This window comes from Anarhichas minor, unplaced genomic scaffold, assembly GCF_050575085.1.
Source record: "Anarhichas minor isolate MPS153535 unplaced genomic scaffold, ASM5057508v1 ptg000067l, whole genome shotgun sequence".
Classification (NCBI taxonomy): domain Eukaryota; kingdom Metazoa; phylum Chordata; class Actinopteri; order Perciformes; family Anarhichadidae; genus Anarhichas; species Anarhichas minor.
Window position 1 is genome coordinate 827,493 of NW_027466513.1, and position 134,458 is coordinate 961,950.

At 41.2% G+C, this 134,458-nt stretch overlaps 4 protein-coding genes across 14 annotated transcripts; all 4 read right to left on the reverse strand.

Moving 5' to 3' along the window:
* Positions 1-1,012: 1,012 nt before the first annotated feature.
* On the reverse strand, positions 1,013-2,542 carry rxfp3.3a1 (relaxin family peptide receptor 3.3a1). Its single transcript, XM_076078615.1, has one exon. It carries the CDS (start codon positions 2,076-2,078, stop codon positions 1,092-1,094), a length of 987 nt encoding a protein of 328 aa, XP_075934730.1. The 5' UTR covers positions 2,079-2,542; the 3' UTR covers positions 1,013-1,091.
* Positions 2,543-6,250: 3,708 nt separating this feature from the next.
* LOC142934177 (E3 SUMO-protein ligase PIAS1-like) lies at positions 6,251-43,873 on the reverse strand. 2 transcript variants are annotated; one of them, XM_076078612.1, is made up of 13 exons: positions 43,814-43,873; positions 26,317-26,812; positions 14,750-14,834; positions 14,504-14,642; positions 14,179-14,313; positions 12,502-12,607; positions 11,991-12,064; positions 11,552-11,712; positions 10,624-10,757; positions 10,043-10,268; positions 8,701-8,840; positions 8,254-8,294; positions 6,251-7,221 (listed from the first exon to the last, which is right to left on the reverse strand). In XM_076078612.1, the coding sequence occupies exons 1-13, from the start codon at positions 43,835-43,837 to the stop codon at positions 6,862-6,864; spliced, it is 2,121 nt and encodes a 706-aa protein (XP_075934727.1). In that variant the 5' UTR covers positions 43,838-43,873; the 3' UTR covers positions 6,251-6,861. The 2 variants fall into 2 exon arrangements, with proteins under 2 accessions (XP_075934727.1, XP_075934729.1); XM_076078614.1 differs by lacking the exon at positions 6,251-7,221 and adding an exon at positions 7,242-7,385.
* A 6,577-nt stretch (positions 43,874-50,450) lies between these two features.
* LOC142934156 (SKI family transcriptional corepressor 1 homolog-B-like) lies at positions 50,451-66,195 on the reverse strand. Of its 10 annotated transcripts, none has more exons than XM_076078584.1 (10): positions 65,396-66,195; positions 61,255-61,324; positions 57,253-59,017; positions 56,610-56,700; positions 56,440-56,511; positions 56,207-56,269; positions 55,068-55,142; positions 54,822-54,896; positions 54,136-54,201; positions 50,451-51,664 (listed from the first exon to the last, which is right to left on the reverse strand). In XM_076078584.1, the coding sequence occupies exons 3-10, from the start codon at positions 59,005-59,007 to the stop codon at positions 51,567-51,569; spliced, it is 2,295 nt and encodes a 764-aa protein (XP_075934699.1). In that variant the 5' UTR covers positions 59,008-59,017; positions 61,255-61,324; positions 65,396-66,195; the 3' UTR covers positions 50,451-51,566. The 10 variants fall into 10 exon arrangements, 6 of the variants coding, with proteins under 6 accessions (XP_075934699.1, XP_075934700.1, XP_075934696.1 ...); XM_076078585.1 differs by having other exon boundaries at positions 57,253-58,786; positions 58,894-59,017; positions 61,255-66,195; XM_076078581.1 differs by lacking the exons at positions 61,255-61,324; positions 65,396-66,195 and having other exon boundaries at positions 50,451-51,661; positions 57,253-60,316.
* Positions 66,196-72,587: 6,392 nt separating this feature from the next.
* On the reverse strand, positions 72,588-121,405 carry map2k5 (mitogen-activated protein kinase kinase 5). Its single transcript, XM_076078586.1, has 22 exons — positions 121,013-121,405; positions 120,743-120,791; positions 119,862-119,929; positions 114,971-115,040; positions 114,184-114,224; positions 112,126-112,193; positions 111,952-112,000; positions 110,531-110,595; positions 104,201-104,240; positions 103,988-104,056; positions 103,392-103,473; positions 102,368-102,429; positions 100,424-100,472; positions 100,257-100,330; positions 99,043-99,093; positions 98,836-98,907; positions 97,564-97,593; positions 92,623-92,649; positions 92,241-92,273; positions 85,171-85,232; positions 84,025-84,070; positions 72,588-72,846 (listed from the first exon to the last, which is right to left on the reverse strand). The coding sequence occupies exons 1-22, from the start codon at positions 121,142-121,144 to the stop codon at positions 72,736-72,738; spliced, it is 1,350 nt and encodes a 449-aa protein (XP_075934701.1). The 5' UTR covers positions 121,145-121,405; the 3' UTR covers positions 72,588-72,735.
* Positions 121,406-134,458: the final 13,053 nt, after the last annotated feature.

Consider the following 134,458-nt stretch of genomic DNA (forward strand, 5'->3'; position numbering starts at 1 on the left):
TTTTTGGTTGCCTAAAAATATCTTACTCAGCATTTGGTTGTACTCAACCCTCTCTTTTTCTTTTCTGGTTGCCAAAACCAAGATGGCGACGGCCAAAAACCAAGATGGCAATTGCCCGAATGCCAAACTTGAGGCTTCAAAACGTCAGTCAACAAACCAATGGGTGACATAGCTGTCGTGAAGTTACCTAATTGGTTTGTGGACTGCAGTCATGAAGCCTCGAGTTCAGCATTTTGGCCATCGCCATCTTAGATTTTAGCTGCAATTTACTAAATGAACATCACGCTGTATTGAAGAAGACTTGAAACTAGCAATTGAGACCATACACTCATATTTACATTGTTACTAGTGAGACGTAGGATCATTTTCTGATAGACTTCTATAAAATCTGACTACTCTTTGCAACCAGAGGAATCGCCCCCTGCTGGTCAGGAGAAATAATGCAAGTTGAAGTCACTTTCGCATTGGCTTCTCTTTTCAGAACAGGAGGTTGCCGCTTGTGTAAGAAGTGGAAACTGACACCGTCCGTGACACGTGCAAAACTCACGCTAGAGGGGTACAAGAGCTTTAGTCTAAGACTCAGTAGGCTGTCTGAGGAGTTGGAAGTGAGTATGTGTGTTGGTAAATATCCTCTGGTTCAGAAGAGGTGAAGTTTGCATCCACGATTGTCTTGTAAACACACTTATCGCACACTGGTTTCATTATTTTCAAAGACATTCACAGATGGATGTTGAAAGCGGTTTCACCTGTTCAACTTCAATGCAAGCTGTTGTTAATTATAATTTTCAATTACGCACTCACTTCGACTGACTAGAGACACACCACTCATAGTGGATATTTAAAAGCAATGCCACAGTGGACATCCAAGTGTAATACTTAAACACAAAATTAGCACTTCCTATGCGTAAAGCTATATAAAAAAGCCACATTACGCGCAGGCCTTTAAAAACAAGAAGCGCGGATGAAAGTTACATTATTCCATAAGCGGAATGGAGTAAATACTCCTCATGATTCTTTCGCCGTGCGCACTCCGTGCGTCTTGGTTACTGTTTGTCAATTCGTTAAATCATTCACAGAGGTCCAAAAAAACCTCATCCTCTGTGTATCAGACTCCTCAGTTTATTCCTGAACTCCTTCCTCATGAGGCAGTAAATAATCGGGTTCAGACAGCTGTTGGTGTGAGCCATACAGACGGTCAGAGGGAACACATACGTGTGGACTATGTAATAAGCTTTGTCCCAGTTTGCGACGTTCAGTTTGACCAGTACACTCCACAAGGTGATGGCCTGGTTCGGCATCCAGCACAGGAAGAAGGACAACACGACGATGGTGATAGCTTTTGTAACTTTGGATCTCCGTTTGGGGTTGTCTGTTTTCATACTCCGATTGCTGATGAAACGCAGCAGCATGATGTAGCTGATGGACACGATGAACATTGGCAAAACAAAACCTACAAGCATTTTCTGTATGTGATAAAGTGCCAACCAGTACTGCCCACCTGGAAACCTCAGCAAACAGAGCTTTTCTCCGGTTACGTTGCTGACAGTTGAGAAAATCGTCGTCGGCGCAGTCGCCAGAGACGCCAGTGTCCAAATTATTGCGCAGGTCCATTTGGCGGAACAGGACTTTCGCGCGGTTCTGTTTTTCAGAGCCGAGACGACTGACCAGTAGCGGGTCACACTCATGGCAGTGAGAAAAAACACGCTGGCGTACATGTTCATCACGGTGACCGAGAGGATGATTTTGCACATGGCGTCTCCAAACGGCCAGCTGAAGTCCAGCACGGTGTCCACGGCCCAGAAGGGCAGAGTGAGCACGAACTGGAGGTCCGTCACCGCCAAGTTGAGCACAAAGAAGTTCACCGTGGACTTCTTCCTCTCTTGTTTGACCCTGATGAAGAAGAGGACCAGCACGTTGCCCACCAGACCCGCAGCGCAGACAACACAATAAACAAGGCAGATGAGGAACCTCAGAATCGGGGTCCCGTCCGCCGTCACGTCGATGTCCTCCAGGTTGCTGAAGTAGTCAACCTCAACTAGTGAACTGTTCAAACAAACGCTCTCATTTTCCTCATTCATAATGTCAGCAGCTCACGGACACTTCTATATTCAAGATAAATCAAATCTATCTGTCCAAGTAGAGCTGGATCTTGGAGTGACACATTAGTACATGATGCCAGCCCAACTCCTCCATCTGTATCCACCCCCACCCTCCTGTGGTGCTGTGCCCCCTTCTGCTGCCAGCTCCGACAGGAATGGCGGGGTTGAGGTGTCTATTGGCGAACATTAGGTTTGACGCGTCCATCTGTCTCGTGCGTAACGCAGTCTCCTCGTTGCACGAGGCTTCCCCATCACTTTTAATCAAAAGTTAAACATCTTCATTCATTATTTTATATCTTTATATTATATATAGCTCGTGTCAGAGCCAGGAAGGCAACGGCTGGGGTCAACAAAGAGTGCGTAATTGGTTTTGTGCCATCGCAGCAAGGGACATGTTGATGAAACTGTCTCTCTGCTGCCACCCAGTGTTCACTTCTAGGTTTAACAGGCAGTTTAAAATTGCATTTGACAGAAAACATTTTCCTCCAGAAAGGATAAATCCCATCGTTTAAAAATGAGGGAAAACACAAAGAAATAACAGAATGCATTTTATTACATCTAAAATGTTCTACATAAACAGATAACATTCAATAAGTAAACAATTTCTTCAATGCAGGTAATAAATATTTTTTTTTTCACTTGGTATATTTGTACAAACTTACAAGGGTCTACTGTACACCGCCCTCTCCTCGCCCTCCTCGAAAAGCCTTGTTATGATTTTTCTCGGATTGGAGCCGTGAAACAGAACCTGTGAATGTTTTAAGGCAGTGAGTGCAGATATCGACTTAAGTCTGACGCTGAGATCATTTCTGCTGCGTAAGACTCATATTGGCCACAGTCCCTTTTCTTAATAATAGAACAGCTGTCATTTTTCTAAAAAATATATAAATTAATTTATTCTCTCGCTCTGAATTGACACACAAAAAGCATACAAACGGACATCAAACACCGAACGTTTGGATCTGAACTTTCGGGCTTCCATACGGACACAACATACACACGGTTGACTTTTCCCTTTTAGCTACGGCGAGACGTCATGACAACCAAAGAGTTGAGCTGCTCGGCACCGTTTTGAAAACACCTTTCCGAGTAAGTACAAATAATAGTGGCCTTATTCCCAGTGTCCTCACACCAGCAAACACATAAGCTGCTGAGAAAAATGCTCCATAGATACTGCGTGAATGTGTCGGAGAGGGATTGAGATGGCAACAGCCCTGTGCTTATCCATCATTGCCGGCAATCTGATATTTTATAACAACAAAAAACCAAATCCCCCTGCTCAATAATGACGGTTTCTCCCCCAGATATCCAACAACTGTGCACCACAGGAGGGAGCTGTGCCCACTTGACGCTATGAAACAATTCGGCAATCCCATAGAGACCCCCAGTGTGTGGAGCACTTCAACAGAAACACAGTCAACACGGTCTGGACTCTCACTTCATGTGCGTATATCTGCTGCACCGTGAGGAAAGAAGAAGTTTAAATAAATGAAATTGTGATCTAATGAACTGTGACCACCTTGTCAGGCGTCCAAATACTGGTGATTATTACTCAAACTACCATGATGGTAGGCTCAACATCTTCAGTGTGAGAAGTTTGCATAACTCTTCATAACAAAAGGTACAAACACACATGCTTTACTAATGCATGAGTCATGATGATTCGATGCATGAATCGACCCAGGGTGTGTTATGAATTATGTGATGAGTTAACGCTTAATGAATATTCCGTCAATGAACTCAAAGTTACTTCATACATTAATTCATATGCCCTGAATTAGCTGGAATCCAGTTACATACAGTAGCATCACTGGTCTGTGAAAAACCCGTGCAGCTCCAAATCTACCATATCTTTACTCCAACTCGTTTCATGAGCAAAGAAAAACTCTGTGCTCATGCATGTTCCGCTAATTAAGAGGCTTCTTTAGCGTGATAAATAGGAGATTTCTATGAACCCATGAAGGTAACATTTGGATACACGGTTTACTTTGGACAGGGATGAAAGGATATTTTGGACCCATGCATTTAATCAGCCTCTCTGAAAGCAGAACAGTCGCTGTTCTGATAGAATAATCGATGCTAACGTCAGGATGCTAACATGCTGATGTTTATCAGGTATAATGTTTACCGTCTAAGTTCAGCATGTTAACCTGTGCTAATCAGCACTAAACACCAAGTAAAGCGCAACACTTTGACCTGATGGTAGCACTGAAGGAGTCAGAGGATCACCAAAGTCAGTTGGATTCATCCTCTGGGAACAATGAATGTCTGTACAAAGTTTCACCGTAATTCCTCCAATAGATGTTGAGATATTTAAGTCTGGACCAAAGTGGGTGGAGCAACCGGCCTGAACTGATCTGACAACAATACTGGAGATTATTTCTGACAAAAGGTTTGATAAAACAAAAAAAAAACAGCTTCATATTTCTATATCAATACTGCTATTTTTCTATGTCACTGGATTCTAGCTAATTCATAATGACATCATCATGAGTCATGCACGATAAACATGTGCTTTGTGTCCTTATTATCCTTATTATATGTTACGCATGTCAGCTCCCAAGAAAATACACAGAGGCCTTTCTACGACCAATAACTAAACCGTACCGACAAACAAAAATAATAAAATACATATTAAATAAAAAAAATTCAACAGCTCCCGAGTGACAGTGACTTACACGCTCATCCATGGAAATTAATAATGATTTGTAAAAATATAATATATAGAAATAAGAATACAAAATAAATAAAATACTGCACAACATAGGAAATACACAAGACTGTCTCCGGTTCAGTGTGAGAGCCGGAGGTTTGTTCCCAGGAAAAATAAATAAAATAAAAGATGTCAAGAGAGAGCGAGGGCGGGAGGGAGGGGGGTGTGGGGGTCATTTTGGGTGAGTTGAAGGACAGGACAGGATGTCAGGTGATGCTGTCAGAGGCGATTATCTCATGGTGGTGGAGATAATTAGACTTTAAAGTGAACTGAACTGCCTCGGACGTCTGGGAGTGGATAATTGAGGAGGAACTGGAAAGACGGGAAAGTTTCAAGGACACCCAGACAGGAAGGAGGGGGGGGGGGGGGGGGGGGGGACCAGGTCGACTGTATGTCACTGGTAATGTGACCGCTACAACCTCTATTAATAACTGAAACAAAATGTCCACTCTTAAAATTCTACGATACATTCATGAGCGATCTCTGCGTTTTCAGCAGACTCGCGGGACTCCTCCTCGCTTTGACACTTGTGCATCGCACACCGACGAACTCTCAGGGTTTGTTGAATTACAGACGGCTCATGTATTTTTTTTAACCCAGCTGGCTTTGTGCCCAGTCCAAGTTGGCATGCTGAGATCTCCCTCTTTCACACTCCTTCCATGCTTTTCCACAAGCAGTTTCCCCAAAGATAAACTCCCTAGATAACCTCTACGCCGTCAAAGATATCGGTCACAAGTCAAGTCTTCAACAGAGGGTGACCGTTTAAGACATTCCTTTGAGTTTGACCACTCAAACATCCCAAACACACTGTAAAAGCATGCACACAAACAGGCACTAGTTTAAACTTGGTCACATGCCGTGGTCTCTTCTACAACAGCTTGACCGCCATCACGTTTTCCCTTTGTCGAGCAAGAAAACGGTGAAACTGAAGGAAATTTAAAGAGTCTGAATAACGACCAGCTGAAATGGAAGAAGTGGAAACACTGTGGCACACAGATTCAACTGCACTCTGATTATTGTGTGACTTTTCAAAGGTACCGTATCTTATTTTTGGCATTGTGCAAAAAAAAGAAGAAGAAGGAAACAAAAACAAACTCTTCCAGCTCAGAACTGTAAATTGGCAGCTATAAATAGTCTAAAAGTCTCCATTTCTAAATGCTGTACGCCGGCAGAGTCTCTGTGAGGAGTGAGAATGAAGAACCAGAAATGGCTAATTTCCACCGACACACTCCCCACAGCATTAACCTGAAGGTAGAAGGGAATACATATATATAAACTGTATATATATATATATTTATAACTGTTTAAATATACATAACTTAAAAGCATAATAAAATTATTAGTACATGAATAAACTGTAAATTCAGTGTTCTTGTCGTTGGACAGAGAAATAATACATCATGAATTTAAAAATGAACTCGAGCACGTGAGAAAGAGAAAGAATTGAAGTATATATTGTAGAGATGCAAATAAAACGACATGTAAGCAGAATAAAAGAGAAGAGAAACAAGAGGCATATGTTTAAGCTTTTGTGAGAAACAACCTCAGTCCTCCACTTACAAACAGCGATTGAAGCAGCTCACTCGACTGAAAATGTCCCGATTCAACATACAAAAGTAAAAGAGGAAAATATATTTTGTTCTCTGTACACGGTGCCACTCCTCGTTTTTGTAAAAAAAGAGCCTTCCTCCTTTGTGTTTTTTTTGCTCAGGTAGCGTCTTTGCTGTTCGTGCCGGGTTGGTACCAGTATCGCAGTCACCGCGGGTTCACATGCTGGACAGGTTTCTGATCTGAAGTCAGTATACAAACAGAATGTCCACCGCTGACCCGTCTAAGTGATGACTCTGTACTGTTCTCAGGTCAGGCCTGAACCCACTCCTAATATTAGTGCTCTTCTTGAGGCCGTCTCGTCATTACGACTCCACAATCGTTCTGAGTTAGAGGACTTGGGGGCCAGTCTAGTTTCTGGATCAAAACGTTACCCTGCAGTCAAAGAGTTTGTCACTGGATCGCAGCTGGACCCAAAGTGTAGTCTTGACCCTTCTGGAGTCAGTCCAACGATATAACGTCGGGTATCCCGCCGTAAATAGCTGCCACCGCTGCTTCGGCGCTGCTCCGGCTGGCCACCACCCCGGGGTGTGTGTGTGAGGAGTGTGAGGAGTGCGAGGACGAGTGCGTGGAGTGAGTGTCGCGGAGGCTGCTGGACGACACCAGGCTGCTGCTGCTGCCCGAGTTGCTCGCCCCGTTGGTCGGCGCCGTCAGCGAAGCGGCCGAGGAGGCTCCCGATTGGTCGAGGAACAGCTGGGAGGAGGAGGAGGAGGTGCTGTAGGGCAGGAAGCGGTTGAGAAGCAGCTCGTGGTCGTCTGAGGCTGAAGCGGCGGCCGCAGCTGCCATCACCATGTTGTAATGCTGATGTGGCAGAAACACAAGAGAGGAGGAAGTGTTGAGTTCACATTTAGAGGCTGCGGAAGTTACCGAGACAAAAAGAAGCTCCTCACTGGCCGAGTTTGGACAAACTCTTGAAGTCAAGTCTGTGTTTTTAGTTGAAGAGTAGTTCACGAATCAATCATGCACTAAAAGTGAAAAAATAAATAAAACATTAATGAACTTTTAAAAGCATATTATGATGGAGTCCGAGGTAATTAGATTCTACTCAGCTCACTAATGGTGAATTACAAAAATGTTATTCATCAAACCAAAAGTTTGCTGTTCAGACCCAAATTAGTTTGACAGTTCATTAAGAGTACATTAAATACTCACCAACTGCTATAATTAAGTAAATAAATCTGATCTCTACTGGGTAAAACTGATACGATATGTAGAATTACTTTGTCGAAGATTTGTTCAATCAGCTGGAAACAAAACAACGATTACACTGCCAACATGAGGACGGTGTTTAAAGGGGAAAAGCTGATGTTCTCTGCGTCTCCGCTGTAAAATCTGTTGTTCTTTCTGCATTCAGTGACGTCGTCGGAGGCAAAGAGGAACCACAGAGTGCTACTTTAGTTCTTGTTCTCTTCGCTTGTATTGCAAACTAGTTACGTTAGGTACAGCGGAAACGGCATCCCAAAATATGAGTGCAAAGCATGTTATGATGTAATTTACAATGTATGTTTTGGCTGACTCAGACGGAGAGAGACCGCTCGAGGCTGCAGCTGCAGAGGGGACGATGGAGCCGGGTTGGACCGTCCAGAATCTGAGCTGACGGAGGACTTTGCTCAAATAGCATTTTAACACAAATATGTGTTTAGTATTTGACTCTGCATGAGGGATCTTTGCTTACGGCAGAGAGGCAGTTTGTCATCAAGCATGCTTTGTTTGTTTGTTTGGTGAGCACAAGTATATTTGGTTACTCGTAGAGTCAGAGCCGTTTTATTATTTTAAAATGAACCACGGTCACAGGCTTCAAGGACTTCACTGAAAACTAAACTGTTGACGTACCTGATGATTGTCGCCTTGAAGAAAAGAGAAGAAGTTCAACTCTGGAAATCAAGCACAGGACGAGTCAATGGAGAATATCGACACAAAATCTGTATCACAGACGCAAATACATAATGTGTTTTAAAGTTAACGGCATTAGACCTTTTATAGAAAACAAAATAATAAGTTAAATATCTCCAGGAGATCATTAATACAGTCATTTAGAAAACATCTTTTTCACACTCTATGACTTTATTACTTATTGTTTATCTGCTTGCTTCGACTCTTTATGAAGTCACTAACTCTTATGGCTATATCCGTACATTCAATAATAATGTCATCATTGTATATATAGAATTCGGGATGAGGAGAGTTGGCTTGGCTGCATACTATTATTGTAAAGATGTTAATATGGACTTGTGCGTTTAAAGGTCCTATTAAATCATCTCCGCGTGCGTTTGTCTTTACCCGACAGGTCGTTGGGTGTGTGGTAGTAGGGTCTGTAGTCCTGGATGAGTGGGGGGACAGGAGGGATGTAGCTGGTGTCCACGGCTGGCATGCTGGGTGTGCGGCTCACAGGAGAGGCCTGGTGGTGCAGGTTCAACACTCTGAAGGCAGACACAAAGGAAGAGGTTCAGAGACGAGGAGTTAAAGAGGACGCTTCATCTATAATTAGGCTTTTATTTCATGTCCTATTTATTTGGTAAGTCACAGGGGCGTGCTGTCTCCTCCTCTGACCTCGAAACACAAACCTCTGAACAACAACAGGATTCATTAAAGTCAAATGAAGCAGCACACGTTCTAACACAGATGCACATAATGCATTTGTCTTAAAACGTAGCTGTTAAGAGCTTCAGAGAGCCTTTCTTGCAACAATATCCCTCGTGTTGTTTGAAGGCAGAATGAGGATTTGTCGGTTCCGGGTTGTAAACACAACGATCGAGGTTGGCACTAACTCCCCAGTATCAGCGACACACGGTTAGGGTGCACGCCAAGCTGCAAATGTGCTTACGATCTGACACCTGGTCGCTACAAGGTTGACCCCCAGCAATGTCCCAAACGAGGCAAAATGACAAGAAAAAAGAAGATACAGGCAGAGGGCAGGGTCTCCGTGCATACAGACACCGTCACACACATCTAGTGGGTCATAAGTGACGAATGAGACGGATCACTTTTAAATCTAAACATTTATTTTAGGAAAATCCTGCTCATTCTGCCTTTAACATAGAAACACAGGACTCAGCCAGATAACGTGACGATCATGTAAGTTTACGTTAGACTCTCTGATATTTATGTATACAAGCTTGAACCTTCTCCTCAAATGAACCATTTTCTAACATTTAGGCCAGATGAAAATAGCTCCCCCCGTTCCACATCTCTATCAAGTCTGTTTGTTAGCTGAGTTACCAATCCTTCCTGATCCTGAGAGAACAGTCAAGCATCAAACTGTCTTGAGATTGTATATACATGTGGAATCACGATTGGCTTAACTTTAACCCTCTGTTTTGACACTTGTGTGCAAAAAAACAAAAAAATTTCAAACCCATTTTCTAGATCTATACATCCAATTTAAAGGAATTAAGTCTTCCTCAGTCAGCACTCTCTGCTTTCTTCGGTGAGAGCTGTAGATGTGAAATGGTAAAAGAAACTTGTGTGTCGAGTGCAAAACTCATGAATAATTTAACATCTAGACACATAACTAACTAGCCGTCTGAGCAGCTAAAAGGAGCCCCGTGACCACATTTAATGAAAGACAAAACAGAATGTGGAGATGAAATCAGACGGTCTTGGGTGGGTTTGTGTGTCTGACCCTTTGTTGATGATGGGCGGCGAGGTCGGTGACATAGAGGGACACGCTCTTTGGGGCAGAGGAGGCAGCGGCGGCGGCTGCGGCGAATCCTGTCCTTCGTCGTCTGAGGAGCTGTCCAGCGTCAAGTCGATCACCTCCACCATCTTGCTATTGCTGCTGTCGCTGCCACCGTGGCTGGACGACGAGGAGCTCAGCTGATCTGAGCCTGCAGACGTCCGACATGAACCTGCAGAGCAGCGACAAAATATCAGTTGGTGTTTCTGAGGCTGCAGAGTAAAAATCAAAGCGATGCTGAATACCGTGCGTGTGCTAAAATGCACACATACAAATTTGCCCTTCTCTCATATGATATACAGTTTGTTACCAAGAAGACAAGCACTTTGCTCAGTAGCATCATGATGGATGCCTCAACAAATTAAAACTGACAACGCATAAACAAAGACTTCTTACCACGTCTCTGTAATCCTATTTTAATTACTTCTAAGCTTCTCTCGCTGCCTTCATATAGAGCTTCATATAGACGCAGCCTTTCTGTTTCCTACCCTCCCTGCTCCCCTCTCACCCCTCATAACATGTCTCACCATCCAGTCCGTTATAGGACGCAGAGGAGACCTCTTGCACTTCCCTCTTGGACCTCATGGGGGCCCAGCTGCCATCCTCCTTAAACTGGATCTCATCACAGTCCATGCAGCTGTTGAGGATCTCCACGAAAAGCCTGAGAACAAACAAACACGTCATAGACGAATCCATCCCAAGAAAATGTACACACACACACACACACACACACACACACACACACACACACACACACACACACACACACACACACACACACACACACACACACACACACACACACACACACACACACACACACACACACACACACACACACTTTAATCAAAAGCTGAGTGTAGTGGAAAAGACCTTCCACTTCTAAAGACAAGAAATCTACTCTAAACAGGCTTACGTGAACACTGTGATTCAGTGAATACCTCAATCTTCTTATATTATAGTCAGTGAGTGAGTGTTTTGAACATACTGAACATCAATAACAGAAAAATGGATTCTGCTGTAAGGGTGCTTTGAAAAGCTGTAACGAATAAGTTTCCAAACTGACTGTACGTGTAGCTGCTGTCCTCCATAAAGAGCCTTCAAGCCTACAGGATGCTAATGAGAGGGATCTTCAACCCTTTGAAAGGCCTCACATTATGATTTCAATGAATCATATAAACAAGTTGATCAACTGATTCTGTGAAGCTCTAGATTTTGAGATGAGTGTACATAAATCACGATTTATGAGTGCAGTATTTCCTTTCAAAAGACACAAACTCTGTGGAGACTTTAGTCATGAGTAAACGCAGTAGTAAAAGTATTAGTCAATATGAGTAAAAGTTGATCTGTAGCGTAGCATTAAGTCAAGCCTGGCGCTGTCTTACCAGCACCTCTAAAGCTAACAATTTAACCCATTATACACCCTGTGCACCATTTCCTGACAGGTCACCTTACCCGTCGATGATGAGGTGCTCATAGGGGGCCTTCTTGTCACAGACAGGACACACCCAGGTGGGCTTCTTCTCGTTCATCTGAATGTACAGTGTGGCGTCAAAGCACTGCAGGTGGGAGCACGTCAGCGCCCGGCATGGGATCATCAGCCGCATCTTCCCCAGCTGTACACACATGAAGAGGGGGACACACACACACACACACACACACAGTGAGGATGAAGGACGTACGGGATGCATAAATGTCACAAACATGCCAAACCCACATGGAAAAGGTGCACGACAGGGGTTGAGAAGACAATTTGACAGATCGTGTACACAACCCGAAGTAAAGGTCATGTGGGCATGTTGAGGCACATGCAAAGAAAAGAATGGACGGACACGTCTTGGCATGACTGAATTTCTTAACACTGGCTTGAATTCATAAAGAGCAGGCTGTTTACCGGGCAGAGCAGCGACACTCGAAGGCTGGTCGTGGCTATTTCACTGTCTGGGTCTGCTGTTAGCTTCTCTTTGACTGCAGAAGAGAAGTAAAACACACACACACGAGTGAGAAACAAACAGGAGACATGCTCAGTTTCTCAATTCAGACTGCAACTTCTTTAAGTGTTTCACGCAAGTGTTTAAGAGCTCCTCATGCTGTGTGAGGCTGACCGAGTCCCCTCCGCACCTGAATCTTCTTATATCACTTCCCGTACAGTAGAAAACACATGCACATAGACAATTGATGCATTCAATATACACTTAATGAAAAAAAAAAAAAAGAATGCATATTGCACCACACTGTCCTTAACTGTACATACATAGGCCAGCTAATATGCGAGTAGGATTCATAAAGCCGACACAGACACAGTTATCTTCAAAGGGAGTTGGGATGCAGCGTTAAGACAATATCGGCCCTGATATTGATCCGGCATGCTGGATCAGTGGTTCTCAGAGGTGGCCCGTTCTTACTGAGGGCTCTGGAGTGGTCCGGGTTTCTGATGCCTTTTGCTCGTAGTCTCTGTAACAACACTGTGGACGACTGCTGCTTCACCAAGTACACTGCCATGGAGTAACTCTGTGGACACACATGAATACGTACAACGATGAATAATGTGCAAACCGATACTTTGAATCTCACCTGGTGACTGTTTTTGTGAAGTTCTGGGCCAGTTGCAGAGAATGTCCATGAACAGTGTTACTCAAGGAAACTTCAGCAGGCAATATGTTTAAATATGATGTAATGTTAAGTCAATCTTACTACTCTGAGGCAAATGTGTGTTCAGCCATGTGTGAAGACGCACCGAGGGAAGGAAGAATTTGAGGCCAGTATGTACTTCTGCTGTGAGATGTTTTCTTCACTGCCCTCTACGGCCACTCAACTAAATATAACTCGGCATATGAGATCATGTACGCTACACTGTATAAAATATACTTTTTAAAAGTCAAATGAACAGATTGATTTGGTCTAAATAAGGTGATTTTGTTATTTACTGTAATCCGCCTTCACTCAGCCTGTATTTTGACCATACAGGGTGATATGTTTGGACTTTCCCTGACGTTTTGGTTACCATCCAGTATTTTTTCTAAAAATAAAAAAAAACGTCATACAAAAATAATCCCTCTCGATCTTCACTTATGACCCACTACAAGTGCGTGGCGGTGTCTGTATCTGCCCTCTGCCTGTATTTACTGCCCCCATGCATGCACAAGCACGCATCCAAGAGGAAACTACAAAAATAGTGGAAACGATACCCAAAACACACAGATATAGGGAAGTGTAACGCCAAGCGGAAAAAAGCTCGCTCCAAAACAAGAGTGAATCTGGGGTTGGCTTTCAGTTTCGCTGCTGTGTGTGATGCTGCAGGTGGTGCACCGGTCTGTGTTCTGGTAACAGCAGTCAGGGGACGTCTGCTTCTAGTGTCCTGCATCGTATGCATTTAATGTTTTCCTACTCTGCTCCACCCTTTAATGCTGTTTGGGCTGTAAGAATCCCACTTCAAACTGCTTCTCACACACATGCATGTGATGAACACACACACAAGTATTGTAGGCAGTGATGTTGTATAAAATGGAAGTCGGCTTTAAGTCTACATTCATTTCAAACTAAACTGTTTTCTGTTCTGTCACGTTTGTAAAATGTTCTTGTTGTGGCGGTGTGTCAGTCTCATCCATTTAAACACAATAACTCAAGATGGGATCAAAACATTTGCAGCCACTTGTTGTATAAATTGGCATATTAATTATAACAATGATTTTCAAAAATATTATATAAAGATGAGTAAGTGCAGACAGAAGTGTGCATGAAAGTAAGTCATATATTAATTATTGTCTCGCATAATTGGATAGATTTGATTAAAGATGATAAACTGGGCTGCAAATACATATTTGTGCAATTAATAATTCATTAAACATTAAATCTTACATGACAAACACTATATCATAGCCATCATAACTCATTAAAGCCTGACGTGATATTTACAAATCTATTCTGTCTCAATCAACATAATCAGTTTAGAAGGACAAGAAAGCATTTGAGAGGCTTTCATCAGCAAATGTTTGGTAACATCACTTGATGACTTTATTACTTATCAAAACATTGATTACCAAAGAGCCCCTTGTTAGAAACTGTGACACTTTGGTTCTTACCCTTCCGATCTCAGAGGTCCACGACACCACAATGGTATTGGGGACAGTGGTGGACAATCTGACCAGTGAGGTAATGTTGATGGGCCGGCTGGGCCGCTTGGGCTCTACGCCGTTTTTGGTTGGAGGAAGATAACCCTAGATGTCCGACATGAATATTAGAGGGGAAAAGGAACGAAAATTAGCCTTTTTGTTGTGAATATTATAAAGTTAAATTCAAATGAAAATGACACGAGGGACGAGGCAGAAAAGGTTGAACAAGTGAACTCTTCAGATCCAGTTTAACAAAAAGACGCCACGTTCATCTGATTAATGTGGAGCCCTTTACCGGCAGATTACATGGCTTCCCGTTGACTTTCACACACAGATTGGGTGGGAAATGGTCTTCCTGAGGACAGCTGGTCTCCGACAGGCAAAACCTCAACTGGACTTGAACTGAGAAATCACATTTGGTCCCCGAGATGTCCCTTTGAGCACAGAAACAAATTTATCACCCCATAGCTGTAGAAAGGATGTACATCTATGAATTATTCATGAGCAGCATCCTGCGCTGAGAGGGCGGTGTTCCTCTTACATCGAGCTGCTGATCTGCTGGACTTGTTGTGGCGTTAACGCAAAGGCGAAACACGTCTCCTGAAATCGCTGGCTGTTGTCTGAGGCTGCAGAGGCAGGGAGACAGAGGAAGGGGAGACATTTTTAGTAACCAGCAAAGTCACATGCATGCACCAAGTTTCAAACAGCGAACAAACGTCAGTGACACCAAGACAGTGAGATAAATAAGACCAAGCGTTACAGTAAACGACTGTTTTAATCTACAGACGAGCATAAAACAAAGAGAGAAGAAGTGTGTGTCAAGTGTATCAGTGTATCCTGTATAATTAGCATTATTGGTTAGATCTTGTTGGCATGAAATGAGCAAAAGGTAAAGAACACCTGGACGTCAAAACCAGACTGCCTCACACGAAGGTGAAGAAGAGGAAGAAAATGTGTGTGTGTGTGTGTGTGTGTGGGTGTGTGTGCACTCTATTTATAGGCCCACGGAGAGGTGCTGGAAATAACTGGTGCTACTAACCCAGCCTCCATTAAAGAGACAGAAAGTTGGCAAAGAAAAGTGTGTGTGTACGTGCTAGAAAGAGGTTAGCATGAAACACGGAGCTATGAGTGTGTTTTGTGTTTGACTGTAAAGGAATAATTCAACATTTTTGGAAATATGCTAGTTCTGTCCGAGAGTTGGATGAAAAGATCGAAACCACTGTGCTCAGGATGAGCTAGAGGTGGGATGCGATTAGCTTAGCTTAGCATAAAAGACTGGAATCAGGGGGAAACAGCTAGCTTGGCTCTGTCCAAAGGTAATAAAATACACACACTGCTAGAGCTCACTTATTAACACGTTGTACACCGTTTGTGTAATCTGTACACAAACAGAAGAACGAGTTATGAGCCGCAACTATTTCTGGATGTACTGTTTTTTGATAGAACAAATCCTGATGAACCTTGAAACTCAACAGTTTAACAGGACGTTATCGGTTCACACAGTAACGGTGGACAGAACAGACAGTTCTGCAGATTTACGTAAGAACTCAACCCAACCCGCCCCAATTTCATGGGCTTAACGTTCCCTCATAATGATCAATAAAATACTTTTTTTTTTATTTTTATTCTAACTGAGAGACAGATGTCTAAACTCAGTCCCTGCAGGAAACGGCTTCGTTGTTTGCAAAAGGGAAACCAACTGCAAAAGCTTGTAGCATTCACCACAAGAGTGCTGCGTACAGCGGTGAGTTAGCATTACAGACCAGTGGAACCTTTTCTTTATTTTTACGTTTTATAACAGAACTCCTTTTGTGTGTGTGCCTGTCGTATCTTGAGTGACATGCTGAATCTCAGCGGGAACCTTTTGGCCTGAAGGCTGCGTAAAGTGAGGGGGAAGATAAGTTACCGAATTGAATCATGATTGCTGCTTTAATTACTTAAAATATCGGTGAGTGGCAGTTAAAAACACATGCAGAGTATCGGTGTGCACGCATGACCAACACACACCCAGCAGGACAATCACAGGTCGGTAATTTCTCTCCATGTAGGGGACGATTACTGGACCAATCATGTTCCTTCTTTCAAACAGCCTTTCATTTTCACAGTAATTAAGACACATTCTTACCACCAACATGGTATATAATTTCTATGGCATGGTTTTTATTAATGATACATCTTCTTTCTGTTCCTGCATCTTAGGAGCGGCAGCCTGTGTACTGCAGAACAAAATCATACGCACCAAGTGTGCTTTCGAACTACAGTGTTCCTCCTCTCCGGGCACACGGGCTATAAATAGAAAGTGCTCTCTCACTCTGTCCTCTCTCTCTCTCTCTCTCACTCTCCCCCATCATCTCTCCATCGCTCTATAACTCACTCTCTCTCTGGCAGTGGGTTTTTTTTCTGGTGTTTCAATGTGTGTGGTTGGGAGAGATATGAGAAGGGTTGAAATGAGCTTTGATGGATGTCTTCCTCTCTCGCTCTCTCTCTAACACACAAACTTACTTTTACCCCGACGCACACACAAACTCCCACAGTGGCTTCTCTACCTCCAGTGATTTAAGATGCATACACAGTGTTTCTATTTTTCGGACACATTGTGATATTAAAACTGAGGCTTGATGTCAGACTGTAATACTTTTCTGGTACTGATCTATTGAAGTGTGAAGTGCTGAGAAACGCTCAGATTATACATATCCATGATCAGGCATAGTCTGAGTTAAATCAACCTTTTGCCAAATGTATCCTGTATCTTATTTAAGCAAAGTTCTCGTATGGCTGATTAAGCTTGACAACATTTAAAGGAACAGACATTTTGGTAAATGTGCTTTTTTTGTTGCTTTCCTGCAGTTAAATATGAAGCCATAGCCAGCAGCCGGTTAGCTTAGCTTAGCATAAAGACTGGAAACAGCTAGTCTGGCTCTGTCCAAACCGTAACAAAATCTGCTTACCAGCTTCTCCAAAGCTGATTAATTAGCACATTAGATCTTGTTTGTTTAATCCGCACGACAACCACAGTGACGACAAGTTTCACCGGGGAGTTTTGTGTCAGACTATTTCTTTTGGAAATGTTCCCCCTTTTAAAGTCATTATGCTAAGCTAACAGGCTGCTCGCTACAGCTTCATATTTAGCGCAGAGAACTTGCAGCAAGAAAGCAAACAAGGATATTTCCTAAAATGTCAAAATATGATTTTAAATTTGAGGAGTTTGGCTTCTTATGTTAAGTCAAAAATACATTTTCAGCGTAAGGTTTGTTAAAAACCATCATTATGGTATAGGAACAGTATCAGTATCGAAAAATATGAAACCATACCCAGCCTTAGTAAAAACTGAAAATACTGTCATATGGAGGAAAACATTTGGTGTGTTATGTCTGTGTGAGGTAGATTAACTGAGAAATGATGGAGAGTTTCAGAACTAATATTTAAAAATGACTCCACTGACACGTGAAACTGAAATCTATCTCCTGCTGGTGCAAACCAAAGGTTACGTGAATAAAAACAGGCTTCAAACATGAATGATCTTATTCTGATGTGCTTTGTCTCAGTCTTTCTTCTCTGAGCAAAGAAACCCTGATAGAAGCTGCAGTCCTATCAAATATGTATATCGGTGAAAATATAAACCAAGCGATGAAAGCATGTTTGACTTTGGATCACTTGTTAAGTAGAACACAAGACGGGCATGCAGGATGCTACATTTGATTTTTATCACGTTTAGTCGAGGCAGAAACTCTGTAGTTGAGGAAAGAAGCGTCAATATAAATAATTAGTTGACATCACATACAGAATACGCTTTCAATGAATAAAGTCTCTGCTTAACTTCGCTGAAAGAAGAAGACACAAATAGGATGATGCTATAAACAGAATTGTAATTACTGTTATTGAGCCCGTTTCTGTCCCAGCATGTAATCGTAGTTCTGTTAGTGCTGCTTATTAGAATGTGAACGTTTCACTGGGACATTCATTTTGAGACACGAGCGTCATTACAACAAACAAATCTGAGCTTCTGTCGGTGCAAATCTCACACAAGAGTTTGTTCCCGCTCAACACCACAGCTGGATATTGCAGAGCTCATAAAAGTCTTCTTTAGTCGTCTTGAAGAGAATAGACTTGACATGTAAATAACGAACATGAATGAATTTGTGATGGACCCCGTGTGCTCGACATCCGACTTTTGAAATCAATCCAACCGTTTAGATGTTTGTGCTTTAGCCATCTGGAGTAATGTTAAACGTGACGTAAGAGAGCATACTGTATGACATGGGAACCTGCAGACTCTCCGTCCTTCATGGGACACAGTCTGTGTCCCCCGCTGTCTGCTGTACCAGCCAACATGCTGCATAAGACTTTGTTTAATAATGTAAAATGTATGTGATGGAGAGACAGATGGTGGTGGGCAGAGTGACAGATGGGAAAATGATCTCCAATGGGTTGATGTTTACAGTGAAGAGGAAATTAACCAGGGAGGACACAAAACATAGTTAGCTGCCATTTTATTAGGTTTTCTGTATGAAACTATAGTCTGAGAGGTCTCTTATAGCTTCTCAATTACAGAAAATAAAGGCTAGTTGAAGCTGTAGTGTGTAGTGTTGGTGAAGTGTATTCGGGTTAGTGTTTCTAATATCTAATCTACCCTCACTGATATAAATAGGGTGGACAAAATAATAGAAACACCCGTCAGTACAGCCTCACGAACCACAGCATCTAAAAGTACCATATAGTAGAATAAACAACTTTCTAAAGCTGTTTGACAAAGACTGAACATTACAACCTTCATGGAGTTATTGCAGGGCTGCTACATTAGCGTTTAGCTCACATGTCATCAGAGTGAACGTTTGACAAAGTGAAATTGAGGAACATTTGCAAACCTTCAAACATTTGCTTAAAGTCCATTTAATCACGTAGAAATTTGAGGTACTTGTACTTTACACGAGTACTGTGTTTCTATTTTATTTAACTTGTACTTTAGAAAATGATCCTACTTAAAGATGGATAAACTATTTGAAGTTGAGCTGGAAAATGCATCGTCACCAAGCTGACAACTGTTTCTATGAGCTCGTGAAAAGTGGACTTTTTAGAGATTTGTGGTTCTCAGCGACGCTGCAGACACACGATGATCTTATAGAACATGATGAATTGCTGTAGAGTAAACTACCCAACTGTATATAAAAAAGTTACAATTAGCACAAACATAAACATCTACAGCAGTAAAGTGCAACATACTGTAATATTTATCCAAATTTAAAACATCAATTGTACTTTTACTATTCATACTTTAAGTAAATATGCAGACATTGCTTATACATTTAAACTTAAGTAATGTTTGTACTTTTACTTGCAATTGACTGTTTTCACAGCGTGGTATTAGTACTTTTACTGCAGTAAAAGATCGCAGTACTTCCTCCACCCCATGCAGAAGACTACCATTACTGGTCACACTGGGAGGAAGGGAACTAAATGCTTGTCATTTACAAACCAGAGAAATATAACAAGACTTTGTACCCAGCACATTTATGTCCAAACTAGATTTATGTTCCAGCTCGGACTAATGATGAATATGAATATTCTGTCAATGCTGACTGTGACCCGACAGTCAGTAGAAACCTCGAAAGCCCTCGGTGCCGGTTTAGTCCTGGTTTGAAGAGAAGATGTGTGAGCTAAGCTACAGAGAATGTGCTCAGCTCTGAAGCCCGTCTTCAGCACAACAAAGCCCAGCTGGAGTTTATTAACTTGTTAGTGGCTCTGCTACTTTTTCTCTGTTTAGTGCACCACAGGCGCGCACGCGCGCGCACACACACACACACACACACACACACACACACACACACACACACACACACACACACACACACACACACACACACACACACACACACACACACACACACACACACACACACACACACACAAACACAAACACAAATCCTTTCAGCGTCACTCAAACTCAAAACTACAATGTTAGAAGGATCTGAAAACAAAAAGGCCAGATCTGGATGTTACACCCACACACACACTGTCAAAAGAACATTTTCCAGAAGTGTTACGTCCCCTCCCCCCTAACAGCAGCAATTATCCTTTATTATATGCATAAGGGCGTGCAGTTATATATTGACAGCGCTCATTAAGGCATTCCAGTGTGCTTGCAGGACTGCTGAGACTGAAATTACATTTTCTCGGCCTGGCAGCTGAACCCTGCTATCCCTATCAATGTATATACACTATAGCAGGCACTTCACAATGTCTTTAGAACTTGGCTTCATGCGGTAAACGCCATGCCCTTGTCATTACTTCATGGAGCACACTAACAGTAAGGTCAAATGGAAGGAAACGACATTGCTTATGTTGGAGATCAGATAAAATGAGCGAGAACTGTTACAATCAGGGCTCGGGTCCGTCTAATCAGGGACGATGATGCGCCGACTTAGAAGAAAACAATGCCGGTCGTATACGCTCTGAGAGAGGGAGGCCATTTTGTGCAGCGTGTTTATAGTTCAGAGCAGCCAGAGCTCCTTTGTTGATGTTCATTTGTTGTGAGAAGGCCGAGTTGTTTACAGAGAGATAAAGATTTTTTGCTCGGGATCACGCGGCGGTCAGAGCGAGAGCGGGTAAATCCCAGCTCGTGTTTCGATTGTCGAGGTGCTTAAGCTGATCATGTATGTGATATTATATTTTTACTGATTCACGCAGGAGACGTACGTGAATGCACTTTATGTGCGACACGTATTCGCTTGCAGATCCAAGGGAAAAACAAGAGGTACAGAGTAACCTGGCTAAGTGTGCTTGCTCAAGGACACTCCAGCAGGGAGGATAACTGCCGTCATGAAGAGAGCAACGTCTGGATGAGTCTAATCTGGTGTCCCACAATGATAAAAACTAAAGTCTTTGTTAATGATTGGGCTGTTGCCTAGTTACTCTTGGATGGGGTTGATTAGATCTATTAATTAATCTAATAACAACACACTCTGAAGGATTCACTGCGTCTGAACCACTGAAAGGGTTTCTATGTGAAACAGCAGAACGAGCCAATTAGCACAGCGAAGGAGAGCAGATCAGAAAACAGAGAGGGTCCTTCGACTAATACAAATAAATATATTTACTTAGAGGTAAAGGCTCGTCTCTACTGGCAGCTCTTACATAAAGGCCCAGTTCTCTTCCCCTCGTTTTCTTTTTTGGTTTAATGACAACTTTAGATAAAATACAACGTATCGTGCTTTGTCTGGGATAGAAAGATTTTAGAGCGCGTTCACGTCAGTCTTGTTGAGTTGGTTCGGTCGGTTACATGAACACTGGATTGGGTTCGTTAGGGTTGGTGTGAACAACGGACTCAAACTCTGGTGCGGATCAAACAGCCGCTGTCTGGTCCGCCTTGAGGGGGTCGTCTCGTACCGCTGTCGAGTGACGTCCAGAGCGGTTCATTTCTGGTGTGAACACCACTCGAACCAATCACAGGAAGTGTACCAATTTATGTGTTCATTTCAAAAACGTTTTTATTTTCCCCTGTTTTGATGACTGGTACCCGAACAAGTAGCCGTTTTGCGTGTCTGCTAGCAAATGTCGGGTGGCAGGCGAGAAAACTGGATCCACAACAAAGTGAGATGGCTCCTTAATATATGAGCTCAGGAGAACTTTTCTCAATTACTCAAGAACTGTTGAGCATTGTCGTGTGAAAGTTCAAAAACTGCATCAACAGTTCATCAAAGGATGCAAAGCTGTGCTCAAAAGTGGTAACGTGTTTAGGACAAATTAGGCAACCTGTTTTGTCAGTGTGACGCTCGTATCAGGTATGATGAGTTAATATGTTACTGTGTTCACAGCGGAACCCACAGATGGCACCAAACTGTATGTAGAGCTGAAGATAGCTTCCTTTAGTGACCTACTACTTTGCCTAAATGGGCGGGACACTTTTTTATTAACAATTAAACCCAGACGTGAAGTTTTTAAAGATTATTTCAAAGATAAAATCATGGAGCGACGACTCATCTTTGTTCCAAACACTTGATGTTTTTTTTTTCAAACCACACGATTTTTCCTCCATTGTATGAATATCACAGCGATCTTCTCATGTAACAAGCCATTATGCACGAAACGCTCATCAAATGCGAAAAGGGGCCTGCATCCGATTCCTGAAGATATGGTGATTAAATCATGTATAATGCATGTGCACCACAATGATCTCCATAATGAGCACAGAGGCCTCGTTCTCCGCCGAGGACGAGGTAATGATGGAGAGTTCAACCAGTGAGGTCGCCATGGTGATAAAGGAGTAGCTGGTGCTGGACCAGGGATGAACAGAGGCCCGACTCACCTGCATCCCCCAAACTGAGAAGACTCAGCGGAGAGGGAGGGGAGAGATGAGGGAGGGGAGGTGTGAGAGGGATAATAAGTACGATCACATGCACTAAAGAAACGAGGCTACTATGAGGACTCGGGTTATGTTTTTAAGTTCATTAATGATACGTGCTGCTGCAGCTTGAAGAGGTATCACAGTGAGAGAGTTCAAATGGGCAATACTGTACTAGACTTTTCTTAAATCAAGCTACATTACACCTTACATTGTTGTCCTATATAGTAGACGTCCATACACTACTTACTGCGTGAAGTGTTGGGAAATGCACAGAAACCAACAAACCCACAGCTTCTTCTACTAAAAAGCTCTAGAATGTAGGGACTTGGGAAGTCCTAAAATAGTACAGATTGTGCAAAAAGTCAAAAACAAATTACTGCCTGCAAGCCGACAAGAGAGGAATATGCATGTCGGAGAAACAAAAGGTCAGAACTAACGCGCAGAAATCCTTATATCTCAGCTGAAGGGGTGAATTTGCCTCTCACCCTGGACAAAAACTGTTCATGCCCCTTCCATCTGGCAGGAGGCTGAGGTCCATCAGGACCAAGACCTCACGACACACGAACAGCTTCTTTCCATCCGCAGTCGGGCTCATTAACAGAGCCCGGGTCCCCCACTGACTCTTTCATCCCCAGGACAATCCCCTACCGGTCACTCCCCTGCACATCCCTTCTAGGTTCTTATTTAAATACACTCGATACTTTTACACTACACTTACATCTCACTTGTTTATAGTCCTGTTATCTGTTCGTTTGTGCACTTTATTTTATATTTTTCTGTAAATTTTAATATGTTACTTTGCACTGTGTTGATTGTTGTTGATTGTTAAATGTTATGCACCTCCCGTCATGTCAAATTCCTTGTATGTTCAACATACCATGGCAATAAACGGTTCCGATTCTGATTTATGGAACTGGTGTGTGTGCTGAGGAGCTGAAAATGTGTGGCAGCATATGTGTAAGTTAAAAAAAACACAACAATGTTTCAGGAACTCTCTTACGTAATTCTTAAAATAATGAATTCTATCACTTTTGCTGTGGACAGACGAGAGCAACGATATGTCTTCCAGGAGAGACGCTCTGAAACTATCCCCATATTTAAACAATTAAATACGGGGATGATATGCGTCTGGCATGAACTAACCGTTGTGCTGTGCTGTTTCTTACTGCACTGTATATTTGGCGTTTCCTTAGTTATTTATGTATTTTTTTACTTGAATGCCAAATTCGTTGAGTACAGACAACAAAAACTATTTTCTGAATTTTACAAATAACCTGCAGTTGAGCTGTGGAAAAAGACTTACTCTGATTTATTCATTCCAATTTCAGATGCAAGGACGCACCAAACAAGTCATAATCTTTCCTTTCACTGCACTTGCAAAAACCCTGTCGGAATCCCGGTTGAGCACATTCATGGCCAACAAAATCAGCTTCCACCAGCGAAAAAAAAAGAAATCTTGCAAACCAAGAGAGCAAGTGGGGGAAGGGAGAGAGCGAGGGAGAGAGAAACTGGAGGCGAGGCAACAGGAGAGGCAACAACAATGGGGGGGGGAGAGAGAGAGAGAGAGAGAGGGATTGAGCAGCAATCAGAAGATCAGAGAGAAGTAAACAAGCAGAGAAGAGGCAGAGTATGAAAAAGGGTTTGAACAAGGAGAGAGGAGACTACAGCAAAGCAAGAGAAGAAAATCTTCTATTCTGCCCATGAGGGGCGACTCACAATTAATCAAGTGGTTCCATTACTGCCCCCCATTATTTTTAGGATAAAGAGGCTCGTTTTTGAAGCAAATTAAAAATGTTCAGCTTTGTGAAACGATGTGCACCATCTTCCTTCACGAGTTTCCTCTCGTTCATCCCTCCGCGCTCTCGCCGTCTCTGAGAACAATACGATCAGCATGCATTATTTATTGGAAAGTACGTTTGTGTTTAAAAGTACTGTATATGCAGACGTATGTGTGTGTGTGTGTGTGTGTGTGTGTGTGTGTGAGAGAGAGAATGATGTGAATGCGCGATTCAGATTCAAATGAAGGGAGGGTGTGTTCTGCGGGCACAAGTGCACGTCTATATGATTTCATCACTTTGCATGCAAATTTTAACCGATGATGGCCACAGAGACAGAGTGAGAATGGAAGACGGAGTGGGGGGGAGAGAGGGGGAGAGAGAGAGGGAGAGGAGGCCGAGAGGGATGGGACATGTTCAGGAAACGGATGGAGTGAGAGAGGCCGAGGGAAGAGGAGAAAGATGGTGTGATGACAGAGCTGCAGGCACTGTGTTTGTACATGCATCTGCACGCAAATTAATCATGAGATGGTCTCTTACTCCATTAAAATGCTAATGTTGGAAAATCTAGACATTTCCATATATTTGCAATACATCCCTGAGCCCAAAGATTGTTATTATGCTAAATGCAGTCTGGGTGCTGGATGCACACTTAATATAATATGAAATCTGACCGAGACAAAGATCAAAAGTCTCTTAATAAGTAGTGAACTAAAGGCCAGACTGGATATAAGATTCTTGATATTTGTACTCATTAAAGTAATGAGGTCTTGAATGAACACACTATTTTTTGTTATAGTTATTTTATCTGCAAGTTTTCTGATGCTTTAATTATGTTTGTGAGTATAAACTACTTTTGTAGTGCTGTGCGAAACAAGAGACCAAATCAAAACCTAAAATATTAAATTTTAAACTTAAAAAGGATACATTTTTGGACTCACTACAGCTGTGTATCCACAACAAATGAAAACTAAATATATGATTAATTGTTTAATGTTGGTTTCAAGCTTTTGACTAATCTCGGGACAACGACCCGACTTTTTCAGTCCTGATACCGATACCTGGGCTTTGTGTATCGGTCGATACCGAGTACCGATCCGATACCAGTGTTTAATTAATAGGCTGTAAGCCTCACTGTGTGGAAGAGGATCAAATATATGAGTCACATATCAATCCAATAGACTAAACTCAGGCTCTCTTGCTCATTAGTAGAAATATACAGCTGAGCAAGTACAACCACTATCAGATAAGTAGTAGAAGAGGTGGTAGAGGTAGAATCTGAGAAGGAAACTCTTCATCCTTTATTGATAAATATTTTCACTGACACCTCTTCTGAACCAACAGTGGCCTCTGTTTACTCTGAACTCTCGTGGGGAATCTGCAAATGATATTTTTTGCAGTAACATTTTTGGTGCCGTGTCAACGCATTAGCAGGCAGCACAACAGCAGCACTGGCAGGGAGCCTCTCCACGACAGCGGAAACACAAATATCAATGTTTTCTGTGACTGCTGCCATGATTATTATGGGAATGTCACACTGACATAAATATCCACAACCTTGCAGATTATTTGTTGGGCATTTTCAGTCCGACGGCGAAGATACAGACAGGAAACATATGGAGAGAGAGGGATGACGTGCACTAAAATGTTACGTCTCAGTTACCGTAAATATATCTGTGTCTGCAACCTTCCGTTTTATAGTGTTTTCTTGCATTTTTCTACACAGAGTTTGTCATTTGAAGCAGCCATGTGAATTCTGGCTTAGTGAAGCTACACAAAACAAACATATCTCAGTCATACACATTTTTCTGAAACCAGGTTTGACGCAATACTAAAAGCTAATCTGTCTCTCCATTCAATGTGTATACTCATTCATTTTACCCTGCAGTGTTATGATATATAGTGCAAATATAACGTGCATACATAGTGATTAAATGCATCATTCCCTTTATATCCACCTCTCACTCAACACCCACTCACGCCTGCCCTCACCTAGACTGGTTGGCTTGATGAGCTCGTCCAGCATGTCGTAGAAGGGCAGCCTCTGCAGCTTGACGTCCGGGTGGACCGGGTGCAGCGTGGCCGAGCCGGACAGGTGGTGCGTCAGCCCGGTTAACTCGTGCTTCCCGGGGCCGAGCAGGGAGAGGGGCAGTAAGGCGGCGGGCGACGGGGCTCCGCCGTGACCGGCGTGGCCCTCGTACGCCAGCTGCGTCATGCCGGCGGGCAGTGCGGCGCCCCCTCCCCCGACCACGCCAGCCGTGGCCGGGTGGTGCGGCCCGGGCATGGCCAGCTCCGAGTGGGAAACCATTTTGGCGGGGAAGCGTCGTCGGTAGAGCTCTTTGACCTTCATGTGCACGGCGGGGCTGCAGCCGGCCTTCAGCAGATGCAGCGCCTTGGTCAGCAGCTCGTGCTTTCGTCCGTGCTTGTTGCGCCCAGCGTATCCCAGCAGCACCTGCAGCTCCGACACCCGCAGGCTCATCACCATTTGCTGTGATGATGATAAGGAGGAAGAGGAATCAAGTTCTGAGATGCCACTCATGACGGACGCAAAACTGGTATGAAGTACCAATCACGTTTACAATCGAGTTAGTTGGCAATTTATTTGAATCAATTAGTCGATTCATTACGTTGCAGCTGTAGCGTTTTTAATGTGGAATGAGCAAAGATTAAAATGCATACAGTAATCTCCACCCTGTGCACACACGAGTAAATAAAAAGCATACTGTTGTGTGTGCACATCTGGAGTTAAGCTTTTATTTTACAGTATCGAAAGACCAATGATGAGGTTTCCCTTATTTACGATGGTGTTGGGGTAGAAAACAATGCTTGCAAACAAAAAAGCTAACAATAAATCCAACAATGTATGACAACTAAAAGTAAAAATAAAAGATAACAAACATTCTAAGAAGTAGATAATATAATAGAAGTATCAAAACAGAATCAGATAAATAAACCAGGTCAAATTACAGTTAAAAACATTTAATTTTATGTCCCGTGTTATAGACGGAAATGGAAATTAAATGAAAATAAAATGATGGCTTGGTTTAGGATTTGGCCATAATTAATTTGTGCCCCTCAATAACAGTTTTAGGCGCATTCTGAGATTTCTTGGGGCATTTTTGTCCTTTGATTCCCACAGTAAGCTGAGTTTTTTACTCCTCCGCTCCACAACAGGACTGAGGGATTGTCTCCAGCCCAGGTACAGGACCGCTATGCCGGCATCACTGTTTAACAACTCTTTCAAAAACGCATAATTAAAATTATTGTTAAAACAGACAAAAAACAAAGCTATTCTGCACTCTGGAAACGAACGGTGCAACAGGAAATGAAAAGCGTCCTGCATAGTACGGCGGCTGTGTCAGAAAACAGTTCAGTCCAGAGTCCTGTCTGTAAATTAGTGTGAATTATGCGTTCAACGCACCACACCCACAGAGCTGCAGATTTATGAGAAGCCAGAGACGGACTACTACTTTGTGTGAAGGCAGCGTTACTCTTCCTACGCCTCGGAGCACTCACAGGGAACAGCTTAAGAAGAAGCCCTCCTGCCACTGTCAGCCTGACCACGTACCAAAATAAATGGAAGGATTGAATGTGAAACGCATAATTGGATGATTTGCAACAATATTCTGGTGTCTTCATCTGGCTCACTGCTGGTATGTTGCCTCTAATGCAATGCCAAAGTCTGCGCTGAATCGCTCCCTACATTGAGATGCCTGAGCACGGCACAGCTGGCCGTTTGCCTCACAGATGTTTAACAACTACACACACTGTAGAGTTTTCCTTCTGGCAAAAAAAGCATTTCATTGCACTACAATGCATACCATGAGAACAGCTTAATTTCCTTACACGTGTAAGTCGTCAGCTGGATCATCTGCTGTTTGGATAACACAGACACCACCGACACTGGGAAGCAGTGCACTCGATGCAGTGGCCTTCTGTCCGTGTTGGGAGTGATAAAAAAAAACACTAGAAAGGCTTTTTTCCATGCTGAACGCGAGGCTGAGGCTGAACCTCGCAGGGGGTCGTGGGATGGAGTAGCTGCAGCGTGAACATGGTGATAAAAGTGTTGCCTGCACTGACTTCAGGTTGGACCAAAACTACAGTGAGCAAGCAGCTCTTCATCTCACCAGACCAGTTGTCCAAATGTGTATGTGGATTAACCCGTTGTTGTTTTGGTCTTAGTCGGCTAAGGTTTCATGCTGAACATTAATATTACACTTATGACCACATCTCTGCTAAGCACAAGATTCAAAGTGGTGCTTGTGTGTGATTCTGTGGATTAAATCGACTGATTGACTTGTTGACAAAGACGTACGTGTGAATTGCTTTGGTCGAGGACAGTCCTACTAACTTCAGGTGAAAGTTAACAAAGAAAAGCAAAAGTAAGTTGTACCCTCAGTGAATGTTACTACTCAGCACTTCCTGCACCAGTTTAAAGGCCGTGATTAATTATCATATGACGCCGCTGCACCAAATGCTGGAATCCCATTACTCAGCTCAGCAAATTAAAATAACAAACACAGGCCAGCTTAGATTTATATAGAGAAACACAACTGCGTGTATTCTCAAAAGCAGAGTTATTACCATTGAAGGGTGCCCTTGAGCAAGGCTCGAATTGTTTGCTGCAGATGACTGAGGAGAGGTTCACAAACCTCACCTCTAAAACACAAAAAAACAAGCTATTGGCCTGAAAGGGGAAACTGTTTCGACCTAAAATTTCACCAGAATTGAATCGTCAATCGTCGTTTAATGGTGAAGTCAAAGGAAGCACAACTGCCTTGAACTTAAATAGTCGGGATTGAGAGGCTTTGCTGTTTGAAATAATCAGCTACCGACAATCGTAGCGAGTTTGAGGCTTCAGATATTAAACAAAGTAAGAAAAATAAACCAATCCTTAATTGTAGTGTTTTTCCTTGATTAGAACAAAGATACAGAGCAAATGGAAACAGGACAAATTAGAAAGAGCAACGCATAAGCTCCTCGTCTTAAGGTGGAGGTGGGTCAAAAACAAGAAACCTCAGCTCATTAACTAGCAGCCGGCATAAACATTCATTAACCACGTGGACAAATTATAGCTCTGAGACAGACCTCAACGTAAGCAAATCTGAAGTGCATCAGACAAATAGAGACACGGACACATATGCATGTTGGAATCTGCGCAGTCTTTGTTGTAACTCGCACGCACGCACACGCACACACACACACACACACACACACACACACACACACACACACGGTAGCCTGAGAGAATGTCTTGGACAAACATCCTCCCCTCATCTCCTTTAATGACAGAGCAGGGATGAAATAAAAAAAGCGCAGACGCACACAAACACACGCCCATTAAATGAGAAAGCACACAAGGCTGTTAGTGTTTCCGGCTAATCAATTATATGTACACAGTTATAATTGTTATGTACAGAATATGTGTGCTGTAGTGTCCATATAAAGGATTAAACCTTTAAGCCTTTGAGATTTTCTTGTTGTTTTTTTATAATGAGGCCGATTCCTCTTGGGCGACACTGGAGTCTTGCATTTAATTGACATTTTAAAATGACATATATGAGCGCTGTAGGCTATTTTCTGTGGCCTAAACATAGCAGCTACTTTTTAGACTTGAAAAACACAAAGACGCACCAACACTAGAGATGTTCCGATACTACTAGCGTAGGAATAGAGCCAAGTCAATATGTTGCTTGCAATGTTGACGAGGATAGAACTGAACCTTATTCCACTGCTGTCCTACTTTGCTATATGAGCATCATTTAAATGCTCAAATATAACCAAAATCATCTTAGAGGTCCAAAACTACTTTCATTTTCAGCACCAGTGGCTCAGGTGTGAATAAAACCTCCCCCTCTAGTCCCACCACAGAACTGCACTGTTGCACTAAAACATGAACGGTACTTTTGAAAGGAACTGAAACCTCACAAGTGTTGCACGTTACTGTATCTTGTTCCACATCTAGCTTTCAGTGTCTGCAAGTGCAGCAAACCAATACGTGCGTCAAGTTACATCTCCAACACTTGAAACATAACATAAGTCATCCATGACAATACTTCTTCTTCTTCATTAATCGAACACTGAAATCAGAGACTTGTAAATACCTTTCCAGAAGACATGAGAGATGAATTACCAACAGGTATGATTAGATTGCTGGTGACAAAATGTAGAGCATCTCTCATTAATTGTCACTGATGTTTTAAGCTTCAGATAATGACATGAACGTCAGCCAGAGGAGGCTGTTCTGTGGTGATCAAAGAGAAAGAAGTCTTTCAGCCCTTTTTCACTGCAGGAACTCAGCTTTCATGTCCGCTGTTCTCCTTCCACTTTGGGTTTGAGTCGTTGGAGGACGAACTAAATGCAAGTTCCACCTACTTTCAGACAGATTACACAAAGAAAATGAGGGATCATAATACGTGCAGTGGAACAGACAGCACAACTACGAGGTGCTGGACGCCGACTAACCAACTTGTAGTCGCCAAGATTGCCCTTTATAAGCCTTTCTCATTTTCACATTATTGTCAATAAGCACCACTTTGTCCAGTGATGTCTATACTGTCACCACTTCACTAGCACATTAAAATAATGAGGTCAGTCCCGCTGTAACCCCTTTTTAAACAAGCTTTTTGTGAATCTTCAGTATTGTTGCAGATTAATGTTCTGTCAATCGACTGATCGTTAAGTATTGTTCGGTTCCCGCATTGAGAGGAAACCTGAGCAAACCAAACCAGCTCCACTCAGAGAGCAGAGGCTTCTGTTTACAGACCAAACACTGCATCTTGTGTACAGCTGTCACATATGCATAATCTCACACACACACACACACACAGCTACTAACAAAGTGGCCGATATATTCAACATACAGACATATTTACCAGACGGGACAGAGACCTGTCCTCGTCCTTTGTCACTACAAACCTACATTAAAGGCACATTCAACGAGGGAAAAAGAATAAAAGGAAGTAATTGTGACGCCTCGGGGCCGAAGCACCCTGCAGTAATAAAAACACATCAGTCAAACACAGACGGCTCGTACAGCAGGAAGCTCAATCACAGGTGCAGCACGCAGGCAGCAGCTGTCTGTCTGTGGATTCCCAACATTTACAGATACTTTTTAACAGAACAATTATTCAAATAATTCAATAGTATTCAGTTTTAGTATCCCCACACTTGGACAGCACACACACACACACACACACACACACAGACACAGACACAGACACACACACACAGGCAGTGTATTGGTTGGGCCAAGAAACCCTCCTGCTGGCGACATAAACGAACAGTTCCATGAAATATGCATGCTGTAGGGAAGAGGGTGTAAAAAAAATGATGACACTGGCTGCCCACCATTTCACATACGTACACACACACACACTCACACAGACCCCCCCACACACTCTCTCTTTACAAAGCAAACACACACTAAAGAGAGACAAATACACACAAACACTGGCTCAAATAAACAAGACACACACAAAATGCACACACACTCTTTCAGCAAACTGTGGATGTGTAACATTCCTCTGACTTCAAAAAAAAAAGGAAAAAGGAAAATGGGAAAAGAGTGGAGCGGCTGGAGGAGAGACAGATGAACAGCTCTCACTATCTCCTCTCCATCAGCCAATCATTCTCCTTCTCAGGACAGGTGGCCCCTAAACACCTCCATCAGGAGGAGGAGGAGGAGGAGGAGGAGGAGGAGGTTTCTGAAGCTATTCAATCAGAACATTCTGAAGGAGTATAGTCACAGCTTAACAGCTCAAACACATGAGATATTCAGTTTACTGTCATATCAGGCAAATAAAAGCTGCAAATCCTCACACTTTAGCTTGTAAATTTGACTCAAAAGATGAATCAATTATTAAAAACTGTTGCAGAGGAAGGCCTTATTTGCTTCTCATGATTTGGGTGAAATACGGAGCTGTGCTTCTCCAGCAAACCCTCCTGCTCTTCATGAAGCGTTAGACGCAGTGAAACAACGTGCTGACTGATCTCCAGACGACATAAAAGGAAACATCATCTCAACTGAATGGCTTAAAATGTACCCGTCGGCTCAATTCACACAAAAATCACAGCGTCGCCGATTTGACCGCATTTGAAAAAGTGGGGATTGAGCAAAGCATGTTTGTGTGCGAGTGTGCTCCATTGTGTTGTTTTACTGAAGCAACTTGACATGTAGGTGCAAAGGGAAGCTGCAACAAAGGAAGTCGGGTGAAAGAGGGAGAGAGAGGACGCAACACAAAGAGAATAGCTGGTGGTAACAGGGGAGTTTCTACACACGCACACGCACACACACACCAGTGTGTGGATTTAAAGAGGAAGTTCCTGCCTTTAAATCTACCAGCCTGTGACATTTTGGTTTCCAAAAAAAAAGATGAGGATTCTCCGTATCCACCTCAGTGATATTCTTAACGGACTGGAACGGCCCATAAAACAACATTTTGACCGACGCGTGACGCCAAAAACGAAACCCACAAAAACCAAACAATGATGATATTGTTCCTCAGGCAAGTAAACTACTGCACCAAAAGTCCTTTAGAAAGAGCAACACACTACGACAGCTGTGCAGAGAAAGGTCACTGCAGAGCTCCAGACGTGAAGAAGAAAACTCCAAAATATCAGAGGTGGAGGACACCAACTACCATAACTACTCTATAATATACCGTATACACCAAATTCTACTTTAACTTGAACATGAAGCCTTTTCAGCTTCAGCAGCATTGTTTCTTATACGGGAACGTTTCCTGTAACCTTTTGGGAAACTCAGGAATTTTATCTGCTTTTCTAATCAAGTTTCAGTTTTGCTTCCTGGGCGTTGTTACTCGTCCCCCCCCAAAAAAAAAGTCCCTCCTGAGGTTGTACGTTTTGATGACTCATGCCACATCCAGGTGGGAGTTTGCGGTGCCTGACCAGCTGCTGAATGGTGTAATACAAGCCTCATGAGTCATTCAGGCTGCAAGCGAGCACCTAATGCATGTCATCACTAAAATAATAAAGATTAGAACTTGGTATGCAAATTTCTTGTAGTGAAATTGAATCAAAGAAGCCTTTATTAGACATTATTTGAAATGAGGAAGAGGACAACATGCAACAAATGGTCGTGAACTTAAACCCCGTCATTTAACTTTCAACAATGCTCACACAGATTTGATAAGTAATTGAAAAGGATTTGATCCAAAGCTATCAAACCCCAACACCAGGGCTTGACGTTGGCCAATATAAACTTATTGCAAATATATCTGTAACAGTGTGCATATGAAATCTAAAGGTCTCTGTATATTTAATTGAATTTATCAAAACATATCTAGGCGTGTGTATGCATAGCAAATTAATTATTAATTCTGGTAACCACGCTACCTGCAGAAGAAATGACATGACGTTCAGTGGAGCAGCTGTGAAGGTTTGAGTCAACACAGCTAACCTTTCCACAAAGTTCTGAGCAAAGCCGGAACAGATGGAATAGGATGAAACTAAAAGACGGAGCGGTAAACATTACAACACTCAGTGGTACTTCTCATAAAGACAAAAGACATTCTTACAAAACAAACTGACTGAACATAAACCTTACATCTCTGTGTCTCTGGTTCACATATCCGCTCGGACTTTTGGACTAAGTTTAGATGTTATTTCTGCCTCATGCTGGTTCTTTTTTATGCTTGCTTGCTGCTTCCCTTTTCTCTGCGTCCACACTGGCCCCACACTGAGAAAACATTGTTGGGCCATTTACAAACTAACAAACCCTGATATCAAGGAGCTCTCACAGTTAGATTTCCATCTCTGTTGAATTCTTCACAGAAAGTTCTACATTACAACCACAACACGTGATAAGAAGCAGCTAGTCGGGATGCAGGACCACTTTGAGAGATAGACAAAACAATAACAGGGTAGAAGTAAAACTGAACGTCCCTAGTTCAAGACTACATCCATCCAAAGACGGATAAATCTAAAGACGCAGCTTCTTCCTCACAGTTGTGTCCGTCTGTCCCGTACTTAGCCAGCGATCTTTGACACCTCACGGGTGAGCTTTTCCGGAGTGAATAAAACCGATCAGGCCTTTTGGTGTGAGCAAGGAAACTGAGCTTTTCCAGAAACCTAAACTCCTCGTATTGCTCAGATGTGTCCAGGTCTGTATGGCCGTCAAATCCTTTAAACTCATTTTATATCGTCGAACGCAGGTTGCACGATCAGATCACGATTCCACACTGGTGCAAACTGGAGGAAGATATTTCACCATATCCTGTCATTTTGGTGTTTAAAACCTCTTCACAAAATACGATTTCATGTTTCTTTATTAGCCGGTTAACGGTGAACATCGTCTTGGTGTTCACTTTGAGCTTAAACGATGGTGACCACAGCCTCATCTCTCTCCGTATGTTTGGTAGATTCTGGTCAGATGGAGGGAGGTGCTGTGTGGGGCGATCATTCGCTTTGTCCAGAGCTGTTGAGGATGATTGATGGAGGGATAAAGGGAAGAGGGGGATGGGGGACCGAGAGAAAGCAGCTGAGCCTCTGGACCAAATGAAATTCTCCTCGGCTCCAGGTTTTTGACCATTAGTTTGATTTGGCTGGTGACTTCACTGTACGTAAGATAACGCATGAGCCTCATCCGCCGCTGCTCTGGAGAAGAAACCAGGCAGATGCACCAATCAGACCTGAACCAACTAGATGTACCGACGCTGACATCGGTCCGATACTGACTCAAACAGCAGGATGGTACATTTATATCTGTTTTCATTTGTTAAATTCTGTTTACAACGTTAGGAAAGCAATGTTTAAGTCAAGCTCGATGTTGCCTGACGCATAAAACAATGACCTCAGTCACTTCAACTCAGTGAAGTTCAAGCCGTTTATAATTAATTAAACACAGGTATTGGATCGGTACTCAGTATCTGCAGTACCCAAAGCCCAGGTAAGGCTTCGTCATTGCAACTGGGACCAAAACACCTCACTTTAGATGCCAAAATCATCCAAAACGGATTCATAATCTGAAAGTGGTTCTCTAGATTAATAATTAGACCAATGTAATGCTCGAAAATAGTGACATCTTGTTTTGTCTGACCAACAACTGAACACTTAAAGATATCCGGTTATTTGTTATACAAAACAAAACAAAAGCAAAGCCTCATATTTGAGAAGCTGAAACCAGAGAATGCTTTTTTTCTGTCGATCCTGATCAATTAACGAACCAGCATAATCTTGAGCTTCTACTTTCTGTTGGAAGGCAACATTTTTCTGCTTGGTAATTGAATGTGTCTTAACAAAATGCACCTTGGGAGTCGTAGTTCACTTCTCTCCTCAGGCTTTTATCAAACATTGCATGTCCAAGCTTTGAACATGCTCCAAAACGTCTGTCATCTAACGTTGTCTAAGCATAAAATAAAGAGGACTTTTACTTCCAGGACGCCTAAAATAACGCCTCCCACTTCTCAACTCTCTGACAGTAATATTTTAAAAACAGAGCACTAAACTGAAGGTAGCTTGTTTCCATGTCTAATGTGTGAGAGAGAGATTCAGAGTGACAATACTGCATCCTTCAGAGGCTTAGATGTTATTAAAACACTCGTACACACACACACACGGCTGAGCTTACTGCAACATGCAAAAACCAACCCTCGCATGCCGATAGACAATAAGATTATTTTCCCTCCTGCTGATATCAAGGAAGTAAGTTGTTAGGTAAAAATAAAACCTGGAATCAGCACCCTACTGCGTGTTTACACCTCCGACTGTGAAATGTCAAAATGTGTGCAGTGAAAAAGGTCTATAATTCTTTTATCAGTGTGTTTATCTTAATTAATCTAATCAGGGGAAAGCAGCTCATTCACAAATGAACACACAACAAATACTTCATGGATATCAAGCGAGCGCACACGCAGCACCGTCACAAAGAATTGGCATGCGAGGGAGAACATGTTCACAAACACGCAAAGAACAATAACCCTGATTATCACATGTGACACACGATGACACCGTCTGCATGTGTATGTGAAACATTTCGGCTCAAGTAGCTCAACACCTTCCTTTTCAGAGGGCTGAGGAAGATAAAGAAATGATGTTTGATAATGATTAACTTCACCTGTGCCCAGGAATAAAACGCTTCGATTCAAGATTGAAAAGTTGTAGAACAAATTGTGCCGGCATAGGAATTTTTTTGCCTGAGGCGACACAGCCCGTCATGAATATTTTCCTCCCTTCATGACGACGCTGAGAAGTAATGCGGTGAAACAGGAGTCTCGAGACCACACCTCGATTCTGACTCCAACTCGCAGCCTTTAGCAGTATCCTGGATTTACATTTGAAAGGCATCTTCAGGAGCACCTGAAACCTCCACGTTTTGCTTCACCTGTAGACTGATCGAGGATGCTGCTGATGGTTTTTCAGGTTTCAAGTTGCAATCGATCACCAACAACAACCAACTGTGGCCGTAGTTACACTACAAGTGGTTTTAATTTCCTGTGAGATATAAAAATTCATCACGCAAAGCACAATAGCCGTGGAGAGAGGAGACCCTCTTAACTGTGTAACCTCCTCACTCATTGTTATAACTTTATAACACAACAATTAATGACCCACAACTAACTCTCTTTGACAAGGTCCGATGCAGCGCATATGACAGGAAGACCAAGCGGTGGAGGAACTTTACTAAACAATCCAGCTATGCGAGGATATGGACCCGCTAGAGACAGTCGGGAAAGACTAACTAGCAGGACCACAGCAGAGCAGCGTGTGGCCCAAGTGGACCGACCCATGCTCGTGGAAAACCCCTGATAGAAACAGGTAACTTGGCCGGGGATGCAAACAAGACCATCGAAACAGAAGCGCTCACATCCGTTTCTCTTGCTCTCCCTCTCTTTGGTGTGCATTTGGTTCAAACATGCTTAAAAGTCAATATGATTAAACAGCAACAGTAGAAACCCTGTTGACCGAATGCTGCCAGTGTCCGACCCGAGTTCAACCCAGGATGGAGAGTCACAAACAAACATCAGCTGACGAGAGCGGACACGTTCAGATCAACCGTGACGCAGCGTCAGGTTACAGTAAAAGTCTAAACACCTCCGCTAGCTGGCCGATGCACCTAAACAGACCAAAGTAGCGGCTTTAAGCGACCGATATTGTTCCCCTTTTTGCAAGCGGAGCTAAAACAAATGCCCGCTGCACTTTACATGGTTACGAGGAAGGTGAAGAGTAATGCAGTTCTTTTGGGTCCCAGGAGACTGGGAGATGGTGAGGCTAATAATGTTGTGCCAAGCAGTTTCTGCAGGATGTGTGTGTTTGTGTGTGGGTGTGCGGAGGATGTGTAGGCAGATTAGGGGGGTGTTTCACACTACCTGGCCATTATATAAAGCTCCCACTCTCGGTGAGAGGGCTCTGTACTGAGTGCCAACTCCCTCCCCATCCTCCTCCCCTCTCTGTCCTCCCATCCCCCCACCTCTTAGCCTTCCAGCTACTCTGACTCAGGCTAAACTCCGAAATACCTCCGCCTGTTGTTTTCTCTCCCTCCAGCCTCTGTGGTATCAAAATCACGGTGCGCACTGTGGATCAAAACACAAGACGGAGAGTTCGGGACTTAAATATGGATCGAGCCGTTCCTTCCCCCCCCCCCCCAAAGCAGGATCAGTCACTGCAGCCCAGCTGGACCGGGTTCACAATGATTTCTCTTTGAGTCATTAGCACGTTAAAAGCCGTGCCATCGCACACCCGAGGCTACAGAGGTCTAGTCCCAGCCTGCCACGCGCAGATGGTGGATCTGAAACCCGTCCCCCTTCGATGCTGAACGCCACGAATATGGGATGACAGGGGAGGTTTGTAATCTGGTGCCAAACCAGCGCAGGTACATGCTGCTGGTAGAGACCAAACAACACAGACCTGCTGAAAAAAACTCTGACTAACAAGTGCGATGGCAAAGTGGCACAAACAGTTGAGCACCTGTTAGATTATCACTGACATGAGGACAAAGACATTGGACACTAAAACCTCACTGCACTGGTCTGGTGAGAAAGTAGGAAGACACCCATTCACTCGTCCTCTGCACCCTTTTAATCCTGCAGAGTTGGCCGAGGTCTGCAGGCCGTGCAGCAAACATGTTGCGGGTATAAAGAGTAAAGAGATCCCTTGTTATCAGTAGCGTGGCCTCTCTGATGTTGAGCAACATGTCAGGACCGAATGGGAACTGCAATTGCTTTGCAGGAGTCCAGTCCTGAGCTTCGTTAAGCGAAACAAGGAAACCTAGACGGGCGCACCGGGCCGGTCTGTGCTGAATAAAAACTCTCCCAATTCAATTTCTACTCTGCCTCAAATCTCACGACAGCTGCATGATGGGAAGAAAAACATGCCGTAATTAGTTTTTGCAGAAATCACAACTGTGATGCAGAGAAAACTATTTCGATCTAATTAAATTTTCTGAAATTAAACATGACAAACGGGAACAAAGGATGCTCACGATACATTACACCTCAATGCTTTCATCAGCTTCTGGTTACCGGAACTGAAAACACGCATTCCACTGTGACTCACCTTATATTTTGAGTAATTAAGACACTATAGGGTCGTACGTCAGCTAAAACACACCAACACATATGCAGCGTTGTCTGGGTCCGACTGTGCCGTCAATATTTGAATGCAACAAATATTAAAAATGTGTTTACTTTGGGGTGCATGTTTAGCGGTCCCTATACTTTACATGTTATAATGGGGTTCCCACTGACAATCAAAGACCAACAATTGGTTGCCAATTTCTCAAAATGGTTTAATCACTTCAAAGAAAAACATTTTCCTGTATTTGTAAATAAATGATCAGCTTTATTGTGATGAGTATTAGTGTTGTGACTGTCAGCTTAACAGGCATACGTTTTAAATGAACATTAACTCTGAATTAAAGATATTCATTGATACTTGCAAGTGTTAATAGTAACGAGCTGTACGGCAGACGACAGACTGCTGCACAGCCTGAAATAGTTCTCCAGCTCTTTGAAAACTGGAAAAGTCATTTCTGAAAATACTTTGCCTCTGAGGCAAAACTATTGATTGACAGTAATGATATTTTACTACAATGGTAAATTGTTTGATAATGACTTACAACTGTATAAAAAATAGACGCTTCTAGTAACAGTTAAAGGTATCGTAATGCACACCAGTGCTTTATACAAGCTTATTTTAGACACGACTATTCTTTTGTAATTACGCAAAATAGACCAAACTAGTAACATTTATCAGTTTTCAATATTATCTTGACCTAAATGTGACTTCTATGACTCTCCGAGCATCATCTCGCCTTCCTTCACTCCACTGTCACTGCACACACTGAACTAATGGATTAGTCAAAGAAAACAAAGCCACAATCGTAGGAAATCAATTCATTATTATCACGGGCGCTGTTGTGGTTTGGTTCCCTACAATCATCTGCTGGTATCACACAGAGCTCATAACCTATTGTATAAAAAACACCTTTATTCTCCCGAGCACTACAACGTTTTCTTTTACTCTATCCTTCAAGGTTAGAACATACAAAGCTGAGGCATGTTCCGCTGGGAGCGGGCTACTTCCTGGAGAATAAAGAGAGTTTGGTGAATCAGTGTCTTAAGCTGCCGTCCCTCAGGTCACAGGTCACTGGCGAGGCCACGGCGTGCGCTCACTTCTATTATTAACCATTAACCCTTTCAGGACTCTTTTCCAGTCCGTGTAATTTTCCCAGAGATTCACAAACGTCGCATCACGACTTAACTGTCGTGATGCGACGTTAAGACTAAAACATGATGGAGAGCACAAGTGTCTTTCTATTTTTTCGATGTATTTTTCATTTATCTTCAAACGTAAGACAAAATACTCCTATATCTCAAAGTGACAGATACATTTGATGTGTTAAGACAGCATCTCCCTTTAATCCTTGTTGTTTCCTTGAGACCTTTACCTGCATTTAGGCAGTCACTTCTGGACAAACACCCCAGAACACACACACACACACACACACACAACCAGTGATGCAAGCCAGACCGTCCATTAAGTGACTGTAAATTAAGAAATCTGATGACAATATGTCTATTTTTATCCCTCTTGATTCACACTAAAAACCCTCTCTGATAGTCCCACATTCAAACACCGAACAGTGAAAGGCCCGACTCTCTCCCTCCGGTTGGAAACACGGTCGAGCTTCAGACTGCTGCCTGCCCATGTCTGTCTCAAATGTGACATGTTTCCACGACAACGGGAACAAAATCGCCACAGGAGTGAAGAAACGGCTCCATCGCGCCAAAAGACGAACAGAAGTCAGTGGCTGCAGACGAGACGTGCTCTCACGAGGGCAAAAATATCCAACAACAATAAGAGCTCAAATGCGGCTGAACAAACCCGGCTGAGCATATAGAATACATACATATATATATACATACCGTATATATATATATATGTGTATATATATATAATGCAGCGTGGTGTGAAGTGTGAAAGCACGTTTCATATCTTTCTCCGGCAGCCTGTCTGATAAACTTCACTAACTGCAGAGAACGAGGAAAAAGGCAATAAACTCTCTACAAACAATCGGTTCAACGCTGGAGACCTCAGACGAGACATCTGCAACATCTGCATCACGTTTCACATTGTGAGCTTTTTACATTCTGCTATTCAGTGTCATACATCCACCGATCATCATCTGTCTGATTTCTACATTTCCAGTACTTTCTTTTTTGTCTGAGATGACACAAAATCGAACTCTTAATTACCGGGATTGAGCTTTAAATACACCGACAGTGATCGTTCACTCCGGTGACGTCTAATTCTCCTTAAACTGGAAATGAACTGCAGTGATAATGACAATGACAAACAGAGCAATAGGCAGGTGTTTGAAAGGATGTAGGGGAGCAGAGACGAGGGCCTGTATCATTAGGGATTAACCTCGCCACAGGCTCTACAAATAGACTGTCTCCACCTATAAGCCGCCAGCGCACAGACGCTTATTTGTAATGCCAGGTTGCTGCTGCAGCAGCTCCACAGAACAGAGAAGACGGTTCAAAGAAGAGAGAAGACTCCTGTGAAACGAAATGCGATGCAACAAGGACACATTTTGGGGGGGGGGGGGGGGGGGGGGGGCAACATCAGAGACTTTCACATAAATAAACTGGCAAAACCCACAAAGAGTCAGACAACCAAATGCACAAACTCCCATCGTCAATGATGATGACGACGTCAAGGTATGAAGCAACGATTGAATAAAAAAAATCACATATTTCTCAAATAAAACGAGTCAGTAATCTCATGTAACTCTGTGTGTGTATTTTTGACGATAAAATGACATCTTGTTTGGTAAAATTGTCGGCGTAATATTCTTTAAAAACCCCGCCGAATGTTGACCTACTAGCCGAACGCAACTTAATCAGAAGTTGCACAATTAGGCGGAAGCCAGCTCAATCTGGCAACAGTGAGTGCAAACCAGTAGATATTGAGAATTAAAACCATTTATAATCAATAGTTTTTAACAAACATTCCCTCGTTTTAGCCTCTCAGCTGTGAATATGTGCTGCTTTAGTAAACTGAATTTATTTGGATTTAATAGGCCAAATGATTAATGGTGTTTTTGGACGACGTGCTTAATTAGATAATTTTGCCCAAACCAATCGATACTACAATCAGAACAATAAAGCAGGTGAAGCCAAACTATCATATTACTAGAGCTGAATCGACTACCTGATAAACTGGAGCTCAATCAGCAACTGTTTTCAAAATAAATTTATCATTTCAATCATTTCTTTCACACAAACTATGTTCTGGTTTCAGCTTCCAATACGTGAGGATTTACAGACTTTCTTTGCTTTGGGATTTAGGATGGTTGAACAATACAGAAGTATTTGAAGGCATCACGTGATTAGTTTATAGAAACAACCCCCCCCCCCCCCCCCCCCCCCCCCCACATATGTAGCTGACATTATGAAAATGAGAAGTTCAAGGCGCTGTAACCATCTCTCCATAAAGAAGTGCACTTTCATTAAGAGGGGAAAGTCTTCAATCAACTATAGTAGGACCACATCTGGCTCTTCAAAGGAGGCTGTATAGCAGCAGAGCAGCAGCTGGCACAGAGGAGCATGTATAGATCCACAGAGCCCGAGCAGGCTGAGGAAACACAGCGGGGAAATGTCTAAAAATAGCCAAAGACTCTGATCAATAACTGCTAGATATTTTCCAACTCTGCTTTATAACGATTAATTAAAAGAATCAGTGTTTCAGTGCAGCTACACAGCAAACAGTGATGTAGAAGGCAAGGTGCACCTGGGATCAATGCAAAGTAACAAAAGTACATTTACTCAAGTACAAATTTGAGCTACTTGTACTTAGTATTTCCACTGTCTGCAGCTTTACACTCACACCTCAGCGGTAAATACATCACCTTTGAGTCCACTGCACTTGTCTGACAGCTTTAGTTTCCTTTCAGATCACAGTTTTGCAAACCATGCATCTCCAGACGTGTTGATCTTTAATGATTGTGATGAACTGAAGGATGACGTGTTCTTTTATGTGTTGAGAACATTCTCATACTTCTTAATCTGAATAAAAATATTTTAAAAACTGTCTTTAAAAGCTGAAATCAGGGCTGTTTTCCTGAGCTCATGATAAGTTGACAGAGAAGCTACTAACATATGATGATTTTATTGAATGTGATGCATCGTTGTGGATTAAACTCTCCAACAGTAAATAAAGTAGGCCTAGTTAAAATTACCACAACTTTAAACATTAAAGTATAATCTTCTAATTGTACTTGTATACTTTTACGTTTTTTAATGCACTTTTACTTGTGGTGGAGTGCTTTCTCTGTGTGGTATTACTACTTTTATTTAAGTAAATGATGTGTTCGTTGCTGATTATAACGGTGAATCAACCAGTGCACCGTTATACGTTTATTATGCACGTGTTCAACAGGTAGAGTGCGTCACGCAGGTAGTAACGAACAGGCCAGGTAACGTTACTTCAGCTGCATACAGACTCGAGCCTCTGTCAGGTGGCATGGACTGTATGATCATTCATTATAGGAGGAATAATAATAAAATTATCTGTCCATGTGGGCTTGTTTTCAAGCTGCTGTCACATTCAAAGACGTCGCGCGCGACTAAGTGTTATTTCTAGCGCTATTTTCTCATTAAAGTATAAAACAAAACACACCGGCATGAGGCGGTTATGATGCCCACAGGTGAGCCGCTGTCTTCTGCGTTAAAACAACACACAGAAGGTGGGTTGTAAAGTAAAAAAAGCCGCCCTGCCAGCTGCTGCTACTGCTGTAGAAACGGTCCCGTTCAGCCAAACCAGCGCGTCTCAATATCAACATAAACATGCTCGTGCAAGCTTTGGCGCTCGCGGATTCAATTAAGTTGTTTGAAGGATAAACATTAAATTCTGACAACGTCTCATCCTCCCGAGGCTTTAAAATCCCTGACGCGCTGAGTGACTTGAAAATCAGACGCTCGGTAACCGAGTTAAATTTGTAATGATTTCAGGCTGCGCCTCTTACCTTCAATTCCGCACTCTCCGCCATCTTGTATTTTTTTTTTTTTTGCGCATGCGTGCTGAGGTGCTGTCACATGACTGGGACGCGCAGGAGCTGCTGCGTGAACGTGCACAGAGCCACAGGGAAGCGTTCAGGAACACAAATGAAGGGAGGAAAAAAGGGTTTCGATTTTTGTTTTTTAGAATGTTATAAAAAGTAATATTATAATGATAATAACGATAATAATAATATATAATATTACAACACAACAACTATTCTGTCTGTATATATAATATACTTTACTGTTTTATTACTTATTTATAAGTGATCTTGTATTTTTTACTATGTCTCTTGTTTGCACTATCCACTATGCTGCTGTAATCCTGTAAATTTCACCACTGCGGGACTAATAAAGGATTATATTATCTTATCTTATCTTATCTTATCTTATCTAATAACAATAATAACAACAACAATAATAATAATAATCATCGTCATCATCATCATCATAATCATGCAATGTACTCACATTTGGTTTCTTGAGTCCTAACTTGTTGAAAGTAGCCTATAAATGTCAGCTAGAAATTTAACTAAAGTTCATGCAATGTTTTCTTTTCATAACTTATCTCTAAAACTCAGCTTCCTTTCACCTGTTTCTCTGTCTGCACTTATTACAAAAGCGACCATTACATGATTTTGAAACTCTCCCGTAAGAAATGATTCCATCAAATAATTCCACTGGGTTTTGTTTCAAAAATACAACAACAAAAAGGTAGTGTTATTGAAAAAAAAGCATCTCTGGCATATAACAATGTGGGCCAAACAGTCTGTGTCTCAAATGTCAACAAAATACCTTCATCTTCTTTGCCATCTTACAAAACTGTGCTACCAGCGCCACACCTCAAAATCCTCGGCTCATATTTCATATTCCAGTGCGGACTAAAGGCCTGCAGTGCCAGGTTGGACACATATCTGGCCCAGATGAGTCCGCAGGTGGGTTGAATCATTCTTCACCAACAACGATTTAAATCTATTCTTCCATCCAGCCTTTGTAACTACTGGTAATCAATTTCTACCGTCTGGATGATTAGAATAAGTCTGACAAATTGCAATAGATCCACTCTTCTTCCCTTTGTTCTAATGGGAAAAAGCCTTTATAAATAATGCACATAAATAATGCTTTGTCTTAGGCTTGTATTAAAAATGGACTCATTAGTTCGCTCTCTGTCTTGCTCCTCATAGATGGGAGTCCTTCATTCCCACAATCAAAGCTTGATAATGGATTCTTACAGTGCAGAGACCTGCGTAGTCACACAATTGGTGGCTTTTACCAGAATGAAACCTTATTTAAACCGTATTTTTGATTTTAAGAAAGTCATTCTTTTCAAGATACAACTATCACACTTAATCTCTTGTATTTTTAATAACTGGCCCTTGGAACCTGAAACATTTTTGGAAACACAATATTTCAAAAGAGAGATGCATCTAGAGGCTATATTTAGATTCTGAGCACATTTCAACAAACTTTTGTTCTGTCATAGCATAGATTTATTGGTATCACATCAAATACTGCATGTTAGATTCATGTGAATCTCCCCAATGCACAACCTTCTCCACTGTTCATCCGGTCTTGTCAGAGGTGTGCAGGGTATAATTAATACGCCTGTCATCTAAGCTAACTTTAAAAGCTATTTTCTGAAAAATGCAATATGAGAAGAATGGCGTGCAGAGTGATTATTCTGGTATTTATGAAAAGAACAAGCTTCAAACTCCAAAGTCAGGTGTTATTAGACCTGCTCAAGTGACTCTGATCTTTCACCCTCCTAAAGATCAGAGGAGAATTTCCCAGAAACGGCACCCAGAGTATATCACACATATAAGCACGATTTATTATCTTGAGAGGATCATATTTCTGTGTAACAGCTGAGTCCGCTGTATTCTTAACTTGGATTGTGTTTAGTAGTTTATCATTAAAATCTTACAAAAAGAAAAACTATGTTCAAACTGGGGGAGTAGATCAGCTTATTGCTGTAATGATGACTCAGATTTCGAGTCCCAACTTTCAAATACAACCTTTCCTAATTCATTTTTTTTACATTAACTTCCAAGATGAGTTGGCAGAAAAGCAGAGACAGCTGTACATGAGAGTTCCAAGATAATCACGATGATTATATCAAAAGGAATGATTTCGTAAATATTTGTGGGGAGCTGAACTGTCTGCTGTGCTGCCCATTGGAAAAGTTCATGACCCCTAAAAGTATTGTGCTTCTTGTGAAAGTTTAGAGATCAAAAGCATCATCTCAGCACACACAGCGGTTCTGTTTTCTCAGTGGCACTGAGTGCATTTTGATTGGCTCCACAGAGCTTTTTCTTTGTTTTTCTATAACTTATATTGTACTCACTCATCGATATCAGTTTACTAATGATGGAGAGTATGACTCAGCCTGAGCAAACAGCTGTGATGTCATTTCTAAAAAAAAAGATAACCTTCAGCTTGAGATCACATTTCTTTTTAACAGAAAGCATATGTTGCAAACTTGGGGGCTTAAAGCACCTGGTAGGGTGGAACAGAAAGATGTTGAATCATGGGAAGTGTAGCATCCAGTGTTTCTGGTGTTTGATCTAGAGACTAAAACAGATGATTTAAACTCATCTTTTTTTAACCTTTATTTTAAGATTTTCAACATAACACGAACACTCCGTTCATCATTTGAGCAACTCAGCCACGACTGTCCTCACAAATACAAGGAGAAACACCTCAGCTCATTATAATTATATATGTCAACCAGTAAAATAAAAATACACATCGATGGAGGCACATTCACACCTCAGTCCACTACAGTCCTTTGGAAGTTCTAGAGTCTTGTTCTTCTCAGCAACACATGGAAGGACAATACTAAATTGCTGGACTGCACCTTAAACTGAAAATATAGATACAAGCTATATTGAAGCAAACGGTACAGTCATAAAATCAAGTATTCATGTTCTTTGGTGATGTGCCCTTTGGTCATTTTGACTTCATCTTCACTTTTTTGAGACCCCACAAAAGTACAGAAAACGGAACAAAATCAGGACAGTAGCTAAGACACTAAGGTTGTGTCTTTGGTTTAATGTGCCTTGCATTACATTTCACAATTTGCAACTAACATGGTGGGTGATATAAGTAACAATTCAAACATTTTTTGACTAAATTTATTATAAATTGACTACTTTTTGGCAAACCAAATAATTAAGATCAAATATTTCTACACCAGACTAAAGAGAATGCTTTGAAACAGCATTTAGACATTCATGCCCGGGAGTTGAATTATAGAAATTATAATTGAACCTTTAACTGAATACATACAAATCTGAAATTGTTAAGGCTTTTCTGAGATAATGTTGGCGAAACTTGGATTTGTATTTCTAAAATTCTAGCAATAAAACTCTGAAAGAAATTGAAGACATGTGTCTCTTGGGGATTTAATTAGATGCCACTGCCTTCTCTATATAATAAGCAGTCAGACAAATCACCATATAAAGATGTACAAAGTAGAGATTATGACAGGAGAAACTCAAAGCCAGAGAAACAATGATGCGCTGATAAAGCCAGTAGGTGGCACCCTATCATTTCAAATGAAGATGAATTTAACCAACGTGAAGTGAACTCTCAGGCCCAGTTCCTCCTCACTGTTTTGTCCTGAATTACAGTCTGTATAGCCTATTGATTCCTAAGCAATGACATCTTTGCTTAGTGGTTTTACATTGAACAAAAGTTCACTATCACTCCAAACACATTAGGCTTTATCTCCAAATCCATTATGAGAGAAAGCTCTTTCCCTTCGTGGTTCATACAAAGAATCGATTGACAAAGTTCTGCTGCTTGTTTCATACAAGAGAGAATCACAGAGGTTTTATTATATCATTATGTATCACTGCCATCTGTTGTATTGTTGATGGCCAGTGAGGAGACAGGTGTCCGCTAACCACACATGTTTAAGCAAACGTCGGTTATACACACACAGCAAACACTGTGAGAGACAATGTGCCAAACAGGAAGATAAAACATTATTGTTCTTTAGAAATGTTTGACATTACATTGTATGGAATTAATGTGTAGATGCACTTAATGTGGAGCAGCAGGAAAACTAACAGCTGATTACTTTAAGAACATTTAAAACAACACCATGAGCAATATGGATAAAATCCTCTGTTATAGTCCTGTGTATGTAATTCTATATTGTGATATCAATATACACAGTCTACATCAATATAAATATGTCATGATATAGAAAATCATCTGAGAAACTGTTTATGGACATCATTTATGAATAAAAAAGTGAATCCCAGTAACGAAATGAAGATTACTGTTCTTAAGTACAAATTTTAGGCACTTTACCTGCGTATTTCTTCTACTTTATATGTTGCACTCCTGTACATTTATTTCACAGCTAAAGTTGCTGCTAACGTGATTTATTCCTCAATAATGATTCTACATAAAAAATATTTTTACTTTTGATACTTTAAGTACATGTTGTTGTCAATACTTCTCTCCTTTTAGTACAATTTTGAATGCTTGATTTTTATTTCTACTTTCGAGTACTTAAATGTTAAATGTACAACAATTAAAGGTTTTTCTATGGTTGTTCATTTTTAAATTACTTAAAATGTTTTTTTCTTATATGTATGGAACAAACCCTCAAATTCAACAAGTAAACCAATAACAATACATCATTAAGTTGTGATAAAGTGTAAACTGTGTATTTTAATTGGTTTAGTTTATTGCCAGTGCCTATGCATGCACCATGGAACAATGTGGGAACATGGGGCACACTTTGAATGAGCGCCTTAAGTCCTACTTAAAATTTTAAAATTGCATAATTATGAAATTATCATTAAATAATGTATCATGCCAGTAGTCAGTATAGCTTTCAGGCCTTCTGTCTACAGTTACGGTTCAACTTTAAAAAGCCTAAAATCACCTTGCTAGGAGATTACTGAACAGGCCTACCGGGCGCAGGGTTGTGAGCCCAAAGAGATGCAAAAGGACCACAGAGTAATGCAAAAGGCCTAAAAAGAGGTGCAATGACTCAAATAAACACAAAACAGTCACAAAGAGAAACAAAACGACTAAAACGAGACTCAAAAGAAGCACAAAATGACCACGAAGAGACACAAAATTACCCCAAATACACGCAAAACATCCACAAAGAGATGTAAAAGGACCAAAGCGACTAAAAAGAAGCAAAGCCGTTCAAAGGAGGAGCAAAACAACCGCAAAGAGACACAAGACAACCGCAAAGAGATGCAAAACAGTCACAAAGAGAAGCAAAACGATTAAAAGGAGGAGCAAAACAACCGCAAAGAGACACAAGACAACCGCAAAGAGATGCAAAACAGTCACAAAGAGATGCAAAACAGTCACAAAGAGAAGCAAAACGATTAAAAGGAGGAGCAACACAACCGCAAAGAGATGCAAAACAGTCACAAAGAGATGCAAAACAGTCACAAAGAGATGCAAAACAGTCACAAAGAGATGCAAAATAGTCACAAAGAGAAGCAAAACGATTAAAAGGAGGAGCAACACAACTGCAAAGAGATGCAAAACAGTCACAAAGAGATGCAAAACAGTCACAAAGAGATGCAAAATAGTCACAAAGAGAAGCAAAACGATTAAAAGGAGGAGCAACACAACTGCAAAGAGATGCAAAACAGTCACAAAGAGATGCAAAACAGTCACAAAGAGATGCAAAACAGTCACAAAGAGAAGCAAAACGATTAAAAGGAGGAGCAACACAACCGCAAAGAGACGCAAAACAGCCAACAAAGGGAAGCAAAGCGACAATTAAAAAAAAGGCAAAGCTACTAAAAAGAGATTTAATCGACTCAAAAGAGGTGCACAACTGAATGAGACACAACATCCACAAAGAGAGGCACAATGATTAAAGGGATGGAGCAAAACCACCACAAAAAGATGCAAAACAACTAAAAGGGGATAAAAAAAACCCACAGAGAGGCAAAGCACACACACAGCTGCATCGTTTGGGGTCATTTCGAATCTCTTTGAATCTCTCTTTTTGAGTCTTTCTGTTGTGTGTGAGCAGTGTGGGGGGGGGGGGGTCTTTCACAAGTCCGTGCCCTGAGTCATATTGTCACATAATCCATCCATGCTTGTCACCACATCATCACCTCTATTCAGGTTTTTTTCTTAATGATGAGCGGCTAAATAAAAATAAATTACAGCAGCCAATCATTCCCACCGTGGCTCAGTTCTGTTCCTCTTCGCAGGCCTTGTTAGTATTCAGAGGGAACCGACTTTGCCACGGAGGGCAATTACGTTCACAGAAAATGAACATTCATTGTGTGTCAGTGACATTATGCGAGTATCTGTCTCCGTATGAAGCATCCAGGGACGAGAGCCGTGTAATCAATATCTATTAGTCCTCCCATCAGAAGAATTAGATTTCACTATTAGATCAGCCTGCTCCCCTGACTCCACGTCAAACATTATAAGTTGACTGGACATGTCATGCACTGATGTAGCCGCCTAATGAAAGAGATCATGTTGAACTCAAATACAATAAGAGGAAATATGATCCATCTCACGAGGAGCTCTTCTGCGTGGAGGCCAGCAGGTGTCAGGCTCACACCAGCGGAAGAAACGCAAAACAGTATACGGATATAAAGCAGAAAGTGGCTTTCACATTTTATTAATATTGACATGGGTACACATACATAAATGGGTAAATTATGGGTAGATTGTGTCAGAAACAACAAATAAGAGAAAATCAAATGCAGCTTGTGCAAGTGGCATATTACACACACTTCATACAAACAGTGTCTTCTTCTTATAAAAACACCATCAGATGATGGGAAAAGGTTTTGGTTTTGTCTGTTGTGACTCACAGATGCATGTAATGACAGAAAGAACCCTGAAACAGAGCAACTCAAGGGATCCAATTGTGTTAAAATACTCAGTCTGAACTGTACATGATATCTATAGATGACTCGAAGGTTTCTTTTTTCTAAATTATCTCTTCAAAGTTTGTGTGACAGAAAATCTTTCATTGTTTGACGTGAAACCTGTTGAAGTAAGTGCTCGTAATAATTAACTCTATTTCAAACAGAAAGACCCTCGTATTTTTAATAAAAGAATTTGGTATCGGACGGCACGGTCAAATTCAGAAAGGTTGCCCATTTAAAGTGCTTAACAGCATATACAGTGTTATGAATAACCTAAATAATAAATTAAACCAAGACAAGATAAATAACAAATATATGTAAAAACTCATTCAAACAAGCAACAAAAGCTAAATAATGAGATACATTTTGAACTTAATATCACATTTATACGAGCCATTGCACATCGTCACGTGATATATATATATGTATAAGTATATAGTATTGTTTTTTTCTTTTCAGCGTAGCTAAACAGCAGACGGCTTTGATTCAGAGAGACTCCTTGGTTTGAGCTTCAGATCAACAATCCTTTGACTCAAGACACAAAATGAACTCCGTGTTTAAGATCTCTTTTACTCAAAAGTTCAGTTTTTTGGGGGGGATGGGAGAAAGGTCGCTGCCAAAACCGTCTCAGAGTCTTCAATCAAGTGCTAAAATCAGTGGTGTATCTATACAGCAGGTTGGTAATCCTTGGGTTACAAGTGGGGGGGTGGGGGGGGGGGCGGGGGGGGGGGGGGGTGAACACGAGGCGGACCTGTGTGAGTGTGAGTGTGTGGTTTTTTTTGTTCTTTTTTTTTTTGGGCTGTGCTGGGTTCAGTTGCAGGGTGGTGTCCGGGCGCTAGGGAGGCAGCAGCGGAGGCTTGAAGGTGCAGGCTCCGGTACACTGACGAGGAGTGAGCATCTTGCAGGAGAAATGGTGAAGGGCGTCATGAGCTTCTGGGGAGGAACGAGTCCATCAGTGAGAACATGCAGACAAACACACACACGCACACACACACACACACACACACACACACACACACACACACACACAACACTCTCACTAATTATCGTTCAGTTTGAAGGTGAACTTTTTAGTTCTTTTTTTACCTGATGTTAAAGGACAGGTGCACATTTTTTCCAACTCTGTCTTAAGACAATACTCACATTTACATGGAAACTGTTTTTTGGTCGTAATAGTTCCTCCTGTGAATACGGGTCATAAATAAATCTGTTGATCTCAATGTGAGCGATGGGGACAAAATCCACAGTCCTTGTTCTGTGTAAAAAAACGACCTCCAGCGTTGAGCTGAGGCTATTTGGAGGCTTCATCAGTCTGAGTCACACATGTCAACTGCGTATCTTCCACTTGATATCTTTTTAGTTCAAACATTCCTCTGTGTGAATTCATGAGCCAGGATTTCATATTCATATTTCACATTTTGACTGAATTTCCAGAAAATGGGTAAAAGAAATTGAGAATGAATGTTGCTTTTCCATCCAGTTTGTTCATCAAGGTAAACAGCTGGTGATGCTAATCCTCCATTCGGGTGCCATTAAACCATTGCAGAGGAAGAAGGCGCGACAAGATGACGTAATTGACAGAGCGACAGTGAAGCAGTGGGAAACTATGTGGAGAACATAGACCCCGTTAGCCGGGGGACCGGGGGGGGGGGGGGGGGGGGGGGACACAGCCCGAGTAACTTTTGGAGTCTGATATAATATTTTAGTTAATCAATAAAAGCTTGTAAAAAAAAAAACGACTTTAAATGAGCCAAAAGACATCGGTCACCTTCACCCACTGACTGCTGCGATGCATTGTGACATTTAAGGAGCTGAAGCGGAGAGACAGACAGATAGACATGACACTAAGTTTGGTTTCTTAGCCTGGTTGCTTTTTGTGGTTTTAAAGACAGAGCGAGACAGAGAGACAGAGGGAGACAGAGAGGCAGATGGAGGTAGAGAGGCAGATGGAGGTAGAGAGAGAGACAGAGGGAGACAGAGGAAGACAGAGAGACAGGGAGACAGCGGGAGACGGAGACAGAGAGACAGTGGGAGACAGAGGGAGGTAGAAAGAGACAGAGGGAGACAGAGACAGGGGGAGACGGAGACAGAGAGACAGTGGGAGAAGGAGACAGAAAGACACAGAGATAGGGAGGTATAGAAACAGAGAGACAGAGAGAGGCAGAGAAATGGAGACAGAGAGACAGAGGGAGACAGAGAGACAGAGGGAGACATAAAGACGAAGGCAGACATAGAGACAGAGGGAGACAGAGAGACAGAGGGACAGAGGGAGACAGAGGGAGAAAGAGAGACAGAGGGAGACAGAAAGACAGAGAGGGAGCTGCAAGCTGCAAACATCCGTTTACGTGCCTCTGTCTGCTGATTTTGACAAAGAATTGTTCATAAATTCTAAAAATATTTAGCGCTCTGCTACATTCTTGCTCACATTAATAAATATATTCTTTGATTCTGAAAACAGCAGCCTCATGTTTGTTTGTATTGAACCTTTCTGATTGCATGTTTGAATCAATTAATTTTACTTAATAAATAGCATTGCTCCTTTGCATGTTCAAACAGCCCCCTGAGTTACTTGCCTGGCCTGGGTGTCAGATTAAAAATGTATAATATTACTCAATACTCATACTCATCAGTAATATATATATAGTATACATAGTAATATATACATATCCCACCCTGTGCACATGCGTTCTGTGGTCCATGGTGGAGGACATTTTTGTAGAGAGGAAGGTTACAGCCTCCTCAAGGCTGCACACACACATCTTACTGCCTGCCGCCATCTTTAGTGTGTTTGGTGGACTCTTACGTCACATGCTTCATACACGTCATGGCTTTCCATTAAACTTCGTCACATCTTGACTTTTATCAGAACTTCAGCTTTCCACCTCAGCAAAGAGTAAAAAAACGTTTTCGTAATCTTTCTAGTTTTTCTTATTCATTTTCAGCGTTTCCACATAAACACACGTATAGACCGTGTTTCCTGTTAGTGACCAAAAAAAAATAGAACATTTTGTATAAAATAACAAACATTAGAAGTTACACACTTGAGTTGACTAATTCAGGTTGCTGAAGCCTCAAATGATGGTTTTTTTCTGAATATTGTTTTGCACAGAACACAGATTGTGGATTTCCCCACCACTGATATTGAAGTTTCTTTAAGACGGGATTCCCTTTAATGGACAGAAAGAACAACTAAAGAGAGTAACAGTACTTTCAACGCACACGTGAGTGTTGTTTTAAGGCGACCATGAACAAATGTGAGCCTTTCCTTTAATGGTGTCTTACTGCAAATATATATCGATCACACAGCAGATGTTTAATTAAAAAAAAGTAGCACTTGCATATTTATGTTTGAAGGCACAAAATGACATGTACTCATGTTCCTCTTTTGGACCAGATAAAATTACCTTTTAGCTTCTGCTGTATTGCATAACGAGCCTTTCTCTCTTGGTCCAACTCGCTGCACAAAGTGTCTATCCAAAAATAAAAAAATGGTCAAAAAAGGAATAAAAAAAGATATTTTGTAAAAGAAGCTGTGAGCTGCTGCGTTGCATCTGAAGCAGAGGACTGTAATGTATGCTGCTTGCCCCTATGGTATTTAGAGTGACCCCTCTGTGTACTTGAACCCTGTATTTAAACTACTGTAACATTAAACCAATCCTTTAACGGTGGCATTAGTTGCTGTCTACTGCATGTAACCGATACAGCACTACATAATGGTCTGTCCATTCAATTTTCCAGAGCATGATTTAGAAGAAAAATAACCTTTGCAAACAAAACAATGTGGTTTCAGTTTCACCTTCTGATATCTGATCATTTACTCAACTGTGGGAGAGTAAAAAATATGGCGTTTACGGGAAAAGGGCTGGACACAAATCGCCAATATGTCAATATGCAAGTGTCACTTTTCATTTCTTTTTTAGTTCAGAGGCTAGTTGGTTCAGATTGATTGGCCTGATGTGTTATTTAAATATTGGGTTTTTTGTGGCTTGAATTTTTCCCCCCATAAAGTTAAAGAGCATTGATCTACATCTGCGTTACAGTCATAATCTAAGGAGGCACAAAGTATAGAGAGAGAGAGAGAGAGACCAACCTCGAACAATCTGCAGCTGCTGGACCATTTCCTCTCTGTAGGACAGCTCACGCTTCATTTGATCCTGAAAATTATCTGAAGAGTACCGAAGGCCACATCAGATGGAAACTCGCTGACATTGTAGGGGATAAATTCAAAGACACATTCCTGGACTTGAAGGATAAAATGTAACCGGCTCTTCTCCTAACATCTAGGCTGCGAGCACAAAACACATCCCTCTGTGACTTTGACTCACTTTTGTCCTACCTTTTAAATGCTGAAATTCTCTCTCCAACTTTTTCCTCAACTCCACTTGTTCCACAAGCTGCTTCTGCAATTCCTCTGCAAAGCCAAAAGCCAAAAAAATAAAAAATGGTCAATTTCATCACCAACTTCTTTTCATCTGCTGCAAGGAAATGTCATTATTCACCCTCAAACACTGGGACAAAGCCCATCTGACACCTACAGGACTTCTGAATCACAAGCAGGGAAGTGCTGCAATCAGAAATCATGCACCATCACCACCGATAACAACAAATATCTGCAGAAATCACAAAAATGTAACATTTTATTCTCTGTCCTCATCTACCTCGCATCAATTTGATTCCACTTACTCTGATATATTTTGAATTTCTGCACATAAAGATTTATGTCAGCCCAGTAAAGCGACTTCAGGTGCGTTTACATCCTTGATAACACCCATCTTGCCGCTTTGCTCTCGCTCGCTGCCACAGTAATTGCTATGCATTGCCTGGAGGTTGAGACGATGATAATGGAGTCCCGGGGTTTTTCCAAGCGTTGTAAAATAATTAGCTGCCGTGCCTCGGGGTTATGGCTCTGTTCGTTAAAATATTAATAGCCTCTAAACGATTTCCTCTTACAATAATAAGTCAAAACTCCCACATCTCGTGATTAAGTGGTTAACAACTATGGAAACACTTTAGGCCTACAAAATGTAAATTCACATTTTGTGATTTCGGCACGTCATTTTTAGCAGGCCGTGGGCCTTTAGCTGCATCTAAAATGAGGTGGAATTCAATGTTTAATATTAATATAATACACATATTGTTTTTTTTTTCACTTTTGATAATTAAACAACTCTGGACGAAGGGTCGAGTTTAATTTCGGTTTATAAATTCTGAAATTCAAACTAAAAGCAATTAATTGTCTTTATTTTAATTAAATTAAAAAAAACAATAGGAATACATCTTTTTTTCTCTTACATTTAAAAATAAAAAAATAAATAGCTTAAAAAATGTAGTGACCATGTCAGCAGTCTAAATGCTTTATAAATATATATTTGTTTGCTGGCACATTACAAATCAAAACAGGAATAATTGCTGATGATAATTAATATCACCTGCTCTCTCTTTTATTTCCTTTTGATCCCGAAAACAGCCTCTTACCTTTAGCCATGGTCTCCAGGTCTCTTTCATGCACGCTGATGTCGATGCGTAAAGCTCCATCGGCTGCACAAAAAAACAACAAAACACGTTAATTAATTATGCTACAAACAAGTCATATATTACAAATATATCACGAAGGGCTTCTGGTGAAATACAGCGAAGCAACTACAATATATCAGAACGGGTGGATTTTTAAATCAAGAATAATGAAATGTAAAATCATCAAAAACAACCTTGTCTGTCCTTTTGCTCCTGGTAGGATGTTGCGTTGCGTTGGTTCTGTATTTCAGACACGTGATGAACACCTAAACATAAACAAGCCACAAACATTTGAACTGGAAAGGGGCACAAAAAAGCCCCAATTTGCATTAATAACAAAACCCCAAATTGGCTAAACAATTACCGTTGGATCTGCGGGGGCTGCTCGAGTGCTTCGACCCAAACGACGAAGGCTCGTTCAGGAGCACGTGGCCGTCCTTTTCATGAGAGTACACCTGTAAAATGAAGCAGACAATCGTGTTTAATGACGCAGGCCAATTATATGTCATTTACTGCAGTTCTTCACAGAATCGAGGTTTTTCTTCTTCAAACAAACCAGCAGCCCTGCAATTTGTGAAGCTGTTGAAGGTTTTGAATTCAAAAACACTTATTTGGAGGTAAAATAATGTCTTGTAATTGAACAGATACACATAATTTGCTTTAATGAGAATAAATAAACCAGGATAAATTAGGGTTTTATACTTTGATTACCCTAATGTATGTCCATTTTTGAATGTTGCTCCTTATTGATCTTTTTTCTCTTTGACTGAATTTAGAGGTTACCATAAGTCTTGCTGCCTTGCCAAATGGCACTTTAGCACAAGTTTGTCCTATTAACCTTTACCCTTATTAATATATATTATGCCTATCAAATATATAAATTGTTTAATTCCAGACCAATTGATCCTGATTACATTTTTATCGGCCTCGTTTCATATTCTCCACAACTGCGACAATTCAACTTCCCCCCACGGGCACCATTAAAGTTTCATTTAATCTAATCTTACTTCATGAAGAGGAGAGTCATTACGCATCCGTCTGTCCTCATCTGATGACCCAGTGTGCACGGAGTCCTCCGGTGATGCTGCTGCTGCGGGGCTGGAGGCATCAGGCGGCTCCTGGCTCTCCTCAGCACCAGAGGAGACCCGGTCCGGCACAGGGGAGTCATGGTGGCCCCCTCCCGGCGAGATCTGGATCAGTTCCTCCTCGTCTTGTCCCCGATTGGACTCCACATCTACGTCCGGGTCCTCGTCGTCGTCCACCACGCTGTCTCTGTCCGGTGATATCGATCTATAACTGGAGCTCTCGCTGATAAAATCCGGGGACAGGTAGCCAGGGCGCACGCCGTAGCTGTCCCGGTTGCCGTAGAGTTTGGCGATGGTCTCCGCGTCTTTCACCACGGGTCTGAAGGCCGAGATGTAGCTGATTTTCCTCTGGGGCGTCTCGTCCCCCGACTTGTCCTCGTCGTTTCTGGTGGAGGAGGACTGGGAGCTGGAGCTGCGCTCTCCGCCGTCCTGCTGATGGTGAGGGTGGTTGGTGTCTTTGGGTGTGTTTGCGCCGCGGTCGCTTTGGTCCGATAAGTCAAGGTCTCCCTGCCGGACGCCTGGCAAATCCGGAAGTGGTTTGGGTGGAGACCCCGAGAAGGGGGGCAAGGGTAGGCCGCCAGCTGTAGGCCAAAACATAGGGAAGGCAGGGTAGAGGGCGTCCTTTCCGCCAGGCCAGAACACACCGGAGACATTGGTTTTGCTCGCATCAGGCACACCGTCGCTCTTTTTCTGACACAGCCCATAGCTGGGGAAGCCATAGGGGTGATGGGGGAACAGAGGTGGGGGGATTTTCTGAAGCATGCTAAAGCTCTTGCTGGGCACAGGGATGACTGGGTAGGTCCGTGCGCCGCTCGCCAAACTCAGGTTATTATTTCTCCGATCCTCGTCGCACCGTAAAGTTTTGTGAGGGATTTCAGAGGAACTGGTTTGGGACAGGCTGGACGAGGCCTGCGATTTCATCGACGAGGACATTCCCGACCCGCCCATGGGCAGAGTCCTCTTTCTACTCCCCCCGTTAAACATGGCCTTTACATCCTCCCAGGCGTGGTGAATGTCATCGGATTGTTTTTTGTCCGTCAGTTTCAGGTGGCGTCTCCACGAATTGAAGTTGGCCGCGTCCGGCTGCAGATACTTGGACTCTGAGGTGCGGTGAGAGTGGAAAATGAATTTATTCGGGGAGAAATACATGTTGCAAAAGCTGCACTTGATGCACTTCGCTCTGGAGCTGTTGTATCTGGCGGGTATGAAGCTGCCCCTGGAGCCCCAGGCGCAATCGTGAATCACGTCAAATGCGAAATTTTCTGGTAGCTTCGGGGGGCTGTGCGCTCCGAGGAAGGACTTGCAGAGCCTCTCGGCCTCCCGTTTGGTGATCATGCCGCAGCGCCTGGAGGAGATGGGCATGGCCCCGGCGCGCCGCAGGAGCTCCAGCTGGACGGGGGTGCACTGCACACAGGTGATGCCCAAAGCGACCCGGCGGTTGTGTATCTCGTTGTAGCTGTAGTTTTTCAGCAGCGTGTTAGAAATCTGCGCCAGGCAGAGTCTCTCCTTGCCGTCTATGACCAGACATACGATTGGCACCCCGTACAGGGCGGTCTCACTCACTTGGTTCGGTTTGAGGGGGCTGGGCCCGGAGAAGCTCGCTGCATCCTGCTTTGAACTGGGGGAAGAGCTGGCGTCTCGTCCAGCGTCTCGAAGCTGGCCGGGCATCGACTCCATCCCTGGAAGCCTGTCAATCAAAGAGACAACTGGAGTGAGCCGGGGGGAATGTTTGACATTATTCAGTACATCATTTAAAATCATTTAGCTAGTGACAAAAACAATGTTCCTAAAAAACAAACAATAAACTAAATATGTTAAAGAAAAAAAAGAAAAATATCGTGTTCCCCAAATTCCAAAATGTGAAAATAAATATCATCAAATAGAAATGATATGAGGAAAGTTTGCATGATAACAATGTTTTTAAATATATTTCAGGAGCTGTAGCAGTTATAGACCTGCTAATGTTTATATTTGTGGGACATACTACGAGTACTAATATAAATAATAATCATTTTAATAACAATGCAAATAATAATACAGATAAAAAAAAAAATGAAGAACCAACATCCGGCTTTTGCATGAGGTTATATTGAAAAGTGAAACCAATGAGACGTCCTGTTAATCATTTCTCGTATCGGTTCATTCCTCCGTGGATTAGGCCTCCTCTCTCAGGTTAACCGGGTTCCTGCGCGGAGGCGGATCTGCTGCTCCTCTTATCTTCAAAATCGGCTCAGTCACTTAGGGGGCAACTGCTTAAGGGTCTCATAAGAACCTTAAACGCGGATAAGGACAGAAGGAAAATGCAGACTGAGCTGCGCCAATACGCTTAGCAGAGAGGAAAAGAGCAACTAAGCTGCTTTCCTGGTAATTACACAGATCCACGAGCGCGTCTTCGCGTTGTTTATAAAAGACAAGCCCTATATATAATTAAAGCTTCTGTGCCGATTAGCCTCAGCCAGTTGCACGGAACTAGGTTGAAGCAGGCCCGTCTCAAGTTCACCTGCATACTTACTTTTTGCATCTCGTCAGCACGGAGGCCGCTAAAACACACGTAAACAACCCGCTTCTGCTTTCACTATTATTATTATTATTTCAAAACAACTGACATGAATAAAACCATTAACCAGTAATCGATTAACCAGCATTTGACGAGTTATTATACAATTTAGAAATTTCAAAGAGCGACTGCACAATTATCATGACTTCTGTCTAAATTATGATGAATAAAAAACAACATACCTTTCTCTCCTAAAAAGACGACACTCCACAAAGGTTTGGGATGAAAATAAAAAAGAATTGATAAGAATAAATTGATGGTAATGCAGGCTCGAGGAGTCCAGAGAGGTACTATGCTACAGACAAGAAGGTCTGACAGGAAATTTCTATATTTCAGTTAATTTCGTGCAGCAGGCAGGACCTCCATCCCGTTGGATCCTGGGGAGGTGAATGGCGTGTAGACAGGAAGCACATGGCACCTCTCTCTCTCTCTCCCTCTCTCTGCCTCCCTCCCTCCCCCCCTCTCTCTCATCTCTCTCCCTCCCCCTCTCTCTAAGACGTGCTGAGCTGCTGCACGCCAGTTTTGATAATTCACAAATTTGCAGCTCTAACGCACAAACACGATCAGAAACAGAAAAGGATAACGCCCCATGCTGACCCCAAAATTAAGAAGCATTTTGGGCCCAAGACCCATGCATGAATATATTTGTTAGCCTATAAGTAAGAAAAGAACAACATATAGTCTTGGAAATATCTTCGAAAAGACATCAAATAGAGTGAAACAGTGATGTGTGTGACCCTCCAGGACCCCATGCTGGTCTGCACTGATGATGCAGAGTGTGTTTTAAGTTCGGCTGTCATCATTTCACCTGCTGTATTATTTCCACCGCAGCGGGAGCGAGCCGACAACCAAGAGGCAGCGCGAGTGGCATTTTAGAGGGCAACAAGAATGACAAAAGGCCCGGGTTCATTTATCAAGTTACACGACCATCTGTTAGGCTTCCACGACCGGCCACGGAAATCAATCTGAGGCCCGAGCGACAGAAGAGAAGTGAGAGAGTAATGAGAAATGAAGGACAAGAAAATAAAACAATATTTAAAAAATGTCGTGCGTCAAATCATGAGGCATTTTAAGATGTTTTATGTTTGTGAGTGAATCTGGGATGAGCTGATGATGATGGTGATGATGATGGTGATGATGCCTCAGGCCAGATTGTCTGTCTGTCTCTCTCTCTCTCTCTCTCTCTCTCTCTCTCTCTCTCACACACACACACACACACACACACACACACACATTTATCTAGAAATACATTTAAATAATCAAGCCATCTGTATATATATATATGTACATATGAACATGTCAGTAATGTAAATGATGACATCAAGCCGATAGGCTGCCTGTGAATACCTTCATTTATTATTCATTACCGGATCGATTGGCTGATCGCTTAACCAAGATGATGCCTCGTCTGTCCCTCACAGAGAGAGGTCTCGATACCTGCAGCAGGTGGACAGACAGACAGACAGACAGACAGACAGACAGACAGACAGACAGACAGGGTGTAATAAGTGGAGGGATGAATGGAAAAAGAGCCACGCCTTTTGAACATCATGACTCCACCCTTTCCTGCTGAGTTTCTTCTACCTGACGCTTTCCCCTCATGACTTGGTTGATGCACTAAAGTTGAAAATGGTAACGGGTTCTTTATCAGATTCTCTCCATGGAATAAACCCAGGAATATTCTCCTTCATCCTGTCTACAACTATGGACCGATAAATCAGCCGGAACAATATTATTGCAGATATTTTGGTGTCAGATATTTTGGTATTGGAGCAGCACCTAAATACAGAAGATACAAGCGGGCACTGACAGGTTCATTATTCAACTTTAAATGTCCCTCTAAATACACATTACAGTTCTTATAAAAGAACATATTTAGGGGTTTGTTTATATTATGTGTTGATGGCTATTTAAAAAAAAAAGACCCCATTTTGTTATCTGATATTATCAGTTAATTATCTATTAACGCCCAAATATCAATATCAACCAGTGTTGGTTTGGTGCTGTGTCATTTGTTTATTGACCTTTATGAGCTGTTGATGTGAAAGTAAAAAAATACGATTTTTATTTCTGACATTTTATTTGTTATTTCTAATGAATTAGGATACATTATCAGCACTTAGTTTAAAGCAATGTTTCATCTTATTGACTGAAAGTATAATGTTTCCCTCATAGACAAGATGAAATATGAAATCGTCATACTTGAGCTGCCTCAAACAATCAAAAGGAGTCAAAATCACATCAGTATGTCCTCACTCCTGCTGAAGGTTTATGACAGAACCGTTGCTTTTTCAATAAACCTTAAAAGAGCTGCTTTTGTATAACTTCATTCTCTTACGCACCTGTGTTCAAGGTGTGCTCTGATAAAACAATATTCACTCTGGCTTGTACAACTTTCTACATTTTGTCAATAAAGCTAATGAAAATACAAAAAAACGATAATGAATCATAAACTGTCCTGCTGACACAATTGGTGTATTTATCTACTGCTGAGAATAGTCCCCAACAAATTAACGATTTCCTCCTATTTAAATGAGGTTTGCACAGCTGTTTCAGGAAATTATTTATCTTTTTTTGAAATTTAAAAAGGCTACGTCTCAGGAACGGATGAGTTCCGTAGACGGGTAGGGAAGTCACTGGTTTGGGTGTTTCGTGGGATTTGTTAATAATAACAAAATATAGAACAACATGCCAGCAGAAATCTAAAAAAAAAGAAATAAAGAAAACATTACGTGTATTTTATGTGGGCCGGGGGAATAAGGGGGCCAACTTTCACCGTGGACCCCAGAATGTCTCAGACCGGCCCTGCCTTCAAACTGACAGAGAGGTTTTACATAATCTGTATTGAAATATAGGGTTAAGCTGCTAATGTTAGGGTTAGGGTTAACTGTAAATGCATAAACACACATGTTTGGGAGTGTCAAAGAAGACAGAAAGAGACACCAGAGAAATGGCAAATAAGGACGTTTTTGGACTGTTTATGATGAATGGAGTGACACAACAGACAGTGTGTGTGTGTGTGTGTGTGTGTGTGTGTATCAAGCCATGAAGTTCGCATGAAGCATCATCAGCCTGTGCAGCCTGAGCTCGCCAGTTTTACCTCCCTGCAATATTGATGCTGAACCTGATCCTAAGCGCATCCTCTCCTCTTTCACCACCAAGAGGCTTCCCCTGCAGCCCCCGCCAATAATTACAATTTTATACTGTAATTATTCCTCTCTTTTTAATTATTTAGACCGCCGACTTGAATGCAGCCATTGTCGCTGCTTATTCCGGGGGAAACGTGAGCTGACGTGGTGGATCAGCAGCAAGGAGTTTTTAATTAGACATTTCAGCAGTAATTTTAGGCGAGCTCTTTATTATTACTGTTGGATACAAATTACCCGGGCCTCATTGATATGCGCTCAATTGTTTAAACAAACCTTTAACCTGAAACATTAATGCGCTTCAGGTTGAAGTCATTAAGAGTCCCAACTCACCAGGTGAACCCAGACCTGATGGATTATTTAACACGACACTGGATGCCACTGTTTTTTTATTTTATTGTATTGGAAATAACGTTTAATAAGCGTTTGATTTCTTATTGAAAGAGTGTAGCTTTAATCATTTTTGACAGACAGAGTGGAGACTGTGTGGACAGCTGCATAAATAAAACAATATGACAAAACACTTCAACTCAGTGAACAAAACATCACAAGAGAGACGTTGTTCTTATCTCCCTAATGAAACGTTGGGTATTTTTATTTTTGGGATATATTATAAATGTTTGCTCACTGTTAATAAACTAATTTAATTTCCTTTTTTTCCAGTGTTTTATGTGCTGTTCTGTAGTGCATCTTCGCCCTCTGTATGCAAAAGACTTTGCTAAGTCTGAGAGGTGATATATAAATATAATTTTCTTGCTTCACATTCCTCTCAATAATTTGCAGAATCATAATTATTACTGTCAACAAACACGCCAGTGATGTAGTTTATACTACAACTGCGTTCCCATATGTGGATTTACTTATTGATTGATCGTCTTCTCTGCAGCTTGAGATCAAGTTCAAACCTCTTATTTAAACGACTGTCACATCACTTCCTGTGTTATTGTCCCATGCAAACATGTAGCCTATAAACAATGGGAAACAACGTGTTTATAGGCTTTTGTCAAAATATAAAAGTCCACTGCAGGAAACACCAACAAAACTGTATCCGTGTTAAAAACAGGGTCTAATAAAAATAACACCTTTAAGTGTAAAACAACCAACAGGACTGTGTGTTTTAATGCCACCGATCAGTGATTTATGATGCAAACGCCTGCGTGTGATTGCAGCTGAAGCGTGACCCTATTTTTCCGCAGCACGTGTTTCATCTTGTTAAAACGTTTATTTCCCAAACACTTGCATTTTGTCAAATGATGTAAAAAGATAAATCAAGACCGCCTCAATCAGGACAGGTTTAATAACAGCAGCAATTGAGGCCAAATGTTTTATAATTAACAGTTGTATCAGCACCCTATAAAACCATGACCCCTATAAATCCCATTTTAGAGACCAATCAATCCTCCTCTTGGACTACAGGGCCTATTGATCCCCTCGCTGCTAAACGCTTTCTCCGTATCCCTTTTTGTTTCCAGTGAAAAGAGCATTTCGATTACACTTTTTATTGGAGGAAGGATTCCGCCGAGAGGAAAGCGATGGCTCGAAAATTAAACGGTGACATTTTAATTACAGGACATTGATAAAGGGATCTGGGTAATGGCTGTGTACAAGCCGGCCACTCATTGTCCCGCCTGATGTGCTAATCAAGTCGGACTGCCGAGGAGAAAAAAAAAAAAAAAGGTCATCGGCCGATACAAAGCAGAGACGCGGCTCGGTGGGAATTTGGGAATATGAAGGTGCCGGAGTGCCAGAAATGAAGACGCATCTCCAAACAAAGCGCGGTCAATATCCCGGAGAGAGGCCCGCCAGATGAGATCATGGAGCGGCCACGTTTTCATTCCAGACATATTATCACTATAGGTCACGTGAAGCACAGCCATAGATCATCTGATGCCACAATTTACATGCAACACAAATCATTTGTGGCGGGGCAGAGCTGTCACAACACGGACTGATCACCATCAATGTGCATGTTAGCGCAATCAATCTGATCGGCAGGTTAACGGTCAAGTTATCATGTTAGCTTTGTGAAGTAATACCAGACGCCAGAATCTTACTCAATGCCTTTGCAAGGATTTTTATTTTTTTTTACAGAACCCTGAGACCCAGCCAAACCTGCACCTGCAGACACTAATGTGTGAATTGTGGTCTGAGCCCTTTTCCCTTTCCGTCAGGTTTACACATATAGTGAATCCCTCAACTTGACTCTTACAGTAAAATAAAAAAACAACAAAATATATTGTATTCCCTTTGTGTTGCCTAAAATAAAAAGATGCTGACTATAAAAAATATGTTGATTATATTTGCTAGAAAGTAACACATCCACTCCTATTTTCCCCCAAATACATCTTAAAATAGTACTCACATGTTCTGTGTACGCGGAGACAGGTCAATGTTATTCTTCCTCCAGTTCCTGCAGGTAAAGACATCTCTAATCCCTAATGCTACTCCACTGCAAGAGATGGGGGTCAAAGTTTAGCTGAAGATAATATGAGGCTTCAGGAGTCTGAGTTAGCATCTTCCAAAGTCACAGTCTGTTTGGTACAAGTTTGCATCCTAAAACCTTAATTCTGTTGTCTGCTGACTTTTCCTCTCGCACCACAATGAGGTTCACATTGGAGGCCTTGAGTGAAATGTCTCAACAACTATTGGATGGCTCACCATGAAATTTGGTTCAGACATTCATGTCCAGTTCAAGATGAATTGTAATACATCAATCAGGTTAAAATTTCAGTTTGTCTGCTGTCTGATTGTGAGGTCAGGCTGATCTGATATCAGCTCTTTGGCCTGAAGTTTCTCCTCAAAGTTCTCCTCTCTAACGGGTCTTGGGATACATCAGACGTCCTCCATCAGACGTCCTCCATAAAACGTCATTTCCAACTTCCGGTTCAACCGGAATCGAGGACATGACAATTGAGAGACTTGGGATGTACCCTAGGTACCAAGTCTCTTATTTGTCATTTCCTCATTTCCTCGCGCAACAACTTCCGGTTCAAGCGAGGATCATTTCCTCGCTCCTGGCTCAAACCGGAAGTTGTTCTGCGCCGCCATATTGACGGCCGTCCCAAAGCTCTTATTTCTGCTCTGAGGAGCAAGGATCGAGGAGGGAGGAGGGATCTCTGAGGACCCACGAGAACAGACTTCCAGGAAGTGTTTTAACGGCCAACACGCCCCCTCATTGTTCATCAGTCATGTGATTGGACGCTGCAGCCGATCGGACTGATGAGATTTTTTTTCAACATGTAAACAGTGAATTCAACATCTGGTTTAAATAAATGTTCATTGTAGACTGAAGAACAAAAGGACCACAAACAACTTTCTTCATTTATTAGAAAGATTTGTGTTTTCATAATCTGATGTTTCCCTCAATAACTTTTATTATGGAAACAATTAAAGTCAGAGAGAGCTGGAGAGACTAAACACTTTTTACATCATTTATCATCATTTCATTCAGTCACGTGAGGCTGTTCATTCCTGATTGTCGGGTTTGATGAGTTTTATCATTTAAGAGAAACAATCATATTCTGGGTTATTTAATATCGACGTCACAATCTGAATTTCAAAACGTACAGACGCAAATAATTCATAAATAAGACGATGGCATTCCACCGGTAGAAATGGATCCTGTGCCTCACATTGGCGGCATGCAGGTCGATACTTTAGGACAACTCTCTTATTGATCCGGCAGCAGGTGTCCAAGTTTTTTTTTTTTTTTTTTTAAAGGATACAACAGTAAATGTGACAAAAGCTAAATGATTTCCTGCCTGGCTGGAGTCTCAGCGCAGGGTTTCAACAGATGCTGTACTGTGCACTATAGGGTCGAGCCTGCACTCACCAACCTTTAATAAACTTTCTCAAACATGAAACACTTTTCTGGGACGTTGGAGGCATTAAGTTCACACAGTGTAGAGGCAGTTCTCTTTCCCACCGGAGACTCTTGTCATGAAAGAAAAAAAAAAAAGAAAAAAAAGGAACCACAGAAATACAAGGACGAGCAGCATTCTGGCTCTCAGCGGTTATTACTGCCTTTGGTGTCCCTCAGAAGAATAATTGGGGCTTACATTGCAGTGTGAAAGGGGTCAAAGGGCAGGTAAAGTATCTGACACAGCAGGAGGATCAGTGAAGGTAACCTCAATCACAGAATCATTTTATTCTTCACCCGGCTTTCATTTAAAGATCTAATAAAGCGGGCAATTAGTTCCTGCATTATCATTTAACACAAAAGTATAGACGAGCTTTGAAACACCAGTTGTCCTTCTGCTTTCTGAGGCCTCTTTAAAAAAAAAAAAAAAAAAAGTTGACATACAATACGACACGGCACTGATTGGCTACATGCTGCTTACTTGTGTGTCAGGGTCCCGTGGGTTGAACACAGCTGCATAATTATTAAATCCGGCTGCCTGTCAATACACGTGTTGCTGCATTCAGACAGAAACTGGTATCAATGACATCGTACAAGGTCTCTGATTGAACAACAAGGAATGACTAACAAGTAACACAATAACGCTGTGAAGGCCACGAGTCTCTATGGAAGCCCAGAGAGGTCATGCGTGCAAATGAGATTTGTTTATTTAAGCAGGAAAATGATTCTATGATCTTTATATTCGCTTGTTTTCTTGGGATCACAACTTTGATAAAATACATTATCTGAGAAAAATGCAGTAATTAAACACACACTGTAAATTAACCATTGGTTGTGCTTCAGAGTGAAGAGACGAGCTGATGGGACATGAAAACAGGAAGACAGAAATGTAATCAACTTCTGCAGAATATATGAACTTTTACCAAACCTTGCATTACCCGACACTAGTAGCAGCTGTTTAAAAAACAACAACCTTAAAGTAAAAGCAGCACACATTAATAACCAAGAAAAAGGCAGATGTTAATTAAAGGTTGACTACGCATAATTAAGAAATGCAAATTGTAATTGAACTCAGGACAGCAAGGTGCTCACAGGTTTGGGTCATTCTACGGCAAGACATGCAAATGTCAAACTGTTAATGAAGCGACCATCATCTTTCTGTGTAAGTCGTGTGAAGAGTTGGGCCTATAGGTGTCTTAAGTCTTTTTGTAATTTTAATGAAAACACCATCAAGCTGGCTGTATGTACTTTACACTCAGGTGCCACTTTATTAGGTACACCGAGCCAAAACTAAAAGTCCAACACAACAGTCCTGCAATAAAATCTGCTCTCACGACTCATGAATCATAACCGTTTGATTTTACTTTGTTTCAAGGCTGCGGTTTGACAATCGTGTTCCACCAGCACTCAAAAAATAACTGAAACCAACTTAAAGATCAGTTTATAGTTTCTCATTTGCAGTCAGACTTCAAAAAATTTGACAAGGGCCGACCTTTTTTGAAAACAAAACAAAAACAACAATCTGATAAATGGAGTGAGTGTTAGAATGAAAGTCACCCAGATCGCACAAAGTAACTTCAACTTCAGAGGAATCTATTTGAAACATCTGGGATGGAAAAGAGAAAAAGCCTGAAGGTCATTATGGTGAGCACGTAAACAGAAATACAAAAAGAAACTTCAGTAGCGCAGAGTGACGGAAAAACTTAACTTCATTGTTTTGTGTCAGCGTGAAATCAGCTTTACCTTCAAAACTAAATAATCCACATAGAGAAACAGACTTCAATAAACTGCATAAATGTCAAATATACCCAAATGATTATGTTTAAATACTTTTTATTCTATTTGTGCATTGCGGTTGGAATATGTGCCGACACAGATTATTACAGAAAATGCCACAATAAGTCAGTAACATCACAGCAATAATATTTCTGCTGAGTCCAAACACTGACTTCATGTTTCGTGGTTTAGGCAAAAACAGGAAAAATAACAGGTCGAGCTGAAAGTAAAAAAATAATAAATATTTCCACTTCATATTTAAAAACCACAGGCATTGAGTACATGTCCAAACCATTACAGATGTGTCTGAGCTTTTGGGGAACAGCACATCTGTTCAGAAAAAAAAAAAAATCTTTTTGGTTTCATTTGAGTAACAAGAATACATTTAACATTGTTCGTCGGGAGCCAGTGGCCACTACACACTCTTCTCGTTTCACACGTATTTACTAGTTTTACCAGACTGCTAAGTATTTATAGCTTCAGTTACATTTAAGGCAAACTTAATATGAGGTGGACGTCTCACAGATGGGTTAATTTGACAGTTAGATAAATATAACTAACAATATACAGTATGTATATAAAAGGTATAATGTAAAGTTCTTCAACTTTAGATTTTCGCCAAATTATCAGTGACATTAATGTCTTTATGAAAACGAATGGCATCTTGCACAGTCCTCCCAAACAGTTAAGGTAAAAGTATTTGTATGTACATCGAAGTAAAAAGGCTTATGCCTCAATTTCAGGTTTCTGGGGCAGAAATGATGGCAGTGATAAAAACTGATCGTCACACACAGCGCCTCTGACTGACTGATCACAAAATGTATCTGAACTGCTGTAACATAATGAACTGTTGGGATATGGAAAAGGATTTGTTAAAAAAAAGTTAAATATATGAAATTCATTAAGAAATCTTGTCGCAATATGTTCTGGGCACTTCCAGTAGAGGGCGCTATAAGACGTTTATCTCTCATATCGTTACACGTTAAACTACCGCCGGGTTGATGAGTCATCCTGCAGACTGAACTGATACCACACACTTCATTTTGGTATCGGAAGTCTTATGGTTTCTGTAGTGACTGTTTCCTGTAACTAGCCACTCAGCTGGGTGCGGGAGAAGATCGTGTTCCTTACTCACTACAACAAAGAGATTCCAGGCTTTTCGCACTTTTGGGTGAGGTTCCCCTTTAATTAGCGTTCACAGATGATATCACTTAGCTTCCTGGTCTCCCTCTGGTGTGTCTGGTTTGCGGTAAAAAACGTGCAATCTTCTGAGGAAATGGGCTGTGGATTTAAGGGTCTTGGCCAATCCAACTCTTACATGCTAGGAAGTTATCCACCGTCAGACCTCTGAAGTCCTTTGGTTTGATGCAGCGGTCCACTTTAAGCTCTGCCACCATCTCCAGATCCAGCAGCCATCGGTTGGTACAGAAAGTTGCTGTACTTCCAGGGTCCAAGAAGGCATAGGTCTGCAGCACCTTATCACCTTTCTTCAATTTCAACTGCACTGGCACAATCGAAAGAGTACAGTCTTTGTAAAACCACATGCCTGAAGAGATACTAGTGAACTATTTATTGGGATTTCCTGCGGTTTGTGAATGTTGCCTTTGTCCTGGATATGTAGAATAGTTGGGTGTTTTAGATTGCATTCCTCACAGGTCAGACGACTGATGCATTCCTTGCTCATGTGGCTGGCCTTCAAACATCCAAAACAGATTCCTTTTCCTTTCAGAAATTCAATTTTCTCCCTTTGAGAAACTTTATTCAGCTTTGAACACCTGGATAATGGATGCGACTCTTGACAATAAAGGCAGGATTCTGAGGATGACTCCTTAGCTGTTACAGGCGGCTTTGGCGTCTCGTGCACTGTGGGCTTAGGAGTTACAGTTTGGTTGGTAGTTGTGATGGTTGTTGCAAAGCTACTTCTTTTGATGTTATCCCCGGGTAGCGGTTTGCTCCTATTTATAGCCGTTATTAAGGTGTTTGGTCGTGCATCGGAAATATCGCCAAAAAGTGGATGAGACAAGATCTTGACTTGCTTCTCCAGAGAGTTCACCATATCTGGGAACACGGCCCTGTGTTTGAAGTCCGATTTACCCGTCCTTATGGTGCACAAGGCTTTTGGTATTTGTAGTCCGATTAGTATTGACCAACCACATTCGAGCAGGCGTTGGTTGAATGTAGTCCATGTGAAGAGCAAAACAGGCAGAATGCATTGGCCAGTATGCATTCTGTGAACCCACCGGCTATCGTCGGACGATGATTTAGCTTTTTATTGGTTTAAAATGAGCATGTAAACTTGAAGTTGTACACGTCTCTCAAATCCATCTCCACAACCCAAGTTGCTATTCTGACTGTAAACAATGAGCAGTGCATGGCAAATGAAGTCTTGGTCGAGATATAAGACGCTTGATAATCAAAATGACAAAGAAAAACAAAAAACGACCAACTAGCTTGGTCATAAAAAACTACAAGAAATCTTGAAGACTTACCAAATTATGAATGACACGATGGATGCTTGATTGTTCTCCAAACAACAAATGTGTTCTCAGTTTCGGATGATTTACAGTTAAAAGGCCGGTGAAAATCAACCATCCACGTGTCTCCTCGTCCTTAAAGAGGACAAAAGCACATTGAACAGTGTGCGGAATAAAGTCCTCATCACATGTATAATAAACTGCTGCTTTACGCCTTTTCTTCTGCGCTGATCTAATGCAGTTACATTCGTTTCCAGCGATACACATCGTGTCCCTGTAAGCTGCGCGTTTGTAGAAGAAGAAATGGCCTTTAATTGCACTTGAGCCCTACACATTTCAGCAGCTGCACACCAAAACCTTGTCAAATTAACCCATTATGTTCGCTTAAGTCATGAGAAATACATACAATTCACCATTTGGGTCGTCAGTGGTCTTTGGTGATAAGCGCTGCCTTTATCAATTGATCTCATTTGGCAATCAAATAAAAAAACCATGCTTTCTGTAGCACGACATATCTTTCTCAAGTAAGGATCTACTGGTGAGTAAGTGGATAAAACAGTAACTTAGAATATAAAAAGTGATATGGTTTCTGTTAAGTTTCTTTTTCTTAATGAATTCTAAAAAAAACAAATATATTCCCTGAATAACAAAACGGAGAACTGCTTCGGCACAATTTTCTCTCCACCTGTTCATTCAGTGGCATTCAACGTCAGGCTATAAGAGAAGAGAAGAGTTTAAAAACAGGTTTAAACGGAGAGAAGCGCAGCTCCTCCCGATGAGTGAGAACAATTCATTGTTTGGTCCGGAAGCTTGAGAACCAAGAAAAGATGCATGTCAATATTTCATTGCACTCCAACACTTCAGAGCTGCTTCAACGTTATCGGTACTGGCGGCTTGTTGTTCACTCAAACACTCCTTGAGGAGAGAGGCCGAGCTTTGTATCCACTTAATAACCCGACTTCACAACGTTAAGGAATAAGTGGATACAAATGTTCTAGTCCAGGAATAAAAAAAAACAGTAATTATTGGGGGGGAAATAGTGCGGTGTCAACCTAAGTTTGCTGAGGTAATAAACTACATCACTGGAAAAACAGGCACACACACACATGGGCAGGTACTCACAGGCAAAGACCGTAACATTCACCAGAGGGCTGTCAACAAGACGGTTATTTGAGATACCGTTCCCCAAAACAGAGCCTTACTCTGCCAGCGTATTGCAGTGTATGCTTTTAAGACATCTATCTCCACTCACCAGACCGCAATGTGCTCACGGCATTTCTATATATTCCCGAAAAACGTGAGGACGAAGCTGCAGATGGAGACCCACGTTAGAAAGAAAGCGCAGACCTCTCTGGGATGCAGAGAATAATTGCAAAGTTCAAAGGACGTGAGCTCCTTGTTCTCCTGGCGCATGAGTGCTGTTAAATAAAAACAATACTCACATAAAGCTTGTAACATCTAGTGATTTTTGTCCATGTACATCGAGTCACTTGTACAGTGCATATGGACGTACTTGACCCTAAAGCCTTTGATAAGTGTTCAAGGTTTAGGATTAAATGTCCTGGTCCATCATTGGCGGACAGCAGGAGGACGTCAGATGTGTCCCTGAGTCTGCTGAGCTCGTCTCTCCTCCAGACAGCGACAAACCCACATCGACACCACCTCTGCATTACCGTCGTTAAACTGTGTGATGAAGGAATGATCCTGAAAAACAAAGAGGACAGAGGTATTCAGAAAACAGCTGACAGAGGAAGTTTGGGTTGAATTTGTCTTATATAGAAGAAATACATATTCAGAAGAAAATTTGTGCATTTAAAAGGTTTTATCTGCAAAACTTGGATTTGCCATACTGACAATAAAAAGTTATTTCTAAAGACTTGTATGACACACTTTCAAATTGAATGTAATGGCATGAAAAGTAATATCTGTTTCCGAATCTGTACCTCCTACAACCCTACAACCCTAGCACATCTGAACTGTCCCTTTAAATGCATTGATGAACCAAATAAGACCTTTTACTTAAAAGACTAATTAACAATAATCACCTTCACTCAAGTGTTTGGATTCATCTATTGAAAAATCATTTCAGTCTCCATTTACAATGAAATAAACATTTCAGCATTAAGAAATATCTGAAGCCACTAATCTTTATGTATGACCTTCAGAATAATTGTCATCCAAAATGGAAAAGAAATGGACTGAAGTGGCCGTAAAAACACAAGTAATGAGCTTTCTCATAAAACACTCAACAAAAAAGATATTCCAACAGCTATCAAAAGAAGTTTATACCTATTCAGCAATATAATGTTTTATCATCTAACAGATTGGAGCCACAAACATTACTACGCCTTTATGTGAAGTGTTCGGTTTAGTTCTACTTGTATAATTATTCTAAAACACGAATAGAGAAATAATAATAAAAAACAAATAAACTACACAGGTACATCATTAAACCCTCTTAAATATTCATGTCCAACAGATTTGGTTTTAAATGCTTAACGTTTAAGTGATGGCTTGTCAGGGCATTCTAAAGAAATATCTTTGCAGTTTAATGATGTAGGTGAGTCATCACGGGGGTAAAATGAGCGTTCAACACAGCAACACAAACCATCTTTGTCCACTATTTAAAAATAAAAAGCTTTTGCCTCCGACATTAATTCTTTCATACGGTCTTGATCACAATCACTCCGTCAACAGTGACAATAAATTAGCTCCTGAAAACCAACAAACGTGTGGCCAGAGTCTGCCGAGTCGTAGCTCATCAACTTTGTTAAATGCTGGCAGTGTTCACTTGTTACCGCTGCAGCACCGAGACAGAGATGTCACATGTGATATCTCAGCGACAACAGTCCCAATCACCGGCCTCATCTGGGGGACTTTGCAGACCAGAGCCCGAGGTCGCAGAGGTCCCACGGGGGGTCAGAGGTGAGAGGCGAGGAGGTTGTAAATGAGACACGTCAACTGAGGCTGACCATGAATTTTATTTGTGGTGTCTCGATGTCCAATTAGATAAACAACGCTGTGGCCGGCCAGTTTAAATGAACTTGTCAACACTGATTTCCACGATATCTGTCCTTAACAACAAGAGACTGTCACTGTTAACGGGAGTTCAGCTCCAACTGAAGCTGGCCAGACACTGTGCATGCTATTTATTAATCTCGTACGTTGTGTTAACTCACACTGTTTGAATCGGGCCTTTCATGCTCACACTGTACGCATCAATTGACCCCCTGCTGCTCAGACTGACGACAGTATGGAACTCCGGGTCGGTTTTGTCCGGTGACATCTTATATAAAGTTAATTCGACAAGACGACGACCTCCTCAACAGTGTTGAAAGAAAGGCAGAAAGGCAGCGTGACTTTGTGCATACGATGAACAGGAAGTGAGAGGAGAAATGAGGAGCCCCAGATGACTAGAAGATGCAGACAATATGATCGGTTCGTTCTGCAGCTCACAGCACAGACTCAACGGTTTTAACCACAACATGGAAAATACAACTGCACTGATATTTATACGATAAGCACAGCGGCCATTGAACCAAGGAACGTCTCAAACTGCAAGACAGCCGACTACAATTTTGGAGATGCAAGAAATCCATCTGATCCAGACTTTTAAGGCAAATAATCAGTCGTTACGACTTGTGTCCTCCCTCAAAATGCACCACAAACTACAACCCAATCAGGCAGGAATTTGGCCTGATTCTAAAGTTGGTTGGAGGCGACCAATTTTGGGCTAAAATCCAGTTTAACCTGAACAGTGTCTGCCTAGTTTAAGACATTGACAAAGATTTTGGCTCAGTTATTCGGTGCCTGCCAGGTCAATATGAGAATAACTAGAGATATATTGGTATCTGTGTAGATGTTAACCAATAAGTGACGAGTAATTGCAGGAAAGAATTATTAAATATCTGTTTTAAAACAGCGTACAATGTTTTTGGCCATCAACTCCTGAGGAGAATATCTGTCTTTTAAGGGACTCCACTTTGTTCATCAGCTGAATTTCGGTGCTGGAAGTGATTTCAAAGTGAACGGTGTTGTTGTCAGCTGTTTCTTCAACGTTAAAATCCCCCCCAGCAACACCCAAACTAGTGCACACAATGTAAGATTAGCTACAAAGTAGGACACACTGGCAGTGACGGTCCACTTTCTTCCTCCTGGGATCATTCCTGTCTATTTGCGGTTACACTGGAAAATATGCTAAACGGAAGAATATGTACAGTGTATCAAAATAAAGTCACATGAAGGGTGAATACATTTGTGAGTTATTGTGGTAAATCCACTTTGTTTCACTTCTGTTCTTTCTTTTCTCACTACTGTTACTTTTGACTGTGATAATACAACCCCCGCATGTTTGGTCTGGTGTAGGTCTATATTTTAAAAGAACATGTTAACACATTCCAGCGTGCTCTAATCCTGCACAAACTGTAGAGATTGTGAAGGACTGGGGGGAGCCCCATCAATCCTGTTGTCCTTCTAATGGGCAGCTGGGGTTAACACAGTCTGAGGTTAATTACTCTCATATCAGTGTGTGTGTGTGTGTCAGTATGAGACGGGTGGAGTGGACGCTCCTGGGTGCCCCTATGTGCTGAATACCCATCTCATCCATCATTCTTCCTTGCCTCTGTAGAGAGGGTGCAATACAGAAATAAAGAAGGAAGTCCTGAGTGATGTTTCTAAAATCCAGCGCTTCACCTCTGCTCCAGAAATTAACCCCGATAGGCCAGAGACAACTGCTGGAATCTGACCTGGATGAAGGTGCGTGGCTCATCATACCGCACGTGCACGCACACGCACACACACACACAATAAAACAGAGAAAGAGAGAACTAGAAAAAGCATACAAGAGAGCTAAAAGACATGACAGTAAACTGATTATGTGGTGTATCTTTTGATGGAAAGCCACTCAATGGACCTTGTGTTGAGTTTGTTTTGTTAGCTACTGTTTCCAAAGACAAGAACCAATCTAAACTTTTAAGCTTGGACAAAAAAATGTAAAAATGTCCATAAAAGTGCTCAGAAATATGGAACTCTAAGCTAATCTACAATTCAAACTGCATTCTTTCATGCGATACGATCGAAAGCTCCGGAACAGCTATTAAATGGACTTTGTCGAGCCGTTGTTTCGTCAGAGTTAAACTTAATTGTCCTTATTTAGTTACAACCTAAATTAAAAATAGCAGCAGATTAAACTCCCTGCACTAATGAGGCAGCGGGCACACTCAGACTTTATGTACCATACACGGCTGTAGTTGTCCACATCTCATCTGCTGCAAATATCAAGCATGTTTGAGGGACTGGACATTTCGGAGATTTAGGATCGCTGATCTCTACAGAGCAGGTGGCAACAAGAGATTCCAACATGTGTATTCTGCATACACATCTGGAACAAAACAGGAACCAGTCCCATCACACCCTTTTTGGCTGAGTGGCCATATATTGTCAAGCAATGTGTGCTTGTTATTCTTTTGTTGCAGGTTGCATGTCTATGAGCTGTGAGCAGTCCAAGCAAACAGTGATGTTCCTTTTTCATATCGTCTATTCTTAAGAGTTTAATAGTTTTAGAGCCTTGAATACGCAAGAAAAACGCTGAGGTTTAGATTAGATTTAGATAAAGCCCAAGAAGAGGAACATAAGTCAGTGTAGCAGAAACGTTTCTTCTTTTTCTCTGATTCGTTTGTGAGGTTTATCTTATACGACCCCACCACCCAACACAAAAGACCCCCGGGTTGGGGAAAATGCATTTAGACCGTTTCCTGCTGAATTATATCAGACATAAGCTGCCTCAAGAGTCTTGCTTTGATGGAGACACAAACAGGTGCACACATACACACACGCATCACACCCTGACACACACACCCTGACACGCACATTATCACCCAATAATTAAAATACCTGCAACTCAAATGAAGTATGGGCCATGTAAGGAGAGAGTTATAAATACAGAGTGGATTACTACTCCTTAGGTCACTGGAGGTGTTTTGACTTTCTGCTGTTGAGGTGCGTGGACAGAGGTGAGATGGGGGGGGGGGGGGGGGGGCTCATTTAAAAGTTACATTAATCACCGTCTGGCCACATCAAAATGGGATAATCACCTGCAACTGCTCAAATAGAAATGGCCTAAACCCAGGGGAAATTCTACCTCACTCTTTAATTGTTTGAAGCCTTTGACGGGTCTGTTTAATCTAAGATTAATTTATGCGATTTTAAATAACTCTATGTATGATTAATACGCTCAAAAGAAATTAAAAGGAGTTTGAGGCAATTATAACAAGAGACTGGTCATCACCTCATTAGAATAGTGTTTGTCAGTGTGTGTGTGTGTGTGTGTGTGTGTGTGAGAGAGACAGGGAGAAGGGTGAGGAGGTAGATAGAATAACTAGGTCTTTACAGATTTGCATGCTAATCACTCGCTCCCTCTGGAAACTGGCTGGCATTGGTTGGTGTGTGTGAACAGTATGTGTGTGTGTGTGTGCGCACTTTGGTCAATCAGAGTGCAGAGGAAATGAAGGGACTTTTCTCTTAGGAGAGTTACAATGCTCTAAACTTAATGGTCCAAGCAACTAATGCTACTTTCAAATTTATCTGCTGCTTTCAAAACTGTTTGCACAGTGAGGCAGCACTTTCACCTGATAGCCACCTGTCAATGAGCCGCAAAACTAAATGTTAGCCACTGAAATGGAAAGAAGTAGAAAAAAAAAGGTTGTAAAACAAGAGAGCCAAGAGGAGAACGAGGAGAATCCTTCTCACGGCCCAGTTTAGTCCCCAACCAAGTGCACAAAAGATGTCCAGCGCAGCAGGATTCATACTGGAGCGCGCCGATGAACTAACAAATCCTACTGGCTGGTAGTCCAGACCAACAGAGGTAGTGAGCAGTGACCAGGAGTGTAACATATGTAGACTGAAATACTGTCTTAACCTCACTGACATTCTTGGTGTCCCTGAACCTTATAAGATACCAATTAATTACGGTCTAACTATTATTTCAATGATTAACTGACCATTTAACTCAAAAATAAGACAAAGTCGTTTCAGCTACAATATTCAATACAGTCTAATTTCTTTTTACACCTGAACAAAAAGAATCCTTGATTTAGTCAAATCAAATACGTTGTATTGACATAAAAGTAATATTTCCTGTGCCAAAAATGATTTTTTTATTGTATAAGAAGTGTCATTTTGAATACAGCTCTCATTGAAAATGACGTGACTGAACCGTTGTGCAGCAGTACCATCTGCAGTCCCTGTATGTGTGAATGGGGTTCATGTCAATGAAGACCCATGGGTGCAATGTGAAAACATTTGTCAGCGAAGGTGCTGACAGGAGAGTTTAGGGAGGACGAGAGTGATTTGGCACAAGTCTGAAAAGAGACAAGAGATGATACGTAAGCATGCATGTGGAAATCCTTTTCGCACATGTAGCGATGTAAACACCTATTCCTCAGACGCTAAAGCTGCTCCCAAAGTTTGAGACGCGATAACTAGAACTCATGCAAGACTTCATCCCCATAAAGTATTACCAAAAACAACCCACATATAGATGATGAAATGTCTAATATAGTCTGTATCTCCACAAACAGTCAATAAAATTATTTTTTCTGCTCAGAAATTGTGTCGCAAAACAACGCAATATCTTCAAAAATGTTCTTTAACAGAACCATGAAGACATAAAAACCAAGACAAATAAATCTGCTAAATTATTGATCCAAAATGAATACTCAGAGCGTCTGCCACATTCTGTGGATGTCCGGTAAATATCAAGCACCATGTGTGTTGCCTTGTGGCCTCCAGTGCACCGCATGCCTCATCTCATAGATGCTCGTCTCAATAATGGCTTGTCACTCAGTCACTCAGTCAGGGACGGTAGGATGTCTCTGCTTTGATAAAACAACATCTTAAACTACAGTTTATAAAAGACAATAGTATCATTGTGGTAAGTTGACACATCCTTGTTGTCTGACATGATGAATAAATGAAAATAAATGGAATTATTAAATGACGGGGCAGTTTATGACCGCTAGAGTACGGATTAATATAAACTAGCCAGGGCGTGTTTGTTAAGAACAAACATGTTTTTGTTACTGGACAAAACTTGATGCTACTCAGCTTCTATCTGTGTGTGTGTGTGAGAGTGTGTGTGTGTGTGTGTGTGTGTGTGTGTGTTTGTGAGTCGAAACTAGATTTAGGGACAGTCAGACACAGGAGGGACTTCCTTTGTGGAAAACCGTGGGCTCATCTGGTGTCTCCGGGGTTGAAAGGGGGCTACGAAATGTGTGCGTGTGTGTATGTGTGCCTATGAATAGAAAAGCAGAATAGCATTGACAAGGGTGCTAAAAGGCTGTGTGAAGGCTGCTGGCTGGGGAACGAGGGATGATGCGAGGGGGGCTGATGAAATGTCCATCAAATCACAATCAAAGAACATAAGGGTGTGGGATCATCACTTTTGTTTTCCTTTTCTCTCATATGCACACATTAAAACATGCAAAAACAAGCACATAGATACACAAAATACTGTCACACCAAAAACTATATTTTCTGTCTTTCTTGCGCTAAAGCTAATTAAATACGTCAATAGGCGCTGCACACAGACCAGGCCTCACACGTTGAAGGAGAAGAGGGAGGAGAAAGACAGCCTCTTTAGAACCAAAAGCAAGAAACCTCAGACAGGATGGGTCATCACCAAATACTCTGAAGCCAACGTCCTGGGAGCGCGCCAATGGAAAGTCTCCTCAACCGACCAACGTCATTAGCTTATGATGACAGGATAAGGTGTCCACAATGAAAGATGCATTAGTACAAGGGGAGACAAACACCCTCAGTTTCCTCTCTGATGGCTCATCATGCGGTTCTTTACTAATGGAAGAAAAAGAAGAAAGATCGCTTACTGATACCAGTGAGGTATTGATGATACAGCCAGACAGAGCTCAGTTAGATATTTATTCTTCATTAATTAACGTCCACCAAAAGGACAAACAGATTATGATTCATGGTGTAAATCTTCAGCAAGCCACTGATTAACTGCTGATCGAAACTGGGATTGTTTTCAATTGATCGCCACGACCGGCCGATCACTTTCATATTTCTCTCACACGCACGCACAATATACAATTTTACTTAAAACTACGCCCGCGTCTGAAATTCGCTGGATTTTAGACGACTAACATTGCTGTTTTTTGTGTGGTTTTTGAGCAACAATGAAATTTAAAAGAAATTCGGATTTTACTAATTGGTATAAATTAACAAAAGTTTTATCTATTTTTCTAATATTCGCCTTCGTCGCCTCACAAAACACACCATCTTTCTGCCCCCACCACACATGCAGCTGGGCCTGTGTTTCCATCGGTTTTCACATTGTTGGAGAAGAAAATGACATCATTTATGTCAGAGACAACTACGTCGTTCTTCATGGTAGCAAAGTGCAATGCACGCCTTTTTGCATTGACGTTCAAAACCTCCTGCTGTAGTGCACCATATAGCCATTACATGAGGGACACACAACTCCTTCATGCTACTTCTCATTAACTTATTGTTAACGGATAATTCTCTCTGTATTGTCACTGTTCTCTCTCCCTCTATTCATGATAGGAACATACTGTAGCATTAACACCAGACAAATGTTTTGTCAGGTAAAGTGATGAAGTTGAACGGATTAGGATGAAATATTAATAGTATGCACATAGCATCCAGTGCATGCAGTTGTAGCACACTGTGTCAAGCTTCAGGGACAGAACCCATCAAGAGCTTGCATGCAATCAAACAGCAGCCCTTTAAAGAACGTCTAATAGGATAGAATCCAAGTGAAAATAATGACGTCAATAAAAGCTGTACCAGTGATTAGAGAAACCACACGCTGAAACCTGATGAGCAAACTAGAGCTACTAGGTGAGTTTGTATGGTCATAAAACAACATTATTTGCTCAGTATATACACTATTGTGTGATGTTCCCACATTACCTTTAAGGAGGAATGAGTTGCAACTGAGAGCACTACGGCACTTTCAGTAAAGCAGAGGGAGAGGAGAGAAGGAGAGCTGTGGCTAGATGCATTAACATACAGATAGAATAGGTAAAGAGTTTTAATGTACTCAGGAGGCTGGGGGAATGGGGAGGTGGAGCGAGAGGTGGGGAGGAATAAGGGGAAGAGGAGGAGGAGAGAGAAAGACAATCAGCAGGCTGGTGCCACAAAGGCAGGCATCCATGACCTTATATCTCAGTTCAGAGGAAGAAAATGAAAGGCCTACAGGAGGACGGAAATATAGGTAAAGGAAAGACGAGAGGGGTGGAGTGAAAGGAGGAGTAGAAAATAGAGAGAAAGAGGGAGAACGGTGGACATTTTAAACAGAGCACAGGGAGCACCGTGAATTTGAAGGAAGTGGGGCAGAGGAGGAGGAAAGTGAGAAAAAAGAGACATTGACAGGAGTGATGATAAAGCAACCATAAAGGGAGGAGAAGCAGTGTGTGGTTGGTCCAGAGTCCTGGATCCATCCATCCATCCATTTTCCTCCACTTATCCGGGGTCGGGTCGCGGTGGCAGCAGGCCAAGCAGGCTGACCCAGACTTCCCTCTCCCCCCGCAACATTTTCCAGCTCATACTGGGGGATCCCGAGGCGTTGCCAGGCCAGCTGGGAGATATAAAGTCCTGGATCCATTGTGGATAAATCGCGTATTCATCGGTGGAGGACTAATATCGTCTGATAAATATTGGTACCCGATTTACGGTGTGACCCATGTGCATTATTTTGTGTTGGAATGAAGCTTTGGTTGTGAAACCAGGTCATGAAGGACACAAGAAACAAGACACTTCAGTCTCTCTTCAAATATTCATTTTCACTCAACACAAACAATGGAAGTTGTGTTCAAATTAAGGTGAACAGTTACAAAAACTAAATTGAGCAGCACAACACAATCGCAAGTCTAACTTCCCCAACAGTAACAGTGCATGGTCTCTCCTTCAAGAGAGCCACTTCTGTCTGGAGGCAAGAATTCACAGCGAGTGTCTAGACAACATTTTTCCCTTTACTCCTCCTTTCTGGTGTGAGACTGCGAACACACAATCTGTTTGCAGCTCTGCATTTACACCCTCCAGCCCCCCGCCCCTCCTCTCTCTGTGGACCGAACTGTCGCTGTCCTTGGTCCTAACACAGAAACCGCAGCGTGTTGCAACTCTTAAAAGACTGTTTGTGCAAACTGCTGTGGTCTTGTGTGCTAATGCTAGAACAGAGAAAATCACCCAATATTGGGAAGGAAGGCATGTGGTGTGGCTTGTGTACCACTCATTGACAGGAAGAGCTGGAACTAAGTGGAGTCTTCTCCGTTATCTAGAAAACTCTACTGTACAAATAATCGTTGGCTTTGGTATTTGAATATTAATCAATTTGATAACTTACAGCTAACTTATTCTCAGACAGGAAGTCTTAGCCAAGTGAAAATCAACATTAACTTTTTTTATTTTAAAGCACACACACGTACATGTATGTACTATATTAAGCCAGTTAGAGATGGGACAACAGGCTCATGTTTTTAGACTGTTTTTACTTTTGTTCATACTTTTCTATATTTTTTTGTGGTACCCCTATCTACACGGTGGCATCTCTCGCACTGTCCTGATGTGATAAAGATGATTTCATATTCAGACCAGAAAGAGTTGTCCCCGAGCGGGCTTCATCTGTTGCTCAGAGTATTATATTTGGGTCAAAGAGAACAATGGAGCTGGGCTGTTATTGAAACGCAAGATGTTTTGCTGAGGCATCACCATACAGAACTTTACAGAGAGTTTGATTTGTTATCGGTGGGATTCTGTTGTCCCAATATGCTGTAACTTAGTCCTCTTTGTATGCATTCTTCACTCTCACACTCATGTACTACAATGTCATGTACTGGATTTCAACTATACAATTTTGAAATAAAAGCTGATTCATCTACATACAATACTCAGAATATTTAAATGTTACTTAATTTGTGTGAATATTTGTTGTAATCCGTTGGTGTTAAATGATTAAAAATCATTGTGCTGCTACCGTATAAGCTCTGAGGAAACGGATTTATGGATTTTTGAACTATGCGAGTTATTTCCTATTCCGATTAGAAATGTTATTATTTCAGTGAGGACATACTGGATAAGCTCCACACTGACGGAGGCTATTCAATGTAACCTGAATGTTGTGCCGGCTATAAAATAGAAACTATGTATGTAAATGACAAAGGTGGTGTTTAATAAACCGGAAAACTGACCAAGTGATTTACATTTATGAATAAAAGAAAACTTTGCCTCTACATGTCTCTAATTTTGCAGATGAGACATGAGGTCACTTTGGTGACAGCAAACTTTTAGGAATTTGAGAATTAATGATGTTCAGTACTGTTAGATGTTAAAAACGATGTAGTCGACATGGGCACACTTTAACGTTACACGCACAAAGACGGGCAGACACACACTTAGAAATAATTTCCCCTCGCTGAAATTTTCATTACGGTACAAAACTTAATTTTGGTAAATAAAATTATTTGACAGACTCTTGTACAACAGCTAGGCCTGATTCATTCAGGGTGAAACCAACGCAGTGGATTTAACTAATTATTGCTGAAGTAGGTCTCAGTCCTACCTCAAGGTTTCTCATTGGCCCCTCGCTGACATCTTTCATTATAGGCAAAAAGTTCATTACTGTTGTTTCCACATAGCAATCACAACTTTGAGGGTCCTTGACCCAAAACACCTCAATCACTGCGAAAAATACAACTGTATATTCCCAAAGCTACACACAAAATAGAATTATGTTTTATTGAATTTTCATCGGAATGCATGAATATAACCACCGTCTTTACACAGTTATTCAAAACTTACATTCTGTGGTTGGAACTATTCAATGAAAGTCTTGTTTTAACTTACCATGAGGTTATTAGGGGCAGGCCTTTCTTTGGGTTGCCGCCGCATACTGAAAAAGAGAGACACAAGCAGAGTATATCCGGCTACTATTCAAACTGTGTTTGTAAACGTGTGAGAGACTCTTCATTTCAATGGCATCATTTTCATTTACAAATGAATATTCAAGAGGAGCCTTTTACGCCACAGAATAAACTGAAAGAGAAGGCTCGATACAAAAAACACTGTTGCCTAACGACACAGCACATGCAGTTCAAATAGAATCATTTAATTAATATTTCTAATTTCAATTAATAGTTCTTATTACAGTTACCACATTCATTCAGTGGATGTATGCGTGTGTTTCTATGAGTATGTATACTGGGGACTTTAAAGGAACTAGTGCTGGGGCCTGTGTGCAGTTCATCATGTAACTGGTTTATGTATTACAAAGATTGGCCCATGACCATCTAAGAATAGCCTGTGAGAAGATAATGCCTGCTCTGCACCGAGGCAGGGCAGGTACCTCAGTCTGTCCTGAGAGAGAGAGAGAGAGAGAGAGGTGCCCTGTTTGAGTAAATAAAGCAGGCATGGGGGATAAACAACAGATGGTACAGCTAGCTAGTGAGTGTTGCGCGCACACACACACACACACGCACAGCTTGCATGTGGTTTGGGTGTGTATGTCGATGTTTGTGCAACTGTAAAGGTTACAAGAGGCTAATGAATCAGAGGCAAACACAGGGTAAACATTGTCTTTGTCCTGTTGCATGAGATGAACCAATCATTCCTTGGCTTTTTATTCAATATCAGCAGCACTGAATATCATAGCTAAAACCATTATAACCACAGCGCATTAACACACAGGCAAAGGCACTTAAATCCCATTGTATTTCTATTATACCATTGATTCATCTACCATCATTTTGTTCATCTATGTCAAATGCAGCTTGTGGTCTTTGTAATTGTTCAGTCTGGCTCTGTGGGGCTCAGGTGGCCGACTGTGCCACACATATTAAGCTATTATGAGCTACAATCACAAACAAATGCACTATGCAGTCAACAGCCATTGCAAACAGACACGATTCCATTTAAAAGCTGAAGATGTTAAATAAAATAATTTCGGTGACCGTCCTTCTAGAAACAAAGCATATTAAACAGTAACTGACTCACCACTGAGTGATGAAGTGAACAAACTTCTCACTGAACTGGCCGACAGGAAATACTGGAGGATCCTGTGGAGAAGAACAAAACTATTCAGACAACTAGTAACATTTTAAACTGGGGCTCTCTGCACTGACTGAAGGAACCCGACACGTAACTGCACGCGAGTTAAATGAAAAAATAAAAAATAGATTAAGGGTGGTTTACATCAACAGGGATATGAACTAAGATTAAGGTCAGACATAGTTTAGATTAATTTAGTTTCCAAATATTAAAACTAATTTAATCCTATCTGTGTTGGGCAATTCAATTAAACACTAGATTAATAAAACACAGTTTTAGGATTTTGACCAAAGTTAAAAATATGTTTAAACCTCCATAAAGAGCTGAATTGGCAATTATAAAACTTTGGTTTGAAACTTATTTTTCTCCTGGGAAACTGTTAAGAGGACTGCTTATGATGTAAGACTAAATTAAACCTGATTAGTTAGATAAAATAATTATAAGTTGACCACATTTATCCACTAGACAAAGCGAAATAAAGAAATAAGAGAGTCTGGATTCAGTGGACCACCTCAAGGCTACACTCTCCACTCTTCATCCTCTGTATTCATGGAAGCATTGAGTGGTGATTGGCAGTCAAGTTAATGTACAACACCTGCTGGCTGACACAACATTTGTCTCGTTGGGTCAACCAATCAACAAAGCCGGCGATTCAAAAGGTGAAAGTGCAAATGTGAGAGACACTGTTGTATAATAAAGCTGTCATGGTTTGGATTTCAAACACCATCATGTTTCCATCAGAGTTTGGCTAAAGTGAGAGGATGGCGGCTAGACAACGTGATGGCAATAACAAGGTTTGGTACAGTAGGAAACGGACGGTTGTTTGGATCTACTTTATAATCCTGTGGAGAGAGAAAGTGTACAGCTTTAAAATGGTACCAATCTCAAGAGATACCTGAAGGTGCACCTGGAAGCAGAAACTGGGGTAATTAAAGATGTTATAAACTGTGTTAAGTCATTCAGATGAGTTTCTGAATGGTGGAGAATGAATGATCTGGCTATTATATTTTACAGCACATCATTTTTAAATAAGCCGCATTTTTTTGAATTTTTATCAAACAACATTAATCATCAATTATGGCAACTGAAGCTAGAACCAAACTGTTCAAACTACTCAAATGTTCATAGTTCTCTTTCACTAAGAGACTAAAATTGACGTAAAATATGAGGGTGACCATATTTGACTAAAACTTACTTGGACATTTCGTCTCAGAACGACTAAATATTGCTGCCACAATTAACACTATGAGTGTGTTTGTGTGTGTGTGTGTGTGTGTGTGTATCAGGCGTGTGACATATTGTCAATGGAGGGTCTATGAACCGTGTCATGTAGAACAGCTGGGCCAGACTGCCCCTCACCTCATTACTCCATCCATTTCCCTATTCTCACTGTGCTTCTTTCCTTTTGCCGGTGGTTAATATTTACTTATTTTACCCGTAATATCCTTGGAGAAAAACTCGGACCACTGCATAGAAAACGCCGTCTCAAATTAACACCTGTATTCTCTTTTTTTTTGTCTCAATGCCAGTGAACTTCAGAAGAGAGCAACGAATGAAATTGTTTGTGAAAAGCACAGGATTAGCGTTTTCCTCTTTTAAAATCTTCCTATATGTGCCACTGATTGTTGAAATGTAACATAGTGCATCCTGACGCACAGCATGTGCACAAGACAGATGTTTACCTGAGATACAAGAAGACAATACTATCAGACAATATCAAAACTAAGTTGACCAGTGAAGAGTAGGTGTTAAGACCTATAAGATGTACAATATGCATAGCAGTGACATCCAATGATATGAACAAAAATACACAAAGTACTCAGATATGCACAAAAATCATAAAGCCTGGTTTCACAACCAGGCGTTTATTCAAATGCAGGGAATTAAACCTCTTTACATCTGAAGCCCTGCTGTGCCATTAAAAACACCTCTGGGCAGTGTTCGCTATTCCTTAATGCTCTGATCGGCAGGCTCCCGCAAAGCATGATGCATGAACCCATTTAAATTAACAAAGGAATGGGTTCCCTTCTAATCTCACTGCACTTCACAGTGCTGCCGCCGCTTGGATGAGCAATATATCATAGCACACACACACGCACACACACACACACACACACACACACACACACACACACACACACACACACACACACACACACACACACACACACACACACACACACACACACACACACACACACACACACACACACACACACACACACACACACACACACACACACACACACACACACACACACACACACACACACACACACACGCCCTTGAGCAATGCACACCACAAGCCTGAGTGTACACTCCGTTTAGAGGGAGAGTACCAAACAATTTGCAGCCACTGTACTATGGTGTACACACACACACACACACACACACACGATTGCATCAACTGGGCCCACAGTTTGCGTAAAGTGTTGCCTACACAAACTCATTTATGTGTTGTGCAGGCTCTGTATCTGATGCAAAATCTCTCTCTGCACTTTCCCCACATATTTGCATGCACCTTTTTGCAGGCACAAACACACATCTATGCATGTATTCATGTCTCCAGCTAAGAGGAACAACGCTAAAGCTTTGATGTGGCAGCAGGCGATGGCACAAAAGACAAGCAGGCTGATGAAAGTAACTAGTCTGCGTGAATTATTCCTCTGGTGGTCAATGCGCTGCGCTATGAGACAGAACACACACTACGAGGGTACGAGGGTACAAGTAAATATACATGTCATTGCCGTGAAGCAATTATTAGGCAAAATTAGATCAGTAATTACAGGCTTGAAACTAAAGCGGGAGTTCTTTATTAGTGGAGCCACTTGCTATTCAACACACATTAATGGCACATTAATGAGGGTGGACAGCAGACAGATGGTGGGAACAACTACAGAGAACTTCCTGTTCAAGACATAGACTGAATAAGGCGAGCATGTTTCTCTGCCATACAATAATACCAACAAACATTTCATAAGATGCACCGGATCATAGTGTAGCGTATTTACATGCACTTAAATGGGGGATAGCTAAATTAACTGAAATTGAACAACCACGCGGTTAGGGCTGGGCAATATGCATCTATAAAAACAATGTAGAAATGTCTAGCATTTATATTTTTTCTATATCTTTTCTATAGCAATGTTAAATAACCAGCAGCTGAAGTGTGCTACAGCAATATCTACGTCAGTTGGTCGACACTTTACGTTCTGACCCTTGCATGAGGGAGCGAACCTGTTTTGCCATCATGTAGAGCAGCGGTTCTCAACTGGTCTGGCTGCGGGACCCACCATCACCCCTTAATGACAAGCCGCGACCCAAATCGAGGAAAATTTTCAACTTCTCAAATGTATTTAATGAAAAGATGGTGCAGTTTGAACCTGAGCTAAAATTGTCCTCTTTAGTCGTGGTAGTAGGGAGCTCTCTTGTGCAGATCAATTGTTCCTGTCAGTCCCCGTCCCACACGTTTCACATAAACGAGTAAAACTGTTTTGTTTGTTATGTCTGTAGATTTGACCATTTGTAATGTAAAATGACCACTTGCCTTAATTTGAGCTGTGGTCTGTTGTTTGATTTGTTTTTTTTCCAGGCAAAGGCCGGCGACCCACTGAAAACGGGTCCGCGACCCACTTTTGGGTTGCGACCCACCAGTTGAGAATCACTGATGTAGAGGGCACAACATGCAGAAACTTTCTCTAAAGTTTGCCTCATGCCGGTCCCGATTATAGACAAGTTTGGAGTGGAGGCTATCCGTTGTCAATAACCGGCACAAAATGCCTTTCTTCTCTTCTTGAGCTTAAATGGACTAAAGACTACAGCACACCGAAATGCGTTTATGTACGACATAAACAAGTTTATAGAAAATGAAACTGTGCACACAGCCAGATAACAGATAATAATTAAATGTATAGCGGCAATTTTTTACTTGGTATCTAAACAGGTCAGGCCTGTTTAATAAGACATAAGCGAGGCCTACATTTATTTTGAACTGTTATGTTTATTTTGAACCAAAGTTCTTAATACAATTTGTCAAGTATGTGATTGTGGACAACTTGTTTTTTGGATTATTCACAAAAACTTAGACACTGTTTCTAGAAAGAGATATTGCTTTTGAATTTTTAAAATGTCATTTTTAAACTGGCTTGGTAGTGCTAGGTATGTGACAGAATGTGTTGTAATTTAGGTAAACAACCTTGGAAACGTCCATCTGTCTGGTAAGCTGTGACTTGCAAACACTTTTTCTTTGTTACATTTTATTTTCTACTGATGTCATGATTTTCAAGGTCACTTCTCCTTGCCACAAAATATATTTCAGAATCTTTGTTCCTCTGTGTCGGCACCTCGAGATTTGAGATTCACCCGGGAGAAAATCCTCTGTATCTGTTGATGTGTCTACCTTAAAACAGTTCTCTCCTTATTTATTTGGTCTTTATGGTGTTTGTGTACGATAGAAAACAAACAAAAAAAGAGAGGCAGACTGTTACACTCCACCCCCCACCACACACATACCTCTAGCTACAATAATATTAATGATCCACTCACAGAAGCCTATTACTCATTCAGCCATTAAAGCAACTTTCAAATCCACAGTGGATAAGTCACACACAATAGCAAAGCATCACAGACAAAGATATAAAAGGTATTTGGAACACGTGTACAGTATGTACTAATGGGCAATACTCACTACATGTCAATGAGTCAGATATAATTGATCACATCTGCCATGATGTTAAAGTCAGGTGTGTGTAGTTCAATTAAAGATACCTTAGCTTTAAATTAATTACTCTATGGTATCAGTGGAAAGTTCACAATGCCCCTAAATTCTACAAGTTCTACTATAATGACATTAAACTTTCTTTGTAAAGCACTTTTCAAAACATTTGGCCAAGCAGTTGCATTTTGTACCAGCTGAAGGTGTGAGAGAGTTATTTGGCTTGAATCTGAATACAACAAATACTGTCATACACACTGTCAAATATTACACCTGGGTTTGAGACAGGACGCTAAGATTGGGATAGACTTTGGAGGACCCGAAAGAAAAGATTTTAGATTTGGGAGCCCTAGGGAAGAACACAGTTTCTTATTTGGGCAAATATGTGGTAACTTGCATACTTTTCCAGAACAGAAATCTGAACATTGGCTGAAGCCAGGTTCAACATTTGTGTTTAATTGTGTTATTCCATTAGAGCCAATGGTTGTTATAAAGAGATTTTTGGATATCTCTTTGTATCACTCCATGAATCTGAAAATAATGCCAAAAGGCCATACATTTAAGAAACAAACAAAACAAAAAAATACAATTTTATATAAATCAAGCTATGGATGATATATAAACAAAAAATGTCAGAATATAAATATTGAATCAATTATAAATATTGAAGTAATGCATTATCTAATGCTAACCTTTGGTCAATTTAGGAGAATCTACAGACAAACTGAATTAAAAGAAACACTTTAATGTGTACTTTGGAGGATGTATTTTCACTAGTCTAAAAGAAGACAATGTTATGGAAGCAAAACAGTCCAAAAACTCAAAAATGAACAGTGCATGAAAAACACGGTTTCTGCCCGAGTTGTCTTCCCTTAATGAGGTTGTGAACTTCTCTGGGTATTCTACTGCACATACATCCTAACTCTAGTGCAGTCCTCAACCTTTAAATTCTATGTGAGCGACTTCCATCTTTCCAAAGGGTGCTTATGCTCTTGTCTCTTCCTCCGAAGCACTGCATTAGCTGGGACAGTAAGGCAGTGCTGGCTCGCCAGGGACAACATAAATGTTCTCTCGCCTCAAGGGGAGGAACAGGACAAGGCACAGGAAAAATAGTTTTGAGTGATGCCTCTGTCTAGCTGACTAATGAACAGTTCAGCCGGGGTCAATCCATTACAACCAAAAGCATTTAATTATTAATTACGGCCAAAGCTATAGGCAGTTAAGGGCAAGTGACATTGTATGTTAAATGTGTGATATAGCTGGTGATGAGGTTGGGGGGGGGGGGGGGGGCTGGTTTAGGCTGCAGAGGTATTGTGGCTTTTCTTCTATCAGTGCACGTCAGCAAAGAACTCAATAAAAGGAGAGGGAGAGGAGGGGAAGGTTGTGATTGCTGCTTTTGATGAAAAAATAAGCAGTGTGAGCTTACGCATTCATGGACACCGACATAATAAAATAGCTTGTCCATGCATCAAGTAATCGAAAACTGTGTGTGTGTGTTTGTGTGTGAGGGGACATGAGAGCATTTCAGAATCAGATGTAATCTAGGTAAACTCATTATAAAGAGCGTCATAAATACGGCAGACATCACTAAAAACTAATTTCATCAGATACTTCTGTAATGTGTTTCCGTCTATTTTTCTTTTGCTGGGGTTATTCCAGTGTTACAATTAATTACAAGCAAAATGTGAAATTGTTTGATTGAATGAAAGATGAAGTGCAGGAGCAGGTTAAATTTTAAACAAAGAAAAAGAAGGGCTATCCGTTTTTACAGAGTAATAGATATTTTGGTTACAATGACATCTTGCAAATTATCTACGTCAACGTTTTTTTGTATCTGTTGCTGCTTTGTTTGTTCATCTTAGTTATTTTTGCAGATTCCCTTTTTTGTTTTTGTACGGTCTGACTGTATTTATATGCGTGTATGTTTATATGTTGTGTGTATATTATGAAATGAATGTGTTATTCCTTTTTTATAGAGAAACAAACCCTGTGCCCATAAGAACCCATAAGAATAGTCCTGGTTAAACAAATGCTTTGGTATTGGCTCTGTAGTGCTCTGAATTCAGCTTTGTTGCTGTATATGTTTGTGTGTGTGTGTGTGTGTCACTCATGACAGGTCCAACCTCTACAGTAATGTGCGTGTGCATATGTGTATTGCCTGAGGCAGTTGCATAGGGTGAAGGGTTGAGTGAATGGGGAGCAAAGCCGCCTGAGTGGTTTGCTTCATTAGGAAACAAAATATAAGCTTTCCGGGCCATTAGGACTGACTTTAGATGCAAAAGCACATAAGACGACGACTCACCTCATCAACGATGCATTGCAGTAACTGGAGAGGCTGGAGGAGGAGAGACACAGGGAGATGAAAAAAACATGGCAGCCTACAAGGAATTTCTTGGCAATAGGGAAAATCAATAGTGTGATAAAAAAAAAAAAAAAAGTATCTACTTAAATTAATCAAATGCAGTGAGCTCAGGCAAAGCAATCCTTCAGCTCCTGTATGTTTTTATTATTCCATAATGGCACCTAATGTGATACCAGCAGTTTATCCACAATCTAATATTTCATTGCAAAAATGCAATTTTAGTGTTTTTTTTTTACAAATGAGAGAGTCAACCAAGAGTAACAGACTATAGTGTGGGAAACCTCCATTTTCTTTATTTCTATTCTAACGCGATAAAACTCACCATTAAAGATCCTTGATTTTTCTGAATCTGTAGGAAGAGACAGAGAAGAGGGGACGAGGCAATATGTAATTAGCGTGTCATAATCAAGACGTCGCACTTGGACACATTATGATCACTAGGAGAAAATTATTGCTTTCCTGTTGGCAATTTGTGAGTATGCGTTAACGCCATTTACATAATGAAAACACACAAATGTTAATGGCCTTGTTCTCATTTGTGGAGAATGGGGGTAAAAGATCCTCTAATGCTAATTTTCAGAGTAGTACTTTATTCATACCCTCCAGGTTATCTAGATGTGCTGGGATAACTGTTACAAACAGCAAGCTTTGTAATGAGCATGCTCAATGTGTCGATTTCTCAGGTGCAACACTGACAATAAAGCGGCCCGGACACGGTAAGTTACCTGCATAATGATGGCAATAGGGCCACCGGGAAAAAAAAAAAGAAGTGATTTGAGAGGGCATCTATAAAAAGGTGCAGAAAAAAAATCACCCCGGATAACTAGTGTTGGGCTTGGCAATCACAGGAAACAAAATATAGAAACATACATCTTAGACATTCTATACTTATTTGACTTACTAGATGCACTTTCGATGGACAGTCGAAATCAAAACATATGAAAGGAAAAGAATACGAGCTAGAACAGGAACTTTTAATTTGGAAGATCTAGACTCTGAAGATGCGAGATACTGTCTTTTAAAATGTGACACTGCAGCGAAACTATAAAAAGCATTTAGTTTTCCCAAGTAAACCCCCCAGGGCTGAATTCATTAGAACAATCAGTTTTAATTTCTAAAAACCTAAATTTATACCTCCATCATATACACTAAATTATACAAGCCCTGAAAACTAAGCTCGGCTGAACGTCTAAGAATGTTTGGTAAATAAATTGCTCATTTCTCCGGATCTTTTGACAGTGCATTAGAGCACTTATTGATTCACTCAATTAAATACAGGTTTTCACACTCTGCAAATACCAAGAGACTCCTAAACTGCCTCTATATCCAGTTTTGCCTGATTCAGACACATTAAAGGCAACTATGGAAAACGAATTTGTTCAGAAATAATTACTAGGACAAAATTGCATGCTGCTCCAGGGGTTGAAATTGGATAGTGGGAGACTAACTTATTCAAGCATAATTGAGCACTTATTCTTCTTGTACGAGGTAGCTTGACCACATATCAAAAAGAGAGCTTTAAAAATGCCTTCTTATCTTTCCCTCCTAATAGTCTCATCACTGTGGGCTGATTATGTGGTCGACATACATCTGCATGTTCGTCCTGAGGGCAAACATTGCTTAATATGAAATTTCCAATAATTCATTTCTTCACAGTTTCTTCTGACACCTGGTCAAAGAATAACAAACTAATGTATGTTCGACAAGCAAGGATGTTGTGTTTGTTGCAGAAGGTGTGAAGGGACCCCCGTCCTATAGGACTGTGTATCAACTGTGTGTATCACTAAATGACAAGCTAGTTGTGTAGAACATCGGCTCTGTGTGTCTCTGAGCTGGAGAGCCCTGATACAAGTGGCTTTGTGATGATTTGTGAGCCACATCAAGATTGTTTATTTTTTATTTTTTAAAGTATCACAGTGGGCCCGGAGTGATAATAAGAAGTCACAATTTTGAGATATCAAATGATTTCTGTTCCTTTCAAGAGCCATTCAATAAACACTTCTAAAAGATCAGATGACTGGTTCCCTCCTTAAGAATTTCAAAGACACTTCTTCAAAGGTAAGGAATTGGAAAACTAATACAAAAGGCTCCCTTTGTGATAAAAACCATCAATTTCAACAAAGGTTAACACGCATGTTTGGGTTAGTCAGGCAACAAGGAGATATCGCTACAGTAAAGGGGGAGATGGAGAGAGGTCCTTTTCTCAGTTCTTTTCTTTAATATTAGTCACTCTGTCAGCCATGCAGGGCAAAATGCAGCTCTTCTCCGATTTCCCCCAAACTGAAAAGCCTATTTAGCCTTTTACTTACCTGTTTGATTTGCAATAGAATTAGTTTATCAATGTCAAAATACTACATCTTAAAAATAATGTATTAATAATTAGCTCTATAGGGAAGCCATATACAAGGTATTCAAAAATGTTTTGGTGACAATAACCATCATGGTGATAAATAGTGAGAGATGTGGGGAAGCTTTACATACCTAAGACAGAGAGGGAAGGGTCAATATTCTTTCCAGATCATTTGTACACTAATCTAAAGCCTACAAGGGAAGCCTAATACACTAATTAATTACTTAAAGAAGGGCATGTTCCCATGGAAAGTATAAACCAGTTTAAAGCTGGCATAAGGGGCTGGAAAATTACCGCAAACATTGTTTACAACACACATACAGTACATAGTACTACGACACCGTTTCTTTTGAGAGGAAGAAACAAAGTAACACAGGGAAAGCGTCTGCGCTGTTTGATGGATGCAGTGATGTGTAATGGAAGCTCCTGAAACGTATACACACAAATAACTGACGTGGTATTTCATCCAAAGATTCATTCAAATCTGTGAAAAAAATGTGACAAAATACAGAGAAACAAAAAACAACCAGAGAGCAAACAAATCAATCAGAAGCAATAGCGCTGGCGGCTGTATACACATCACATCAGGTCTAGTGTCTTCAAAGACTTTCAGAGCGAGCCGTGCAAAAACTCCATTAACTCCCGACAAAGGACGCAAATGAATCCTGACATGTGGTGAAGTGGATTTAAAGAGACCTTCTCTAATCATGAGGCGATGATTCCACCGTGTGTGCATACACAAGAGAAGGAATGAGGGACAATGCATCAACTAACCGCAAATAAAAGCAAATCATGAACACCTCAAAGCCAAATTCAACTTTAACAACTCACTCTGTATTTTGCACAAGTCTACAGTGGAAACTCAGATGCCGCTGAATCTCTTCCAATCTCTCTCTCTCTCTTTCATCTTCTCCAACTTCTCCCTCAGTATGTGCTAAAATGTTCTCTGTGAAGTGTAGCAGGGCTTTTTTTTTTTTTGCACAGACAGCTGTGCCAGCGTCTGCAGAAATGACAGCTTAGGCCCGAGGACCTTGGCTGGCTGCGCCTGACGAGCTGGATCCGAGCGCTCTCGCCACACCGCTCTGCTACAGCCTGCAGGTGAACTGTCTGCAGCACCATATGGAGTTAGGGGAAAATTAACACTGAGAGGAGGAAAGCTGCGTGACAGTGGAGAGCCTAAACTACCAACTGAGAGGTGTTTCTAATATTTTGTCTACTTCATTTTTTATCGATGAGGTTAGATTAAAACAACGTTTGCAAAAATACACTAACAATTAACATGATAATGGAAGCATTAAATGAAGGAACAGTCATGCCCAAGGTTGTAATCATACACACACTCCGCACACAGATTGATCATCAAGTGAATAGCTACATCACAACTGTAATCTCACAACCCATTGGCTCTCAGTCTGATGACGACAAGCCTCTGGACGGAACGGACGATACGTCTGGGGTTCTGGGGTAACCAGCGGATATTCACGCAAAGACTTCCTTTTCCGCGCGCCACTGTCAACAATACGATGAGCAACTTGAGATACGCAAACGGAGCCGAGACGTCGTTTACGACAGGATAGTTTCACACGTAGATGGTTTACAAGCAAATCTTAGCTCATAAAAAAGCGAAATCATCGTCAGTTTCCGACAGTTTACCTGAATTCAACCAAAGTCAGCTCAAACGTGATTGGTCAATACTACTCGGACTATAAACAGAAACCATAACTCTTCCGATACCAAAGTCTTGCCACGTTGTCAACAGTTTCTGGATTCATCTGCAGATTTATAGCGATTATCACAACTGTAATTTGAGGCTGTTTATTGTGGAAGTACGACATTAGGCACTGAATTAATTCTTGTAAGAACACATTTGGGATTCTCTCAGCACATAATAGATAACATTAATAGGATAACATACTTCAAGTGACAGTAAGTGACATTAACAACCAAAACCCTTACGGCCTAAAATATGTTTTAGTTCAGTTTAATGCAGGGATGCTGAGATTTTAAGTCTCATTTGACTTTAGACTCCAATGTTTAAGAAGATTTCCTCTTTCCCAGGAAGAGTAGTCGACCCTTGGTAGTGCAGTGGTGGTTACATCACACTTTTTTAATAAAACCACAATGAAGTTACATTTGACTGATTGAGCAGTACTAGTGTTGCATTCATTAGCCCGCAGGAAGATCAGATAGAAAATGATCAAATGTGTTCAATACGCAGAACAAGACTGTCAAGACTTATTTTCAAAGCATCATTTTCACACCATCACACTGTAATTTAAAGAACAAACTCTTCATTAGATAAAATCTGTCCCATCCCATTTTGTGGAGGCAGGTGGCCAGGAGGTAACCTTAGGTAACCATATTTGAATTACTCCGCTCGAGATTAGTGAGATAAACCCATCTTAAAAGGGGCTAATTAAGACCTGATGGGATTGGGAAGTCACTTCAGAGGTCGGCAATTACATTTGAGCAGGATTCTAACTTAGTGTAATGAGGGGGAAAAAGGAGCCCAAACAGTAGATTCATACATTTAAAGTTGTAGAAAGTAATACAGATGACAGAAGACTATGTTTTGAGGTGAGACCTCTTAATCTCATTCAGGGATTTTAAACATGATTAGTGCCTTTCTAAAAATGTTGTTGACGAATAATTGGAGAGCTCATCGAATAGACTATTTACTTATGAGAATGTTTAAAAAGGTATAGAATTTTGTTAATCATCTTATTAAATCTTATGAAAAACAAACAAACATTTGTTTAACCACTGAGGACATAGTTACTACTGTACACAGACTAAACAGTTTTCTTGCAACATGAATCATCGCAGTCAAATACCTTTTAAAAGTTATTTTATGTTTATGGTAGAAATAACTAGCCAAATAAAGAAATAAATTAAACGCTGACAATAACTCACCTGTGGATAGGGGAACATGCCGAGCGCCAACTGTGTAAAGAAGAAAGAAATAATAAGAGCTGCAGGATATTCTTCTTGAGACATTTGATATAATACAAACATCTGGGAAAAGGTTCATTCATGACGGCCTGTGCAAATATCTGCAAACACCTGTGCAAACGAATGCAATACAACCAAACAGACCCTTAATAATAATAATAATGCTTACATGTTCAGCTTAAAATGAGCAATTGGTGGAACTTGATATTCTAATCTTATGCTGTGGCTCATATTTTACACATGCATTAATGTATACATGCCTTTCCATTGCCAGTGTCTTAATGACATAGAATTCTGCTAAAGCCACCGATGCGTGCAGAACTTGAGACTTTCTGTCTTTGAGGTAAGCTTAGTGCCCACCTGCTGATAACACTTCCTCATCAAACAACATCAGCTATTAGTTAATAACCCCCCCACGATTACCACCTGCAGAGAACAAAATAGAGGGATAAAGAGAAGCAGGACGGGATTGTGGGACGCTTGTATGCAATGTGTGTTATTTGGGTTGGGGTGGGGGGGGGGGGGGGGGGGGTTGGGTGACAGCTCTCCCTGACATTTGGCAATTCACTCGGGGTGGGCATTTTTCATCCTGGTCAAGGGCAGTTTATTGGCAACATTACGTTATTAAAACATCAAAACGCTCACAGTCTTTCCTTGAACATAAATGGAGCAACTCGTAGGCTAAAGATCAATCCAAATTGAGTGGGACTGTGAGCCATTTCATGTAGCTTAATGCACACATCCACAGCGAGGAAGAAAGAGAACAGGGGGCGTCCACTGCAATGCAACTCTATCTTTATCACACAGAGATCATGTCAATAATTTTGACAAGGCTCCTTCCCTCTGAACTCATCTATTACTGTTATAATTGTAATGATATCAAACATTATTGACAAACAAAGGCGAGGCACAAGCCCAACTCATTTGTAATACTGCAGCGGGAGAGCTGTGGACAGAAACAGATGGAGAATCAATAGTGTCAGTGGGAGGACAAGAGACCAGGGGGACGTTATGCTGAAATAAAAACGGTATTTTGAAACGCAGGGCGTCAGTCAAGAGATACTGATACACACATATGCATCTCACTCTACTCAATGAGCAACAGTCAGCCTAAATACATATTACAAAAAATGTAATTGAACCACTTTTGCTAGAATTTAGTGTCCCCTTCATACATTTCCCACACTTGCCCAATGCCAGCTATAGTGTGAAGCCATGAATACTTTGTCCCACCTCCATGAAAGAGATGCCCACACTCCAGACGTCTGCGTGGATACCATACTGTTCTCCTGATATCCTTTCTGGCTGTGGAGCAAAAACAAAATATCAAAAACTGTGAGGATGAAGTCAGAGGCTCTGATTCCTGTGCTAACCCAAATCTTCACTTGGTGTTCAACTCAAAATGATTCGACATGAGACGGAACTTAAAGGGTCACTCACCGCCATGTACGCGTTAGTTCCCACATACGTTTTGGCAATAGAATTCACCAACTGCAAAAGAAATGAATTAACAGTGAATAAGCAAATAATTATGCTGCACATCAATGTAAACTCAGAGTATTCAACTGACCATAATAAGCTACCTTAACCTGTAGAAATGATTTTTAAGAGTCATTACTCCATGTTAGGGAATAAAAAAAGATGGGAGCTGGACCTAACTTACATTATCGAAATCTATTGACATGTCCTGTTGATATTTTGGGTTTCTCTCAACCCTCGCACAAGGGAACATGAGTAGGACCAGGAGACATTAGTGTGCGTGCGTGTGCGTGTGTGTGCGTGTGTGTTTGGATACAATGGCACATGCCATCAATGACAGGACTCTGATAATGAGTGGCTGTTCCCACATGGCAGTTTTTTTTGTTTGTTTTTTAAGCATGCCCTACAATGTGGGAGGGGGAGGGAGGGGGAGTGTGTGTGTGTGGGTGTGTGTGTGTGTGTGTGTGTGTGTGTGAGAAAGAGAGATAAACAGAAAAACAGAGTAAAAAAAGACAGAGGACAAGTCAATGCTGCTAGTGTTATACATGCAGGGTGTAAAACTCACCTTGGAGCTTCCAAGAAAGTCGAGGTTAAAAATAAGAATAACAATTTGCCACAGAAAGGATGGTGTGTGTGTGTGTGTGTGTGTGCGTGCGTGTTTTGAAAGGGAGACAGAGTCCTCAGGGTTGATGTTTTAGGGAACATTGAAGGTCTGTCCCTGATGATTACATTGCAAACACACATTGCCACACACGCTGTGCCCCACACACACACACGCACACACACACACACACAATGACTGGGCTATTGTCTGCCACCCACGCTTTCCCCACATCTACTGAATACATATCAATGAGGCTTTGCCATTGTGTGTGCGGGTCATAATTATAACAAGTGATTTTTTTGGATGCAGAACAATGGAGGTGGGGGGGGAAAGTTAATGTGAGAGGAAGACCCTTGGGACCGCGCCGATGTTTTGAGTTGAAAATAAATGCCATGATTGAAACGTTGACCATATGCAGACAGATCACACACACACACACACACACACACACGACTGTGGTGATGCAGCGACAGAGCATTGTTTTCCTCCCCTCTCTCACACACACACACACACACACGCACACACACACGCACACGCACACACACACGCACACACAAACAAATCAGTGTACCTGTGTGCTGACACCAAAGTCACAGAGCTTGACTTGTCCTCGGGTGTTCACCAGCATATTGGAAGGCTTGACATCTGCAGAGACAAACTGCTTGAAAGAACTGCAACATCAGCACTCTACAGCTTTATCAACTCTGTTCTTTTTTTTAATAACACTACCTTACTCACCTCTGTGAAGTATCTTCAGGCTCCACAGATATGTCAGGCCTTTGACTACCTAGAGACACAAAGGAGAGAAAAAATAGATCGTCATCCAACATTTAACCAGCATATTTGGATTAATAATGATAAATTGTTTTGGCTAATGTGGAGCGGTTACCTCCAGTTCAACTATACAAACTTAACTTATAGGTGAGAAAAGAATTGACAATGAACCAGTTTACACCTCACGACCTAGCTGTCACTCGTCACTGAAGATTCACCCTGAAATACTGAAAGCTTGGGATACTGCTGTGCTGTCATGGTTCACGCATGTCTCTAATGTTGTATTGATGTTGCCTTTAGATTGGTAATCAGCAGTGGTGTTCTCCGTTTCACAAACGAGGACCAGAGGGTGTGTTGGCACCGATTAGCCTTCTAGTGAAATCCTGAACACTGGGGAGGAGGCACTGGCCAATTTTTTAAACCTCACAATAAGGAGCAACAGTGTGGATTTTGTCCTGGCTCTGGTAGAGTTACCCTTTTTTTAACAGACGGGTAGATATTTGAGGTGTCATAGTAGGTCTAGAGAGACCTTAGAATAGGATTACTGCCATTAATGCATGATTTTGTCTTCCTCTCTGACTGTGACCATGGGTTCTACCTGAACGTGATGCTCTCCAATTTTAAGACAATAATTAACTCTCCCAATAATTCCTCTACTTCATACACCAACTCACTCAACCCAGGAGAATCTGACCAAAGTAGAAGAATTCAGCTATTTATCGCTCTCAACTGTCTCAAGCTGTGGTGGAAAGGGGAGATCTGAGTTGCACATTAAAGTCAATCTTTGTTCCAGTTGTCAGTTGTGGTCGCAAGCTGTGCATAGTCACTAAAATAATAAGACTGCAGATACAAGCAACCAAGAAATTGTTTCTTCACGGAGTGATTGGTCTCTTTCGGGGTAAGCAATTAAGGAGGACCTCAGTAATGAGACGTTGCTCCTTCACATTGAAGGAGATGCATTGAGTTTGTTAGGAGTAAGGAGGCCTCCTTACTGCCCCTCCTTGGGGGTGTAACGTCTACAATGACTGGCAGGAGACACAGGGGGGGGGGGGGGGGGGGGTAAAACACACACTGGTTTTGTGCATCCCTTGCAAGTGCATTATTGGTTAAACTCATATGACTCCACCCGCCTGGCAAGATTCAGACAGACAGCCATATAATCATTATATTTTTTGTTTAACTATTACTCATTCCCCAATGTGTACAGCTTCTTTTTCCATTTATGGGATGTGAGAGCTTCTAGACTCTAGCCTCTAGGCTCCTGTCATCCCTCTCTGATGCACGACAACCTCTGTGGTAAATTAAGAAAGCACAAAAGCTCTCTGAAGTCCTGCTGCCTCAAAGCTGGTGGTGTGAGTCTGCAGCTTCACTCACACCCTCTTGGGTGCTTTTCCTTCTGTGATAATTAACAACTGTGACAGTAGAAAGGAGGGAAAGCTGTGAATTAGAATTAACACTGACTAAATAGCTGTCATTGTTTGATTACGGAAGAAGTTAAAGGGGGGGGGGGCAGAAAAGAGGAGGTGAAGACAGGAGAAGGGTAATGAGTGTGGAAAAAAATAACATGCATTTATCAACACCAAGGCCATTTCTATCAAACTGATGGAGAGTAGAAAGGGATGGAGAACGGGAGAGAGGGGAGGATAACAACGCTGACTTTGTCCATCACTTCACCAAACACAAGCTAATTGAAAGATTCACACCTGTGGTTTCACTTAATACGAGTCAAATATTCCTCAGACCGGTTCTGTATCTGACAAACGAATAACAGGTCGCATTTAAAACTGGGACACACTTGGGACAATCACACTCCAGTACACTTAAATTAAAACTCCAGAACACACCTCTTGATTCAAACGCTTTTCTAACTACTAACAGGGAGATTCTGAGTATTTCATGAAAACTTACTGCGACTGCAATCCTCCCCAGCACGTGCTCTGGAATTCTTTTGTACACGTCCAGAGAACCACCTGCAAAAGACAAAAGTATTCATCAGACGGTGATGTAGTATGAACACAATCTGTACAATTTATTTATTAATATCCAAACGGCCTTTTCACAAAATCTAATTTATTTGCTTGTAATTTCATGTGGTCCAGATCTAAATTAGGTCAACCAGCATTTCCCAGATGCAAAGAAAGAACTGTTGCTCCTCTTAGACTGGATATTTACACAAACCGGAGAAGGAACGGATCTTTTTAAAAGTTTCCCCGTCAGTGTGGACGTTCTCAGAATAACCGTCTACTGCACATAATATTTAGGATGGTTTAAACGCAGACGACACATTCCAGGTATGTTTCTAAATGTAATGGAAATGAAAGTGAGTCTACACATGTAATTATATAAAAAAAATATTAGTTATAATTCCACTTTACATGATACTTTGATTGTATTTGTTTAACATTTATTCGTCATACTTATAAATCACGAAACAAGACGACATTTTGTTTTGATGTTTTCTTATGCGATCACATTTTTTAAGCACTGAAAATTCTCGTTTGCAATAATCGATAACAACTGGAAATGATTGATCAAAGAAAAGTTCCATGAAATAAAGAGTGCTGAGAGGTTAGACCGAGTTTGCTGACAAGCTGGCAAACGTGTGAAACAGGGGAATAACTGCATTAACACACACTTGGACAAACACACAGCTAAAAACATAGACAGTCCCCATCTCACACCAATCTAGAAACACACGTAAAAATGCACCTACAAATGCACTTAAGTCTGGATTTATCACGCCCTTGTAGCTTTTAGCACACAGGCATGCTAAGCAGCTCACAGCGATAAGACGTTCTCGTGATCTGCGGAAGTGTAAATGGATACACAGTAGAGAGACAGACGACAGTTCCCCGAAGTCTCTCCCACACGGCGGTGTCTAGCAAAGATAAAAAACACATGATCCACTGGCTTAAACCACCAAGAAACTCACCGTCCATAAATTCGGTGCATATGGATATCCTGTTCTCTACAAAGAAGGCACTGAAGAAAGTGATGATGTAGGGTGAATCACACTGCGGACAAGAGAAGAGACGATGTGATCATTGCAGAGCACAGCAAAATATGTATTTTAAGGATTTGTTAATGCATCATCCTCATTCTGAATTTGAGCAAAAAGTGATCAGCAATTTAAGCAATGAATTGCCTCATGATCACACATGGGGAGAGGGCTGGCAGACTAAAGCGGGGCTGTGGAGAAACACATCAATACACTGAGCTCAGGTCAGTTGATTTGTCCATCTGGTTCCACAACTTCTTTCTTCACGTTGTATGTTGATAACGCACAATACATTCATGGTCGCTTTAAGAAATTCACAGACCGTGATCAGTTAACTCACACGCCTCGTCCCCATGTATGTTGCGCGTGTCCCCATGTATCGCTGATCCCTGGCTTACATTGTAAGACCAGAGGCGATAAATGGTGCTTCATTACTCATGGTTGATTAACAATATAGATCTGATAGGACAGCAACATTCAGTGGAGAAATAGATCAATTGTTTCTGTAAAGAGGAACAAGTCAAACTCACCTTGTAGAGAATTTCTAATTCTGACATGATCTGCTTCTGTAATTCCACCGTGATATCCAGGGGAATGACCTGTAATCAAAAACAGGTATAGCCTTTCATAAAACACAACATGAAGAAGTTCTTTTGAGGTTCTGATGGGGTGGACTAGCTTGAGGGTCACTTATTGAAGAGGAAGTACTGTCACATCACTATCAACATGGGAGGAGATCTCACCTTGACAGCTAAAACCCGCTTGCCCAGAAGATAGTACGCTCTACAGGGACAAAGCAGAACATGATATTATATAAAGTACATAAATAAAAACTCAAAAAGGTCTCCTCGTTTTGGTAAAGGTCAGAAGTCACCACCCAAAACCAGACCCAGTCCGCCCGATCGCTCGATGTTCCAGACAGAGTTTTGAGTTGCAAGTAAAGCAGCAGCCACAGACTGGCCCCGTAATGATTTAATTATCAAACTCCTTAATGCCGAACATCGGCTTTAGTTACAGCCCTTGAAGGTAAGTTTACGGCACCTCAGTACCTCTCAACACACAATCCTCAAGGACGAATACTGTCCAACAGCTGTCAGGTGAAGGGGAGGAGGTGGGGGTGCATGTCACACAGGCCGGTTAGCTTACAAGCAGGCTTAGTAAATGCGATACCTGGCTACTCGTCTGTCAGTGGGTCTTCTAGAGAGAATGCGTATGGTGCAAAGGTGTGATTAGAGGATCACATTGCTCTTCAGCCAGACACCTAAAAACTGTCCCAGGCCTTTAATTAATGCCACCTATTAGTGCCATGTCAGGTAATTACCCACAGTTAGAACAAACACTGGTCTCTGGCTGTAGCTGTGCGTGAGCTGCTGTTTACACATCGTTCATAACAGTCTCGTCGCTGCTGAAGTCAAAAACAAACTACTTTGCAGACTTTTCAGAGATTGCTGAGAGAGTAAGGTAGGTATGACCAAAAGTTAACAGGTAAAATATTTAAAAAAAATATGGAATAGCAAAAGGTAAAAATTAATCATGAGCCATCTTCTGACTTCAGTGGAGAGTGTTATTTATTTTTGCCCAAGAGTGTTAGTGAGTGTTTCTGGTCTTAAGTGTAATCTTTTTAGTAAAAAAAGCTCTTTACACATAAGGCTGACGGCCTTGTTTCCATTTTGATGTCTCTGTCTTCCTTTAAGCTCCAATCAATATCAGTTAAGCATGAGTGCCGCCTCTTAATTAAAATGAAGATGTTAATTGAGGCAAGATCGCAGGGGTAGACATGTTAAATACTGGCTAGGCAGGTTGTGTGTGTGTGTGTGTGTTTGTAAGGCAGCCTGAAAAGGGATTAAACCTTTTAAAACGTCTTCACAATGCTAAACTTGTAGTCTCCAGACATTGCCAGTGGCTGGATGCATCCAACTACTTCTTTAACACGTGTTCGTGGACATATGCACACGTTTCAGCTGACTGTTTGTGTGTGTCCATCTTTTGTGCATGTATACCTTCAGGCAAAGTATCACGTGTTTATTCAATCTAATGCTGTTGTTCTAGGTATTTGTCAGATGTCTCCGAATCATTTTGGCCAAGTTAGAGCAAGCACACATTAAAGCCATCCATATAAAGTACTTTCTTCATAAGATTGAATGGAAATATCCACATAATATAACATTAAAGGGATAGTTAGTATTTTTTTGAAGTGAGGTTGTATGAGGTACTTATCTATAGTCAGTGTATTACCTACTTGTCGTCAGACAACCCTTCCGACTGGGAACTGAAGCCGTTAACTACGCTCTCTTCAAAGCAGCCTGACTCTTGTTAAAAAATGTAAAGGTTAGTTTCGATCGAGGCAGCACGTCCCGTGTTTTGTGAGGTAAAATTACTGATTTTGTCAATAAAGTTTGGTGGCTTTGAAGAGATCAAAGATGGAAAAAAATGGCTTAAGTTCCCAACTTAGAAAGGGTTGTCTGTCGACTAAGTAAAGCAGTGAAAATATTCTTAATATAAACTGATTGATTTTTTGGGTGGGCCCTTTTCCAGGTGGCTAAAATACGTTTTGCTGCTGCTCAGTTTACAGCGGTATACATTGCTAGCTTCCATGCTGGCACTCCCATCTGCTTCTGCAAACTGGGAACATGCTGACCACCATCTTCTGTAGGGAAACCACTTACTAAGAATAAGTACGTCACACAACACCACTTCACCTGAAGTATCCCTTTAAGCACAACTGGCCCAATAGTACTGCATGTTCACAAACCAGCTTTAATTTGTATACGGTGATAATTAAATGTATATGTAAGTTAGACATACAAGAGTTAAGAAACCCCAAAGTTTAACGTAATATATTTAAAGGGCATGTTTCAGGTCTGGAGATGTGGTGTGACTACTGCTTTGTTAAAGCTTTATTCTCAGACTGCCCTTGACCACCTCAGGGCCGAGCATCCCTGTATGAGTTACAGTGACAGGCTTGTGACAGCGGGAGACATGGGGACAAGGTTACATAGCCACCCCCCACCACTTCCCTTGATCTGACCCCAGTAAACGTGCCCCATTGCCTGGATCTTATTTACACTCCAGCTCGCTCTGTAATAAAAGCTCCATCATGCAGTATTCATAGGCCTCTCTCTTTGTCTCTGAAGTTGGGGCTGTGGGTTAGAGAGACTGGCCTCCTGGATCAGGGCTAACGTGGTACTTTTACACTGCCACGTGGAAGACAGGCCCGCCTGTCTCTCTCATCTTATATACGGCTATAATGGGCGTCCTAACCGACACAGGCGAGACAGAAAGCTAAACACAGACACTCACAAACAGACATGAATTTACACACAAAGGCTTGCTAAATATCCGGCACATTAGACACAGAGAAGCTCAAATAACAAAGTTGACAGATTTGTTTTGTTTGTATCCTACCATGCTATGAAGGTGGAAGACAACATTACTTAATTCCATGAATGGACTTTGACATCACTGCCACATGACACGCTGTGGATTTCTTTACTTCCGAGGGCGTCCTATTGTATTTGTTCATTGTCTGACCAGTTCTACACACTGGTTCTACACATGCCACATTGTGCCACCTCCAGGGAAAGGAAAGTAACAGCTGCAGACCTGCAGATTTAGACATCTCAATATCGCCATCTACATGCAAGGACAGTAAGCGCTGCTAAACCTGTACGTCTTGCAACACCTACAGGCAAGTGTTAAAGCAGCTTGTTCTTTGTATACTGCGTGTTTTGTATGTCTTCATTGTAGGTTTCACAGTTAATACTATGTATCAATTCAATTAAAAATAACAATTGGAACATCATCGTGTAAGACTAACTTACGATTGGATACAAATTATCAATCATTTCATATCATTTCCTAAATGATTTAAAACATTAAATGTTGGCTTTTAAAGATTTAGTCAGTGAATGTATTTCACGTTTTCAGGCTCCTAACCGTTAGATAATTTAGCTTAATTGTCTGGAGAAATAAACAAAGAGCCAAAAAGGCGACCCATAAACAAGAGATATACAAATTATTTCAATGACACTGAAGTTTATAATCTAAATATTCTGCACCAAAGACAACAGCAAGGCTGCACTGTTAACCGGGGTAATTCCATTCAACTAGCTCGATAAACAATCTGAACATATCTGGATACAAGATACTAGGTTCCAACCAATTAACAAAGAGCTTTGGTCCTTCAATATACAGTCTAATCAATGAGGTGAAAAAAAAAAAAAAACTAAATCAATGGAGAAAATGGGCTGAGAGACTGAAGGAACAGCCGTGGGTGTCTAAGTAGATGTCACCACAGTCACAGTCAGGCAAATGCGCTCGTTTTAATTGCACTTCTGGAACCATGAGTCACGAAAATGGTCTGTGTATCCTTGTTATTGTATTTATAAGCCGTGGAGTCAGTTAGATTGCTGGACAAGATGGACCTCTGAGAGAGTGTGTAATAAAAAACAAAGGCCGACATTGATGGATGGCTAGGTCAGCGTGTGGTTATGGAGAGCTGTGGTGTTGGTAACATCCAATTGAGTCTAAATGGCTCTGGGTCATAAATGGGCTAAGAGGTTAAAAGGTGGGGAGCCTTTGGTAGTGCTTTCACACATGATAAGCCTAATATAAGCTGGACCAAATGGTAGAGGCTTAAGAGGACAGGGAATAGGTTTCGAAGCAAACAGGAAACCCGCAAAGGCCCTCGATGAGTATGCAGACAGTATTGTTTAATCTAGATTGTTTTAGTGTGAGCTGCCTAGTTTTGGATGCATCGGTTGTAGAGATGTCTGCCTTCTCTCCTGTATAGTGGAACTAGGTGGCATTCGGCTTGCGTTGCTCAAAGTGCCAGAAAAATACATTTGAAAAGAAATCATGACCAGGTTAATCCAGATGATCAGCAGACCTTGATGCGAGCAGAACTACATCTGCCAGTTTGGGGTCCACAGAGTGAGATGGACAGTAAATTATGGTGATCTTTTCAACTTTAACTCTTCATGTTTTCTCGTCTTTGTGCACCCGATTGGACAATCTCAGTATACTGTCCAGAAAATAAAAATAAAACTCCCCCACATTTAAGCTTTTGTGAGGACAGACTCACTGCATCGCTGTTTTTGTTCTAAAATAAGAAAATCTACTTTTAGAATTAACTATACTAACGAGAGAGCTTTTTTTATAAGTTGTTATTTATTGATTGGAATTTTTAAAGTCCAGCAGGGTGGTGCATTAAGTGCAGGTGTGTCTGTGATTTGGACAGGCAGAGTGCAGGGTAGTCAGGGCAGATCTGAACTGTGGTCTACAGTAACTATTTTGGTGTTTTAGCAATTAAACACATGAGACACTTGGGTTGATGGAGTAGCTGAGCTGTCAGCTGGTCTGTATTTGAACTGGATCTAATGGCAGTCAATGCTGCTGGACGGCGTTTGGTAGAACATGCCCGAGTGAGAACTCTACTCAGAATGACTTTAGCTTTCATCCTCGAGCCAGCCTCTCCAGTGTCATGTTGGAGATTGGGTATACGGACTCAGAGTGAACCTTTTTTTTTTTACAACTTTTGCAGAGGAAGAGGCAGCCCAGAACACACATGGTGCTGTCTAAGCTACTGCTGACTCAGCCGAAAGCGACCGGCAGACCAGGAGGGATGCAGCTGGGGTAGGAAGCAAAAGCCCAGTTGTCGGGTGTGGACTTATGACGGGCCTGGACGATGACTAACAGGTACCCTTGACGTTTCTGAAAAAGCATTTGTTGATGGATAAAAAGGAAAGGCCTCCATCCTCAGCAGGGTGGGGAAATGTTGACCTCAACGGAGACATTTCTGGTGGGATAAAGGAGCAAATAAAGTAGCTCCTAAACTGGACAAAATTCTATTGGGGGGGGGGGGGGGGGTCGGAGGGTGGGTGCTACGCTTCAGCGACAGCACTGTCGTTCGGAGAAGCATTATCAGCTGTAACCGCTGTACAAGGCACTCGCGGCTGGCCCGGCAACATAAATAAAAGCACAGAGCGAGTGACTTTTTTGCTGCTATATTAAGGTGCTGAATATAGTATAGAGAACCTTTAACCAAAATAAGCATGGAAGAAAACATTCTACAACATCAAAATAGCACAAACAACCAGGTTTTTTTTCAAACTATTTTTTTATGTTCTCCTTCCAACCATAAAAATTTCAGCACCAAAGCATATGGATTTTTTGCTGGACTAAATTGACTGAGAAGTTGTTGGGCTTGCAATATTGCCCTTCCCCACTGCAGTGCAACCATTTTTGGTGCCAAACTGATAAGCAATCTTATTCTCCTACAACTATGACAGATTGGCTCTTAATGAAACTATCTCGAAGTCATAAAACAGTAAAAGGTGGTTGGAAAGAAAGAGGTGAAAATAAAAAATAAAAACAAACGACAGTTTTGGAAGATTTGCTGGATAGGACATTTACTGGGTTTGCTGGGGACTCCGGGAAGCAGACCACTCTGTCAAGTCAAGGTCAGTCTAAGCAGTGATCAATACTTCAATCTCAATAAAACAGCTCAATAGCTGAGGATTGATGAGAAGGAGAAAACACAAGGTGGGGAAAAGAAGTATAGAGCGAGCAACACAAATGCCAACCTTGTCATAACGCTAGCAGGGCAGTAATACATTTGTCTAGCCGGAGAGGATGGAGCTCTTCTATCGTGGCAGGTAATGTGCGGAACTATAGACAGATTAGGTCAATTGCTGTCATACTTTACAGCCCCAAATCAATATCATATATGTTTGCAACCTTCAAACCAGAATAAATAAATGAAGGTAAAGACACAAACCACCCTGATGGATGTCACACCAAACACTGAGATAAATGGACGGATGAAGGAGTGGAGGAAGGGTGGTGAACAATGGGGAACCCTTCACAGAACCCTATTGCAGGGTGATGTGCTTGTCAGAAAAAAAATGAGCAGAAAAAATATGAAAAGACAAGAATCAGTCTAAAATTGGCAACATTCCTTCTGCACTGTATCGAGGCTTCAACATCCCTGAATAACTCATTCAGACCATCTCACTTGCTTCAGTGTCACCGTCTGTTATTGTGCTGTGGCCTTGTGAGCAGCAAAGACTTACTTGTAAACTGTGCCTCCGTTTCCATGGCCAAGCTGCTCTTGATAGTGGATATCTTGGGCATTTATCTGTCGATACAGATATACAATAAATGGTACTTAGATGTTATAACATGAGAAGACATGCAACCGGTGGATGACATGTGTAACTTCACAGGTGAGGCAGAGAGAGGGGCTGACATTGTCACTGGAGGCTATAAACAAGACATGCGTTCAGGTCACTCCAAGTTCAGCAACATAAGGAGAGAAAGCAGATGGTAAGGAGGAGGAGAAGAGGAGATCAATACAGCATTTGATGAAGAGGTTAATGATGATTTGTTTGCAGTCGTCACATACCAGACCATGTCACATGGTTGGTCTGAGCAAAAGTTTTTTATCCAAATGCCAGTGTGTAATATTTTATAAACAAATATGTTTCATAATAATATATTCAAATTTTTACTCAGTTTTAGAGTGAGAAGAACTGCACTCAAACAGTAACTACCGCTACTATTTTTGAATCGGTTCTGTTAATACCATAATGATAAATATGCTAAGTGTTAAATATATTTTGTGCTATATTTTAAATGCATCGCTGCTAAAGAAAACTGTTTTACATTCACGTAAACATATAGAGTACTATGATATAAAACCGTCATTTTAAAACTGAAAAGCTTTATCATTACATCAATATTTTACATGTCCTATCGATATAAGGAAATGTACTATTGCAAAACATGTGTGTCCTAAAAATGTAGACAGAATATAAAACATTCTAGGAAAATCATTGTTTATCTTTGCATCCAAAATGGCCAGAATTTTACAATGTCTGGTGAAAAATGATCTTAATTGATTCTGTCTCCAGTCCATGCTGCCTTGTAGCACTTCATTCATGTGCATGAAGTGTGTTTATGCATGTTTGTGTGCATGGCACTCAATGATTGACAATGAGATTATGTCAATGTGGGGCTGTCAAAACATATTTTGTATTGACCGAGGCAGGCACAACATGTATGCCCCCCCCCCCCTCAATTGATTTGATAAGGTGGTGAGAGGAGGGAGGTAAAGAGAATGAGAAGAGATGAAGGGATGGGAGAGAACAGCTTTATTAGCTCACTGTGTTACAGCAGAAACCTGAGAGGATGTGGCTTAATTATCTCCCTGACAAGCTAGCCACTGTGTGTGTGTGTGTATGAAAGAGAGAGAGTTTTATGAAAGAAAGACATGACTGTCGCAGGCTTGATCCTAGAAACCCACAGACCTCCTGCAGTGAAGAGACAATAACCAAATACACACTCTGTGTAACATGCCCACAGTTGGCATCAAAGAAAACCCCAAAGAGGAGCCAACCACTGGAGAGAATGAGTTTCTAGTCAGTGGGAACTAGTGCGAGAGCAGTGAGTTAACTGCGGTCAAGTTCTACTTAAACTCAAAACTCAGGCTCACCTGCCCATTTGTCAGAATCCTCTTCAGCTCCGCAGATGATTTTTTTAAGCTGGAGGAAGGAACACAGCACAGTTGACGCAAGTATCACAGACATCGTTCTACTCATCTATCAACCAACCGGCTGAAGTTTATTCCAGGTAGTGCAACATGCTCCTCATGCCCCAGACAGCTCACCTGTTGTTGGCCATGGAGTCTGGGATGGCATGAGTGCAGTCATTGGCTGGGTTAGGTCTTGTATTAACCTGAAGGTGTGGGAACACATACACAAACATGTGAAAGGACACACACACACACACACACACACACACAGATACACACTGAGTGGTCAAGGCCAAAAGACAGACAGACATATGGCCAGACCCCCTAATGAACAAGAACAAAACACGAGCTCCCAGTTCAGCCTGGAGGTTAATTGGCTTTCATAGGAGAGAAGGGAGGTACGCGAAGAAGAAAGACAGAGAGGAGGTGAAGGGATGAAAGACTGCAGAAGGAGAGAAGAGGCAAAAATATGTTTGCATGTACGGATCAGCCCTCACGGTTCGGTTGTGAACCACGGATTAATTACAGAGTTTACGTTAACCACCAAAGTGTGAAATAAAGTTTTACTGACATCGTAAAACTACTGATGATAAGATTTGTGTTAATCAATGAAAATACAATCTGTTATTATGTGCCTTTATGAAAAAACACTATAAATTACCTTAACAAAGTAAAAGGATAACATTTAGAATTTTGGATGGTTTACGCTTCAGAGCGATTGAAATGATTTTTGGGATGGAGCCATATAGACCAGCTGCTATAATCAAACAACAAAGGGATTTGTATCTGCCAAATATGGATCATCAATGATCTGCAATTAGTATCAGCGGCAAAAAAACATTATCAGGGATCTCTAAAAGTTATATTTGCTCCCTTTTTTCTTTTGTGCTGATCTGATTTTTGATCCGATCCGCGAATCCGATCCGTGATCCGATCCGATCCGTGAGTTTAATGATCCGTTGCACCACTATTTTTTCGTTGTCATTTTCGCCTTTATTGGACAGTTAACAGTGTGGAGGCTGAGGAGAGAGAACGAGCTAGAGAGAGGTGAGACATGCATCAAAGGTCCCAAGGCTGGAATCAACCGGGGACGTTCATTATGTGGGATGTGCTGCAACCATTCGGCTACCAAGGCGCTCCGAAAATAAAGTAAAGACATAAAAAATGTCATGCCTCACTTGGAACATTGTTCTTTACATTTATTAATCTGCATAAATGTTTACTACAAAGACCTCTGTACACAACCCAGAAGAGACAAGATCCTGTAAAGGGTATACTAAAAATAACTCTTTTAATTGAGGTCAGAAGGCCGATGTGTTGGGTCCAGTAAAGCGCAGGGATTCTCTCTTTAATTAGTGCCCAGGAAGACCTAATTTAAACAGCGCACAAGACTCCCCTCAGACAATTACTTTTACATTAAAACAGGAGAAAAGAGGGGAAAGATTACTAAAGGACTTCAGGTTTTTTGGAAAACATCATCTTATCAAAACAGACCTTTGACCTTAAAAAAAAAAAAAAAAAAAAAAGAACTGACACAATTCAGTAGTTGTTACCAAAAGTCCTCAGAGGATACATTAAATAAAGCACTTCCAGTATTTGGAGAGGAGGGGTGATTCTATCATTGAAATGGAGATGGATATGGATCATCTGGAGAGATGGAGGAGGTGTCAAGTCATTTAACCCATGGTAATTAGCAATGAGTTTCAATAGCAACATATGCCTAACATAAAATGGGAAGGTCTGTGGAAGGCCATTTGTAAATGGCAGAGGAGGGGGGGGGGGGCTTTGTAATGACAATTTCATGGTTGAACAATAACATCTTCTTAGTGACTTAGTTTTTGCTTTAACCAAAGCTGTTCTTCTTATCGTATGGAATGTGAGGATCATAATACTCTAGAGGGGGGGGGGGGGGGGGATCGAGGATTTAGCATAACACCTTGCTTTTAAACGGCTAACCCGGCATGAGAAAGATGAGAGAAGGGGAGAGACGAGCTCCGCTGCAGCCACAGCCCGTCATACATAAACATAGACGAGGAGAGCAAGAGAATGAGCGAAAGAAAAAGAGAGCCTTGACTTCAATTGACATTTCAATAAGTGGAACACGGCGTTACCAATCCATTTGCCTCAACTTCCCTCCCTCCCCTCCCCTTGTTCTCCGTGTAAGGCAGCTGAAACAATTATTGAGATAGGTACCTTCAGGCCATGTATGTTCCGGATCCCTGGAGTCTTGCCGGCTGAAACAGTAATTGACTAGATTGTAGAACACATCACTGGGCCATTTACAAATGTGCTGAAAAGGAATCAGTTCTTCGTAAAAAAAAGAAAAAAAAAGAAAGACGAAATGAAATGAGGGTTACTCTGAAATTAGACAAGAGAGTGATTGAGATGTTGGGCTCTTGAGACAGCTGGTGGTAGGTAGGAAGGAAACAGAGTCACACAGTAAGAGAAAAGAGTGAGATAGAGAGTAAGAGAGAGACAGATTCAGAGTAAAGGAGAGGGAGACAATACACTCTGCCCTTGGGGCCTGTTAGCGATTATGCATGACTTTGGGGAGGTGAGAAAACTACATGAAGATACAGAAATCATATGTATTGAAAAAGCGCTCGTAGTCAAAACCAGTTCAGGGAAGAAACTAGACAACGTCAGAGATTTGGGCAAGGCGTGGCCTGAACACAAGCTTGCAGTTTCAATGTCCTTGGAGCAAAAGAAATGTAGATTTATAAATGACTGAATGAGCCACTGAATTTTAATGTTTTCCAGAGGCTGCATTGCAACCAAATGCTCCCATTTTCTTATGTTTGAACACCAGCATAAGGGATTTACCCACATTTTGGTTTAATAGTTTCCAACGAGGAAAGTGTGAATATTTTTAAATATTTAAATTTTGCTTATGATTAATTGTCAACACGTTAATTACAAAGACCTATTGAGCCTTTAAGCATTACCAAGCCATGATAAACTGTAACATGTCACTCCGTACCTCGTGGAAAAATCTGCAGAGGGTCCGGCAGCAGCCCATTGATGCGTTGTTCATTCATTGTGTTGAAGTACTAAAGGGGGAAAGACAGTCAGAAGGAGAGAACAATAGTCGTTGGAAGTGATTATTACACATACTGGAACTTAAATATACTTTGTTTCATTATTAAAGGATTACTGAAAGAAAAAAAAACAGATGAAGAAAAGCTGTGGTAACTTTGACAAAAGACAAATTTTAGAAAATTACATGTTTACACACAAAATGTTTATCTAAATGACGTCAGAATTAATCCACAGTATTCCCAGAATGTGAGCATGCTGTGCTGAAATCTGTTGCCGATGAGGACCAATGCCCTGTGGGCTTGTATTGAAGGAGTGTAGCATTAACCCTTTTCTCCTCCAGGTCAACAGCTCACCAAACACTCATATCCTACAGGACTCGCACACACACACACACACACACACACACACACACACACACACACACACACACACACACACACACACACACACACACACACACACACACACACACACACACACACACACACACACACACACACACACACACACACGCCTCTCAGATGCTTGCCAAGGCAATGCAATAATTGATGTTTCAGTTAACCAAACCATCTGTTAAACTGTGTGTGTGTGTGTGTGTGTGTGTGTGTGTGTGTGTGTTTTGTCTCCTTTTTGAGGCTTCAAACCAACAGAAATGAACAGCAAGACGTCCTCGAACACATAGTTCAGACACTTCAGAAGATGTCTCCATGTATTCCACATGTACATGTGTTCATTGTGTTCCATTTACAGTCCAGTATGAATTACCAAGTCATCACTGCGATATGTAAATGTGGTCTCTCACTGTGGGGGAGGGAGGGAGGGAGGACGATGGGACCGGCTTGGATGGGAATGGATCAGAATGGCTACCCAAGTGGCACAGCTGTTATTAAAAGGCCTATTTATCACTGTCAGGTCCCTCCTCGCTCCTAGGCCTCTGCTTTCGCCCTCCAGCGTTTTCACTAGGCCACATCTGAACAATGGGCCTAATACCAAAAACCATGTTGTGTGTGTTGAGGGTGTGTGTGTGTGTGTGGGGGGGGGGGGGTCGGGCTCCACGTACCTTTAATTTTCCGCTCAGCTAGCTTATTGATTAAGGCTGCAATTACCACTTAATCTGTAGTAGGTGTGTTATTAAAAGACATTCTCCATTGTTGGCCAATAACTAAACAGTGTCCGATCCCAAATACCATCGCTCAGCCTTAAGGGACAAGTGGGAGAGCGAGAGCAGAGAGTGGGCCTCATCATCATTAGCAGACTGAGGGGAAATGGGAGTAAGAACGGTGGAATTAGAGCCACTACCTCCAGGGGGAGCTGAGCGAGGAACGGATGAGGTCACATGGTTTTTTTTAGTACCCGACACAGGCCAGTCTTTAACTTTGAACAGGGGCGTCTGTCTTTCAAGGTGTCGAACAATGATTAGAGATGCCTGGAAGACTAGTGGGTCTCACAGGAGCATGTAGCAATCAATGTTCTCAGTGATGGGGGATACTTTTCACAATAACTGCCCTCTGCACACTCATGTTAATTAAGTGCTGGATTTGAGCATTAATTTTGCTCAGCAACAAGGAGCATGAATCTTTTCCGCAAGGCAAAAAAAAAAAAAGCAGAAATCCCGAATAAGAAAAAAACACATGTAGATACAGTATATTTAAAAGTCTGGCTAAACATTTATCAATTAATTATCCCAAACATCCACACACAGAAACAGTTGCACACGAGAGGCCACCATGAGAGACTCTAATGAATTATCCCACCTCTCACCTAACATGCTGGTTTCCCCTAATTCCTATTAATTTCACATAATGGCTGTCTGCTCACCTGGAATTAACAACACTGAGGCAAAAAAATACCACTGGGGTCTCTACGGAGGCCAAATGGCAACCACAGCAAACAACCACAACACGGAAAAGAATCCTCCGAGTACAAATGCAAATGACTGCTGAAATGCATAACCCTTGCTCAAGACATTTAAAGTACTCGGCTAGTGTAAATTATATTTTAGAGGGACCAGTTTTTTTCCAGGTGATCAGCAGCTTTTTGTGCACTTGCCTGTCCCACAAGGAGCAGAAAGCCATTACGCTCCTGGATTTGTTTGGCAAAAATTAATTGTGGCTTTTGAAATGTGTGGACGAGGCAGTGCAGTGTTGTGGATACTAAATATTTGTGCTGCAGGTCAGGGTCATAAATTAATATGCTGTTAAGACATGTCACATCATCCGAATAAAGAACAAATTAGTGTTGGGACAATAAGGCGCTGTTATGTATTGCAAAATGAAATAATAGTCTGTTGTAGCCTGTGTTTTTTTAATATGAAATATTTGACAAATTACCAGTGACCCTGATGGCTCCAATTGTAGCTTGTAGTTGTTTTAGTTAGGACTGGGCAATATATCAATATTATATCGATACTGTGATATGAGGCTGGACATCATCTTAGATTTTGGATATTGTAGTAACGGATAAGTCTTTTCCTGGTTTAAAAGGCTGCATCACAGTAAAGTGCTGAAGTTGCAGAACTTACCAGACTATTCTAGCTGTTCTATTATTTATCTTTACCCAGGTAATCATTATCATTGAGGTATTTTGTCAAAGATATTGTGATGTTTGATTTTCTCCATATCGCCCCGCCCTAGTTTTAGTTGTACTGCAGTTGCTTTTCTGCTATTTAAAAATGCACCGGTAGGTGTACTGGTGACTATTACTGATATTTGGTTGATCATGTATGATATTAGTTTCAGGTTTAAAGTACCATCGTCTTTTCTTTTATAACCATTTTAATTTTTACATTTATACATGGAACAACAGCACTTCACCATCATAACCTACTGTAGCAGCATGTTTGCCATCCCGGTTCTTACAAATTAAGATAACATTTTGGCACATGATACAGAAAACTATTTGCTTTGCATGTCAGCTGGATTTTCGTGATGTCACAAATTCATGCAACAATCGCGGGATCACATATCACACGAAAATCCACCTGGTCAGGCTTCTAGTAATGTGTTTGTGTCCGGTAAGCCAGAGCACGGACCAGTGAGAAGCTACCAGCAGCTACGACGTGGCTACGGAGTGCGAGACGTCACAGAGAGGCAAGCGATCGTTCAAAACAACAATGGCGGCTCCTGAAGATGTAACCGCAGATGCTCCAATATCATGAGTTTCATCAGAACTGGGGAGCATTTCTTCATTCAAAGAAGAGCAAAGAACGCCACTGAAGGCTTTTCTCTATGGAAAACATTGTTTTTGCTCTCCTCCCGACTCGCTTTGGTAAGAGTCCATCCAATAACCTGCCACAAATGTTGTCAAATGTCTGCCCAATTTTGAGAAGTTTCCAATGACGGTTCTCAGTTCAGGTTACAGAACATTGGTGGTAATACCAAAACAAAGGGGAATTCCTGAAATCCTAACTCTATATCAATATTGTGCAAATATTGAAAGCTACACACTGATCACATAAAGCCAAAGTTGCAAGAAGTTTAAAACATGTCAACCGGATATGTGAATAATAAAGATGGCTGAGGTCAATACTTCCTCCATCTCTGTTTCATAACGCTCGTCGGCACAACAGCTGTCTCTTTTTGCTTAATCACCCTGCTACCCTATGCTACTTAATGATTAAAAAGCAACCACAAGTGAATGCATGAGAGAAATGGACAAAAAAAAAAACAAGGAGTGTAAATTGTGCCTGTGGCTGCAGCAGCATCATTGTGAGCTGATGGGGGGTAAAAGACATCCACAGATGAAAGTAGATTTTGAACAATTCTGCAGCCCAGGGGGCCTCGCTCTTTAATGAGGCAAAACTTTAAGTACTGAATAATAAATAATAAAAATTGACAGTTCATTTAGCTTTCAGTGTACCTCGTAGAGAAAGCCATTACACGCCATTACTCTTACTGTCCGTGGCATGAACAGTAAGTATGGTGGAATATGAAAGTGTACAGCACTAGGTGGAGGAGCAGAATGAGCAGTGGAAACGTGTGCGTTTCTGAAAAATACCTATAAACGTTTGTTTTCTTACCTGAGGTTAAAGACATCACTGGTTGAGTCTTAATAGGTTGCAGATAAATACAATGTCAGTGTAGAAGTGGAAGCAAGAAGTCAAAATGTGTCATTCCTATCTAGTCATCAGCACTTCTATCTTTTTAGATTTTTCTTTCCAGATCAATTATGCCTCCTACACATCACAGACATTAACTGTCTTTTAAAATACATCTGACAGCGCTGAACCATTCACCACGAGATACGTTTTTGGTGACATGGACGGGATCCTGTATTTCTGAAATGTGCTAAAGCACCAAAAACATATGTGACATTAAAGGTCTTTTAGAATTGGTTTCTTTTTATACCTTAAGCCATTTTAATGCAAACTAGAGGCGTAAACAGTAAAAACTTAAGATGACAATTTGAGATTTAAGTGCCAACGTTTTGAGATCAAGACTTATGGCCAATGAAAAAGGAGTTAAGTGGCTCTGTCGTCATGCTGCACAAAAAGTACAAGACATCTAAAACAATGTCCTGGTAACACTCTCCAGTCAAGTCAAGTATATGTTTGTTTACCCCAAAATCACAAATTTGCCTCAGAGTGGTTTACAACCTGTACAACAGAAAACACTCTATATTCTTCTGGATGGAAAAAAGTTCAGGTGTTCAGACACACAGTGGATGTTGCATAAACAGTGAGGTCTGACCTTAATGTGTACAGCTTTCATCAGAACTACTTTTTTAATGAAGAAATAACCTCGAAAACAGCTGCAACATAAACATATCAGCGAAAAATACAAGTTTGTGGGATGGATGTGTGACATGAAGAAAATATTCTTTTATATACTCACATATGACAACATGGCTTTGAGTTCTTCATCACTTCTTACAGTGATTCTGTCTCCAACCTCGTCTTCATCTGAGAAACACAGAAGCATCTTCAAATTTGGATTGCAGACATTCATACCAAAATAATACAAGATAAAACAGCTTTCAATATTAAAGGCTATTCTGTTATTTTTTACTTGTCGGTCACCTGCTAAGCACTTTGAACTGCACTAACCTGTATGAAAGATGTTAGCCAAATTAAGTTAAATTGATTTGATTTAGGGGTAAGAGATCAGATTTCTGTCCATGCGCTATAGCAAATACACAGCAAACTGGAAGACAAAATGTACCGGAATTTAATATCATATCAAGTAATACTTTGAGCCGTTAACAAAAATCTATGATGTAACTCATTCCATATAAAAACTGTGAACCTAAGTCATCTTAAGTCACTTTGAGGAACAAAAAAAGAAAGAAAAGCAGCAACATTGTTGCAACATTTCGGGTGTCATGAATGCAAAAGGATACGGTGATTTATCTATTTTCAAAACAAAATAAGAAATTATGTTCATTTGCCAATAAAAAGACAAATACGTTGTTCGAATATTAAGAGCAGGATTCACTTAATTGATTGATGCTTTTTCCTGGCATCTACACATACAGTATCCACATACATCCAAACCAATAACCCCCCATAATAGGTGCAGAACTAAGGGAATGATAATCAATGGGCTCCCATTCCTCAGTAACAGTGTGTCAGTTAGTAAATCACAGGATGAATGTTTTGTTGGTCAACATATTGTTACCAACTAGAAACACAATAGGGCTTAGATGGGTCACTGGTCTGTGTGGTTGAGTCCCTGTTCCAGAAGTCAAGTAATACAAGTATGAGACAGACACTCACATTCAAAGGCTGTGACAGTGGCTTCAGGCATGACATCTCTGATTGCAACCTGAAGTGAATTACAAAACAGAAACAATAACAAAAATACAGTATAACGTTCAACACATTCACACATACTGATGTGAAAGTTGTAACTGTTTAGTGTGTCTTAGTTGGGCGAAGACACAGAAACAGAAAGTGCCAGATTTAAACTGAATGAATGTCTTTTCCATGTACAGCTGTTAGTTAGCTAGTTAGCTAACTCAGCTGTGTAGCATTGTGAGGACTCACCAGCAAGTCATTGAAGTTCAGTAGAGACGGACAGTCAACGGCCGAGTCCATGTCACCTGACGGCGTCTTTATACGGATCACTATTGCCTCCGTGTCCATTGTGCAGAGGTTGTTTAAATCGAGTACGAGCATAAAGAGGAACAATTAAGCCACATAATAACACTTGGACTGGCTGTTTAAGCTAACGAGCTCATTTCCTGCAGTGGTGTGCTAACGATGCTAGCATCCTGCTCAGTCCAGACACTTTTCTCACATGATGCGGGGATTTAAAAACGTTAACCGCATGAAACTGTAAATATATATCTGCCGACAACCCGTGTCATCAGAGATATTTAGCCATGAAGCTAGTTCTGAGGAAAACACAACAGCTCCAACAGCGTTTCCGAATCAACATCCGCTCAGGGAATTTTCAAAATAAAGTACTTACACCTGCTTATCCACTCAAAACATTGCTGCAACATTACTGTCGAGGAAGAGGCCTGACGTAAAATAGGTACTTCCAGTAGTGGAAAGTAACTAAGTTAATACAGTTTTGAGGAAATCGTACTTTACTTGAGTATTTACATTTTATGCTACTTTATACACTTTTTACTCCACTATATTTTTTTGACATCGGTTGTAACTTATTACTTTTGCAGATTCAGATCAACACAAAATAATTATGATGCATTATTATGGATTAAGCTACTAGCAGTATATGAAGTAATTTAAATGAGCTCATTAATTATAATCCAGTGATATTATATATCAAATATTCGGAAATAAGCCACTCTGCATAATGAGCAGTTTTACCTTTGGTACATTAAGTATATTTTGATGTTAATATGCACTTTCACTTCTTCTTTTTTTAAAGATGAATGAATGCAGGACTTACAGAGTATTTATATAATGTGGTATTGTTACTTTTACTTAAATAAAAGATCCTGTAGTGGTACAACAACAAATGTTGTGCCCACTCGACCAGCAGAACTGGTCTGCATTAAAATCAAACAGCTCAGTCATATATTTGCATATGTTAAAGGACCCTTTTAAATTTCTATGTACACTTTTTTTCTTAATGACAGCGTGTACTTCTGCTTCTCCGTATAACAGAAGAGATTTCCAAACATATGGGTAAGGACTTGATTAGCAACTGCAGTTCTAAGATTAACATGGTTTGCTCAATAACCAATATAATAACCAACATGATTAAAAAAGTTTTTGAATGTTTGATTTAAGTTATTGGAAAGTTAATATGTTGTAGGTATTGTATTGAAAATAATGGGATTTGTTGATGTTTTCACCCTAGTTATTAATGGGATGTGGACTCGGAAGAGTTAGATTGAAAAGTGGACAAAGGCAACCACTGGGTGACATATTATGTGTGTGTACAACTCAGCCTTTTATACTGAATGGAAATTATTGAACGGATCATGAAAAGAGATTATTGTCACCTTGGACTGCTTTGATGTGAGATAAAGTTTGATAAAGAGAGTGCGATTCCAAGTATTCAATATCTTTCAGGGGGGATAATTGGTCGGTATGTAATGGCTGAATATTCTTTTTATAATTGACCATAGATCACTATTTTAAAAGCTCAGATATTTGAATATTGAATGAATGGTCCTCACTTTCATAGAAGTGAAATTGACAAGGCTCCTCGACCATCCTGACGATACAGCTGAGCTTAACTCATTTTAAAGAGAGGTGTACAGAGGAGTCATGCCCTCATGACTATGGCTTTACAAGTATGCAAAGAGGTTTCTTCCTCTTTCTTCCACATTAACACAGCATTAGTATTTAAATGTTTCTGTTACGCATGAGTCATTAGTGTATAATTGAATGTACAACAAAGGGGCACTAAAAAACGTTGTTGATTACGGCCTTATGATTGAGGGGTCTGCATCAGTCTCCCTGCCCGCTCACCGCAGAGCTCTGATTGCAGTTCTAAGAACATTGATCCCTGTGCAAAACTAAGTCTCTTTTCCTGTTAATTTACAGAGCTCTGCTCACAGAGTCTGATGACCGCAGTGTTCTGTGTAATGATAAGAACTTGTGAAAGCTTGTTCAGTGTCCCCGCGGCTCAGGTCTGGCTGGACATGTGGCACTTGAAAACAATATCAATGAGATGTGCGCTGTGACAGCCATTGCAGTAGGTTGGGTTTCACTGGCTGCTAAAACAAAAGTCTCCTCTGCTGGTTGGCCTACGGCTGAACTTCTTTATCGATTGTTACCATCTCATTTAAGGGAAGCATTCAAAAGAAAAATGAAATCTATCTACCTACCTATCTACCTATCTATCTATATATCTATCTGTATGTATGTCTGAATGTCTGTATGTCTGTCTATCTATCTATATATCTGTCTGTATGTATGTCTGTATGTCTGTCTATCTATCTATCTATCTATATATCTGTCTGTCTGTCTGTCTGTCTGTCTGTCTATCTATCTATCTGCTTGTCGGTCTGTTATCAACTGTCAAACAAAGACACATGCACACACACAAAGGTTAGAAGTCCATTGCATCGACCTGCACTTATCTAATGTCTTACACCTGTACCAACAGCTGGGTTAAAGACCCATTGATTTCCATGTAATGCCATGAAATTATTACTGTGGCTTAATTGTTACAGGAGAGTAAAAGGGAAAACAAAGCCGGGCTATCAAGCGTTCTGATTAATGCCTCCACCAGCACTGCCCTCTGATGAAAAGCAGAGGATCTATATGGCACTTTGTCAAACACACTCTCACCGGACTTGACATTAGGTCCTTCTGCTTTAGGGGCAACTAGGACGAAGCCCAGTCAGCAATCCACATTATCAGAAATCAAACTCCTGACTTAGCTGTGAGGAGAAAATGGAAAAGGAAGGCCAGCATTCACTGTCTGGTAATTAAAAGTCATTTTATCAGACCTCCTCTCTTACCCTGTGCCTCTTTTCTTGCTATTGACAAGCTGCTTAGCGCAAAGTGAGCTCAGTTTGACTCTGAATGTATGAGGCACACATATTTAACTTTCTCAGCAAAGAGGGAAAAGCAAGTAAACAAGACAGCAACAAAATTGTCCAACGAGATTGCCCATTACTTATTCACAATAGTTTTAATTTCCGATTTGGCTGTTTTTTTGTGTGCAGCAAAGTGTGCAAATGCAGCCTGTGTTTGCTTCTTCCTCCTCCTCCTCCTCCTCCTCCTCATCTAATGATGATTATTATTTCATTAGTCTATGTCAAATGTATTGGTTGGCTTGTTGTGTTTATTGATTAATGAGCCAAAGTCAGCACTGTCCTCCTTCACTGTAATGCTGATATAGAAGGTCTTGAAATACTATTTGTCTGCTGCTGGTTAGGCATCGATCCTTCTCACAGATATCGACTGTTACTTGGTAGATTTCTATTTACTATGTCCCTCAACATTAATGGTGATTATTCAAAGTAATAATGTGTGTGTGTGTGTGTGTGTGTGTGTGTGGGGGGGGGTGTTAAGGCCTTATTTACCTTGATATAACCAACAGTAGGAAGTTATCACTGGGTTTGTTCTCACAAAGGAGCTGGGCCTGCTGTGAGTTAAGTGAGAAAAATCGCGTCCCACCATCTGTCCAGGGCCACGTCCCAACTCGGGTATCCAGATGCGAACCCTCCGGCTGAAATAGAGATGTGTCTCCTCAGCCTTGAAGCCTGAAGCCTGTTGTTTATTGATGCTGCCAGAGTCCCTGCTCAGATCGATACCATCTCCCTCAGATGGGCCTTCAACACGCAGACTCCAAATTGAGGTCAGGATATGTAGAGGGTTATGGCACTTCAGCCAATATGAATTGCCTGAGAGGCTGCGATCATTTGTTACACCTTCCTTTAAAGTTCATCTCCAAGTTGACCTGTGATGAAGCATGGAGAGTTTGTGAGTCACTGGTGTGAGAGTTAGGAAATGCACCAATATATGGACAAAGGCAGGCTGGAAGAAATGGATTGTGTGACTATACCTCTCAGCTCTCGGAGCAGCATGTTTCAGATTCACCTCTTAGCTCCCTTTTATGGCTGCATGTTGTTTCTGTTGTTTCTAATAAAGAGGAAATATTGGTGCCTTCCTGACCTGCTCATAGGGGCCATAGGAAAATTTATGGGGTGTGTCTTCTCCATAGAGGCTGCTTTTGAACTGAGCACAACATAAATAACACATCACCAGTTCACCAGAGCTTTGTTGGCTCCTCTTTCATGCTGTGGTCAAGTGACTTTATTGAATGCAAGATGTGACTACATGGTGTTGCTTTTCACATGATACAGTGAAATAAAAAATGCTTAAAGCCTGTTTCACTTTGCCAATTTTGCCAACTTGACTTCTTCCAGCAGTGGGAGGCATCTTCAAAGGTATTTCTTCTGACTTCAGATGTCTGCTTTCTGCACGGAATGATAAAATGTTTGCCCGGGGCGAAGCCAACTTTCAAATCCAATACTTCCACAGGCTGTGCCATTCTCTGCTCCTCTTCTTTGCTGGAATGTATGTTAAATCTGTGGAAATATTGGATTTCAACTTTTTTGTTTTGCCTTGTGCAGACATTTTATCCTTCGGCGCTGACGGACCCATTGCTGGATGACATGGAAAACATTTTGACTTTTCCCCTGTGGTTTGTGTAGAGAACACTGTAACCAAATCATAGTGGGACATATGGAGTGCTGAAGTCTCAAATGGCGCTGGTTAACAAACCTTCTTGGTTTCTCCTGTTTTGATATTCTAATTCAGTTCATAAATAAGTAGCTACAAATGTTTTTTAAATACCACTCTGTGAAAAACATCCTGTTAAATGTAAAAGCCCTGCATTCAAAATCTAGTAAAGTAAAAGTAGAGAAGTGTTACACTATATTGTACTTAATGGGGAAATCAATGTAAATAAACATTAAGTAAACATTTAGAAGAGAATAGTAACAACAACAACACTGTAACTGTATATACATGTGCATGTATATGTGCATGACTGTGGCCAACCACACATTGATTTGGTGCAGAGTGTCAGGTAGCCTGTTTGTCAGCTGAAATATTCATCAAACAGATCAACGGAAAGTCTGGCTGGCTTTTCAACTGACAACTGCATTTCAATAATTGATAGGGAATGAGGTAAATGACTTAGTGAGTATTTGGGGGGGGGGGGGGGGGGGGGGGGTCCTTCTCTTTCTGTAAGTGATGCCTCTGACCTTTGGTGTGTGAAAGAACTCATCATGGTCAGTGCTCACATGTCATATAAAGCCCGACACAATGAACGGTACAGTGAAAGTAGCAAAGAAAAGAAACAATATAATGAAAGAAGGAAATCATTTAATCATTTGATACAAAATACTTTCTTTCTGTTTCTATATTTTATAAGGACCCGTGTTTTCAATGGTGATTTTATACGCTGCAGCTGGGACTCTCAATGTCGTATTAAGTGTTCAATATGATGCTGAATTGCTAAATTTGTATATATTGTGTAGAGACATTAGACATTGCACCCACAAAAGCACAGTTGATATATTTTGTAATCTTTAAGCTTCAAAATGTAATTTAAATATGAAAGAAATAGTATGTTATTAATGGTATTCATAGAAATCTATCTGAAGGTGCTAAATTAGAAATTAGAGCATATTTATAATTGAGGGATTGTGATTGTCTCCACATGGTTCGCAACATGTTGACGGCTAAGCCGCTGGCTAGAAGCTAACCGGGCTAACAGCACGAACAGTACAAACAACGACAATAGTGCTGACAGAGCTAACAGTTTTAACCTGAGGGGGAACCGGAGAGTGGCCACTACGCTCCCAGGACAATGCCGTCAGTCGGGGCGGCGCAATCAGCAAGTAAGCGCCGTGTAAGCGCCGTGCAGAGCAGTGGAGATTAGCTAGCCAGTGGGGTACACACACAGGGACATGCACTAAAAGGTAAACACAGCTGGACCAGCAACATAAACAAAGGAAAGAGAAACTTGGATTACAACACACAAAGAGGGAGAACGACTTGATTCTCTGCTCAGGACGTCATTATCTTTACATAGAACATCATTTGATGCTACATTAATCATCTGAATTTGGAATTTAACACTTTTAATATATTTGATTTCCTAACCCCATGTAAACTGTACACTTTTTTATATTTGTTTGAATTCCAGTTAGCTACTAAAAAAAACAAAAACGTGGTAACAAACCTGACCTCTGACCTCCCTTGAGGGAAAAATGTTTCATACTAGGATCAATAAGATTCAACACGATGATGCTATTTTGTTTAGTATAAGGAGTGGATAGCAAATTATTTAGGTTGTGGTTAATGAAGTAGGCCGTTAGCACCCGTTTGGTCTTATTTATGGCGGCCAATTTACCTGATACTGTGGTGAGTCAGTGGAAAGTTGTGGTGGGGTTGGTGTGTGTTGGTCTTTCCTGTCAGATGAGATTCTCCTGACTGCCGACACATTTAAATCTTTATCCTTCCGCCTATTGTCTGACCTTCTGCTTACAATTACCAATAGTGGCTGCACAGCATTTTTATGGTTCCAATTCCCACCGTAGGAGTGTATTTAAGCAATACTGTCAGCATGAAGTGATGCACTTCTCTGAGCAGACTAAACACAGATTCTTACACTAATATTTCCGAGTTATCAAAAGCCCTTACACGAGTAAACGGTAGATTACAATCCTGCATAAGAAACCAGAAGCAACACCAGTTATGACATGATTTGATTGGGAAATTTTGTTTGTTGAGTACATTGTTTAAGTGGTATTAGGAAACTGGAAGACTAAAAGCCAATTAAATAAACAATGTCATGCAAAATGTAACATAAAAAACTGTGACTACGTAGGTTTGAAAATCTGCACAGCACTAAGTACTGTACATTTTATATTCTAAATTAACAATAAAACTGAAATTACTGATTGGTTTAATAATTCTAAAGATAATATTTGACCGGCATCAAAAGAAAGAAAGAAATACAATCAAACATTTTATGTATTTAATCCTAAATTGGAAAAAAAGCAACATTTTGTGAGTTCATCTAAGACTAAAAGCTTTCCACATAGAAGGATGAGATTATTTTGGGCGAAAGGATCACAGTTTAACATATTTTACTATATTCATTTTAATACTATTTCTTCATGTTTTCTGACAGATGGTGGTTTCTAAACTGCTGAGTGGACTCTTTGAAGCTGCATGTGTCAGCCGTCCCTTTAGTTTGTCATTCTTGTGCAGCGGTGAAGGAAGTTTTCAGATCATTAAGCAAAGTAAAAGTACTAATATACCAATTTAAAAATATTAATGCCACTGAAGCTGGCTGTGAGACGTATATGCAACCTTTCTGTTGTGATGAGATCCAGGTTTGTGTGTCCAGCAGGGTAAGAAACTGCACGAGCTTAATTCACTATCTTAACAACAAAACAAGAGAGTACACAACAGTTACACTTGCCAACAATTTGCAGTATTGAGATTTATGAGCAGGTCATTTCAAGCTACTGGAGTCAGTTGTTGGGGGACATTTTGTTGGCCAACAAAAAACCGGAGTATCTGTGAAGAGTGAAGCGTGTAGGTGAGTGTTTTTTATCGGACACAACAGCTGACCGATGAGCCCTGTTCAAAGACGTTCATTGGACTGAAGACAGACATTCAGCAGAAGTCCCTCTGCCATGTCAACCAGCTCCTAAATATTCAGATCCCTCATCACGTTTATCAATAACTTGTTGTAAATTATTGGGATCAATGTGTCACTTTAATGACAAACTATAAAAAACAAGAAACAAGAGCAGGTGCAACTTTTACAACAAGAAGTTTTAAGTGCCACTTCGAGGCATATTCTAGCCGGTTCCGTTATATCTCTGTGCACAAACTTATGGTTAGATAAATGTCTAAGTTCTGAGTGGTTTTTATTTTTTAAAGGATCTATAAAATAATTAATTATGCTCTGTTTATTGTATTACACATACCTAATTAAATCCCCAAATCAGTTATAAAAAATAATGTGAAGGTAATAATCACTTTGCTGAAGGCTGACTGATAAAAAGATAGTTACAAATGAGAGGGGAAAAAAGACAAAAAGCATTACTTGGGTAGGAAAATTACAAATTTTGAAACAAGCCTGGCCTTGAACTCCACAATAACCCCCCCCCCCCCCCCCCCCCCCCAAAAAATGTGAAAATGTCTGGCTGCCCGTTTTTAATTATCCAAAGTTGCATTTGCCCATCAGTTAATAACTGTGGATGTTTCCTCGCATACTTGATGGAAGTTTTGAGACGTGGAATATCTAACACCCGTTCGAGATTCTTTGAGATTATCAACGAAACGTCCCAAATTTGCTTTTCACTGGGAAACACATGTGTGCATTATCAGCCACGACTCCAGCTATCATTGTCTGGTTCAATCTGTGTGTGCGTCTGTGTTTTTGTGTGTGTCCACACGGCTTCATTGTGGGATATAACAAGGCCCCCACTTTTTCATTAAAAACTGCAATCCTGCAGCTGAGGCTCCGTTACACCACAATGTGACAGAGCTATGCAAGGGCAAACATATGCGACCTGGACACAACCTTCAAATATGCCCCAATAGATGGATCTTTTGCTCTATTTTACAACAAGTTTGAATGCAAATTGATGCAGACCATTTTCAAAGAATATGTGCCGGGCATTGTTGTTGGCCTTGCTGTGCTGTTTTCTCAAGCTTAGCTTGTTTAAGAATTGAAATATCTGCATATTGAAAAGGTACAAGAGGTTACAAGCCTGCCTATGAGGATGCATGCGAGTTCAAGTTTTTATTTCCCCGTCAAGTAATGCCTGTTTTGATATATGCAAATCGTGTAAAACATTAGGTTTGATCTATCTTGTTGTTTTCTGGTAAAAACATTTTTTTCCTGTAATAGCTTTCTATTGGCAACAATTCCTGTGGCACATGTAGTAAAATTTGTATCAGTCCATTCCCTGGGCTATCATTATGATTTTGCAGGGCATGTGAGAGCAACAGAGGTATTGAAGTGAGGTAATTGAAGTGTCCGAGACCAACCTGCTCCGGTGAGATGTGTGAGCAAAGTAGCAATGTAATTACAGGTCATAAGTTGACCACCTCAGAACCACAGCAGGCGCAGGGAGAGCTCAGCCTGTCAAGCACTCTGAGTGTGTGTTTGTGTGTGTGTGTCTCTTTCTGTGTTTGTGTGTGTGCGTGTGTGTGTATATGTCAAACAAACAATTTTCCTCACAATCAAGTGTCATTACATCGTGATTGAAGCGTAGCTTGGTATAACCATCCGGGAAGTTGTGAATGTATTTGCCAAAAACGTATTTGATCATAGCTGAATAGTCCTGTGCCAGAAGCCAGAGTATCTCATTCAGAGTTGTCCTCAAGTCTGTCCATATAACACTACCCCCTAGTGGTGAAATAAGGAACTACTAATGCTGTGAGTGAGATGCAGTTAAATGAAAAAGGGAGATGTTTAGTAAAACCTTAATCTAGAGAATTAAAAACAGAGTCAACATTCAGATAAATGTTTGATTTTATTAATCTGAAATTGTGATAACATTTGAATGCTGGCACGAAGATAAACAATTGGTTCTGAAAGTGTGGGGTTATTTATAATGGCTTTGGACACATCCTTTACCTGGCGATGTGGTGTAACCGGTCCAGGGTGAGTCCGGTGCTGCACCCTCCCCCCTCAGTTGTTATCACCTCACGTCTCCTCCAGTGCTCTGCGCAATTGGCCGAGCTCCTCCGAGGTGAAGGGTCAAGCCTTTAAAAGGGAATTACTTCATTGGCACAATAAGAGATGACAGTTTATTTGACGTCTTACCACCACTTCTCTCCCCTCCTACATCCAGCCCTGCCCCGCATCCTAACTGCTCCCCGGGGAGCACTGTACCCCTGTGTGTGTGTGTGTGTGTGTGTGTGTGTGTGTGTGTGTGTGTGTTGTCATTGTATCCGTGCTCATGTGCTTGTCTGTGTCCAATGTTTATATACAATAGTTTCTGTATCTGAAGAAAATTGTTATCATATACTGATACAAGAATCATATACTGATACAAGAATACAAAATATAGTCTTACCAGCATACATTAAGACATCACTTTCAAATAAATGATGTAAAAACATGCAATCAAATTAAAAGGATGTATTTGTGTTTTTAATTTTTACGGTATCAGTTTGTACTTCACCTGTGTATTCAGTATTAACCATGTATTCTGTAGTATGTGTGTGTGTGTGTGTGTGTGTATTTATTACTGCATCCCTGTCAGGTGTATTTAGAATAAATAGACTACAGATGTTACTTAGGATTCAAGCGAGGTCTTGAGGCCTCTGTGAGTGTGTGTTTGCATGGGTGTGTTTGTCAGTGTGTGTGAAGTGAGAGTAAGAGACAGAGAATGAGTGAGTGATTGACACCAGACATGTGTGTCACACCCAGGGGGATTGGGAGAGGCCACGCAGCCAGTCTGGCAGGTCATTATCAGTGTGTCACACAGCGGCGTGACGGCTACTTCCTCTGAGACAAAACACACACTCACACACACACACACATACACACACTCCTTCGCTGAGTCATTGAGGAATGCCTATCCAAGCCAATCAATTGGGCGATCAATTGGGGACCAACTGGCAATCCCCTGCAATCAATACGCCCCTTGTTGCATGGCTCCAGAAGTGCCACAATGGCTGTGGCACTTAATTAAGTTGTTAATTGCTGCGTTAAGCTTTCTCAGGTACCCTCCCAAGACGGTAATTGAGAGTGGCTGGACAATTCGGCTATTGGCAGCACTTTGCTAAATTTAATCACAAATCCAAGTAATGGCAAAGGCTGTAATACAACCAGCCAAACAACAGTGACAGTGTCAGTTTACGAGGAGGAGAGACAGTGCAGACTGTTGAAGTCTGGCTTCTTAAAAGTAGACATTATGCTGAATTCTGCTTCTGTTAGGCACCCTGTTTACTGCAGCATGTCGACATCTGGATGACATCATGCAGCTGTGCCAGCCAATCACAGTTTAGTACACACTATTCAGGCATGATGAGGTTTTTTTGGGCTACATTTTACAATCCCCCCCCCAAAAATCCTCAAAGATATTGCTCTAGTTTGAAACTCAACTGTAAACTTTATTGAGCATCAAAACATCTGGTTTACTGTTTATTGGTGCCACAACAAAATATGGGGGTACATAAGATACCCGCATATAAATGAGTCATTATCTAACAAATGGCCGTCAGCTGATCGTCGTCACAAATGATCTGGTTGTAGTAAAACAGATGATTTAATCACTGAGCAATCACTTTTACATCTACTTGCATCTGAAATCTACTTTCAATCATAAGAGCATTAAATAATAATACATCTCCATCCATGGTATAACAATAGTAAGTCTGTGATGAAATTGAAATTGCATATTCACTTTTTCTCCCAATCTCAACTCTCCATATTTTTGAAAAAGAAAATGACTTATTGTGGCTACAGTGGACATGTTACATTATGTATAGTCAGCAGTGATGGAAGAAGTACTCAGATACTTTGCTTGAATAAAAGTAGACTCAAAATACTCCATTACAAGTAAAAGTACAGAACTATAATCAGCAACATGAACTTTTATGAAAAAGGAGAAATGTGCAGAATGGCTCCTTTCAAAGTGTTATATAATTATAGAACATCATAGTATTGTTTTTATTGTCAATGTGGAGCCAATTAAATTTTTACTTCTTAACTAAGATATAGTTCCATCGATACATTTTTATGTAAATATTTAACCAGTAACTATATATTTAGGGGAGCAGTAAGTAGCAGAAAATGGAAATATTCAAGTAAAGTGTGAGAATGTCAAAATTGTACATAAGTACAGCACTTGATCATTAAACTAGAAATTACCAACAGCTTGGAAGTTTTACATGTTTACACTAAACAGATATCATGTGTTGTTTACTTACATGATAAATATGGTGTACTAGTGTTGTGTGACATGCTCATGTATGGAGTTGCCCTATAGATCACTGCGAACAACACAAATTGTAATTTGAAGGGATTTGTCCTTTATAGTCATTATGTACATCAGACATACAGTGCAAAGTAATCCACTGTTTGATTGCGGCTCTGTTACTACTTATCTAAGATGTTGCCCATGAAATTAAAACAGCAGGTCTTCCATTTCAAACAGGTAGCTTCACCTGTTTAGTGTGTTCTTTACAAAATGGGTCTAATGTAATGAAATATTGATGCAGGAACACTCAGCCTCCCCACGCAGCCAAACGGCTTTCTCCTCGCTCCTCAACACGGTGCTTGGTCTGAGGGGGGTGATTACCAGCGCTGCCTCCAACCAGGGTGGGGTTACGAGGGAGTCGGACGACTGCTGGCTGGCACTTTTATGGTGCTATTAGCACACGTCCCAGCGTCTCGGTGTTAACACGCCTTTTTGCAGCCTAATCCCATTACTTTCAACACTCAAATGGAATTCAGATGGAATGGTGTCCTCCATTTTAAGAAACGACTCCAAACACAGCAGGCGTCTACATTCTTATCCATGCTTTGCCGGGAAATTAGAAAAGCGCAGGCAGGAGCCGAAAGCGTATCAAATCATCATTACAAAATGGGAGCTTTTTACTTTGTCCCATAGTGTAAATGTTTTCACCGCGGCACATCCACTTCTCCCGGCTTCCAGAGAGGCCTGAAAGTGCCGCACAGCCCTTCAGAGATTTGGTAAGAAGTCAGGGTTTATTGGAGCAGGAAAAGTGGAAGTAGCAGTGAGACAATGAGAAACAACCACTGCTGCTCTAGGCTCTGTGAACAGGCTTGCCATTGATTAAAACAGCAAGGTGTGCAATAAAGCGCAAGGCAAAGTGTTTCCTTCCATATGGACGCCCGGACCCTTAGGCTCTGGCCACCAATTGGGCCTTTTTGTCTGCCGCTGTTCCCCCTTTTCTCCTCTCTGCTTCCCCTTCTCTCTCCCTCGGTCCCCAGATGGTAAAAACAATTTTCCAGCCCTCTGTCTCTCTCTGCTGCTGCCCGCCACTCTGCAACCACAAAGGGCCCTGGCCGTGATTCAACCGTTTACTCCAGTAATTAACAGCACCCATACCACAACAATTACAGTCACTAGGCTACTACACTCCAAATATACACACACATACACACACGCACACACACACACACACACACACACACAGAGTGTTAACAGTGTCACAGTGTGAATTAGAAGGGAAGGTAACAGCCGGAAGCTGTAAAAATAAAATTAAAATAGTATTAACAAAAAGGTGAGAACGACATGCTGGCACTACAGCAATGATTACCTCATAATTAGACGAGACAAAGCTCTCTCCCTATCTAGTGGCAAAACACTGTAATTACTGCCGTGACAGAAAATCAAAGGCTACTTTGTAAGCTGCAGGAAAAATTAACATTTCAGGCCCTGAAGCTGTATGTCCTGATTAGAAACGTATTAAATCAATGCATTGCTAACTGCTGGGCATAAATACGTCCCCCCCTGAAGGGGCCTATAATTGCGAGAGCAC

Coding starts and splice junctions, on each gene's coding strand:
- LOC142934156 (XM_076078580.1), bottom strand. CDS start 59,091: ATGATTTTAAATGATGTACTGAATAATGTCAAACATTCCCCCCGGCTC. Junction 56,270..56,439: donor GGAGCAAAAGGACAGACAAG/GTTGTTTTTGAT, acceptor TTTTTTGTGCAG/CCGATGGAGCTTTACGCATC. Junction 54,202..54,821: donor GCAGCTGCAGATTGTTCGAG/GTTGGTCTCTCT, acceptor ATTTTTGGATAG/ACACTTTGTGCAGCGAGTTG.
- rxfp3.3a1 (XM_076078615.1), bottom strand. CDS start 2,078: ATGAATGAGGAAAATGAGAGCGTTTGTTTGAACAGTTCACTAGTTGAG.
- map2k5 (XM_076078586.1), bottom strand. CDS start 121,144: ATGCTCGTACTCGATTTAAACAACCTCTGCACAATGGACACGGAGGCA. Junction 100,331..100,423: donor CCTGAAGATACTTCACAGAG/GTGAGTAAGGTA, acceptor TTGTCTCTGCAG/ATGTCAAGCCTTCCAATATG. Junction 72,847..84,024: donor CTGCCCCTAATAACCTCATG/GTAAGTTAAAAC, acceptor TTTGTTTTTCAG/GATCATTCCTTCATCACACA.
- LOC142934177 (XM_076078612.1), bottom strand. CDS start 43,837: ATGGCGGAGAGTGCGGAATTGAAG. Junction 12,608..14,178: donor GGACCTCTGAGATCGGAAGG/GTAAGAACCAAA, acceptor GTGTGTCCACAG/AGTTACTCCATGGCAGTGTA. Junction 8,295..8,700: donor CACACCCAACGACCTGTCGG/GTAAAGACAAAC, acceptor CTTGATTTCCAG/AGTTGAACTTCTTCTCTTTT.